The following is a 143,565-nucleotide window of genomic DNA, read 5'->3' on the forward strand; positions in this document are numbered from 1 at the left end:
AAAACTCACCACATTCAGATATCCAGTGTCTGTGCGCTGTGACTGCAGCTTCTGTCCCATGCTGCTTTAGTCTGTATCTGCGGACCTGATAAACGACCGATCCGGGACAAAAACAAAAATAAGAAAAAACACCGCTTTCCTTCGTCCTTACGCGGTGTAAAAGTCTCAATAGTAACGCGCTAAAGTCCAGAGCTACTGTTTAAATCCTCTCCGCCACCACCAGCTGTGATCAAAGCCCCGCGGAGGAGGGAGGGAGGCGCAGCGGAGCCGTGCCAACCCTTTCCGGACCATTACCTCCACAAGAGTCCCGAGGGTCCGTTTACGTGGAGACGGCTTTGAGAGCGCTGAGTTCACGGTGTATTTAAGAGGGCGCATTTCACGTTTTCTCCGCGTAAAGTGAAGTCACGAGGAGCTTTAGGGAGTTTTATTTGACGATACACAGTCTGTGGGCAAAGGCCATAGGCGCACCGACACTGGCGCAGGTGCTGTGCGGGTTACAGTGATCTATGCTCGACAACATGCGCGTGTATTGTCCCTTATAAATGTTATTCAACACAATCTCTCCAAACAATGACCAATACACATTTTTGTCACGTGATAAGCGGGTTTAGAAATCAGTACTCATCTTTGACTTTCTGGGCTCTATTAAATGAACAGGCCTGATACATTCGGCTGTTCTCAAATTCATTTGCGTAAAAACATGTCGTTATGTACAATATCTTAAAACAAGCGCACTAAATCGGACCAAACTATCCACCGGTTGCCTCGTTGTGGCGCAGAAATTAGTGCGTAAAATTCAACGGTTTCCAGATCACTGCGCTTTGGCAGCTTCTGCTGCGTCCGTGCGTAAAACCATTACCGGACACACCATTTAGGCGCGCATGTCCCAGAGCGAAATGAGCCACAAGTGCGGGTTTAAATTACAAAAACATCACAGAAAATGCATTATATTTGCGCAAATAAGGAGATTCCCACGAAGTATTTTTGAGTAAAAGCCGCAAACCGAATCCCAGACGCGTGTGCCAGCTGGGTATTATTCTCCAAAGCAGTTCATTCACGGGGCTAAAGATAACAGATATTGGGAAAGTTCCATCCAACATTGATCCATCTGACTGCGTCACTGAGGCTGCAGCTCAGAATTATAACCTACGAGAATCTCATGGGACCAGGTACAATATTACTTTTCGTTTTTTCTCCTTTTATATTTGACCCATGTGCCCCACAAATGACGTAAACACAAACCACACTAACGTTTATCACGTGTTTCTTTTTTATTTAAATTATTCAGAAATGTTCTTTTGAATAAAAGTACAAAAAGACAAAGACTTTGTCACATTGAGCTCATAAACACATTTGACAAAATGCTGAGCGGGTTTGATAAAGCGAGTAGAAAATTATGGCTCTGATTCATGGAATTAAATTAAATATATTACATTTATAGCGCACATTAAATAGATTATCCGCTGCTTCTTTACAAAAATATGAAAATACTCTCTATAAATATATATATAAATATGTACAACACAGTGGAAATATTACACTGCACACGCGTGCGCGCGGCCAAATGCCACAAATAATCCTGGCTCAGTCCTGGTTCAGGCTCAGTCCTGCCTCAGTCCTTGTTCGGACCCGGTTCACTGGTTCCGTCTGGATTAGACCATGAGGCCCAGGGGCAGCTCGTGCGTCAAGTCTGCGAGCCCTTGGTGCAGTTTGCGCGGGTCTTCGGGGGTCCAGACCTTCGCGGTCCGGATCACGCTTTGATCCCGGAGCTGTTTCTGGTCCGACCAGGATAGAGAGTGTCCCGCGAGAGGCGGCAGCCCGAAGTCCGGGTCACTGGGGGACGGGGACCCTGAGCGGAGAAGAGAGAGAGTGTTATAATGCGGCTGCATTTACACAGATGGAAGTGTCACTTGTGTGATTTGATATTTATTTAAATATGTGGGTAAAAGACTTATACTTACGGGTGCCTCTGTGGCAGATGATGACCTTCTTGGGCTGCGCAGGCGCGTCAGAGCCCTGGTTCCGGAGCGGCACATCAGACTGGACCAGCTCCGCGAGGAAGTTGATGTACCCGATGGCGAGGCGCAGCGTGTCCACTTTGGACAGTCTCTTCTCGTAGGGCAGTGTGGGGATGTGAGAGCGCAGGCCCTCGAACGCGTCATTGATGGACTGCATGCGCCGCCGCTCGCGCACATTTGCGGCCTGACGCAGCTGCTGCAGTTCACGCTCGGATCTGAGGCGTCTCCGCCGCTTTAGGAGCGCGGTGTGGGCCCCCAGAGGAGACAGCTCTGGAGCGGAGTCCGCGCAGAAAGAGAGCGACGAGGAAGACGAGGAGAAGGACAGGTTTCCCAGGTCATATTCCGCGTCGTGCCGCTCTCTGCCGCCCTCTTTGTAAAAGTCTCTGCCGCTCTCTTTGTAATAATCTGTGAAGGTTAGAAAGTCCACGTCTTCGTCCAGAAAATCATCTGGGTCCAGGTCTCGCGAGGACTGGTCCGTGAAAAAATCCTCTTCATCAAAATATGGCGGGGTCAGTCCCGAGAAGGGCTCGAGCTCCATCTCTGCTCTGTGTCCTCGAGGTGCACGGGGCCCTTAAATACTGACAGAGACGCGTGCCGAGTGGCCACAGCGCCAACCAATCACAGCGCATCAATCCCAGCGCACCAATGAGAGCGCGGTCCGACAGACGCTCGAGAGATTAGCGCGAGTCTGCACAGCGAGGCCACGCCCCCGTGTCCTCGCGAGCTGCAGCTTCAGACTGTTCAAACAAATTAACATATAAATAAAGTTATAAACAGGCTCCTTCTTAACGTGTTTATCTGTAAATTAAACAAACACATTTCTCCACTGTCCGCTGCTCAGAGGAGCGGGGCTGCTGGGGCCAGCGGTCACGTGACGCTTGAAGCTTTTCAAGTTGTGTTGACCCGAGTTTGTTCATGTTTGTCTTTGACCTTTTTATACCGTAAATAAAACAGCGTTCCTTTTAACACAGTTAGTAAACAGGATTAGTTTATTAGCCTTTGAAGAACACATTTTTTTAAAATGTTGGCCTGGGGAGGCCTGCGCGCGCACACTTGGTTCGTTCATTTGTTGATTGAATAATTATAAAAATGTTTATTGTCCTGTTTGCGATTGGAGAGTAAATATTGAGTCGCCTAATTTAGTATTCAAGTGCTCTGCGCGTCTTTACGCACGGGCCGGAGTGCCATAATGTGCCAGGTCTTTGTGCGCAGGTCGTTTATTTGTGCGTAATGATGGGTTGTATAGGTGCACCAGCGGAGTGTGCGGTGCGCCACTTGCAGCAGGTCGGTCCATAATGGCGCAGTATGTCCATAATGGCGCAGTGGTGTCCCTCGGAGCGGACCTTTGTGTGCGCTCAAAGGGGGCACTTCTGTGAACAGCGCGCGGCCCCGCGGCGGGAGCGCGCAGAGCTGGTGCGTCGTGGCCGTGGGAAGAACGGCACATGCGTCCTGCCGCAGACTGTGCAACATGTCGCTTTAGAAATGATGATGAGGCCGTGAAAGAAACGCACAAAGCGGGACAACCCGGTACCACCGACCAGGTGCACGAGGGCCAACGCACCACCATTCACGCATTCAGAGAGCGCGAGGGCGTGCGACAGTTGGACTCTCCAGACGCGACCAGAGCGCACAATGACATATGATAACAATAACAAAATTCAGCCTCAGAGTTATCAGAAGGTACGAGACTGTAGGAGAGAGGAGACGTCTGTCACGTGGCCCATACACTTGAGGCACGCGGGCACAGAGTGATGATGGACCACATTCATTTATAACCACATTCATTTCGCTTCAACCATTAAAATATTTCTATATAAACTGTTTGGGTTTTGATAAATTGCTTGGCCAATGGAGCGGCTCCTCGTGCTACACCCGAGTCTGGAGAGGGTGCACGCGCACTTTGCTGAGAGTCAATAAAAGACAATTGTCTTTTCAAACGTGTTGGTTTTGGGGCATTTAAACTACGTGAGCAGGACGCCCCCGTTCATTCATAAACTGATGTCTGTTAATGTCTTTTTAACCTGAATGACAGCATTGTGTGCACGCGGATTGTGCGCGTGCCATTCACTTGTTAGAGCCGCGCGCACCCCCGGCGACTCGCGCTAATTCGAACCGTGCAAGTCGTTAACGTGCCGTGACGCAGCGCATTGATGAACGTGCCGCCTTTCTGAACGACGCAACCTGCGCACAGGAACAAGTGTTCGGGTTCCCAGGCCTGGCCCGGTGCGCGCGCGGGGGAGGGCGTGATGGATGCGCTTGAGATCAGGTACAAACACGTGATTTATGACGAGTCTCAAACAGCCACAATATGTGTCATTTATAAGGCGGACAGAAGGACGGAAGGCCCCGGGACGGTGTCGGGTCCAGGCGCTCAGAAAGGAGCGGGTCACTGGTGCTTTCGTTTAGAGAACAGAGCGGGCACTTGTTTTACAGTGTAAATCTAGAAAAGGAGTTTTGTGTTTGTGTCAGGCCCCATCCTCAGTGTTTTTAAGGCTCCTCATGATTGGTTCGGGACAAAGCACTAACTTAAAGTTACACATGTCTGGATTTGGAGTTAAAATTTATAGATTTTACAGCACTACAGAATCATAACAATTCCAACTAAAAGTAATACAAATAAAAATGTGAAAAATGCATTAGTCAAAAGTCAGACTTTTGATTTTAAACGCTGCTCATCGGTTACATCATGAGGCCATTAAAGTGCGTGAATAGTTTATAGTTCTGCAGTCACAAGTATAAATGTGACGTATTTGATGTGAGAGTCCAGTTGTGCTGTTTGAGTCCTGATAATGACACTGAAGGAGGCTGCTCTCTACACACAGTATTAGTCCGGGCCGTAGGTTAACGTAAGGCGCACTATAGTACCCACAGTCCTCTGCATTTGACCCATCCTTCAACGCCTCTGGGTCATCTCATCTGGAGCAGTGACCGGGGACCCATGTCCAGACGTTGACATGGGTCTTGGTCAGGATTTAACTGGAGGATTTGACCTGTGGCTCATGTTTTGGATCGATTAATCAACTAATCCTAGTCCATTATAAAAAAAAAAAAAAAAAAAAAAAAAGTAGTTGTATTTTAATAATTGTAATATTTCAGTTTACCATATTTGGCTGACAATATATTTAAAAGTTCTCGGTGTACAATAGAAGTAACCGTTTGTCTAGTCGCCGAATCGAAAAGTGACTGTAAATGAATATCTGATTATTAAATGAGTCGTTATCTGCAGCCTTAATATTGACGCAGTGATCGGACATGGGCTGAGCGCGTTGGAGTCTGCGCATTGATCGCTTCTGTTTGGGTCTGAGCTCCGGTGAAGGCGCAGGAAAGTGACCGCATTACCGCTAATCCCGCCGCTGTAATCCGTCTAATCTGCGCTCGCCCGGGGGAACCTCCATCTGGACTCCACTAACTCCGGATTACAAGACTCTGGGCTGATTAAGGCGGGACTTTTCAGGGTTCACTTTCAGATGTTTGGCGCTATACGTGATCAAGCCGCAAAACAGGTGAAGATTACACTGGATTTAAATTGAGGAACTGTTTAAACTGTTTAAAGTGTCAGAAAGTCAATGAGTGCAAAGGATTAGACGTAACGCGGTGATAAACGGGTGGGATTTGGTGAAAACAACGTGAGGAGTAAATGTGGTTTGTTTAAGGGTTAGATCCACCTGTAGCAGAGGCACTCAAGGGTCTGCATCATGAGAGTGTGTAGAGAACAGTAAAAAAAAAAAAGAAAGAAAAATTGTATTTGATCATGTAAAATGTCACTGCAGCCCACAGAAATGAGTCCTGGTTTAGTCCTGGTTCAGTCCTGTTTTAGTCCTGGTTTAGTCCTGGTTCAGTCCTGGTTCAGTCCTGGTTCAGTCCTGGTTTAGTCCTGGTTTATTCCTGGTACAGTCCTGGTTTAGTCCTGGTTCAGTCCTGGTTTAGTCCTGGTTTAGTCCTGCCTAAATCCTGGTTCAGTCCTGGTTTAGTCCTGGTTCAGTCCTGGTTTAGTCCTGGTTCAGTCCCGGTTCAGTCCTGGTTTAGTCCTGGTTTAGTCCTGCCTAAATCCTGGTTCAGTCCTGGTTTAGTCCTGGTTTAGTCCTGGTTCAGTCCTGGTTTAGTCCTGGTTTATTCCTGGTACACTCCTGATTTAGTCCTGCCTAAGTCCTGGTTCAGTCCTGGTTTAGCCTGGTTTAGTCCTGGTTCAGTCCTGGTTTAGTCCTGGTTCAGTCCCGGTTCAGTCCTGGTTTAGTCCTGCCTAAGTCCTGGTTCAGTCCTGGTTTAGTCCTGTTTTAGTCCTGGTTCAGTCCTGGTTTAGTCCTGGTTTATTCCTGGTACAGTCCTGGTTCAGTCCTGGTTCAGTCCTGGTCCAGTCCTGGTTTAGTCTTGATCCAGTCCTGGTTTGAGGGTTTTCTCAGGCTCATAAATGAGGTGAATTTTGCAGAACACAGGACCATTAAGATTTTAGATTTTGATAAAAATTTAGAACAAATAAAATCTATCTGTCCGAAGCAAATGGAGCAGACGGAGAGCGTGAGTGAGGGAGAGAGAAAGAGAGAGGGAGACATAGAGCGGAGGGGGAAAGAGAGAGACGGAAGAGACCGAGAGAGAGAGAGAGAGGGAGGGAGAGTGCAGGAGGAGCTGATATGGGACGTCCTGGGAACTGCCACACATGGACACATTGGTGCACACAGAGGATACACAGAAGGGTGTGTGTATGTGTGTGTGTGTGAGGAAGAGGAGGAGGAAGAGGAGGAGGAGGGGGTGACCTCGGAGCGCAGGCATCAGTCAATACCAACCCCACACACCTGCTCACATGTGCAGTGTCGGGAGTCTCCATTCCAATACAAAAACACAACCGTTTACGTCCTCTTATCCAGTGATCCAAATGTGACACAGTCTGACCCCACAGTGTGACCCCACAGTGTGACCCCACAGTCTGACCCCACAGTGTGACCCCACAGTCTGACCCCACAGTCTGACTCCACAGTGTGACCCCACAGTCTGACTCCACAGTGTGACCCCACACTCTGACCCCACAGTCTGACTCCACAGTGTGACCCCACAGTCTGACCCCACAGTCTGACCCCACAGTCTGACTCCACAGTGTGACCCCACACTCTGACCCCACAGTCTGACTCCACAGTGTGACCCCACACTCTGACCCCACAGTCTGACTCCACAGTGTGACCCCGCAGCCTGACCCCACAGTGTGACCCCACAGTGTGACCCCACAGTCTGACCCCACAGTCTGACTCCACAGTCTGACCCCACAGTCTGACCCCACAGTCTGACTCCACAGTGTGACCCCACACTCTGACCCCACAGTCTGACTCCACAGTGTGACCCCGCAGTCTGACCCCACAGTGTGACCCCACAGTGTGACCCCACAGTGTGACCCCACAGTCTGACTCCACAGTGTGACCCCACAGTGTGACCCCATAGTCTGACCCCACACTCTGACCCCACAGTCTGACCCCACAGTGTGACGCCACAGTGTGACCCCACAGTGTGACCCCACAGTCTGACCCCACAGTGTGACCCCACAGTGTGACCCCACAGTCTGACCCCACAGTCTGACTCCACAGTGTGACCCCACAGTCTGACCCCACAGTCTGACCCCACAGTCTGACTCCACAGTGTGACCCCACACTCTGACCCCACACTCTGACCCCACAGTCTGACCCCACAGTCTGACTCCACAGTGTGACCCCACAGTCTGACCACACAGTGTGACCCCACAGTCTGACCCCACAGTCTGACCCCACACTCTGACCCCACAGTCTGACTCCACAGTGTGACCCCGCAGTCTGACCCCACAGTGTGACCCCACAGTCTGACCCCACAGTCTGACCCCACAGTCTGACTCCAGTGTGACCCCACAGTGTGACCCCATAGTCTGACCCCACACTCTGACCCCACAGTCTGACCCCACACTCTGATTCCACACTCTGACCCCACAGTCTGACTCCACAGTGTGACCCCACAGTCTGACCCCACAGTCTGACCCCACAGTCTGACCCCACACTTTGATTCCACACTCTGACCCCACAGTCTGACTCCACAGTCTGACCCCACAGTCTGACCCCACAGTCTAACCCCACACTCTGATTCCACACTCTGACCCCACACTCTGACTCCACACTCTGACCCCACACTCTGACCCAACACTCTGACCCAACACTCTGACCCCACAGTCTGACCCCACACTCTGACTCCACACTCTGACCCCACACTCTGACCCAACACTCTGACCCCACAGTCTGACTCCACAGTGTGACCCCACAGTCTGACCCCACAGTCTGACTCCACAGTGTGACCCCACAGTCTGACCCCACAGTCTGACCCCACAGTCTGACTCCACAGTGTGACCCCACAGTCTGACCCCACAGTCTGACTCCACAGTGTGACCCCACAGTCTGACCCCACAGTCTGACCCCACACTCTGACCCCACAGTCTGACTCCACAGTCTGACCCCACAGTCTGACCCCACACTTTGATTCCACACTCTGACCCCACAGTCTGACCCCACAGTCTGACTCCACAGTCTGACCCCACACTCTGACCCCACAGTCTAACCCCACACTCTGACTCCACACTCTGACCCCACACTCTGACCCAACACTCTGACCCCACAGTCTGACTCCAGTCTGACCCCACAGTCTGACCCCACAGTCTGACCCCACAGTCTAACCCCACACTCTGACCCAACACTCTGACCCAACACTCTGACCCCACACTCTGAACCCAACACTCTGACCCCACAGTCTGACCCCACACTCTGATTCCACACTCTGACCCCACAGTCTGACCCCACACTCTGACTCCACACTCTGACCCCACACTCTGAACCCAACACTCTGACCCCACAGACTGACCCCACAGTCTGACCCCACACTCTGATTCCACACTCTGACCCCACAGTCTGACCCCACAGTCTGACCCCACACTCTGACCCAACAGGATGGTCAGTACCTGTTGATTAGAAAGACAAAACAAGTTAAAATATGAGCTGGGGAGGCGGTGGCTCAGTTGGTAGAGAATGGACAACCATTGACTCACAGGTTGTTGGTGTGATTCCAGCTTCCACAGATGAACGCTGTTGTTGTGTTCTTGGGCAAGACACTTAACCCCCCTTGCCCCCAGTGTGCGTGTACACTGATGTGTGAATGTGTGAGTGGTTCCTTAATATGAGGTGTTTGACAAAATTCACAATTTGTCCCTCCACCATCTGAACTCTGACCTGTGATTCATAAAGAATACTAACACCAAATATGATCTGAATCATCTTAAAAAATGATCAAAATGAAATGATGGCACAGCCCTAACAGTCACAAATGAATCTATGATGCCGTGGGTCACATGAGGACATGTCTCATCATATAGAGAGAGCTTTGTTGTTTTTTTTATCTTTGTCAACCTTCAGATCTGCCACAGTCAACAGTCACACTCTTCTTTTCACCTCAGTTTGATTCTTCTTTAATGTCAGTGACTTTAATATGTCACTTTATGTGTCAGTGACTTAAAGAACACAAGACGAAATGAGGATCAGCACGAGTTTTGTTTTTTTTTTTCAACATAATTTTAAAAAGCATAAATAATTCCATCCCCTTCTGCATAGTGGGAGGAGAAAAGGTTTTGTATAATGCATTTCCTTTTAGGCACAGAACTGTGAGGATTATTCTGTTCTTATTCTGTGAGAATTAATCAATATTCGTGATGATTCAGGTCACAATATAAATCATAAGAACTCAGACATAATGATCATGACCATTTTAGAAGCAAAAGTCATTTTCACTCAGTTGATTCTCCAAAAAACGTGTTATTTTTATATCTGTTTGTTTTTGACACTTTCCCACATGTTACTGTCCCACACTGTAACATGTGACATAGTTGATTTCAGTGATTTCACTGTCGTCATGGCGACATAATTCTGAAGACTGTTAAATCCTGGTGTTTTTTCGCACTATATTCTTAACTCTAACATTTAATGTCGTGACCTCCCCTCGTCACAAATGATCCAAAACATGTATTTGTTCTATTTGTCATCAATGTGGATTCAAACAAGAGCAGTAATCCCATCAACGTCGACTTAACCTGGGGTCAAAGGTTAAGCCCTCAACCCTGTCTCCACCCTCTCCCCAAAACACAGAAGTCCTGGAGTCCTCCCTAAGTCATAGAAACAGCACAGAGGACAGTCCTGCTCCAGTCCTGGTTCAGATGTGGTCCAGTCCTGGTCCAGTCCTGTTTCAGTCCTGGTTCAGATGTGGTTCAGACCTGGTCCAGTCCTGGTTCAGTCCTGGTCCAGTCCGGGTCCAGTCCAGGTTCAGTGCTGGTTCAGATGTGGTTCAGTCCTGGTCCAGTTCTGGTTCAGTCCTGGTTCAGTCCTGATCCAGTCTCAGTTCAGTCCTGGTCCAGTCCTGTTTCAGTCCTGGTTCAGATGTGGTTCAGTCCTGGTCCAGTCCTGGTTCAGACCTGGTCCAGTCCTGGTCCAGTCCAGGTTCAGTCCTGGTCCAGTCCTGGTCCAGTCCTGTTTCAGTCCTGGTTCAGATGTGGTTCAGACCTGGTCCAGTCTCAGTTCAGTCCTGGTCCAGTCCTGGTCCAGTCCTGGTCCAGTCCTGGTCCAGTCCTGGTCCAGTCCTGGTTCAGATGTAGTTCAGACCTGGTCCAGTCCTGGTTCAGACCTGGTTCAGACCTGGTCCAGCCCTGGTCCAGTCCAGGTTCAGTGCTGGTTCAGATGTGGTTCAGTGCTGACTCAGTCGTGGTTTAGGGGAGGGGGACTTCCATGGCTGCAGAGGGGGTAATTGCTTGGGGCTAATCCAGGGGCGAGGGCTCAGAGCTGGGATGCAGGAGCAGCGCAGTGCCCCAGGCTGTTGTGGTCTGGACCAGGATTAGACCAGGATTAAGCATTTTTATAATCCTAATCTAATAACACAGGACTCTTAAATGGCCTTTTCCAGACACTGAAAGTTCTGAGTCAGTGACTCATCTGAATCAGATCAGATCTACTGTTTATATTCAGTGAGCAGCTCTGGGGCTTTAAAGGAAAGGTCTACAGACGACACACTGCAGACGAGCCTCTGGCAGGAAAATACACAAGATGAAGGACAAACACAATGGAATATTTTTTGTGCTGTCCCTGATTGGAATTTCGTTTTGTTTAAATTCAGGAAATTAATATCAAAAGCCATTTTGAATTGTTTTTTTTTGTTGTTGTTTTTTTGCCTTACTGCCAAGACTTAACATTAAATCTGTGCTGCATTTAAATATATTTTTTTTAATTAAAATTAAATTTATGCAAATATCTGCAACTGTGGTTAGCAATGTCCTCTGCAAACATATACAATATATATAGTTGTTTGCAGAGGACATGTTTGTGTGTATGTATATATATATATAACTGTACTCTACTCTACTATACACACACACACACACACATATATATATATATATATATATATATATATATATATATATATATATATATATATATATATATATATATATATATATATATATATATATATATATATATATATACTGAAATAACGAATACTCTCATAGATCAATCAATAAATAAATAAGCAAACAAACAAACAAATAAATAAATACATTTAAAGTAATTCAATTCAATTCATTTATTTTTGTAACGCCCAAAATCACAACAACAGTTGTCTCGACGGGCGTTCATGTTTTGGTAAGTAATGTAAGGTTTTGCAGGAGAGAGAGAAACAACCATCCCGTGTCTTTCTCCTCTCTTTTGATCATGCTACATGACTGTATCAGTCTGTTGTTTCAGGGCCTGCCGCCCTCTGCCGGACACTCAGGGAAGTGCGAGCACGAGGCCAATGGGAAATAACGTGCGCAATTGCGCCATCGCGTGGACAAAAAGAAAAGGACACTACAAGAGCGTTACACAAAGTAGAACTATTCAAACTAGAGGAGAACGTACATTTAGTCACATTAAACCTACTGCAGAGGTGGATCAAGTACTAGCTTTGTTACAGATACAGAGGCAAAAAGTAGCTCAAGTAAAAGCAAAAGTATCACATGAAAAAAAATTTGTAAAAGTATTTAAGTACCCGTTTAAAAATGTACTTTAAAAGTAAAAAGTATTTCACACAAGTGTCGTTCATTTGTTAAAGTGTAAATGTAGTGATACTGATTAAAATGATACATATTCTGGTCACAGTAACAGTACGAATCAATTTCTTCATTTTTCTTATAAATGTCTGTGTTTATTTTTATTTGCTCAAAGGCAAATCTTGAACTTGAGAACTTCAGTCAGGATGTTTTCGCGAACATGGTAAAACCCCTCAAATCAAATGAAAAGTACTTTTTACTTTCAGTCCAGTTAAAAAATACTCCACTACGGAGTAGAAAGTACAGATACTGCTCTCAAATGTAGTGAAGTAAAAGTAAAAAGTATCCACTGTAAAATGTACTTCAGTAAAGTACAGATACCTCAAAATTGTACTTAAGTGCAGTACTTGTACTCTGTTACCTTCCGCCTGTGAGCTGCTGTTACATGGTCCACGGGGGTCATGCCTGTGAGTCTCTGGATCACAGAAGGATTTTGGAGCATTTTCAAACCCACAGAAGAAAAGTTCCGGGTCCATATTCACACATCCTCCAGTCAGTCCAGGCTTTAACTGTCACTGAATTAAATTCATCTGAAGAAATATGCCATGAGGAGCAGCCTAATCACACAAAAAGACAGATGAGTTTTTCTGTTCTGTGGCCTTTGTCATGAAATATCCAAAAGGTAAATGCTCAAATGTTGAACCTGTTGAACCTCAGCATTAGCCAACTGTTACTCACTCACAAACCTCTAAACAGGACCAGGAAACAGGCTCCTGAAACATTTTCTAGAAACATTAAAACATATTTTTTAGTGTTTGCTTTATGTCACCATGGTAACTGCTGAACATTCCACCATAGACATACATGAAAAACCACCCCCCATGAACCAAAACACACAGAGTTTGGTTTTGGTGAGTTTTTATTATGATCTTCTGCACAGATAAATCTTGTCTTTACAATACGGCACACAGCATCACCGCGACACAACCCCGTCTTTAGAAAATGTAAAAATCAAATCATAAATATTCAGAAGTGCGCATGCAACCAGACTGTACAGGAGGAGGAGGGGCCAACGCTCAACCAAATAAGGAAACAGGAAGCACTTTATATGGACACGCCCTCTCACACGCACGCTTGGTCATCGTATTATTATTTAAATAGAAACCACGAGATCACACACGCACTGAAAAACCCTGATAATAATAAATATTTATAGATTTATAGAAAGTAAAAGGTCTCATCTTGTCTAAAGTCACTGCAGTGCAAACCCACAGTTCAAACAGATGGAACAAGGTTTAGATGAGTCCTGCATGATCGCAGACGCCACGGCCCCTGTTCTGGATTACTATTTTGGTAATGCGTCAGAAATGTGCCCAAATGTGTCTTTAAATTTCACGGTTGAGGTCTGAGTAAATGAAAAGTGCAAATACATCAGTTTCTCCCCGTGTTTGGAAGCTTAAACTGCAGGAGTAAAGTGTCACTATGTAAAGTTTCAGGTGGAGAGTCCGACACCTGCCTCGTCTCCATGGAGATGTTATCGCTTCGCCTGGGATGTTCTACAGTGCGGCATGAAACGTGTCTATTTCCGTGGAGGCAGAAAGCTGAGTTCCAGGTCAGATCTGTGGAGAGGCGACTCCACTGACAGTAAGAACGAATATTTTTCAAGATATTTGTGAGCGATAAAAACATGTAACTGAATGTAAAATAGCTACGTTTAACGCCTCATCATGAAACATTCCAGGGAAAGCATTAACATCTCCGTGGAGACAAGAAGCTGACGCCGCAATGCTGAGTCACAGGTCAGATCTGTGGAGAGGTGACCCCATTTGCACTTTGAAAGCGTGTTTTTCAAGATATTTGTGAGCAATAAAAAATGTGCAAGTTAATAAATGTAAAATAGATATGTTTAATGCCTTATTATGAAATATTCCAGGCAACATAATAGCATCGTCATGGAGACAAGATGGTGATGCCGCAATGCTGAGTTACAGGTCAGCTCTGTGGAGAGGCGACTCCATTTGCAGTAAGAATGTGTGTTTTTCAAGGTGTTTGTGAGCGATAAAAAAGTGTAACTGAATAGATGTAAATTAGATACTTTTAATGTCTTATTGTGAAACACTGAAGGCAAAGGAATAACATCACCATGGAGACAAGAAGGAAGCAGAAACTCCACCCCGAAAGTTACATGTTTTTGAATCAACTTGTAAAATTTGACTCAGTCCTTTAGGTCAGTTCTAGTCCAGTTTTAGACCTGGTTGAGTCCACAGTATTTGCAAAACGATGTGTCTTTATTAAAAAGTTTTAGACCCCAGTTTTTGATTAATAAAATGAAACAGCTGCAAACCTCAAAATTGAAATCTGAATCAGTCCAATGACACGGACTTTAAAAACACAAAGGAGCCATTTCTGCATTACCACTTGATGACATCACAAGGTGGAAGAGAGACATTTTGAGTTGTGGAGAGGGACTAAATAAGCAAGATTACTGGGAAAAAATGTGTGAATGAAACAAACCCAACTCTAGGTCTGTTTTTGAGGAGGACTCTACATTAGAACATGGCCAAAATAAAACAAATTGAATTGAAAATAGGAGCAGATACCGAGTCGTGCCTCCAGAGGGCATCACATCTGACAGAAAACACCATCGCTTCATATTTATACAGTAAAAGTATAGATATGTTAGAGTGATCCTTGTCTGTCTCCTATGGCCCTGCTATGGTCACAACGATATGGCTTGATCTGAATGCGTAGTACAGACACAGAGGTAAGATTCGATTGTACACTCCCCATTTTAAATGCCCCATTTACAAAAGTACAAAATGTTTGGCTGCTCAGAACCCGAGCATTTGACCCGCACAGATGGGCGCAGTGATGGGAGCTCTGCAGGTGCTAAATATGGCAGATCAAAAGGACTAATACAGAGCAGAGAATAACGATAAGGAGGAGAAACTGTGTGTCTCAAGTTGAATCTGATTCATGATTTACAGTTTATGTAACCAGACAAAAAGAAAGTGAAAGAAACACAAACACACAAAGTCTTAGCCGGATCTTAAAAGTGCAAGATGGAACTTTTCTTGTAGAAGGTCTGCCACCAGCTTGTCTCCATGGAGATGTTATAGCCTTGCCTGGAAAGTTCCACAGCATGGCATTAAAGAGGAGTTATAATCTATGGCACTTGTGGATCTTTATGTTATAATTTATACATTTTAAATCACGATATTGATATTTTGAGCAATAAAAGTGAGATAGAGCCACTTAATGTCATACTGTGGAACATTCAAAGCAATAACATCTCCATGGAAACAAGCAGGTAGCGTACCATCCATCACAAAAGTTACATAGTGCACCTTTAACATTTAAAAGTAATTCAAATACAAATTTTTTTCCCCCCCTTTTTTCTGTCAATTTTCATGTTTTTTTGTTCATAATTTGTTCTTAATTAAAGTTTTGTCTGGTGTTTTAAAGGCATTATCTACTGTTCCTTGTTATTTTTTGGCAACTTTAGTTCAAACAAGTTAAATTTGCAGCTTTCTGATAAAAAAAAAAAAAAAAAGCCAAAATTTAAATGTGGCCTCTGTGATTTCAAGTACTACATTGCATCACACATGACTGCTCTGATTACAGCCAGGTGTTTCTGATTACAAACACCTGGCTGGGGTTTGAAGTGTCCTCCTCACTCTCCCCAAGTTTAGCAGCTCTGTTTGAAATGCGGTTGTGGGCGGAGTTTAACAGTTTAGTCCCACTTTAATAATAAAAGAAAGTTATTTTTGGTATAAAATGTTGGAATGTGAGTATTTTCTAACAAGATAAATAGTCAAATATATGTTACTGTGATGTGTTTGAGGAGGGGCTAAAGGTTTGGGAGCGACAAAGTGATTTGAACTGAAACGATGACACTTTTTTGTTGTAGATTTGATTGACATGTGCCTGTTTGTGAAGAGAGTAATTAGGCAAAACTGAAAAAATGACAGACTGAATAAGGCGTGTTCATAAAATATTGATAAAAAACATACAAGAGAAATAAATATAAAACCAAGACAACAGCAGAGGAATCCAACTCACAACCTCGTTACTGAGAGGCGGAGACAGGATAACCACTCTGCCGCAGTTACACAGGCGCGCTCTATTCAGACAGACCAGGAGTCGAACCCACAACCTCCTCACTAAAAGGTGTCCCGACCATTTTTAAACCTAAAATTGCCAATAGGTCACCAACAGTTTATGAACACGCCACATCAGAAAAAAAAATTCAAACTTAGAGGAGAGAATTTCCCAAAACATGATGAGCATAAATACATTTGAAAAACCCATTTGGTCACTGTACATGACTTTTTTGCTTTGATCTTTTCTACGTAAGTCTACATGTTACATATTCTAGTACAAAGTGTGTGTTCACAGTATGATTTAGGAATAATAATTTGAATATTCATATGGCACACTTAGTTTTATACAAATATACCCACAACTGAGCTGGATCCCACATCTGTGTTAAAAATATAGACTTTACATTATATCGTACTACTTTGAATACACCTAGAGTCTAATTGTACAGGGAGGGGAGACATCATACATAAGTATAAGGTTATTTACTGTCTAATAATATGAAGTAATAAGTCCTGCCCTTGATTACATGTATAAAAGTACTCATAAAGTATCTGTCAGCAGGATTTAAAATGGCTTCTTCAACACATTTGGCTGTGAGTTCAATGTAAACAAGAAAACTGTAGAAAAAAGGCCGTGCTGCGTTCAAGTCCGGCTCAAACGTTGGAATTCGGAGCACTGTTTTGAGTTGTTTCAGTTCAAAAGTGTATCCAAAATAACGGTAAATACCTCATTATTAACCAGGGCAGTGCTGTGGTGTACACCGCAAAATGAGACCACGGGAAAACAACTTAAAGCTACAGTTCGGAAGTTTCTGGAGGTCACCTGAGTGATTCCATGGCAACAGAGAAGTTAAATCCATACTTTGGAACATCCTCCATTGAGATAGATACGTTTTATATAGCTGTGCATACGACTGAAAGGTTTTTATTCTGCACTCTTCTTTTTTAATGGTAATTTTATGATGACAAAAGAAACATGGACTGATGGACTTTTATTAGACATAGTAAAGTGACAGGAAAGTATTTGAGAAGTGACAGGAAAGTTTTTTGTAAAGTAATGGGAAAGTTCTTAAACTGAGCAAGACAGTGTTTAAAGAGTGTGAGAGAGAGTTTTTAAAGGGTGCAAACGAGTGGGTGAGAGAGTTGCAGATTGGGTGATTATTTATGTTTGGATTTGTGTGATTTTAATGTCTTTCTTATTCTGTAAAGCACTTTGAATTACCTTGTGTACGAATTGTGCTATACAAATAAACTTGTCTTGCCTTCTATGCCATACCGAGTCGGGTTTACGGAGATGCAAGCCTGCTCACAGTAAGGACGCATATTTTTCAGTGCAATAAAAACAACCAACATTTTTTATTTTGGTAATTTTTTGGCGAAAAAGTTACATACAGAGGCTTTAATTCACTTCCTTACTTGTTTTGAGTTGACGATATATTTACTTTGTTAGAAGGTCTTGATTTTTAAATATTTTTTACGATTATAATGTAACCTTTGACCTCTTGTAGTTTCCTTACTAAATTGACGTAATCATAAAATCGGAAAATATGCGGAATAGTCAAAAAAATTAAACCAAATAACTAATTTTTTTCTCAAAATTATGCTCAAAACTACTTCAAAATGTAGTGACTCATTTTTGCGGTGTACAGTTTATAGAGTAAATGTTTTCAGCTTATTTCAGCGTTAGCCACACTAGCATAACAAACACCATCACATGTATTTTAAACTGCAGAGGCTCCGAGCTAAACTGCATTTGTCCTCTGCTTTTGACCCATCCTTCAGCGTCTCCGGGTTAACCCTGTCCGGAGCCGTGGGACCCGTCTCCAGCTGTGAGATTTGGAGAGGTTTAGTTTTGCAGGAGCACCTAGCTGGAGGATTAGCCAGGCTCAGAATGTACAACTCAGAGCTGACAAGTCTGACTTTGGAGGTGACCTTGAACGCAGCACGAGTATGGTGGGAGTGTTAAAGTAATGCCCTGTTTGACTGTGGTAACCAGACGGAGCAGTCGCTGGCACATGCTCTCTGCAGCTCTGGGAGGAGTTGGTGTAGAGCGAGGGAGAAAAGGCCAGAAAATTCATCCCACTCCTTTTTTCCTCTCTTCTTATGTACATTATTGTGTTGCTGTTTGTTTTTAAGTGTTGCAGCTTAAAAGACCTCATTTCTCCTGGTGGGACTTTGGACTTATATCATGTTTTAGCTGAAAAACGTTTGCGTAAAATGATAAGGTTTTCTGCTGAAACATGTATTTTATAAAAGGTCTGAACCATAGACTGTAAAAAGAAGTGGATTGAGTGAGAGTGACGTTACCCACAACGTTTGGCTTCAGTCAAATAAAGCTCATCGAGGCTAGAGCAGTTATAGGGGTGAATTTGGACTGCGAGTATCATAGCAACCAAAAAGCCAATCTGGAGCGAGGCTGTTGAAGGTAACGCCCCTTTCTAACCGCTCCACTGGTTTGGCAGGGGTTTTAGCAACACTGGCAGCGAAACCTGTTGCTAACACTACCAGGAGCGATCTTGGGAAAGAAAGCAGCTTATTTGTCTGTTATTAATATTCATATCTTGATTTACAGACACAATAGCGAAATAAAAACACCAGGATCATGTAGAGCAGATTAATACGAACAATTTAAGACTAAAATGACGAGTCTAACAGCAGCAGTTACAGAGAGAGGGACCGCAGTTTTTCAATAGAAAGTGACCTGGAGCCAGAGTCAATCACTTCCTATTTGGAACATGGCAGCTAGCAGGTTAGCTATGTCCATTTATGTATACAGTCTATGGTCTAAACCAGTAAAAAAACCTCATAATAAAGGTTCATCTTCCTTTTAAAGTCCATACATAATCTTCTGGTAAAGGCCTGTTAGCCTCTTAACCTCAATTCAGATGTAACTGCTTTGTCTGAAATGTTCCGTAGCATGGCATTACACTCAACTCTCTGCATGAAGACCTGCATTTGGCGTCACTGGGCCAAGTTACAAGTCAGATCTGTGGAGAAGCGACTCCACTCACAACAAAAGTGCACGTAAAATACTTGTAATTGGATAATTACAAGATGCAGAAGTCTAATACCATACTGTGGAACATTCCGGGCACAGCAGTGACATCACCATGGAGACAAAAGGGGTTAACAGACACCCCATTAAAAAGTTGCATGATGTGTCTTTAAAGTAGATCCCATTTACAGTTTGTTTTTGTATCACTGGTAATATTTGCTTTAAAAGTGAGTTAAAGTCACATGTTTATTGCTTCAAATGAGAATATATTTAAATTGTGCTTATTTCACCTGTAGTTTCTGAGTCTGGCCTTTTCTCCCGTTATAAAACACGACGCCCCAGCGCAGAGAGCGCCGTGGAGTGACTGATAGTTACTATGGACGATAAACACATGGAGATTCCTGTGTACTTCCTGGTTCAAAGGTGCAAACAGTGCCCTACTCTAGCTGGACTGTGGCTGTGTATGTTACAGTGTGAGGAGTGTGAGCGCCCCCTACAGTCTGGTCTGCGCCTCGGGGATGTAGATCTCGATGCTGTCCGCGCTCTCAGTGGCGGAGTTCTGTCGGACCGAAGCGGCGCGTTTGGCAGCTAGGAGGCGCTTGCGAGCGTCGTGCCGGGTCTTGTCCGAGCTCTCCAGGGAGCGGTCCCGGGCCAGAGGCGGGTGAGTGGGGCCTTTACCCGGCTTTTTGGGCACGGGAGGGGGGAGGCGTCTCTCCTGGAGGGGGGAGGGAGGGGGAGGGACAGTTAAAGGGACAGAAACCAGCGCCTCTGTGTGTGTGTCCCAAACTCACTCACAAGTAGTTTGATTTTATTAAAGTCAGACCTGAATAAACCGATTAAACTAGAATGACGACTGGAGTTCAAAGGTGGAGTTCTGTTTGGCCTATGATTTCATTTACCTTTTATTTGTTCTTTGTTGTTAAATAAATAAATAAATACATAAATAAATAAATAATGGGCTCACTAATAGATTTCTGTATTTTTGATTGTGTTTTTTTGCTTAAAAAGACCAGTGGTGGAAGAAGTACTCAAAATGCTTACTTGAGTAAAAGTACAGATACTGGAGCAAAAAAATTAAAAAAAAATACAAGTCAAAGTATCACATGAAAAAAATCTACTGAAGTAAAAAGTATTTAAGTACCCATTTAGTAAAACGTTTTTGTGCAGATTTGAGGTCTTATAAGGAGTAGCATTGATGAAGATTTGTGCTGAATTTTGTTCAACGGAAACAATTGAATTAATGTTGTTTTTAGGCCCGAGCCCCTACAGGGCGTAGGGCCTATTGCTTCCGCAACGATGAGTGCGAAGCACTCATCGTTGCAAACTGTCTTCACGAAGTTGCGCGCGAAGCGCGCAACTTCGTGGCAGCACCGCGACCTTGCACAGACTCCTGTGTCCTAGCAACCCATGCCATAGGCATGGGACATGCATATTTGTTCTTGCTAGCATGTCAGCGTCAACATTGAGTCAATGGGCGAAGCCCATTGACTCAATGTTGATGCTGACGCAGCGCGAAGCGCTCATGTCCCCAAACACACTCCTGGCATCGAGCCCTATCCAAGCCCCCATGCCGCAGGCATGGGCCATACTTGTTACTGCTAAAATGAATGGAAGTCAATGGGAGGTCAATGGCGGACCCCGACGCCATGGCGAATGACGAGCGCGTTAGCGCTCGTCATTCGCCATTGACCCCACGGTGACGTGGGGAAAGTTGAGAGCTTTCAAAAAACATATAATATGCCATTGTAATGTTATCGGATATATTGTTTTTGCTAAAAATATTATTATTATTTTTTTTTTTATTCTTCTGCTCTTTGAGCAGTAATTTGACCCCCTGAACATATTCAAAAACTCACCAAATTTTGCCCAAAATTCAGGTCTGCCGAAAAATTTATTTTTTTATATGGTGCATCATTGGGCATAAAAAAATGGCGCGACAGCGCCCCCTGCAAAAGTCAAAATACATTGCGTCAATGGGAGACGTCCCGACGTCAACTTTGGCGTAGAGCCACGAAATTCGGTACACGCATTCTTCAAGTGATGCCAAAAAAAAAAGATTATTATAGCCACGCCCTCGGATGCACCGGAAGTCGGCCATCTTGGATTGAAAATTCCAAAATGCAAAGTCAGCGTTTTCGCTGACGTCACATTTTCGTCAACTCCTCTGAAGGCGCTTCACCTGCAGGGCTGAAAATCACTGTACATCATCTAGACAAGTGGGGCATCAAAAGTTATCCAATTTATGATGATCCCATTTACGGTTTCCGTGCGATGAAGCCGCAAAATTCCATCGGAATTTTTGCAATTTTCAAAAGTCAAAATTTGCTCCCGTTTGCGCATGCAAAGTCCGATTTTGCTCAAATTCGAATCAGTTGTAAAACTTTCCGGCCTAAAGCTACTCATTGTGAGAAAAAATAAATTGGCGCGATAGCGCCCCCTACAGAACATTTAATAAATTTGTATGGAAGGCCAAAAATTTAGTTTTCCCAAATGTTACCAAATTTGACACAAAATTCCATTGGGTCATCCCAATCAATAAAGCCAATCAGACCTATGTCGTCTTTTGCACCGTGTTGCCATGGCGATGCGCCAAACTGCCAATGTTATCCTAATGGGAAACCTCCCAATTTTTCCCATTCATGGGAAAAATATTAGTTTCATGGAATAATGTGAAATTTGGCACCATGACTCTTCATGTCATCCTGATCAAAAAAGTCAATCAGACCCAAGTCATATTTTTCACTGGGTTGCCATGGCGATGCGCGAGAGCGCCCATGTTATTCTAATGGGAAAATTTCCAAATTTTCATACATTTCAAAATCTTATAACGACTTATTACCGTCAACGACGAACATAAAATTTGGCACAGTGATTCTTCAGGTCATCCCCGTCAAAAAAGTCCAAGGGGCCAAGTTTGTATTTTGCACGGTGTTGCCATGGCGATGCCTGGAAAACCCACGTTTTTCCATTTTGTGCATCAGCACTTCCAATGTGTTTTGACTTGTTTGGTGACAAGTGTAGCCCAAAGCCGCAATACAAAAGGGACAAGTGGCGCGTCAGCGCCACCCACAGGGAGTGCGGGGCCGGCCTAGTGCGAAGCACGGCCCGCGAGGGCCGTTCGATGCCGCTTGCGGCTTTAATTTTCTTTGTTTTTCTTTGTATATTTTTGTTTGATCAAACTGTGGACGTGTTAAAACCCTCAGCAGGTCTCAAACTATAATAAAATACTTTTACTTTTCATTGGAGCTCTATGTGTATATGTACATTCATATTTATATGTATGTGTATAAGTACAGATCTTTTTTTTTTTTTTAAGTGATAATTAGAAATGAGAAAAGTGCTGGTTTCATTAAACTCACATTTATAATATTATGTTCTGATCAAAAGTGACTGATTTCCACCACAGAACAGAAGACTTTTGTGGTCCAAAGTGATCCCTCATTTACCTTATGCATTCTGAACATCCTGATCATTCACCACGATGAGTTTATAAGCACTTTCCACAACTCTCAGAGACCAGTGCTGAGTTTTGTCGTCATGGTAATGCATGCTAACATGATTCTCAGACAATAAAATGTTTAAAAATAATTAAATGTAGACAGTACACAGCTGACTTATTTTGACCTCAAGAGCTGCTATACAATATATCTGCACTAGGACAAGACACATTTTACTGACCGGGCCTTTAAAGGTTCTGTAAAAATGTTACAGAACCTGTCATCAAAAACAGACCTGGAGTTGTGTTTTGTTTCATGTTCATGTTGTTTCACACATGTTTGACTAACCCTCTAACACTTTATTATTAGTCTGTCTACATCTCCAAAGCTTTAAATGCTCTGTTCCACCTTGTGATGTCATGAAGTGAAACTTTTCAAGTTAACAGCTCCTTTTACCTTTTGTTCAGTAGAAATTCTAGTGAATGTGTATAATATTTAAAAACACAGTGGAGCACTCCCTGTATCACCACATGACATCACAAGATGGAACAGAGTGTTTTCTGTTTGAGAGAAGAGCTCAGCCTAAATATGCAGAGTTTGTGTGTTAAACATGTGTGAATGAAACAAAACACAACTCCAGGTCTGTGCGATGAGGAAACAACATTAGAACAGAGATGAGAGAATAGTGTGACATGGCCCTTTAACTTCTTTTCATTGCACTGTGACAAAGAGCTGATTTTGAAACCTAATAATCAAAAGATCTTGGAGACAAAAGCGCCACATGATCTGCTTGCTCTCCTCATACAGATACATTTATTCTGATGACGTTTGAATTGACTGTAATCTCTGGTTTGTGTCTATTTCAAACCCGTTTCTGATCGTTCTGCTCATTGTTTCCCAGGGCGACCAATCTGAGCTCTGTTATTCCTGTGGGGACGAGTCAGATCCATGTTGTTTTCTATGGAGATGATCCCACACAGGCTTCAGTTCTGTAAAGACTTAAATTACGATCTCACATTTAAACTTTTGGAGGAGATGCTTGTCTGACTGTTGCTGAGGCATAGTTTGTCAGCCATTTTGAACAAGCTTTTTGCTCCACTCACTTTAACTACACCTACTTCTATTCATTTATTATGACCAAACTTTTTATATGACATTACAATCCTTGTTTTTGAGTCACTTAAGTTGAATCAAACGTTCTAAGGTTCTGATGGTCGACAATAATATAAGAAAAAGACTATTTTTAGAGTAGAGTACAGATATATTATATAAGCAGCTCTTGAGATAAAAAAAATCCCAATTCCGCTGTGTGCTATCTGCATCGAGCTAGAAAACGTTTTACTGTCAACATTAGCATGCTAGTTGTTGTTATTTATTCATTCGTGGAAGGAGCCATATCATCTTAAAGGTTTTTTTTAATATTATAGTATTTATACGTATATTTGTCATATTTACTGCATTACATGAACAGATACGACGGTCTCACGGTTTCAGCTTCGTGTTATAGGCGCCATTTTGAGGACTTTCCACCATTCCGAAGAGGAGATATTTTGTTTTGAATTGTTAATCACTATGGCAACAGTCCTATTTTTCATCCTTCTGAAATCCATGGATATAATAAGTTAGTTAAAATTGTGTTTAAGTTATATTTTAAATCCAGTTCCACCTCTGAATCGTATGTTTAATCAGTTTTGCAGATGATTTTCACTGATCTACGTTTCTTGCTTGAAAAACACACTCTTTAGAAGCACGTTTCCATTGGAGCGGTTTGGCACAGGTTGGATCAGTAAGGCTCAGTTTTCTACCTGTGCCAAAGTGCACCGAACAGAACCAAACCAGACCAAACTGGAACAGACCAGACCATGTCCCTCCATAGAAACGTGTGCGGAGGTTCAAGGACGCACACACAGTAAGCAGCAGCCCGGCAGAGGATGTAGGAGCTAGGAGACAGGAGCTAGGAGACAGGAGAGAGGAGATAGGACACATGAGCATAGGCTGTATATGGTGGACTGAGGGAGTGTGACGTTACCCATAATCGAGCGCTAATCGAGGCTAATCGTTAACCAAAGCCCATATTTGGAAATCCGAATGTGTAACTAAAGAGCCAATCGGGAGCAAGGCTGTTGAAGGTAACGCTCCTTCCTGCCCACATTGCTGGTTTGGCTTAGCAGCGCTGTCAATCAAACGTTTTGCTAACACCAGGATCATGCAGAGCGGGTTAATATGAACATTTTAAGACCAAAATGACGAGACTGACAGCAGCAGTTACAGAGAGAGGGGACACAGTTTTTCAATAGAAAGTGAATTGGAGCCAGATTCGACGGAGGCGTAAGCGCGCCCATGCCCACTCTCTATTTGGAGTGGCTAGCAGGTTAGCTATGTCCGTCTATATATACAGTCTTTGCATAGGACGTAGGAGCTAGGAGAGAGGAGAGGTAGGAGACAGTAGAAGAAAGGAGAGCGCAATAGGAAGTAGGAGCTAGGACACAGGAGGTAGGAGACAGCGCACACAGAGATGCATGGGGAGCCAGAGCAGAGTTGGTGCATGGCGGTGTGGCCTTCACTGTCGACACAAAAAAACAGGAAAAACCATGATCACAATGAGCAGCCGATGGAATGGACCACAGCCACACACAAGTATATATATGAACATGTATATATATATATATATGTATATGTATATGTTAGGAGTACTGCATGAGAGGGCTGAGGGCAGCATCCAAACACATGCATGGCAGACTTTTAAGATCTCATCACTGAAAATACGGGTGAACAGAATATCGGTGTTTCTAATTTTATATATGGAGATTGCATCGCCCAGTGTCATCAGGTGTGTCCTTTTAAACTTCATATGACACTGTATATGAAAGATTTAAATTTTTACACCAAGTTTCAGCAAGATCTAGGGAAGAAGAGAGGAGGACAGAGGAAAGAGAGAAGACTCCTCACACACACAAATTCAGAAGCTTTTTGGAAACATTACATTCACTTCCATCCATTTCCTGAAGACTGGTCCTAATCTTAACCATAGTCACTACTAGCCAAACCTTTCTACTCTCTAAAAACCTTTAAAACTGAACTAGTTCATTTTAAACAGTTTGCAGTGGTCCAAACTTACTCCTCACTTACCTTATGCATTCTGAATATCCTAATTACTCACCACGATGAGTTTGTAAGCACTTTTAACAACTTTACAAAAGACCAAAGCTTTTTTTTTGCCATCACGGTAAAGCTGACAACAGCTAGTATAACAAAGAAACATTTACCAAATATATGGAAAAAATGGGTACATGGGTGCCTTTAATCTAAACCCTAACCTATTTAACTCAGAGCTTAACTTTATATCATGTTGTTGATCTAATAATAAGGGATGCATGTCATGGGGACCTGATTTTTGTCCACACTGTGCAAATATAACTGTTTGAACACACACACACACACACACACACACACACACAGAAGAGGTCCTACAGAGGGACCCCCCACACCAGGAGACAGAGGAGGTCCTGATGCAGAGGGCCCCCCCCCCCACACACACACACACACCAGGAGACAGAGGAGGTCCTGATGCAGAGCCCCCCCCCCACCCCCCACCCCACACCAGGAGACAGAGGAGGTCCTGATGCAGAGGCCCCCCCCCCCCACACACACACCAGGAGACAGAGGAGGTCCTGATGCAGAGGGGCCCCCCACACACCAGGAGACAGGAGCAGAGGAAAGTCACATCATTAACTAAAGGTTGGCATATGCATATGTTTATACAGACTCCTCTGGAAGTCTGCAGAAGAACAGTCCAGTTCATACTCTGCAGTTGATGTCATCAACATTTCCTGGGGGTGTAACTGGACGCACTGCTTTGTCTGACGCTCTGTTACTCAAGTTTGACTTTAATCTGAACTTTGCTGAACTACAAAAACTCTCAAATAACATTAAGGTCACAAGCTAGCTAGCAATAGGCAACAGTTTTCAGTGAGTCACTCTCAACTTTTTGTTGAAAATCAAACTCCTAAACAGGAACATGAACGGATAGATTACAGGCTCCTGAAAATTTGCTGTTTAAATCCATTTTGGATTTTTTCTTGAGTTTTCAGACAATATTTAATATATTATATATTATATATATTATATAATATATAATATAAATATAATATTTAAACATTTTTAGTAGTGATGGCTAATGTGTGCATTGTTACCATGTTACAGCTAAGCATTCTGCTATAGACATACATGCCGAACACTGCAAAGTATCAGTGTTGATTTTCAGACTCTAAAATGTGATGACATCATACTGTAAGATGGAGGAAAGAGACAGATTTTCCGACTGATTACACTGCACTAAAAGATAAAGTCACAAATGCTGAACCTGATCATTTCTATTAATCACTAGACCCAATGACCCAATAACCCAATGACCCAATAACCCAATGATCGTCACCTCTCTGTAAGTCTGTCCCGGAGAAGCTGAGAATAAACAAAGCACTTAATGTTAAAAGCACTACTCAAGATTACTACATTAAAGTCCTGTAAGGTCCACCCGTATTTTTCACTTTTAGGACACAGAGACTTGTCATTTTAAATGTAATAGAAGTTTTATATAAAGATTTTGCTCTAAGATGAACACTGAGCAGCCACATCTGCATATGCACACACAGCAGCAGGCCTCCACAGACAGGGGGCACTGTACCTTCCTGTCGGGAACCTCCAGAGGTCTCCAGTTGTTGGCTCGGAGCTGGTGGAGCTCGTCAAACTTCAGGCTGATGTTCTCGATAGAGAGCTGCAGCATGTCCCAGAACCCGGCCAGGTCTGAGGCCACGGGGCGCGGGTGAACGCTGTGGTTCTGAGACGCAGAGACAAGACAAACTGTTTAGGAAATGCCAAATTCTGTCCTATCATTTTGTTTTCAGTATCAGTACATATTTTTGATTAGTATCTGAATATCAATATTTTTAAATTAATTAAAGCACTTTACAGGCATGTGTCATTGAAGCTAAAAGAAGTGTTTAAAACTCACCAGGTTCTCCTCACAGAGCTCCCTGAACTGTTGGAACTTCTGAGACATGAGGAGCTGAGCACTGCCCACCGCACTGCGCATCTTACCCAGGACTGAAGAGAGGGAGGGAGAGAAAGAAGGGGGAGGAGAGAAGAAGAGAGAAGAGGAGAAAGGGAGGGAGAGGGGGTGGATGAAGGGATGGTTAAGTTAGTTTATTTGTTCTTTGTAGTTAGAAACACGTAGGAAAACATGACTGATAAAGATGGGGGAGTAAATATAATTCATCATAGTTTCAGTGTTATAAACATGACATAGACCTAATGTCCTTGGGTAGGATGTTCTCTGTCAGGTCCTCCTATAGCTCATTATAATTGTAGTGTAATATGAACCCACTGCCTTTGAGTAGGGCGTTCTCTCTCAGGTCCTCCTACAGTTCATTATAATTGTTGTTTTATTAGTATAAATAAGATTAGCCCACTGTCTTCCGGTAGGGCGTTCTCTCTCAGGTCCTCTTATAGTTAATTATTATTATAGAGTTATTAAGTGAAAAAACTCACTGTCTTCAGGTAGGGCATTCTCTCTCTGGTCCTGTTCGATCTGTCTGCACCAGCCCTCCATGCGCTCAGTCTCAGCCTGGAGCAACTTCAGGAACCAACGCCCATCTCTCTGACACACCGACCTCTGCACCGCCTACAGGACAGCACAGGAAATACATAACAACACATTTTATTTCAGGTGCCTCTCAAGATGCTCAAGGTCAAGTAGTCCTGCAGTTAAGGAAGTCCTGGCTAAGACTGGATCTAGATCTGGAGATGGGTCCCTTGCTTCTGGCAGGTTTCCCCATCAACACTGAAGGATGAGTCAAATGCAGAGGACAAATTTCCTTATGTGGAAGATAAATTCTACCTTATGCCTTGCTTGCACTCTTTTGATCCTGGTTTGGCACTGACTTTAGTCCAGTTTAGTCCAGTTTAGTCCTCCTCTCACCTCGAGCAGGGCGGAGCTGCTATAGTCCATGTCCAGCGTATCCTCAGACACACTGTCGATCCAGGGGTCTGGAGGGGGCAGGATGGACGGGTCAAAGCCCACCTCGTCGTACTCGTCGGAGGCACAGGCGTGGTAGTGGTTCCCTGAGCCCTGGATGCTGACGGTGGAGGTGGAGGGAGGAGCGTCTCTGGATTCTCGGGAGAACTGTCTGGAGACCGGACCAGAGGAAAGAACCTCCAGATCTGTGTCTGAGGTCAGGGGAGTGTCCAGGAGGTCTGCTATGTCCAGGTCAGCCTGAAAAACAAGGTCCCGAAGAGAAGCCTGTGAGGAGGAGGCCAACACATATGGTTCTGACATGATTTTGGACATTTAAAATCACATTATTGATTTTGGACATTTAAAATCACATTATTGATTTTGGACATTTAAAATCACATTATTGATCAAACACAATGGAGTCAAAGAAATGGTAGAGTAAACTGGATTATATGCCAATTATTATTTTTGTTTTTCCTCATATTAACCTATGTTCATTTTTATTTTTGTCAGCTCAAACTGATCAGTCAATCTAGATGTCTAGGTGTGCTTCACCTACAGAGAGCTACACCTGTGAAGAGCTACATCTATGGAGAGCTACATCTATGGAGAGCTACACCTATGAAGAGCTACACCTATGAAGAGCTACACCTATGAAGAGCTACATCTATGGAGAGCTACATCTATGGAGAGCTACACCTATGGAGAGCTACACCTATGGAGAGCTACACCTATGGAGAGCTACACCTATGAAGAGCTACATCTATGGAGAGCTACATCTATGGAGAGCTACACCTATGAAGAGCTACACCTATGAAGAGCTACACCTATGAAGAGCTACATCTATGGAGAGCTACATCTATGGAGAGCTACACCTATGGAGAGCTACATCTATGGAGAGCTACACCTATGAAGAGCTACATCTATGGAGAGCTACACCTATGGAGAGCTACGCCTACAGAGAGCTACATCTACGGAGAGCTACACCTATGGAGAGCTACACCTATGGAGAGCTATGCCTACAGAGAGCTACACCTATGGAGAACTACACCTATGGAGAGCTACACCTACGGAGAGCTACACCTACAGAGACCTACATCTATGGAGAGCTACACCTATGGAGAGCTACACCTACAGTGAGCTACATCTACAGAGAGCTACACCTGTGGAGAGCTACATCTACAGAGAGCTACACCTACGGAGAGCAACACCTATGGAGAGCTACACCTACGCAGAGCAACACCTATGGAGAGCTACAGCTACGGAGCACAACACCTATGGAGAGCTACACCTACAGAGAGCCACATCTATGGAGAGCTATAGCTATGGAGAGCTACGCCTATGGAGAGCTACGACTATGAAAAAAGCTACAGTTCACATTTATGTCAAAATGTGTACTTCTAGCAGTACATGTTTACAAAAATAAGTGTTTTTATTTCACAGTATGGTTCTGTGAATGAAAACTCTTGCAATAGAAAGTACTCAAGTAGAGGTATATCAGTAATTACTATGGACACTGTTACCATTTGCTTGATTAAAAGTTGACTGTTCTATATCACAAACTACAAACACAAGACAAGCCCTGCACAGTCTGTACCTGCACTGCTGCGGTCACACTGTTGGAGCGCTGGAACCGGCGGTACCTGACCAGCAGAGGGAGCAATAGGTCAATACAAAACAAGAGCATGGAAACGTAACAGCAAAATGATCCACAGACATTACACCAGAGTTTGAATTGCTCCTGTCTGAACACACTAGCATCATGTGGCATAGATCCACACGCACAAGGATAACATAGATACAAGACAACCGCTGACTACAGGAAGTGCCCCATCCACTCACAGCTCAAGTCACTGTCACTACACAGCACATTATCCACCATAGTCTGTGTGTGAGATGCCCTCCCATCCTCCTATATCCCTGTGTGTCAGATGCCCTCCCATCCTCCTTTATCCCTGTGTGTCAGATGCCCTCCCATCCTGCTATATGTCCCTGTGTGTCAGATGCCCTCCCATCTTCCTATTTATGGGTTTCAGCTTCATGTCAGTCGACATTTAGAGGACTTTTCACCATTCAAAAATGTATTCAAATTTTTTTGCTATGGCAACAGTCCTAGTTTTGAATCATTCTGTGATTTTTGTTCACTGGAAAGGGAAATAAAACAATTGATTCAGATCCTCTTATATACCCCTATGTGTCAGATGCCCTCCCATCCTCCTTTATCCCTGTGTGTCAGATGTCCTTCCATCTTCTAATATCCCTGTGAGTCAGATGCCCTCCCATCCTCTCATACCCATGCAGATGTTATGGTGTGGTTGGAGATAAATATAGTGAGATAATGGACCAAATTCTACAATAAGAACATGCAGAGATAATTATCCACCAGTCTGCTGATTTCATGGCTGTTAAGATTCGTTGTCGTTACACATTTTGTATTAAAGATAGCTGGATGTTCTAAAGACAGAGAGGACAGAGGGAGGGAGAGAGAGGAGAGAGAGGAGAAAAGAGAGAGAGAAGGCGTCCGAGCTCACAGCTGAGTGGGCGGATTGTGACCCATTACTTGGCAACAGGAAGTGAGTCAGAAAGAGCCGTTTCTGTGCATCATCGATGACAAAGAGAAACAAGTCTACACCTCGACCAGCGACCTTCCCCAAGGAGGGCGCCACGTCAACCACTACCCAGTGTCACGGCAACTACAACAGGGCGCCACGACAAGCACAACCCAGTGCCACAGCAACCACAACCCAGCGCCACGGCAAGCACAACAGGGTGCCATGACAAGTATAACCCAGTGGCATGGCAACCACAGTCCAGCGTCACGGTAACCACAGCCCAGCGCCACGGCAACCGCAACGGGCTGCCATGACAAGCACAACCCAGCGCCACAGCAAGCACAACAGGGTGCCACGACAAGTATAACCCAGTGCCACGGCAACCACAACAGAGCATCACAACAAGCACAACCTAGCACCACAACAAGTACAACAGGGCGCCACAACAAGCATAACCCAGCGCCATGGCAACCACGACCCGGCGCCATGGCAACTAGACCCTAGCGCCATGGCAACCACAACCCAGCGCCACGGTAACCACGATCCAGTGCCATGGCAACCATGAGCCAGGAGGAGGGCTCATGGTATCCACGACTTACTGTAGTCTGGGAGTTTGTAAGGCCTAGACCGCACTCCAAGTGTATTTGACCTTATGCACCACTAAATCGCCACATTTTGAATGTGTTTTTTAGGCAGCCCGAAGTGCAACATGGAGCAGCATGCTGAGTTCACAGAAATTTCACGAAATAGTATCCAACCTATTTTTTGATCATTGACGTGAGCGTAGGACGTGTATCCAGTTCATGCATTTGTTGTTGTATTTTTGTGATTCCCACCATCAGCACACATTCCTGGGGCAGTTATGTCGCATCATTTGAAGGAGCTCATGGTCATAAATACAAAGTCAGTTTGTACTTTCAAATGTACTTCAGAAAACCTCACGTTTGCTACAAGAGGCTGTACACTGCGTCCTGTCTGAAGGCTTTCCCAATGACAAACCAGAGCCAGTGCTGCAGACGTCATAGTATTTCACAGTGTTTTAGCCTCACCCTCGGTCGTCCTCCACCTGCACCCCCACAGAGGTGAACTTGGACGGATCGTCTGGGTCCGGGATGTCATCTGGCCCATCCACCTGCAAAACACAACATGTATTCACTGACAAGGCCTAAGAATCTTCAAGTCATTTGAGGTTAACATAGACTTTAATGACTTCTGCATTTGACCCATCCTTTAATGCCACTGGGGTTAAATCTAGATCTGAGCAAGGATCCCACATTAGATGGATTTGGGATTTTGCCTATTGTGCTTGTTTTAGGTAGATGAGGGAAAACCAAGTGACCAAAAGTGCCACGTCTCTCGATTCGGATGACACACTGTAGATAAACAGCTGAGATTTAGCTGACATGTGGGTGGCACAGTGGCTGAGCACACATGCTTCACAGCAAGAAAGTTTATGGTTCCACTCCAGGGCCTTTCTATGTGGAGTTTGCATGTTCTCCTTGTGTCTCGGGGGGTGTTTCCCCCATCACCCCAAAACATCCACAATAGGTCAAATCCTCCAGCTAAGGTAGTTCTGATCAAGACCAGCTCAAAATCTGGGATCTGGCCGCTGTACTAGAGCATTGAATTGGCTGCCCCAGAGGCGTTGAAGGATGGGTCAAATGCAGAGAAATGAAAGATTGATAATGTGTACCTTAACCTGCTTATCACCTTGTCAGAGCATTAATTTTAGCACCAGACCCTGGAGTGACTGGTGTGGCACTTAAATGATCAATGTGGGAGCTGTTCGAGAAGAGGAGGGGCTTTGACAGAATAGTGTCAGCTGATTGGACGAAATATCGCCACATTCACAAGGACCAGAGTTTGTTTTTCACGATCCACAGATCCACACTTGCAGTATCAAAGATCTCAAGAATGTTCAAAACTATGGATATATCATGATACTAAATGTGGTGATATAGTATCTATTTTGGTTTTAGCTAATTATTTTGAGACAACGTTACAATTTTGCTTCATATTCAATTCAATTCAATTCAAGTTTATTTATATAGCACATTTTATTATATTAACTCTGCACAAGTACTGGTTTAATAAATAATGTTCTTAAAATGTATTCCTCGCCCTGTTTGAAATTTACAAACCTGTATGCCAATGGAGAGACACTTCCCCTTCCTCAGAGCATCCTTCCTATAGTCGTCCGGCTCGTCCACCATGGATCCTCTGCTGATGACCGCAGGGCCGTGGGTCTGGAGGCCATGATGAGAGCCGTGAGAGTGAGTCGAGTGGACGGGGCCGTGGGAGAGAGGGGCAGAGCTATGGGAGCCGTGAGAGTGAGGGGCGGAGCTATGTGAGCTGTGAGAGTGGTGTGATTGGCCGGACTGTTGATGGTGGGAGGAGATATGTTGCTGATGGGAGGAGCCGTGTTGTTGATGGGAGGAGCCGTGTTGGTGGTGGACGTGGCCATGAGACAGGTGGGGTCCGAGGGGCGGGTGGGGCTGGTGGGTTGGGTGTATGGGGTGGGACTGGTGGGACTGGAGGGGTTGGTGGGACTGGAGGGGTTGGTGGGATTGGTGGGGTTGGTGGGACTGGAGAGGTTGGTGGGACTGGAGGGGTTGGTGGGATTGGTGGGGTTGGTGGGACTGGAGGGGTTGGTGGGATTGGTGGGGTTGGTGGGATTGGTGAGATTGGTATTGGGGTTGGTGGCCGCTGTGCTGGCTGTGGCTCACCTTCAGAGGGGTGTGGTTGTTGACGTGTTGACTGGCCGGACCATGCACCTGAGGAAAACGCACAGTAAAGTTACATACATGGATTAGGTGTCAGTTGCCCTCTGGTTGTAACAGCTGGTAGTGAAGCATTTGGAAATCACACTTAATCATACACCATTATTCACAGACGATGAAAACAAGGACACAGGACAAGGACAGGACATTATTTAAACCCTGGGTGGAGGTGACACTGACGCTTGTATGATGTTTTATAGGCTTGTCAAACCTCTCAAAACACTACAGTAGTTTATTATTCATTCACTACACACTCGGTGGTGGTAAGATACTATTGTAGCCACAGCTGCCCTGGGGAAGACTGGTAGAAGCGAGGCTGCCAATCTGCACCACCACCCACGCTTACATACACACACACACAGACACACCACTTTCATAACAGGCAGTGTGGGTGAAGTGTGTTGCCTAAGAGGGTCTGTGCTCAGGTCTCTGCACTGGCTCCTGTGGCTCAGAGAATAGACTATAAAGCAGCTCTGCTTGTGAACAGGTCTCTCCATGGACCAGCACCAAAGTACATTTCCCACATGTTAGTGCCATATGAACCATCTACCACCCTGATGCAGTCCTGGTTCAGTTCTGGTTTAGTCCTGGGTTAGTCCCGGTCTCCTGCTGATACCCAGAGTGAAGAATAAACATGGACAATCAGCATTTAAGTTTTATGCAGCTAAAACCTGGAACATTCTTCCTGATGATGTGAGACAGGCCTCTACTTTGACAATGTTTAAATCCAAGCTCCAAATAGTTCTGTTTAGCTGTGCATTTTACTGAAAGGTTTTAAAATCTGCACTTGTCTCTTAATGTCCATGTTTATATTTGTATTTTCATTTTAATGTCTTTCAGTTTCACTTTCAATTACTTTGTGTATCAATTGTTATGCCTAAGACCACAATGACAGAACTTGATATTGGCTGGAATCAATCCATTGACGTTTGCGATGAGCTCTTTAATGCGTTTGCTGATATAGTGATGATCACCCTTCAACACAAAGACCTACAACTAACCTCTGTCTGCACAAACTGTGTGAGTCCCATTGGCCCAGATTCTGCACTGCACATCAGACTGGAGAGGGAGGCGTCCAGCACACAGTCTAGGACCAGTTTAAACAGCGCTCATAAACTACAGTGTCTGTCTCCTCCTGCGTGCCACGTCTGCGGATGTTTACCAACTTTATTACTTTCTCTCTTTTTCTGCGTTCTGACTAAATTGTAAAGTGCATTGGGGCACAAACATTCAAAAATTACTTAACTTTGTATAAAAGTTAGAAATCTGTTCATTCCAATCACGTCAATAATTAAAATGCATGGAATTATGTAAGAGAGGACATGCACACTCCTCTGAAGAGAGTTCAGGAGTCTAACCCACAAGCTCCTGACTGAGAGGACGACACAGGATAACCACTCTGCCACAGTACCTGAGCGTTGGCGGCCTCTATGGCGGCGGTAAGGGCCTTCATGCTGTCAATGCTCTCGGTGGAGTTGGAGAGTCCTGATTGGATGGTCATGTCTCCGCGGGGCCCCTCCTCCTCCATGTACGCGTCCTGTAAACAACATACCATTAGACCATGTTTTTTATTTGAAAGTGCACATGATGCTTTGGCACTGAACAGCTGAAGTAGCTATACCAACCATACTTGTAACAAACCAAACTTTTGAGATCCACATCAAAATTTCTCTTGGAATATAACCTGTATAATAATCAATTGTTCCCATGTATTTGAGCAAAATGTGTCTCGCCTCAGTACACATACATTTTATAAGAAGCTCTTGAGGTCAAAATAAATCCGCTGTGTGCTCTCTGCATCTAATTATAAAGCGTTTTATTGTCTCGGAATCAGGAAGTTCTTAGATTTACTATGACAGCAAAACAGAAGCATAAAACAGAGCAGAGCTGAGCAAAGTCTGACTTCAAATGTAAAATGTCTGACTTTGATGAGTGATTTTAGTTTCTCTTTCTAAAAAAAAAATATCTACATTTAATCTGAGCACTACTTGGTTCTACAGCAACAGAACACATAATAAACCTGTTTAAAACTTGTTTGATAAAAAAGGTGACAAATCTGACACTATTAGAGCCCTGCAAAGAGAGAACGTCAGGTGTGAGGAATCAGAGGTCAAACCCGGGCCCATTCGCTGCTGCTCTGCACCGTGATGGAAATGAAAGGTTTGGAGGTGTAGCTGGTGGAGATTCAGGGCCGGGGCCAAGTGTAAGGGGGGCGAGGTCATGTGTGAGTGAAAGGGGTCAGCTGTGAGGTGTCAGAGGTCATACCTGGGCTGACTCGGTGCTGCTCTGCGCCGTGATGGAGATGAAAGGTTTGGAGGTGGAGCATGTGGAGGTTCGAGGGGGCACAGGGGGCGGAGTCTTCTTGTAGGTAGTGATACAGGATGACACTGCACAGACAGAGAGAGAGAAGGGAGAAATGATTAAGAAAAACAACAACTATGTGACCAAAAAGAGCAATTGGAGGCGTAGTATCATAGCAACCAAAGAGCCAATCTGGAGTGAGACTGTTCAAGGTAAAGTCCCACTCCCACCACTGGTTTAGCAGGGCGTGGGCACTTAGCAACAATGACAATCAAACCTGTTGCTAACTTTAGCGGGAGCTGATTTGTCTGTTATTAATGTTCATATCATATTTACAGATACAATAGCAAAATAAAACCATGAGGATCATGTAGAGCAGATTAATATGACCTTTTTAAGACCAAAATGATGAGTTTTTGGGCCTAGTCACTAATAGAAATGATCAGGTTCAACATTTAGGAAAATCTGGCTCTTGCCTCCATCTGGGAGCATGACATCATCCCATTGTAGACTCTTCAACTCTTACTCTCCCAGCGAAACATTGGCGAACAACAGTGATTCCCAACTGGTGGCTCTGACTCAAAAACAGGAATCTTGTTTACATTTCTCCTTGTATCACATGTGATAAAGTGTCAGCAGAATCGGGTCAGACTCTGCGTTCCCTACACAGTAAATCCCAGTCCCCCCTCTTCACCCCCCGCCCTCACCCCCCCACCTCATCCTCCCGCCCTCACCCCCCCCCCCCATCAGGGTCCTTATTGTTCAGTTCTGTACAGCAGCCTGGACTAGAACAGCTAAATATAGTCCACAAATGACATTTTTCATGCTTGTGCCGATGAATAGCACAGTGCCAGAGGGGGGGTTAGCGCTGTGGCTGCTAACTGCTGCTAGCTACGCTTCAAATATCAATGTGTGCAGCCAAGATCAGAGGAAACACATGGTCACTGATACAGAAAAGACCCTGGAACTACACTATCAGAGAGACACATCAACAGAGAGGAGACAGGGGGCAGTAGAGAGTCAGGGGGGGCTAATATGAAGCCAGGTGGAAGGTCTAGACTCAGGAATGTGAGAGACTCCGGAACTTTATGACTTAAACTGGGGGTATTAGGCAAAATCGTTTGTTATAACCTTCATCAAGAACCTACCTGACGAGGTTTTAGATGTCATCCATACGTGTTTGAGTAATCTAGTGATCTCTCCTGGGTCCTATTCGAACGATCTTTACAGTTTTCTCTAAGATTCTATCCAATTCTTTACACACAAGCTCCCACATGACAATTCTCCATAAACTTGACAAACCTGATGTGATGTGTGGACAAAACTACGCTGATTGTATTGAGATGGCACTCTGAAGGGGAAGTGACAGCGCAGAGAGCAAAGGAAAGGTAGACTCAAAGTGTCAAAGTTTTGAGCGAATAGCATTTTGAGAACAATAAAGGGTAACTTGTGATCTAAATATGTTATGTGTTGGCAGTTAATACCCAATAATAGAAGTAAAATATGACTTTAATTTGGTATTTAACTTTAAGTAAAGATTGATGTTGGAGCTCTAAAGGCACAGCAGAAGATTTGAAGTCTTTTCACAAGGAATATTCAGAATTCCCAAATCCTCAGACGTTCTCCCTGCTCTCAGCCTGTGCCTCGCTGTGGTGGAACTGGACTCACATTTAAGCCACTGTCATTTTATTCATTCTAATGGAGCATGCCCAGATACTTCGGAGCATGCTATGAAGTTGCCATAGTAACCGTACTTAGCACAAATCTCATTGTTGAGATTTGCTTGATCAAACTTACTCTAGGAAGATAAACAGCTTAAGTGATGAATACATCCTTAAAGTTTGTGAAAATCCTGTATTTAAATTGGTAATATTTTGAAAGCAGAGCCGAGCTGAGTGAAGCCTGAACAGAGAACTACCATCAAATACCATAGTTTTTGTCTGTTGTTAATGTTCATGTCTTGAGTTACAGACACAGTAGTGAAATAAAAACACCAGGATCGTGTAGAGCGGGTTAATACGAAAATTTAAGACTAAAATGATGAGTCTGACAGCAGCTGTTACAGAGGCAATGTTTTTTTAATATAAAGTGAACTGGAGCCAGATGTCCATTTATTTATACAGTCTATGGACAGAACACGTAATAAACATGTATAAAAGAATGAACCGAGTTAAATGTCCCAAACCAGGTAATGACACTAAAATGACACTAAATGATACTGGGATGACACTAATAAAAGAATTTGGCCTGTGAACAGTAACACTCCTGTTTAAAGCCAACAGCAGCAGCTCTGTTTGACAGCCAGTCCTCTAAAACATGTCCAAACTCCTCCACTTTGGGCAGTGGAAATTAAGGTTAAAGTTTGCATTTGACCCATCTTCCCGTGCTGCTGTGGTAACCTGTCAGGAGCAGTGAACCCAGGACCATATTCAGATCTGGAGTGTTGGCCAGGATTGTCTGATCTGGAGGATTTTCTCAGCTCTACATCAGATAATAATACACAATTTATCATTTGCAGCTGATGCCATCAACATTCCCTGGGGGTGTGAAGCTAACTGATGGCACTGCTCTGTCTGAAGTTCTGTTAATCAAATTAGAGTATCGTATTTTCCAGAATAAGTTACACTTTTTTTCATAGTTTGTCCGGGGTTGCGACTTAACTCAGATGTGACTTATATGTGAAATTATTAAAATGTACAATTTCACGTCTTCGTTATTGTCACAGTGACACCTATGCGAGGGCGCTCTAGTCTTGTACCAGTATCTATCTACTCCTGTACAATTTAAATTTTTAACTTCATGGTAATTTAAACAACACCTGAGAAAGACTGAACACTGAAGACTGAAATGCCCCCTAAAAGAAAATCATATTCTGCTGAGTATGATGACAGCCACGCGGTTTGTTTTTTATTCTTTATTTATCTGATTAACTGTTAATATCTTACATTAACAAACCAGACACGTGTTCAGTTCTGTCTATGCTTCATGTAGCTGAATAAACATAAATGTGTTACGTTAGTACTGATATTCAACCTGTTGTTCTTATTTTATTATTATTATTATTATTATTATTATTATTATTATTATTATTATTATTATTATTATTATTATTATTATTATTATTATTATTATTATTATTATTATTACTTTCCTTTAAAGATAAAATGTCTGTTCCTACTCTTGGATTTTGTAAAATAAATGTACCCAAAAAATACAACTTATAGTCCAGTGCGATATATGTTACACATGTTTTTTTCTTCATTATTATGCATCTTCTAGTCCGGAGCGATTTGTACTCCGGAAAATACAGTTAATCTGTGGGAGTTAATCTGAGCACAATCTGACCATAAAGAACTGATCTGGATTAGCAACAGGTGAGCTGAGTCCTGCTGTTAAACAAGTCCTTCTCAAATAACATTACAGTCACAAGCTAGCTAGCATTAGCCAACAGTTTTCAGTTAGTCACGCTCACCTTTTTGTTGAAAATCAGACTCTTTAACAAGCCCATGAACGCGTGTTTTCAGTTTTCAGATGATCTTAACACTTTTTTTTTGATAGTTGGCATTGTGTCACCATGGTACCTGCTGAACCTTCCACCATAGACACACATGCAGTACCCCTCAGCGTGATGTCACTGCGATGTATCAATACAGAATGATTTCAAAACATCTTAAGCTTAAAACCTCAGAAAGTACCTTTGAAAGAGCAGCTCCATGGAGCTCTCCTGCCCTGACACAGACAAAAGTGCTCACTCAGACTCTGCTGCTGTTGTTGTTGTTGAGTTTCAGCAGAAAAGTGGATGTGCTGTGGACAGGGTCAACTCAGACATGACCCTCTTTCCCCTCTCTCTTTCTCTCCCTCTTTCTCAACTCCTATCTCTTTCTATTTTACCCCTCCCATCTTTCTCGTCCCCTCTCCCACTCCCTCCCTCTGTCTCTCCTTTCCTTCTCCCTCCACTCCCTCTCCCTCCCTCTCTTTCAACTCCTCTCTCTCGTTGTTTTTACCCCTCCCATCTTTCTCCTTTTCTCTGCCTCACCCCTCTCTCCCTCTCTTTTCCCTTGCCCTGGGTCCCCTCTCCCACACCCTCTCCCTCGTTCTCCTCTTCTCTGTCCATCCCTCTCTCACTCCCTCTCCTTAATTTCTCATCTCCCTCCCTTTCCCTCCCTCTCTCCCTCTCCCCCTTTTACCCTATCTTTTTCCTACCCTCTGTTTCTCCCTCCCCTCTCTCTCTCTCTTTCAACCTCTCCCTCTATTTCCTTTCCCTCCATCCTTCCGTCACTTGCTCCCTCTCACATCACTTTTATTCCACATGCTTCTTTCTTCTTCTTTCTCTGCCTCACACCCTTTTCACTCTCATCATCCTTCTCCCCTCTTTTTTTCTTGCACTTTCCCCCACTCTCTGCCCCCCTCTTCTCCCCCTTCTCTTTCTCTCCCCCTCTCTCTTGCTTTCTCTCCCTCCTTTTCTCCCGCTTTCTATCGCCACCTCCCTTCCTCTCTCTCACTCTCTCCCTTCCTCTCTTTCTCTCGCTCTCTTCCTCCCTCTCTCTCCCTCCCTCACCAACTTTCCCCCTGTCTCTCTCTTTCTTTCGTTCCCTCCTTCAATCCCCCCATCTCTCCCTCCCCCTCTTTTTCTCCTCGGGGGGCAGTTCAGATGTGCATCCTCAGCAGTGTACTCTTCACATGTCTCTTTCTGCTCTCACATGAACAGAGAGAAAGAGAGAGAAAGATGGAGAGAGAGAGAGAGAGAGAGAGAGGGCTTTAAATGTTACATAGGCTCAAACCTCCACATGCTGCATTATTCATGAAACATCTTCTCTGAATGTGAGCCCCGGGTTCTACCGTAACTCCTGCGTCTGCTCTTTACCAAACCACCTCATCTTCACCGTCTAAAAACCTCAAAAACACAACGAGAACATTTTAAACCCATTTGCAGTGGTCCAAAATTATTCGTCCCTTACTTTAGGCAATCAGAACATCCTAGCTATTCACCATGATGATTTTACAAGCAGAAAACTGTCTCGCCATCACAGTAATGCAAAAACAACTAGCATGCTAACAGTGCATCAGTTTTGCTACTTTATAATTACATGCAGACAGTACACAGCGGTCTCATTTTGGCCTTAAGAGCTGCTCATACAATGTAAAAGTAAAAAGTACTTTTCATATGATTTGAGTGGTTATTTTTACTCTGTTCATCGCATTGTTACTAAAATATGTATCATTTTTTATCTATATCACTTAATAAGACTTGTGTGGAATACTTTTACTTTTTACTCTTAAAGTACATTTTTAAACAGGTACTTCAAAACTGTTTTACTTGAGTAACTTTTTAGCTCTGTATCTGTACTTTTACTTAAGTAACAAAACTGAGTACTTGATCCAGCTGCAGTTGAGTTTACAGTAGTATTTTTTGCAGTAGTTCCCTGAGGAGTTCATGTGTCCGTACTGTTAGTCCCACAGAGATTCTCACTCCACTGGGCTCCATCTCTGCTCCACTGGGCTGGAAGTCTGAGCTGTGCACTGTAAAACTCTGCATCTCCATCTCTCGCTCCCTTCTTCCCTCTCTCCCTCCCTTCCTCCCTCTCTCCTCTCTCATCCCTCACAGCTCAGGGACATTGCCTTTGGGTGTATCCAGCACGTGGGAGATGCTCGGTCTCCCTCTGTCCTCTACTCCTTCTCTCCTCTCCCTCTCTCTCTCCTTCTTTCTCCTCTCCCTCTCCTCTTCCTCCCTCTCTCCTCTCTCTTATCTCACCAGTATACAGCACAGTGATACAGGACAGGAAATAAATGAGATGTTGATGTAACCTAAAAATATTATGTCACGTTTTCTCATGTATTTAAACTATTTAGTGCATCTGAAACGTCCCTGTGTGTTGGATGCCCTCCCTGTGTGTCAGATGCCCTCCCCCTGTGTCAGATGCCCTCCCCGTGTCTCCGTGGGATTCCTGTATTACTTTAAAGTTCATATTTCAGTCATAAAAACTCTGTAGCTGATGTTTTACAGTGAGCGTCTCCGGGGAGGGGCCCATGTAGGTCAATTGTGCTTAAACCATTTCAAAATAAACGCTCTGCTAATACCCCCCACGTACTGTACACACCCAAAGGAGAAGAGAGGAGAGAGGGAGGAGGAGAGAAGAGGGGAAGAGAGAGAGGGAGGGGAGAGCGGGAGAGAAGGAGACCAGAATGCCTCTCGGACTGTATACCCCAAGAGGAGCTGTCCCCAGGGTTAATGAAGAGATAGGAGAGAAGAGAGAGGGAGGAAGAGAAGAGGGACAGGAGAGAGGGAGGAGAGAGGAGAGAAGAGAGTGGGAGCAAAAGGAGAGGAAGGGAGGAGAGAGAGGGGAAAGAAGAGAGTGGGAGGGAGAAGACAGAGAAGAGAGTGTGAGGAACAGGAGAGAGGAGAGGAGAGAGGAGAGAGAGAGGGGAGAGAGTGGAGAGAAGAGAGTGGGAGGAAGAGGAGAGGGGGAGGAGAAGGAGAGAGGGTGGGAGGAGAGAGAGGAGAGAAGAGAGTGGGAGGAAGAGGAGAGGGAGAGGAGAGGGAGAGGAGAGAGAGGGAGGAGAGAGAGGAGAGAGAGGGAGGAGAGAGGAGGAGAGAGGGAGGAGAGACAGAGGAGAGAAGAGAGTGGGAGGAAGAGGAGAGCGAGAGTAGAGAGAGGAGAGAAGAGAGTGGGAGGAAGAGGAAAGGGAGAGACGAGAGAGACGAGTAAAGACAGTGGGAGGAAGAGGAGAGGGAGAGGAGGGAGAGAAGGGAGAGGGACATATGTGCACATTAGAGTGAGACAGAAAAACAGAGAGAGAGGTAAGAGGAAGGAAAGAAAGAGGGAGAGGGGTGAGAGGAGAGGGGGAGGGACAAGAGAGAGGAGAGAAGAGAGTGGGAAGAAGAAGAGAGGGAGAGAGGAGTGGAAGTGGAAGTGGAGAGAGGGGGTAGAGTGTGCATATTAGAGCGAGACAGAGAAACAGAGAGCGAGAGAGAGGTAGAGAGGAGGGATACAGATGAGATAGAATGAAGGAGTGACACCCACAGCGTCACATTCACAAAGAAATGATCCGAGCGTTTCCTTCGAGACTTACACCAATTATCAGCCCAGAATAGAACCAAAAATACCCAACATATTTATACAACCACTACAGGAGGAGAGGGCATCTGACTCACAGAGATGCAGGGGGGATTATTACAGTTAGAATAAAACAAATATATTTTCTTGACTTTTGTACCTCCACGGCACTCAGAGGCACTCAAGGAACCACTCATCCATTCACACAGACACATTTATCATCATACACAAGTGTACGCAGACACTGGGGTGAGATTTGAACCACCAAACTTCTGATCAGAGGACGAGCTTTCTACCAACTGTAGTACTTTATTGTATATTACCATGTGGCCTTATACGTGTAATCCATAGACTGTATATATAAATGGACATAGCTAACCTGCTTGCCGCCACATTCCAAATACAATATGACCATGGACATGTTTTCCGCTCCATCAACTCTGGCTCCAATTCACTTTCTATTGAAAAAACGTCTGCCCTCGCTCTGTAACTACCGCTTTTATTTCGCTATTGTGTCCATAAATGAAGATATGAACATTAATAACAGACAAATCATTCACCTTCTTTCCGTGATGTCGCTCCCACTAGCGTTAGCAACAAGTCTGTCCTGTGAAAGTGATTTTTTTAGTATCGATATCTGCTCAAATGAGTTTCAATACTAGTTTTAACATCGATTAGTATCACATTTTTTATTTTTTTCACAAACCTACTTAAAGCAGGACTGGACCAAACTGAACATATGTAGTATGAACTAAAACTGAGCTAAAACTTCAACCCCTTCCCCCTACCGTACCTGTGCTGCTCTGGATGGTCCTCACGGTGGTAGCGGTGGTCCTCGGCGGAGAGGAAGGCAGCAGCAGCAGAGGTCTTCCCCCTTCGCCCTCATGTTCACTGGCACAGCCCTGGTCGATCGCCCTCACGTAACTGGGACTCCTCATCCTGAAGCACCCGGGCATCGGCAGCGTGTCCATGGGCTCCAGGCTGTCCATGCCCCCCCGGTCCATGGCTTGAGACTGGAGCTCGCTGTAGACCTGCTCGCAAACCTGCTCGATCTGCCCGTTCACCTCCACCTCGCTCAGCTATGGTGACACACGGAGCAAGGTTGCGGGAGAAAAGAGGCAGAAATAGACAGAATAAAAGGCTTTCAGAGGAGGCAAAAATGGACAGATGAATATTGCATAGGAGGAGTTTTAGAAGGAGGAGGGTCCATTAGCGAGCAGAGAATAGATCACTCCGAGACAAAAAGGACATGCACAAGTCAACACAAACAAGTGTAGTTTTGGAGGTGCCAAAGGAGAGACTGTGAGGAGAGAGAGGTATGGGATATGTGCTGGGGTGAATCGTCCTTCGCCAAAAGTACTACAACTAATACTTTTACTATACTATTGTACTGCTAGTGCTAATACTACTACTGCTACAGCATGCAGTTTCTATAGGATGTGACAATATGAGCACTATCAGAAAACTCTACAATTTAATGGACAATAATATATATAAAAATGTTGAATTTATAGCTAATAAAAGGCATTGTTTTGTTCTAAGACAATGGCCTTGGGAACTACATAGACCATGATCCTTTGCTCCATTTCAGTGCTGCCAAGTTTAGCTAATATTCACGCGTTTCACAATGATGAGTAATTAGGACTGTTGCTATAGTGATGAACACTTTATTATTATTTGAACAAAATATTCTATCTTTGGAATGGGGTTAAGTCCTCAAAATGTTGCACATAGGAACTTTTCTCATGCCACCTGCTTGTCTCCACGGAGTTACTATTGCTTGCGCAGAATGCTCCACAGTATGGTATTCTTAAATGTATCGATCTACATGGAGAAAGCGGATAATGCCATCATGTCAAGTCACAGGTCAGATCTGTGGAGAGGTGACTCTGTTCACAGTAGGAGTGGATGTTTTTTGAGGTAATTTTGAGCAATAGAAATATCTGTTTAGTTTGAGTTTAATGCCATAGTATGGAACATTGCAGGCTTAGCAATAAAATCTCCATGGAGACAAGCAGGTCCCATCTCCTCCCCACCAGAAAAGCTGCACAGTGCACCTTTAATGACTAAATAATTCAAGAGTGGAATTTTTATAGAATAAGTTTATCTTTTCTTAATACCAGTTTGCCTTCAGTGCAGTGAGATTTGAACACTTGGATATTGTAACATCCTGAAATTGAAACATGCAGTGTTACAGAGGGGTTTAGCTGTGGTTTCATCATGCTAATGCTAATATGCTAACACTAATGCTACCTCGCTAACATGACTTCAGGCCAGAGCTTTACAGAAGAGCCTCCAGAACAGGTCTGATGCCAAAAGCGGTTTGAAGGATCACATTCGGTTTAATGCAAGAGTTGAGCAAAAACAATGAGCAGATGGAAAACTCTGGTTTTACACTTTATTGTCCCTGAAGGGAACTCTGCATTTGAGTCATCCTTCAGTGTCTCTGGGTCAAACCTGCATTTGACTCAACCTTCAGTGTCTCTGGTTTAAGCACAGTCCAATGCCACTCCCACATACAGATAATGACACATACTGTGGAACATGGTGCATGGAGACATTATGGGTCCAGTCTGTCCAGAAGGGGGCAGACCTGAGCAGCTGTTTATGCTTTACTTTAAAAAAATTCACAATATACACATATGAGATGTGCAGTGACGGGAAGGATATTGTGTAGTTACTCTATACTGAATATCTGCTTTAAAATGTATGTGTGTATTTCCCTTACATGGTCCAATCAGAGTACTGCATTCTGAATACTTGCAGAACTTTCAGTTGCATTTACAAGAGGAGTACAAAACATAGACTGTTTAAAGAAGTGGACTAAGTGAGTGTGACGTCACCCATAGCATTCGACTCCAGTGAAGTGAAGCTCATCGAGGCTAGAGCAGTTATAGGGACGAATCTGAAGCTGAGTTCAATATTTGGAATCTGAGCACAAGTATCATAGCAACCAAAGAGCTAATCCAGAGTGAGGCTGTTGAAGGTAATTCCCCTTCCCGCCCGCACTGCTGGTTTAGCAGGGAGCGGGTGCTTAACAATGCTGTCAATCAAACCTGTTGCCAATGCTAGTGGAAGCGACCTCAGGGAAAGAAGAGCCTAATTTGTCTGTTATTAATGTTCATATCTTGAGTTACAGACACAATAGCAAAATGAAAAAGCCCAAGATCATGTAGAGCGGGTTAATACGAACAATTTAAGACCAAAATGATGAGGTTCACTGCAGCAGTTACACAGAGAGGGGCCACAGTTTTTCAATAGAAAGTGAAGTGAGTCGATGGAGCCTGAAGCACACCCATGATCACTTTTCATTTGGAATGCGGTGGCTAGCAGGTTAGCTATGTCTTTTGTATTTACAGTCTATGGGTTAGTGTCACAATGTATTCATTAAATTTTACTTACTGACCCATGTCTTTTTATTTTTGTGTTGTTTTTTTGTTTTACTTTCTGATGGTTAAATGAACTGTTTTGTTAAGTCCTCTGAGGTGACTGTTGTTTGAAGTGCTATAAATTGAACTGAATTAAATAATCAGTTTGAGTTCATGACTGTGGGGACTTCCCGACACTGAGGATGACGGCGTTTGTAGACATGGACAGGCGTCTCTGCTTCACTGGTGTTGATTTATTTTGTTGGCTCTGGCACAGACCTGGCTGATGGTGCTCATGGCCCTCATGTAGCTCTCGTTCCTGGAGCGATACTGGGGGGACGACAGCAGACACTTGGGGTCGAGAAGGGCTTTGGGGTCCAGCGTGTCCAGGCTGCGGTTGATGGACACTTCACTCACCGCGCGGAGGTAACTGTGGCTCCGGATCTGCAGCTTGGGGGAGTGCTCTGTGGAGATCCTGCAGGACAAAACATAACCAATATGAGTAAAAACCAAAAGTAAAATCTGTCACCTGGACAAAAAGTTGTAGGAGTGAAGACATTTCGCTGGTGGACACTGCCTTATATCTATCTGAAGGGAGGAGCTAGCTATACTGAAACTGGAAACAGCTTTTGTTTACAGTTTCTGTATATAGGCTAGGTCTATTAAACTATATTATGTGTGCACTGTGCCTGAGACATACTTACAGACATATCATATTGAGACATTACTTGAGACATAGCATATTCATACAACTCTTAATGGGTTTTTTCACAACTATTAGCATCCTGGCTAGCTCTACTGTTCTCAAAGGGAGATGCACGGTGATCCTGGACTCAGCTGATTATGAGGCTAAGGTGAAAAGCCTTCTCCTCAGTGACAAAGCCACCTGTGAATTACTGAAACAAAACCCTACTAATGGGTACAAGAAGAAAATCATAGACTGCTTACAGAAGCTGGAGACTCTATGCTGGTGACTCTATTCCTTGCATTTACGGCCTCCCAAAAATCCACAAAGAAGGAGTACCCCTCAGACCCATCGTATGTAGCTCACACTCCTTCACATACAATGTGGCCAACCTGTCTCCTCTGGTGGGCAACATGAAGCACCATATTGAGAACACAGCAGAATTTGTGAGTAAAGTCCAGCATCTCCAATTTGATTCAGATGAGGTCATGGTCTCATTTGATGTGACCTCTCTTTTCACTTGTATCCCCACATCAGTAGCGGTGGAGGCAGCAAAGAGGAGGTTACTGCAGGATACTAAGCTAAAAGAGAGAACTAAACTGCCACTGGACCAAATCTGCAAACTGCTGGAAATTTGTTTAAATACCACATATTTCCAGTTTAGAGGAAACTTCTCTAGGCAAATCCATGGCTGTGCCATGGGCTCACCGCTCTCTCCTATTATGGCTAACTTTTATCTGGAATAATTTGAACAGAAGGCACTGGCCTCATTTCCAGGCACTCCACCCACGCATTGGTAACAATACGTGGATGACAACTGGACTAAAATCAAAATATCAATATCTGGAACGCTTTACTAAACATATTGATGCTGTGGATCCAAACATCAAGTTCACATGGGAAGAGGCCAAGGAGAACAAACTGGCCTTCTTAGATTGTGCAGTAACAATAGGAGAGGACTGGCGACTCCAGGTAGAAGTCTTCAGGAAACCCACACTCACTGACCAATACCTGCTGTTTGATTCACACCATCCACTGCAGCACAAACTCGGAATGATCCATACTCTACAACACAGAGCTCAAGTGGTGCCCACAAACGCAGAGGAAGAAGTCAACACCTCTCAGCTTGTGGATATCCAAAATGGGCCTTTAATAGATCTAAGGGAGCGAGGGAATCTGAACCTAGAAGGAAAGGTGTAACTATTCCTTATACAGTGGGTGTGTCTGAAAAGCTTCAGGTTCAGGTAGTTTGAGATTCCGGGTTATTTTAAACCTACAAACACTTTAAGATAGAAACTGGGGACAAAACCCCAAGTCATAAACAAAGTAATGTGGTCTACCCCATTCAGTGTAGTAAAGAGTGCAGTGAGTGTTACACTGGAGAAACTAAATGGCCACTCCATAAGAGAATGTACCAACACTATCGTGAGAGCTCCTCTGGACCCCAGTCTGCTGTGCAGAGGGGAGTTAAAGAAGCTATTTTTGTTTGTTTCCCCCATCTATAACTCCATCCCCCAGACCCAAAGCACACAAATGAAACAAAGAGAACAATAGAGCTTATCAGGATACCAATATGTGTGGGAAAAAAAACATTAACAGTTGTATGAATATGTTAAGTATGTCTCAGGCACAGTGCACACTTAGTATAGCTCAATAGACCTAGCATACATACAGAAACTGTAAACAAAATCTGTTTCCAGCCCCTCCCTTCAGATAGATATAAGGCTGACCAGAACTGAAGAAGCAGCTTGGATGAGCAGCAAAACGTCTTCACTCCTTCAACTTTTTGTCTAGTTGACAGATTTTACTTTTGGTTTTTACTATGAATCAGACCTGGACGACTGAGGGGTTACACAGATGTATATGAGGGTTTTCACTAGTAGACCACTCCCTCTGACGGGCTTGAAAATGGGAGGGAGCTAACAACGGGTCTAAACCAGGTCTAAAATATGACTGTTGCTGCTGTATTTTAAGCATGAAATAACACACAGGAGGACAGCAAAGTGCGTACAACTGAATCTAAATCAAACACTCTATAACACCTGTCACTTTCACAACACCTGTCACTCTATAACACCTGTCACACATGCCATTTTGAAAAATTCATTGTCTGACCGCTCTTCACTGTCACTTTAAATGACTGTACTTAACCTCCCCACTGCCCTTTATTTTAATGTATCCCCTTATTTAATCTGAATATAGTTTATATTATTCATTGTTTTATGTTGCTACTGGCAGAAGCTCATGTACCTCCCACAGTTTGAGAACCACTGCCCTATGCTGATAATCTTCTAGTGGTCCAGTTCTTGAACTAAGACTCCAGTCTAACCCCCTGAGGTCTCTTACTGTAGCGTGGTCATCTCGGTGAGGGAGGGCTGTGTTGCCTTCAGGTAACTGGCTCTTCGCGCCTGGACTTTGGGGGAAGGTTTGGGGCTGCCATCCGAGTCTCCGCTGTCGTCCTCCGCCATGGCTTTAACGTAACTCCCACTGCGCATCCTTCGGCACGGAATATCATCCTCTTTCACCAGCGGACAGAAACCCCCCCAGTCATCCTGAGGCACCTGCCAAGGAAGCATCAGGGCAAAACAACAACATAATAACACTGTGTATGAAACACTTGTCAGGGAAGGACCAGGACAAAACAACAACATAACCACTGTGCAGCCAAAATGAGGCACCAAGAGCAATCTGGCTGCCAACGTCTACCCAGAGGACTCCACCCAGAGGACTCAACCTGCAAACCCGTACCTCAGTATTGACCGGTAAAGATATTACCGTATTTTTTGGGCTATAGGGCACACTTAAAATCCTTTAATTTTCTCAAAAATCAACAGTGCGCTTTATAATCCGGTGTAATTACAGCAACTGTAGTCAAGAGCCTTGTGGAGTAATATGTATGTAACTACACCAAAATCTGTTAAGAGACATGCTTATGAAGCGGATTTCAAACTTAAGGCTATCAGTCACGCACTAGAACGTGGAAATAGAGCAGCTGCAAGTGAATTCAGCATTAATGAATCAATGGTACAGAAGTGGAGGAAGCAAGAAGATGACCTGTGCCAAGTAAAGAAGACCAAAAAGAGTTTCCGAGCGAACAAAGCGAGATGGCAACAGTTAGAGGACAATATTGAACAGTGGGTTATTGAATATAGAACAGCAGATAGAAGAGTCTCTACAGTCTCTATTCGACTCAAGGCAACAGCAGCACGTGACATGAAGATCAACGACTTTTGAGGAGGTCCTTCTTGGTGCTTCCGCTTTATGAAAAGGTGTAATCGCTCCATCTGCATAAGAACTACCATCTTGCAGCAACTGCCAAAGGACTACGAAGAAAAGCTGGCCCCTTTTCCCCCGCCTACTGCAAGAAGAACATCACTGAAAAGGAGATTCAGCCAGAACACATCACCAACATGGACTAAGTCCTCCTCACCTTTGACATCCACGTGAACCGTACTGCCGAAAAACAGGAGGCCGGTATCTATACACACCACAAGGAACGAGAAGTCATCTTTCACTGTAAAAGAGGAAAGAGGAAAACTTTGTTCTGGTCGGTGTCATCATCAAGGCTAACCCAAAGAACTGGATGGACGAGGAGAAGATGAGTGAGTGGCTGAGAGAAGTTTACGTCAAGAGACCAGACGGCTTTTTCCACAAATCTTCGTCCATATGCGTGCCCATTACACCGATACTGTCAAAACCCAAGTGAAGCAAACAAATTCGGATTTTGCCATCATTCTGGGTGGATTAACCAGAGAACTCCAATGGTTAGATATGAGTGTCAACTGGTCATTCACAGTTAAATTGCGAGCTGCGTGGGAGCTTTGGATGACAGAAGGTGAACACACATTCACCAAGACAGGGAGACAACACCGGGCGAGTTACACCACTATCTGGCAGTGGATCGTGGATGCCTGGGCTAAGGTGTCAGGCTCAAATGTCGTCAGAGCTTTTAGGAAGGTCAGAATCATCACTGAACAGCTAAGTAACAGTGACAAGACTGACTTGGATAATGATGAGAGGGATCCAGGCATGTTTGATGCTGTAATCGCCCAACTGTTAAACTCAGACACTGAAGATGAAGAATTTGATGGATTTGAGGACGAGGAATGAACTGAAAAAGTTTTGTATTTTGTATTTTAGAACTGTTACAGCTGTTGAATGTTGAGCGTTATTATAAATTAGTTGAATAGTTGAATAAAGTTTGACTTATCTGACTGTTTTGTTTCGCTTAATGTGTCCATAGACTGTATAAAGAAGTGGACTAAGCGAGTGTGACGTTACTAATAGGGTTCACTGTGCTTTATAATCCGGGGCGCCTCATGTATGAAAATAGATGCATTCCTTGATCTAGCGCCTTGTAATCCAGTGTGCTTTATAGCCCGAAGAATACCGTACACAAAATTGACTCTTGTGAGTGTTAAGTCATGTTAGAACGTTGTTACCGCCTCAAAAACACACCTGGAGTTGTGTTTTGTTTCATTCACACATGTTTAAGTAATCCTTATTATTAGTCTGTTTACATCTCCAAAGCTCAAATGCTCTGTTCCACCTTGTGATGTCATGAAGTGGTAGTTATCAAGATAATAGCTCCTTTTACCTTTTGTTCAATAGAGATTGGAAATTCCAGAGCTGAATCATCCAAATAATTCTAGTGAAGGTGTATAGAGTTTAAAAACGCAGTGGAGCACTTCCTGTATTACTGCATGACATCACAATGTGGAACAGAGTGTTTTCTGTTTGAGAGAAGAACTCTACATTCCTAAATATACAGGGTTTGTGCGTTAAATATGTGTGAATGAAACAAAACACAACTCCATCTCTGTTTGTGATCATGAAACTATATTATAATATAGATCAGAAGATAGTGTAACATGGGCCCTTTAAATGTCTCTTTCTTAAAATTGCTAATTAGCCTAAGCAAGAGAGCAGAGACAACACAAAGGTAGTTAATTCCAAACAAAAAATAAATATATTGATGATTAAATGACGTTTAAAACATTATAAACTAATTAAAAATGGTGAAGGACATGAGAGTGGAGGTGCATCCTGGTAGAGGTCTGCGGGGTAGGGTCCTCTGGGTGGAGGTCAGCAGCCACACTCTCTTGGAGGCACCTGCTAGACCAAAACAAGGGAATACCCAGAGTCCATATGAGATACCTGTGAGGGAAAATTACACATACAGAAACACATACACACACACCCCCACACACCCCCACACACACACACACACACTGGTCACACTCTCTGGTCCTATACTACCTATGATTCTGTTCTTTCAAGTTTACTTTTAAAACTCGGCAAATTAATTCAGCATTCTTGCCTGGTTAGTCCTCTGCTAATAGTTAATGAGTGAAGAGGTTGTTTAAAGGAGACATATTCTGCCAAATCAACTTTTCATTTCTTTTTTTTTATGAAGAATTCCTGTTCTCTGAAACTTTTTCTTAATGGTGACACACATAGGATTCGGCAGTGTGACGTAGCAATTTTGGACAAATGAGAAAAAAATATAAATAAATCCATTGCTCGTTAGAGTGAACTGCAGCTTTTCATGGGCCAGAGTTAAGTGAAGATGGATACATTTTAAAAAGTCAGAGAAGCATCACTTTGTGACATCAGCAGGTGAGCATTTTCAGATCTGTAGCTCAGCAGCTCAGTTGGTAGTGTTTATCCACTGACGTGAAGGTTGGTAGTTCAAATCCCACTCTCAACATAAACATCATTAATTGAGTGGTCCAATCCAGCCCAGTCCAATCTCACAGATGAACGCTGTCGTTGTGTCCTTGGGCAAGACACTTAACACACCTCACCCTCAGTGTCTGTGTACACTGGTGTGTGAAAGTGTGTGTGAATGGGTGAGCAGTTCCTTGATGTAAAGTGTTTTGAGTGCCTTGAAGTTGGAAAAAGACTATATAAAAGTGTGACCATTTACCAAATATTTTTATTACTGAAATATGAAGGAATGGAATAAAACATAAATAGGTTTTAATTAAGAAGTAATCTAAATTCTACTTAATAAAAACTTGAGCCTCAGATCTTTCTATTCACGTCACCAGCTCCAAGTCCAGTCACTCACGAGAAGAAGTAGGAACCAATCGTTTTCCAGTCTCTGTCAAAACTCGTCCTCGGATGGTCCGTTGATTTGGTGATTGTCAATGATGTCGCTCCATGTTCCCGATAACTTAACTCCCGATCCAAATTAGCATAACATAGCCTGATTTGCGTTGCCTGATTTGCGTCGCTCAGCCCTGGTCCATGGGAAATGAACCCCGCTCTCCTTTTCAAAGCGAGTCTACCTCCAACATAACAAGACATCTGCTTCTCCTAATGAGGCCCTGGCTGAATCCTCTGGCACAAAAACTACAGCTGTTTAAATGGAGCAGGTCCATGTTCAATTATGAAGTGTCACTCAAGAATAAGACTATGTAACCAGTGTGGTATAAAGACGTCCAGCAGAATAGCTTTTAATCATGTTATTATGTTGCATTCATGTAGCATCAGAACTTTTTAGAATCTCTAAAGTTCTCAGGGGGAATTTGCTGTGTAACGTCAGATTGCAAATGTGTTTATTTCAAAAACAGTGAATCTCTCATAGGGTTCGAAAGGCTCCGTCCTCCATCTGAACACAACCTATTGATACTTTGAAGTGACATCACGCTGAGGTGTTCTGCATGTATGTCTGTGGAGGAATGATCAGCAGTTACCATGGTGACACAGTGCACACATTAGCAAACATTGCCAAAGTTTTTAGATCGCTCTGAAAACTTAAAAAAAAAAAAAAAAAAAAAAAAAAGTACAGAATTGATTAAACCAACACATTTTCAGGAGACTGTGATCATTATGAGCATTCATGGTCCTGTTTAGTTTGATTTTCAACAAGTGACTATCTGAAAACTGTTGGCTAATGCTAGCTAGCTTGTGGCTGTAATGTTACATGTGAGAATCTTGTTTAACAGCACAAAACTACATGAAACTACAACAGGTGAGCTACTTCAACTCTTTCTGATCAGATTGTGGTAAAATGAAGCTTAGATTAAAGTCTAACACAGCTTCAGACAGATCAGTGCCTATAGTTAGCATCACACCCCCAGGGAATGTGGATGACATCAGCTGCAAAGTATCAATATGCCCCTGCCCTCCATGTGAAATTATGACATCAAAATTCTATGGCGTTGACACGGCCTATTGGTAGTTTTCATATTCTGTAAGATTCCCTATTGATTACGTCGAACTTTGCCAGGAAATATCCAAAAGTTAAATTCACAAATGTTGAACGTAGTCATTTCTATTAGTGACTCAACCCAAGAACTTACTATATTACACGCAGACTGTATAAAGAAGTGGACTAAGTGAGTGTGACGTTACCCACAGCGTTCAGCTCCAGTCAAATGAAGCTCATCGAGGCTAGAGCAGTTATAGCAGCCAATTTGGAGCCAAGTTCCATATTTGGAATTCTGACTGTGAGCATCACAGCAACAAAAGAGCCAATCCGGATCAAGGTTGTAGAAGGTAACACCCCTTCCTGCTCACGCTACTTAGCATGGTCGTGACGGCTTAGCAACACTGTCAATCAAACCCGTTGCTAACGGTAGCGGAAGTGTCCTCGGTGAAAGAAGGCGCCTCATTTGTCTGTTATTAATGTTTATATCTTGATTTACAGACATAATAGCAAAATAAAAACACCAGGATCATGCAGAGCGGGTTAAGACAAACATTTTAAGACCAAAATGATGAGGCTCACAGCAGCCGGTCGGTACAGAGAGAGGGGCGACTGTTTTTCAATGGAAAGTGAATTGGAGCCAGAGTCAAGCGCACCCATGGTCACTTCCTATTTGGAACCTTGAGGCTAGCAGGTTAGCTATGTCCATTTATATATAGACTATTACAACAGAAACCTTCATTTGAAAAGTATTACTTTGACCTGCCCCATCTGTGTTAAATATTATGGGTCTAGACAATGTTATGTCATCTGAAACACAGCAGTAAGCTAGTTTTTGGTCTATACTTCCCATCCAGTTTTTTTTTTGTTTTTTTTGTTTTTTGCTGTTTTGCTGTCTGTGGGCTGGTGTCTTGCTTCTTGTGAGTGAGACTTGTCAGAAACCTCCAGTGACTAATCGTGGTGATCTGTGGACTCTCTCCGCTCTGAGTCTGCGCTGCGTCAAACCGACACAAATGAGCAGTTTTGCTATAAAAAGCCACAGTGGGCTCCAGACCAGCTGTGCGAGCTCCAGCAGAAGCAGCGGAGCACCCACGCACCCCGCGCTTCTTCACCCAGCCCCGAGCCTCCGATCCCGGGCACGTCTGAAGCGGAGGGGGGGCGCTCCGGAGGGTGGGGGATAATGGTGTAATTAACAGGAATAGCTTTGCAGTCGTCATTGGAGCGCTTTTAAGAGTAGATAATGCAGAGAGAGAAAGAGAGAGGGATGGAGAGAGGGAGAGAAAGACGAAGGGTATTTCACATTGAGAACTGGAGGCGGTTGCTGTGGAAACGCAGAGCTGTTTTTTTTTGATTGGTCGAAGAAAAGGAAGTGAGAGGGATAGAGAGATTGAGATAAAGGAGAGGAGAGAAGAAAGAGAAGAGAAAGAGGAGGGAGAGATAAAGGTGTAGAGAGGAGGTGGAAGGATAGAGAGAGAGAAAAAGAGAGAGGGAAAGTCTGAGGAAGATGTGAGAAGGAGGAGGGAGATTTAGCAAGTGAGGGGGAGAAAGTCAGGATGAAAGAAGAGAGGGACAGAGGCAGGAAGAAAGGAGAAAGAGAAGGGTGAAGGGGAGAGAGATTGAGATAACAAAAAGAGGAAAGAAAGAGAGATGAAAGAGACAGAGGGAGAAATAAAGGTATAGAGAGAATATGAGAGCGAGTCTGAGGAAGAGATGAAGGTAGCAAGTGAAGGGGAGAATCAGAGGAGAGGAGGAGAGAATGAAAAAGTCAGGCAGATAGAAAAGAGAAAGCAAAGGATGAAAGAGAGGGGGGAGAGGGAGGGTAAAGAGTGAGAGGAGGAGAGGAAAGAGGAGGTATGAAGAAGAGAGTGGGATAGAGAGAAAACAAAAGCAGAGAGAAACGGTAAGGGATAGAGAGAGGGAGTCTGAGGGAAATATGAGAGGGAGGAGAGAGAGAGAGGAAGTGAAGGGAGAGAGGGAGGGCAGGAAGGAAGGGTGAGATAAAGAGAAGAGAGGGAGAGAGAGAAAGAGAGGTGAGGGAGAAAGAGAGAGAGCATGAGAGAAAGAAAGGTGAGGGAGAGAGAAAAACAGGTGAGGGAGGGAGAAAGAGAGATGAGGGAGAGAGAGAGCATGAGAGCAAAAGAGGTGAGGGAGAGAGAAAGAGAGACTGTGAGAGAGAAAGAGCGAGAAAGACAGCGAGTGAGCAAGAGAAAGAGAGAAGGAGAGAGAGTGAGAGAGCGAAAGAGAGAGTGGGAGAGAGAAAGAGAGTTGAGGGAGGGAGAAAGAGTGAGAGAGAAGGGGGGAGAAAGAGTGAGAGTGTACAGGTGACAGGGAAGCCAGCGCTGCACAAACACAGCGCTCTATTCTCAGAGATATAAATAAAACAGGACATGTTCCAGAGGCTGACATACAGACATGAGGTTTTAAAGGAATCCAAAAGTGAACCGCAAACCCGATACCACCTTTTAAATATTTATATTATCTGTCTGTCTGTACCGCTCTCTTATTTGAACGTCTGAATGATTATTTGAAACCTGAGGAGTGGAGGGACCGAAACATGGTGCCAATAAAAGTCATGAAGAGTGAGACAGCGTCCAGGAGTTTTTTGAAAAGTTTTCAGCTAAGTGTCTCCGCTCCAACTGTCGGAGTCCACCCAAATGAGGCTGACGTGTTCTGTATATTAGAGCTGTGACAGTGTCTCTCCGAAGGTTGGCGGTTCGAATCCGGCTCTCGACGTAAACATCATTGGTGGAGCGGTCCAATCAACAGACCCAGAGGTTGGCAGCACGATTCCAGCTCCCACAAATGAATACTGTCATTGTGTGCTTGGGTGAGACACTTAACCAACCTCGGTGTTCGTACACCGGTGTATGAATGTGTGTGTGTGAATAGGTGAGTGGTTCCTTGATATAAAGCACTTTGAGTGAGACAGAAAAGCATTGACCATCCTCAAAATATGGTAAAAGTAGTTTGTGAGCTCCTTCAGTTAAGCGTTTTCCTCTGCAGTTCAAAACTTACTGTCCTTTTTGGGGTTAGTCTTTGGACTTCTTTGCTTCCTCCGCACCACCATCACCCTGACGCTCCATCATCAAGAAGCAGAACATCGTGCACTACGGCTTCAGTCGACTAAAGAAGCTCTTGTTCCGCCCATCAATTGGTCAACTCAAAAGGGAAAGCAGCAAAAGCTCTCAAAACTTTTGCGTATTTCTATATATCTGACCTAAACTGTGCTCAAAATACTACAGCTAATAACAGTGCTAGGAAAAAGGGTATTTGTGTGTAAAAAGGCAGATTAAACATAGGATTCACATCCAAATCTTCAGCTAATCCACTCCATACCATCTCATTTCTGATGTGGTCCCGTGTAAATCCATATCATCCAAATACAATGATTTGCCAACTACAAATTGTGGTTGACTAAGACTCCAGTCCTATCATGCATTCTGTTGAGAAGATGATCGTCTCTCCAGGACTTGGACATCTCCAGGACTCGAGCCGAGCAGGTCCAAACACAGCTGACCCTTCTCACCCTGGAAAAATATCGAACTGGGATTTTTCTGTCAAGCATTATGATTGGGAATAGATTTGTGATTTATGTTTTATGTCTGGAATATGAAGTGACAAACTAACATGAGAATCACATTTCAGAACATGTTTGTACAGATCTAAACTACAGGGTTAGATGTTTATATGCAGAATAAAGCATAAACTGTGCATATAAATGGACATAGCTAACCTGCTAGCCATCAACTCCATCGACGCTGGCTCCAATTCACTTTACATTAGAAAATTGTGTCCCCTCTCTCTGTAACTGCTGCTGTCAGACTCATCATTTTGGTATTAAAAAGTTCATATTAACCCGCTCTACATGATCCTTGTATTTTTTATTATGCTATTGTGTCCGTAACTCAAGGTAAGAGACAAATCAGGAGCTTTCTTTCTCCAAGGACGTGCATCTCCCTGGCATTACCTTCAATAACCTCGCTCCTGATTGGCTTGTTGGTTGCTATGATACGCTGCCAACCTCGATGAGCTTCATTTGACTGGAGCTCACTCACTTTGTCCACTTCTTTATACAGTCTGTGAGAATAAGACTGGAGATTGTGTTGTTTGTGGAAGGAATTATGGTGCTTCAAAAACTATAGCCTTTGTGATTTGCTAAATTTTGATTTTGATTCAATTGTGATTAATCCTCCAACCTCACTGGACACGGACTATTTGAGTCACTCCCGTCAGGCAGGGGTGCAACAACAAATCCTGGGCCCTGGGTACAAACCATCATGGTGGGCCCACACTGCACGTTGTCTAAGGAAAACCGCTCATTACAGACTTTGTGAGGGGCTCCTCTTTGAAATGGCCCTGGGTAAACAATACCCTTTACCCCTTCAGTCCGTTGCCATTGTTGGCAGGAAGTGACAGTTTGATTTTCTGATTTGATTTGATTTAAATTAACCTCCCCAACCTCTTTAACCAAGACTATCATAGACTACTGCAGATTGCTGATAGCTAATATACTTACCTTGCTTTAAGACTTAGCTTTAAACGTATCTTTGTGTATACACTGACTCATTACAGGCAGCAGATGATAATTAGCATTGTACTAGCATAACGCCAACTGTATCATAATACTCTGCTCACTTCATCCAAACTCACTCATCCATATCACTCAACAGTTTAAATCCAACACAACATTTCATCAGATTCAAGGAAAAACGTGGCAGTTTCACAAAAGTTCCTCAGACCAGTCGAGATGTGATTGGCTAATTTGCAGCTAGCATACTTTAAGCTTCTTTTGGACTGATAAGCTAACATGTTCAGATACTCATAGGACAACTGCAGTTAAGTATATTTGCAAAATTAGTTACTTGTAGGAATGGAAAGTATAGCAGTTAGCTTTACTATATATTTTAAAAAGTACGTAGTATTCTGTTCAAAGTGCACATTGTAAAGAACTCCAGGAGTGTTAACATTTGAGAGCAGAGTGAAAAATGAACTGATTAACTAATACAAGAATCCCATGCATTTCAGAACATGTTTGAAGAGGTCTAAACTACAGGTACAACAAGAATGTTCTATACAAGACTGGTGTGAGGTGCCTTTGTGAATGTGCTCCATAGAAAGTGCAGGAAAAAGAGAGACACCAGGAGAAGTATGGATCCTACAGAGAGTAAGGCTGCTATGGACTACTGCTCTTACTGCTCTACACACAGGAAACCACAGCACGAGAGGCGCCGCCAAAGTAAAACAAGAGCCTTCAAAATAAAGGGGGATCCAGTGCCGTCAAAGTAAAAGAGGGGAGGAAGAGAGGGCCAGCGCCACCAAAGTAATATAACAGGCACCTTCAAAATAAAAGGAGGGGAGGAGGACTAGTGTCACCAAAATAAAAGGAGGGAGGAAGAGAGGGCTAGCGCCACCAAAGTAAAAGAATGTTACTGTCACTTTGTACCGGAAATCAATTTCGCACCTTTGACTAAACTCTGCATGTGTCGATAGAAAGTAAATTATTTTATAAGCATTCATAGGTATTTATGGTAAAGCCTCATTTCCACAGGGCCTTTACCGGACGGTACGGTGAAGCGATTCCAAAGGAGTCTGGAAAATCAAAAATCGTACCTGAATTATACTTTCAAAAGGCTGATCTCAGCCAATCAGAAAAGACAAGACATTTAGTGTTCCAAGTTTGTGAAACGAAGCTAAAGCTAAAGCTAGCATAAACACTAAACTTCTTCCAGTTCATCATCAGTTTTTTTGTCACGCTGTGTCTTGCTAGACCTGTGTCATGTCCAAAAATGGCCTGGGCAGTTTGTAATAGAAACGTTACCCGGCTGGAGGTTCCTCCCCAAACTATTCTGCACCAAGCGAACCATGCCAGTGGAAATGACATTTAAGTTTACAGATGGTACTAATTTACATTGATAATCATCATTACTCTTCACAAAACATAGCAGCTCAGATTTTAAACTGGATTTTTACCTAGCGTCCATGCTAGCGAAATGGTGACAATGTTATATATATCTTTGTACCTTTACCTTAACTTGTCTTATTTAATACAAACTGATCTGTTTTGGGGTTTGTGATGTACATGAAGGAACAAAGGCATCACACACTGAGCGCCTCCTACAGGTTACCTAAGATTTTAGCCATTTCACTAGCATGGACACTAGCTGCCTCTGCTAACTGCTATCTTAAAATGCTGATTAAAAACAGCACACAACGTGTATACACTATACATTCTATTAACGCACGAGCAGTAGACAAAGGAGCAAAATGGGCATCCGGTACAAAAAGGGCAATGACAGGACAGACAAAGAAGACGGGGAGAGAGGATCAGGCGGTTTCAAAATAAAAGAACCAAGGAGTAGGAGTAACAGGGACCAGCCAAAGTAAAAGGACAGGTGTCTTCAAAATAAAATAAGTCAGGAGAAGAACGAGATACCTTCAAAATAAAAGAATAGGGAAAGAGGGGGATAAAATAGCCCTGATCAAAATAAAAAGACTGAAAAGGAACTGATGCCTTCAAAATAAAAGAGGGAAGTAAGAAGGGGGCAGCTCCGCCAAAATAGAATAATAAGGGGATAAGGCGCTGTAAAAATAAAAGAAGTGACGAGAAGGACTGAAGGATGCCTTCAAAATAAAAGGACCAGAGAAGGGGCCAGGCGCTTTCAAAGGTGAAGGAGGTGAGTGAGGGAGAGGGAGCTACTCTAGATCAGTGTTTCTTCTCAAGCTGTGGACACACATATGATATTATATATGTGAAATGATATCACTGGGATCATTGGGTTTGAAATGTAAAGATATTTTTTATTTGAAGAGGGAATTATAGTTACCTAGATAAATACAGAAGTTATTTGAATTTTCCATTGTATTCCCCAATAGTAACTTTCTACATTATACATTCAGACCTGGTTTAGTCCTGGTATAGACCGAGTTTAGTCTTATCTTACCTAGATCCTAGTTCTAGTTCTAGTCCTGGATTAATCCTGGTCTAGTCCTGGATTAGTTTTGCAAGTGTTCTTGGTTCTTGTTCTTGGTTTATACAGAGCCTTGGTTGAGTCTTGCTTCAGTCTTGGTCTAGTCCTGGTTCAGCGCTGCTTTAGTCTTGGCCTAGTCCCAGTCTAGTCTTGGTCTAGTTGTGGTTCAGCCCTACTTTAGTTTAGTTCTCGTGTAGTCCTGGTCTAGTCCTGGTCTAGTCCTGGTCTAGTCCCAGTCTATTGTCGGTCTAGCCCTGGTTCAGCCCTGCTTTAGTCCTGGTCTAGTCCTGGTTCAGCCCTGCTTTAGTCCTGGTCTAGTCCTGGTTCAGCCCTGCTTTAGTCCTGGTCTAGTCCTGGTTCAGCCCTGCTTTAGTCCTGGTCTAGTCCTGGTTCAGCCCTGCTTTAGTGGTCCTTGTCTCCACTCTGCACTCACAGCCTGGAGGAGATTTGGATTGACACAAACTGCAGCTCACACTTAAATCTGTGAAATCTGGAGCTACTACGGCGCAGGACTTGTCACATCTGAAGATTTGTGCTTTTAGAACAAAGAGCACTTCTCTCCCTAAGCAACACACGCTGCTTTTACCCACTGGACTTCCTCTTCATCATCCAGCTCAAAATTATAATGAAAACATGCACTATTTGAATTACCATGTAAACCGTTAGCCTAGCTTTTGTACTAATGTGTCCACGATCTTGAAACCAGTGTTGTCCATTTCAAAACGGCCAAATATGAAAAATGAAAAAAATGAAAATAAACTGTTGCTAGGTAGAATTTTGAACCCTAATGCACAGATTTTACCATTTCCAATCATAACTATTTAAAAGTGCGCTATGCCAATTTTCTGGTGAAGAGTACGCCAGCTTCTCGTCTCCATGGAGATGTTCGCCTGGAGATGTTTGCCTTTAGTGATGATTTACCTTGAATGTTCCATAGTATGATATTAAACTTATGTGTCTCTATGGCGCTTTTTTCCTGTTAGTGAATAAACCTGAGGCAGATACGTTCAATGTCATACTGCTTTGATTGGGTTCTCCACCGCTTTCTTGTCTCCATGAAGATACTACTGCTTAGCCAGGAATGCTCCAAAGTATGGCATTAAACTTATATGTCTTACTTTTATGCTTTTAATGTTGTTGTTTTGTCTTCTCTTTGCCTGTATGGATCTTATTCTGCCTCTTGGCCAGGTTGTCGTTGAAAATGAGAATTGGTTAACTGACCTGAATAAAGGTTAAATAAAAAATAAAATAAATAAATATCAAAATACAGGAGTTTTTATTGCAACAAAAATACCTTAAAAAACATAATTCTTACTGTCTCCACAGATCTGACCTGTAACTTAACCTGGTCTCACCATTTCCTTGTTTCCATGGAGACAGATAAGTTTGGACATTACATTAGACATGTTGCTGCTTCTGACAGGTGTAACCCAGAGAGATTAAAGGATGGGTCAAATGCAGAGATATTTGTTTCCTTATCAAACTGTTCTCTGTACAGGCCCTGCTCTGTTAACGACATTATCACAATGGACACTGAAAAATATAATTATGTCCAGATTTATTTAATTTGAATCAACATTTAAAGTGCCAGAAAACAGGGACACTTCTAACAGCTGTGATGGACACGATGGACGTGACACTGACTGTTTGGAGGAAGAACACTTTTAGAACCAGATCTGTTTTCTTAAAATGATAAATAAAGGGAGAATACCTTTGAAATACTGTACTTAAACATCTCAGTAAAAATGAGTATAGCAGAGGTGGGAAGTGCTACTTGAGTATTATATTGTACAGTGTAACAGTACTCTTACTCGAGTAAAACAATGGTTATTTTTCCCATCAGTCACATCAGATTATTATTAAAGGTTTTGTCTTTCTAATTACATCAAACTTAAAATTGTAAATCAGATGTTATGTCCAAACTTACACATCCTTCTTCCCAAATACTTAATACTCAAATAGGCCTACAAGTGTCACCTCTGAGTACTAGTAGTCACCATAGGAGTAGTATGTAGAACTAATATCTTTTAGTAATAATATGTTCTTAACTATGCATAGTATCAGGAGTAATTAGAAGTACATGCAATTTTATTCTGAATACATATTAATTCAGTCCTCTGCATTTGACCCACTTTTCTCTGTCTTTGGGGTTTAACCAGAAGCAGCAGTGGACTTGGTCAGGAGTACCTCGCTGGAGGATTACCCAACTGTGCATGTTTTAGGCTGACTCAGACAACTGTAAACTCCACATACAAAAGCCTTATAACCATGGACTGTATATATAAATAGACATAGCTAACCTGCTAGCTACCACATTCCAAATAGAAAGTGGTCATGGTTGCGTTTCCGGCTCTATCGACTCTGACTCCAATTCACTTTCTATTAAAAAACTGTGGTCCCTCTCTCTGTAGCTGCTGCTGTCAGACTTGTCATTTTGGTCTTAAACTGTTTGCATTAACCCGCTCTACATGATCCTGTTTTTTTTTTTTTTAATTTCATTGTTGTGCTGTAAATAAAGATATGAACATTAATAACAGATAAATCAGGCATCTTTCCTGAGGTTGCCCCAGCTAGCGGTAGCAACAGGTTTGAATGACAGCTTTGTTAAATGCCCACACCGCTGGTTTTGCAGTGGAAGGGGCGTTACCTTCAACAGCCTTGCTCCGGATTGGCTCTTTGGTTGCTATGATATTCCAAATAAAGAAATCACCTCCAAATTGGCCCCTATAACTGCTCTACCCTCGATGAGCTTCATTTGACTGGAGCCGAACGCTATGGATAACGTCCCACTCAGTACACTTGTTTATACAGTCTATGGTTCTAACCGTGAACCTTATTGGTGTGAGGCGAGGCTAACCACTCTGCCACAGCATCCTCAGACTGTTTCTGGGCTGGATGTGTAGCCTGTCGTCCCTGATCTGCCATAAGCCTGTACACAAACACACATTTAGAGACAGACTCTCCCTGAGCCCAGACAAATGCCACCGGATTTCCTCAAACTCAACAAACAAACGAGAAATTTCACTGGAGCCTTAGGAGCAGAAGGAGGCTCTGGATCTGTCACTGGAACGCTGTAAAAACATCTCACTCAACAGGAGTTTAAATACTTCAGTTCAGGATTGCAGTGTTTAATCAGAATAATCATTAAAGGCGCTGTATCTGATTTGCAGTGTTCCAAAGTTATTCCTCATTTACCTTATACATTTAGAACATCCTAATTATTCACCAGGATGAGTTTATAAGTGCTTTTCACAACTTTCAAAGGCTAGCGTGTAGTTTTGCATCACAGTAAACAACAACTAGCATGCTAAAGCAAACTTGCTGAATATCAGAAAGTTGCTTATATAATATATCTGTACTGGGGCAAGACATTTTGTTCGAATTATGGGAACAATTTAGTACATTTTCAAAAATTTTAATCATATTTTGATAAAGACTATAAAATACATGGCAAAAACCTTTTATACAGTGTATATATATTGTATACGCAGCTCTTGAGGTCAAAATAAGTCCACTGTATACTGTCTGTACCTAATTATAAAGCGCTTTATTGTCTGAGAATCAGGAATTGCATGACAGTTGTTGTTAGCTTTATCGCTCTGGGCTGTAAAAGTTGTGAAAAGCACTTATAAACTCATCACTGTAAATGATTAGGATGCTCATACTGCATCAGAGAAGTGAGGAATAACTCTGGACCACTGCAAACTGTTTAAAATGATTCTATTTTTCATGTTTTTAAGAACAAATCAGGTAGAGCACCTTTAATCATTATAGTTGTTAATCTTCCATAAAATTACTGTACATCCATGTGCCTAATACAGCTCTATATAAAACAGGTGGCTCTACGTTCTGATTGCATTATCTGTCAGGAACACCACATGAAACCCAAAACACACATAATAGTAGTTCAAATCCTCCAGTTAAAGTAGTCCTGACCAAGACTAGCTCAAGATCTGGAGATGGGTCCCACTGATCCTGACAGGTTTAGCCCGGAGACACTGAAGGATGGGTCAAATGCAGAGGACAGTGAGGTGTATCTTAACCATAACTTTAAACCTGAGCTAGTTAAAGTAAAATAATAAATAGTAGTAGCATTAGCAGTGGTTGTACATTTTAAAAACCTCAGTAATTTGCACTACTACTCCTGCTTCTGCTCTTCCACTTGACTAAGAGCAAATCCCATTTAAACAAGTACTTTGATTTCAACAATTCACTGCCATAAAAAGTGTCTATTATCTCCTCTAGTTTTCCACAATATTACAATTTTAAACCAAAATTTTGATGTTAAGGACCAGACTCAATACTTAACCACATTGAAACACGTTTTTAGACAATATACAAATTAGTAGTCGTTTCTTTTGCAGTACCATGTGGCATTTTAATAGTTCTTATATAGATTCAGACTGTTCTAAAATATATATATTGCACTATTTTCTGATCTGTTCTAATGTTGTTTCCTCATCACAAACAGACGTGGAGTTGTGTTTTGTTTCATTCACACATGTTTAACTCACAAACCTGCATGTTTAGGTTCTTCTCTCAAAACGCTCTGTTCCATCTTGTGATGTCATCATGTGGTAATACAGGAAGTGCTGCCCTGTGCTTTTAAACTCCATACACCTTCACTAGAATCATTTGGATAATTTCAGACCTTTCAGAACTGTCAATCTCTACTGAAAAAAGGTATAAGGGAGCTGTTAGCTTGAAAAGTCCCACTTCGTGACATCACAAGGTGGAACAGAGCATTTTGAGCTGAGACTAATGATAAAGTGTAGCTCAAAAATGTGTGAATGGAACAAAACACAACTCCAGGTATGATTTTTATGAGGTAACAAGAGTCCATTTTGTGTAATTTAGGACCTTTAAGGAATAATCCAACTTTTTCTTTTCATTCTGTACCGCTTCTTGTTTAAACGTCTTTTTGAAATGAGTTTTATTATCAGTTAGTATCTATTAGGGCATTGATTTCACTGCCAACCCTATTCTTTCCAAATATGTAAGCAAATCCTAAAAACTGTTTGACAATGGACCCGCACTGGCTTAGAAGAAACACTGGTGTGAGATTGTGAATGGAGGGTGGAGACTACAGTGTGATTGGGTGATTGGGGGAAGGGGGCGGGGTCAGGTGGGACTTTACCTGTAAGAAATGCTGCTGCTGACTGGCCTGAGCTTTCACTAGCGCTCTATCTAGGTTTAGGTTACCGGCTGCTGGGCTCTGGGCTCTCATGTGCTGGTTGGAGAAGACGTCTCTGGCTCTGCTCACCGTTAAACTGGATGACCACGCCCCTTTCTTGTCCCTCCCGTCCGCCAAACTTAACGGCATCAAGACTCCACTGGATCCTCCTCTTTCTCTCTCTCCTCTGTCTCCTCTGTCTCCTCTCTCTCTATCCATCGGCGTCGGCGTGTTATTGCTGCTAGTGCTAATCCCCGGCGCGGGCGAGTACTTGCTGATGACGTCGTTACTCCGCGACACTTTGAGCGGCTGGTGCCCGGGGTGACCGTGGTGATGTCCGTGGTGATGGTGTCCGTGGTGATGCGCGTGCGACGAGGAGTGGTGCCCGTGGTGCGAGTGCGAGTGGGTTAGCGGCGTGTGCTCGTTTAGCGTGTTGTACGGGTCCATCATGCTAAAGTACTGCTGGGACTGTGACGCCGTTAGCGGGGAGTGCGGGTAGCCGGGGTCGGGCGGAGGCGGTTGTCCCGGGTAGCGGCTGATCGTCATGGCGATAGGAGATGGTGAGATGGATGGCGTAGGCGAAGGCGGAGGTTGTTGTTGGTGATGCGGGTGGTACAGGCACAGCTCTCGTTCTAAGTTATCATCCGAGCTCCAATAGCCAGACCCGGGGGCGGAGGCGGACCCGTGTAGCTGGTGATGGTGGTAATGCGCGCGGTGTTTTGGTTCGGCAGATCGACATCGCTCTCTGCTTTTGCTGCGTTTCCGATGGCGACCTCCCGCTCCTCCTCCTCCTCCGCCTGGGTTCGATTCGCCATCCGGACTCGCTCTGGCCCCGCCCCCTCTGTCTCCGCCCACTCTGTCCCCGCCCATGACGCTAACACTACCGTTGCTAGGCCCCTTTACGGACGGCGTGTGGTGCGGGCCTTCTAATGAGTGTGATTTCGTGAAGAGTTTTTGAACAGAATGCACCAGATGTCTTATCCTCCCTGGACTATCGTTATTGTTGTTATTGGGTGGCATCGCTCCGCCGGAATGTGCCACCATGCCTCTTTTGTACTGCAGCGTGTGGTATCCGTCTCTCGAAAACGACGGTTGCCGCTCGAATTCATAGTTAGCCGGGACACGGGTTGGGGTCTTCCCTCCGTAACCGCTGCCCCCCCCTCCTCCTCCTCCTCCCCCTCCTCCGACATAAGGAACCACCGCCATGCTTTCGTCCTTGCTGTCCGCGTGGTGAGATGAGGAGGTAGAGTGGCAGCGGCGTGGAAAAGTGCCGTAGGGGACGATGCTGTTGCTGTCCGAAGGATATCCTGCATGCTGCGGGTTGTAGTAGGACATCTCGGAGGGGTTGGGGATTTGGATGGGCACCGGCATGTCCATTTGGCTGATGAGGAAGGGTTTGCGGTCCATGTGATGCCCCATGTGGTCGTAGGAGGGATCGTAGGAGACCAGCTGGTGATGCGCTCGGCTGCTCAGACCCTTCATGGTGGAGGGGGAGGCGGGGGTCCACGGAGAGGCTGAGGGGAGGAGGGACTATCCCTGAGAGAGGAGCACCGCGGCCTGAAAGAGGAGAGAGAGGAGAGAGGGTTAAATCTGGTTATTTTTTACCGGTCTGGGTTTGCTGGGATCGCTCAGATTGACCACGCCTCCTGTCGGCCACTCCTCAGGAAGTAAGAACAGCTGATGTATGACACGTCACCATGGAGACAGTGCTGGTTCTGAAGGTGACTCGACACAAGCAGCCGAAACATGTCAACAAGCTACTGTATTGTCTTAAAAGATTTATTAATGTTTTTGGATTAGAGGAATTAAAGTTTGGATTAGGGAAGTTCAAATGAAACAGGAAACAGACACCAATATCTTTAGAGAAGTGCAAAAGTGGAGAAGCAACTACAGAAAATGAAAAAAAAAATCATAGTGCACCTAGATGGTCGATGTCCATGAAGGTTTTTTGCTGAAACATAATCTTAAATAAAAACAAAAAATCGTTTTGGACATGGGCCATCTGTATTAGATGTGGTGTCACATTTCACTACAGCACAGCTCACACATAAACATGGCCAAGGGTTTCACCGGCCGTAAACACAGATAAGGTTTGAGAAGAGAAGCTTGTGTCATTTCATAGTTTACATTCCTAACTCAGTGTCTCATTTTGCATGTTCTCCTTGTGTCTGGTTGAAGTTTGCATGTTCTCCCTGTGTCTGGGTGGAGTTTGCATGTTCTCCCTATGTCTGTGTGGAGTTTGAATGTTCTTCCTGTGTGAGTTTCTTCCTGAAGACTATCTCAGGATCTGTAGGTGGGTGGTGCTGTACAGCAGTATCTCACTGCTCCTGACACGTGACTATAATGAACTGGACAACAGACTCAAACATGCAGCATGTGCTGGAAATGTGCTAATTATAAAATCAATGGCATAAGAAAAATGTGATTCTGAGTCTGATATTTTGTTTAAAACTTAATCCAGTTAGAAAGTCCCAAAGGCTCAACAGAAATCATCAGACTTATTCATTCATTTCAAGTCAGTTAGTTGCAGCTGCAGTAAAATGTAGTTAAATACACTATACCTGATTTTACTGTCTATAAATGTCAAAAACAGAACTAGTTTATTTTAAACAGTTTGCAGTGGTGCAGAGTTATTCCTCACTAACCTAATTATTTACCCCAATGAGTTTATAAGCACTTATAAGCACAACTATCAGAGACCAGTCTTGAAAGAGACTTACCACCACGGTAAAGCTAACAACAACTAGCATACTAACATGCACTTCCTAATAAAAGCCTTTAGAATTAGACACAGACAGAACACAGTAGACTTCTTTTCACCTCAAGAGCTGCTTATGTCATACATCTGTACTGGAGCAGGACTCATTCTGCTCAAATACATGGGGAAAAAATCAGGTGGAAGGCCTTTAACTGTTCTGAGCACATTAGAAGAGTGGTGCTTTAGCGTGTTTAAAATAGCCTTACATGTTCCCCTGTCGGTGTTTTTAAAAGGCAGTAATCTGCAGCAGGACACAGAGATGTGGGAGAAATGTCACAGAGACAAACCCTGGCTCCTGTTTAAGACTGAATGACTCATGTTTGTATTATTGGCACAAATGGAACGAGAGGCAGCAGTGGAGCAGAGCGGATCATTCAAACAATATCTTTAATGTTTATTGTTTCACAAATGTGTTCCACCAGATCAGATGTGGATGAGAACGAGAAAGAACAATAACATGATTTTTTTTTTTTTTTATAAAACGTTGGTAACTCTGGATAATTATTTTTTCCCCAGATTAATCAGTCACAATTTTCTATTAATTATTTCATTTATTTATTTATTTCTTGTCATATGAACAGTTAAATAAGTATTTCAATTCAGAGTTGGGAATGTGAATAAGACAAAAACTGTGTCCGAATGTCTCCCCTAGCCCCTGACCCCTCGCTCACTACATAGCCCTGCACTCTTTAGAGGACAGAGAGATTCAGACTAGATTTTTATCATTTTTGTCTGAAATATGGAAATGCTCGCTCTGTTAACAGTTCAAACTAAGGTAAACGGCTAATGCAGCTTAGCAACTAGCAACAGTTTATTTAAAAGATCACAGGTCAACAGTGCCTTGAATCATACACTCGTGTTGTGTCCAGTTTCTGTCCACTGGTGTTTTTTTCACTATTGCAATGCATTGTGGTCTATGTTTTTCTACTTTTCAAAGTGCATTGTGGGGAAATTTTCAGTGCACTACTGGCCGGAGTAAGGTCACTACTTATATCTTACTTATATCGTCTAAATATTGTCATCAGTTGTATTTCAATAGAAGTTTAATGCCATATTGTGGATTAGTCCAGGCAAAAAAACATCTCCACGGAGACAAGGGGGTGGTGGACCATTCACCAGAAAAGATACAGAATGCACCTTTAAATGATGATGATTTTGATTGAGATTTGATGAATTTTCAGCTCTAGAGACAGCGTGAGCGCCACCTGGTCTCCTTAAAGGCTAATTATAAAGCGTTTTATTGTTCGATAATCAGGAAGTGAGCAGTTAGCATACTAGTTTTTGTTACCTTTACCTCGCTCTGATTTGTGAAAGCTGTGAAAAATGGTTAAAAACTCATCACGGTGAATAAGCAGGATGCTCTGAACACATAAGATCAGTGAGAAATAACTTTGGACCACTGCAAACTACTTAAAATGAATTCGTTCTGTTTTTCACGTTTTTTAAGCCGGTACAAATGAGTTAGAGCGCCTTTAACTGTTTGTCTGGACACCTCTCTCTGGAGTTTTGGTGGTGCGTTCACGGTTGATTACCTCTGTGGGACGTTTGAGCGCTGGTGGGAGTTACAGAGTCTCCGGGGGATAATTATAGTCAGAGATCCTGAATTAGCAAAGCATTTAGCACAAGCTGAAGGAAGTGACTCAAAGCATGAATGAGTGTGTTTACAGCCTCAGACCTAAATAACTGCTCTAAAAATACACAGCCCTCTGGTCATAATGGGACACTGGATATTAACAGAAAAAATAAGGAGAAGGGAATTATTATTTAGAATGGTTTAGCTTGTGTCTGCTCTATAGTCATGATCTATGACACTCGTGGATCATTATGTTGTAATTTGGGCATTTTAAATTGCAATATTCATGTAAAACGACTTAATACTTCTGAGTTAGAAAACTGCTGTGCCCAATGGGAACTGCTGGCGCCCCCTATGGATAGCTGCACATCACACTAGAGCAACAGATTTTTTTTTTCATATGTACCAAAATAACTATGCGATGCTAACGAATCCTACAAGTGTCACCGATTAAGAAAATAAAATAGGAGAAGGAAGTGCGTGTTATGGCTCCAGGCTTTAGGTTCTTTCATTTGTTAGTATCTGTCTGTTATGTTTAGTGTGTGACAGAATCTGTCCCTTTCCCTCATAAAATCCTGACTGTGTGAGCCCTCGCTGCTGATTGGAGGACTGTTTTCCCACCTGACCAATCCTGTGCCTCACCTGCAGCTCCTCTCTTATTTAAGGAGGTTCAACCCACCTTTTCAGGACTGCTGGCCTTTTTGGTCAGTTTGCCATTTTGTCTGTGTTTCATTTAGTTGTTAGTCACTCGTTCGTCTGTGTGTAACTTTCTCTTAGTTCTGTTTTTGTGGCTTTTGTTAGTTTTGTTACTCGATTCTATTTGTAGATTTATGTGACTCGTGTTTGTTTTGGGACACTCATGGTTTGTTATTGTGTTATGTGTCCCTTATTCCTTTTTAATAGACATACATGACCTGTTTTTCCAGACCCCAAACTCATTATCCGTTAAACCTGTTATTTTTGTTTTCTTAGTTTAGGTTATTTTGTTTATACATTTGGGCAAATATTTTAGACCACTTTTGTTACTTTACCTTTTACAGTCCTGGTGATCAAACTACTTCTTTATTTTACCATTTTCCATCTGTTTTTCTGTTACCTCCCTGAACCTATCTGAGCTGGGCCGTAACAGTGTGTAAGTCACAGTGACCATAGAATAGACGGCCAAATGGCGTCTTGAAAATAAATGATTAAAGATTAAAGATTACTCTAAATACAATTTTAGAGGGTCAATGAGAAGAAACAACTAGACCATGGTTAACAACTCTGAAAAGTCCAGTTTGCAGAATATGTCTACTTTAAGAACATAGTTATTAATTAGAAATAAATGATATTTTAAAAAAACAAATAAAATGTTTTTTTCCAAAGAGTAATTTGAAACTAAAACTGAGGTTCTTCAAACTGAATTAAACCATTCTGAAAAAAGCCAAAAGCAACTTTAATTCTTGACACTTTTTGGAGGGAACATCATCATCAAAACAGTCCAGCTTCAGTACCATATTTTACTGAACATTTTCAATGTCACAAGCAGAATGAAATGAATAATTCCATCCATCCATTTTCTTCCGCTTATCCGGGGCCGGGTCGCGGGGGGAGCAGTCTAAGCAGGGACTCCCAGACTTCCCTCACCCCGGACACGTCCTCCAGCTCCTCCGGTGCGACCCCAAGGCGTTCCCAGGCCAGAGCAGCAGCTCTACTCTGAGCTCCTCCCGAGTGACCGAGCTCCTCACCCTATCCCTAAGGGTGCGCCCGGCCACTCTGCGGAGGAAACACATTTTAGCCGCTTGTATCTGCGACCTTGTCCTTTCGGTCATTACCCAGAGCTCATGACCATAGGTGAGGGTAGGAACGTAGATTGACCGGTAAATCGAGAGCTTCGCCTTCCGGCTCAGCTCCTTCTTCACCACAACGGACCGATACAGTGACCGCATCACTGCAGACGCTGCACCGATCCGCCTGTCAATCTCACGCTCCATCCTTCCCTCACTCATGAACAAGTCCCTGAGATACTTGAACTCCTCCACTTGAGGCACCCACCCGGAGAGAGAAAACCACCTTTTTCCGGTCGAGAACCATGGCCTCGGATTTGGAGGAGCTGATTCTCATCACAGCCGCTTCACACTCGGCTGCAAACCGCCCCAGTGCCTGCTGCAGGTCCTGGCTGCAGCATCAGGACAACATCATCTGCAAACAGCAGAGATGAAATCCTGTGGTTCCCAAACCAGACCCCCTCCGGCCCCTGGCTTCGCCTAGAAATTCTGTCCATAAATATAATGAACAGAACCGGTGACAAAGGGCAGCCCTGGCGGAGTCCAACATGCACCGGGAACAGGTCTGACTTACTGCCGGCAATGCGAACACAGCTCCTGCTCCGGTCATACAGGGACCGGACAGCCCTTAGCAAAGGGCCCCGGACCCCATACTCCCAGAGCACCCCCCAAAGGACACCACGAGGGACATGGTCGAATGCCTTCTCCAGATCCACAAAACACATGTGGACTGGTTGGGCAAACTCCCATGAACCCTCAAGGACCCGATGGAGGGTATAGAGCTGGTCCAGTGTTCCACGACCAGGACGAAAACCACACTGCTCCTCCTGAATCCAAGGTTCGACTATCGGTCGGATTCTCCTCTCCAGTACCCTGGAATAGACCTTACCGGGAAGGCTGAGGAGTGTGATTCCCCTGTAATTGGAACACACCCTCCGGTCCCCGTTCTTATACAGAGTCTGCCATTCCACAGGTATTGTCCCCGACCACCACGCGATGTTGCAGAGACGTGTCAGCCAAGACATCCAGAGACTTGAGGTACTCGGGATGGATCTCATCCACCCCCGGAGCCTTGCCACCGAGGAGCTTGCCAACCATCTCAATGACTTCAGCCAGGGTGATGGACGAGTCCGCCTCCGGGTCCCCAGTTTCTGCTTCCTCCTCGGAAGACGTGACAGTGGGATTGAGGAGATCCTCAAAGTATTCCTTCCACCGCCCGACAACATCCCCAGTCGAGGTCAGCAGCTCTCCACCCGCACTGTAAACAGTGTTGGTGAAGCACTGCTTCCCCCTCCTGAGGCGTCGGATGGTTTGCCAGAATCTGCCAGGCCGTCCGATAGTCCTCCTCCATGGCCTCCCCGAACTCCTCCCAACCCCGAGTTTTTGCCTCTGTGACTGCCCGAGCCGCAGCACGCTTGGCCCGCCGGTACTCATCGGCTGCCTCAGGAGTCCCACGAGCCAACAAGGCTCGATAGGACTCCTTCTTCAGCTTGACGGCATCCCTTACTTCCGGTGTTCAACAAAGTCGATCATCGACCTCCGACCTAGAGTGTCCTGGTGCCACGTGCACCGATGGACACCCTTGCGCTCGAAAATGGTGTTTGTTATGGACAAACTGTGACTAGCACAGAAGTCCAATAACAAAACACCACTCGGGTTCAGATCGGGGAGGCCGTTCCTCCCAATCACGCCCCTCCAAGTGTCACTGTCATTACCCACATGGGCATTGAAGTCCCCCAGGAGAACAACGGAGTCCCCGGTTGGTGCACTGTCTAGTACCCCTCCCAGGGACTCCAAGAAGGCCGGGTACTCCGCACTGCTGTTTGGCCTGTAGGCCGACACAACAGTGAGAGACCTGTCCCCGACCCGAAGGCGCAGGGACGCGACCCTCTCGTTCACCGGGGTGAACTCCAACACCTGGCGGCTGAGCTGTGGGGCAATGAGCAAGCCCACACCAGCTCGCCGCTGCTCCCCGTGGGCAACGCCAGAGAAATGGAGCCCAAGCTGTGCGTGGAGGTGAGGCCGACTATATCTAGCCGGTAACGCTCAACCTCCCGCACGAGCTCAGGCTCCTTCCCCCCCAGCGAGGTGACATTCCATGTCCCCAGAGCCAGTCTCCATGTCCGGAGATCCGGTCGTCGAGGTCCCCGCCTTTGACTGCCGCCCAGATCTCTCTGCACCCGCCCCAGGCCACCAGGCGCTCGCTGCTGAGCACCCACTCCAGGCCTGGCTCCAGGGTGGGGCCCCGGTAACGCCAGTCCGGGCGACGTAGCTGGCCTTGTTCTTTCTGTCTTCATGATGGGCTTCTGAACCGCTCTTAGTCAGACCCGTCTCCCAGGACCTGTTTGCCATGGGTGACCCTACCAGGGGAATGAAGCCCCCGACAACATAGCTCCCAGGATCATTCGGGTGCTCAAACCCCTCTACCACGTTAAGGTGGCGGTTCGGGGAGGGGATGAATAATTCCCACATTTTTAAGTCATGAATAATTCGTGACTTAAAAATGTGGGAAATAAGGCCAGGGAAAAATGAAATATTGTAAATTTAATCCTGGTCTAGATCTAGTTTAGTCCTGATTTAGTTCTGTCTTAGTTCTCGTTTAGTCCTGGTTTATTCCTGGTTTATTCCTGGTTTAGTTTTGGTTTATTCCTGGTTTCGTCCTGGTTTAGTCCTGGTTTAGTTCTGGCTTATTCCTGGTTTAGTCCTGGTTTAATCCTGGTTTAATCCTGGTTTAGTCCTGGTTTAATCCTGGTTTATTCCTGGTTTAATTTTGGTTTATGTCTGGTTTCGTCCTGGTTTAGTCCTGGTTTAGTCCTTGTTTGGTCCTGGTTTAGTCCTGGTTTATTCCTGGTTTAGTTTTGTTTTATGCCTGGTTTCGTCCTGGTTTAGTCCTGGTTTAGTCCTGGTTTAGTCCTGGTTTAGTCCTGGTTTAGATCTGGCTTATTCCTGGTTTAGTCCTGGTTTAGTCCTGGTTTAGTCCTGGTTTAGTCCTAGTTTGGTCCTGGTTTAGTCCTCATTTAGTCCTGTCTTCGTTCTAGTTTTGTCTGATTTTGACATTGCAATAATAAAAAACATCTTTTTTAGACAAAGTCATTACAAAAAAGTCTAAATGATCGTCTCCATAGCAGCAGCAGTTTTGGCTCGCAGCAGTGACAGTAAACATGACAGTATGTGTCTGATTGGAGCATTAGTGAACAGCAGGAGACCGCAGGGGGCGCTGTTTCACCTGACACACAAGAACAACGGAATTTACCTCCAGCTGATTCTCTATTGTCTCTAAAGGTCAAATTATTCTCGTCTCCAGATAAAGAACTGGATCTAATACTAATACTGTACACTGTATAAAGAGACCAAAGAAACGGAGGTTAGATCTACACCATCACATGTGTGCTGCTGTCATGTCCATTGGCAAGACACATCACTCATGGTGACTGCATGGCGAGCATTCTGCAGGAAGGTTCCAGGCTTTTGTGTATTTATCTCACACACCGTATAAAGAAGTGAGTGTGACGTCACCCACAACGTTTGGCACCAGTCAAATGAAGCTCATTGAGGCTAGAGCAGTTATAGGGGTCAATGTGGAGCCAAGTTCCATATTTGGAATCCCAACTGCGAATCATAGCAACAAAAAAGCCAATCCGGAGCGAGTCTGTTGAAGGTAACACCGCTGGTTTAGCAGGGAGTGAGCACTTAGCAACACTGTCAGTCAAACTTGCTGCTAACGCTAGAGGGAGCGACCTCGGATAAAGAAGGTGCCTGATTTGTCCGTTATTAATAATATTGGTATCTTGATTTATAATAACAAAATACACCAGGATCATGTAGAGCGGGACGAGCCTGACAGCAGCAGTTACAGAGAGAGGGGCCACAGTTTTTCAAAATAAAGTGAACTGGAGCCAGAGTCAATGGAACCAGAAACGCATCCATGATCACTTTCTATTTGGAACGCGGCGGCTAGTACATTAGCTATGCCCATTTATAAATACAGTCTATGATGATGTAACCTGACCAGCCAGTCCTTTCTACATTCTGTTTGCTTAGAATCGGACCACAGAGCCTGACAAACCCAGTCTGTGTCACGTGTCTCTTAAATCCTGAAGCCATCTCCTTTTGAAAATTCTTGTATCATTTAGAACAAAATATATCACTTATTTTACCTGAGATACATTTGAGTTTAGTGCTTCAATTCACTGTTTCTCAGGCCTCTGTGTTTTTGCTCCTTTTTATAGGTAAGTCACCCGCCATTTTGTTTTGACACTTGTGGACTATACGTCTTTCTGATTGGTTATTCCACCAGCCAGGGACACAGGGGAGTTTGCATGTTCTCCCTGTGTCTGTGTGGAGTTTGCATGAAGGATGGGTCAAATGCAGGTTTAACCCAGAGATACTGAGGGATGGGTCAAATACAGAGGATGATTTCTCTAAGGGGATTCATCTTGTCTTATATTGTGACAGTTTTTGGTCAATGGGCGGAGAGGCTGTGGGGCTATCCTTACATACGTAAATAAAGATGCAGAAGGACGAGGGAGTGAATGAATGAAAGGTCCAGTATTCTGCATTTCTGGAGTGATTTTGGTGTGTGGGAGCATTGGAAGTCTCTGGAGATTACTGCTGTGCCTCGTGGTAAAAGCCGTTTACCATAATTACTATATTGACTCTATATTTTGGTCATATTGGTCACAGTTTTTATGTAGCGCTTTATCAATTTCTAATCGCTCAAATCGCTTTACATCAAGGAACCATTCACCCATTCACACACCAATGTACACAGACACTGGGGGCGAGGTGTGTTAAGTGTCTTGCCCAAGCACACGGCTACATTTTTCGTCTGTGGGAGCGGGATTCGCACCGCCAACCTGTGGATTGCTGGATCTGACGGCTCTGCCAATGATGTTTATGTCGAGAGCGGGATTCGAACTGCCTTCAGCTCAAAGGACAAACGCTCTACCAACAGAGCTACTGTCGGCCATTTTGGGGCTCAGTATTTCTCATGTGTAGAGTGGGGAGATTTTTGTTATAATATGAAAAGATTTTAGCAGCAGAGGGTTGAAAAAGTCTTTTATGGCTAATTATTGGTTTATTCGGCTGTGTGTTTGTTGCAGCTCAGGGATTCTCCTGCTTTACTGTTATTGCGTCAGTGGCATAAAGTAGTTTTAATATTATCGTAGTATTTCCCTGCTTTAAAATGTCTTATGGTATTGTTAATGCACTGAGTCTTATGTAAATAAGATGGGACAATGGCAGCACATGCGTGTCCTTATACTGTCTATATCAAACACAGTGACATATGAAGCACACAGCACACGCTAAACATAGAAGCACGTCAAAGCAATGAGCAAACTGAAAGTGCAAACTCCACACTTCTCTGGATTCACTTCAGGGGAGGAGGGAGGTGAAGCTGACTGGAGGCACTGCTCTGTCTGAAGCTCTATTAGACTTTAATCTGACCTTAAACAACTGACTCGATGAGATGATTTTGTACAGTCTCCCAAATAACATTACAGTCACAAGCTAGCTAGCATTAGCCAACAGTTTTTCATTTAGTCGCTCTCACCTTTTAGTTGAAAATCAAACTCCTAAACAGGACCATGAACGCTTGGATTGGTCACAGGCTCCTGAAAATGTGCTGTTTAAATCCACTTTGTATTTTTTCTTGAGTTTTCAGACAGTCTTATCAGGCTGCGTTTGCTAATGTGTGCATTGTGCCACCATGGTAACTGCTGAACATTCCGCCATAGACATACATGCAGAATTCCCCCATCCTGACGTCACTGCAAAGTATCAATATTTATTTTACAACTAAGACTTTGGTTTTAGTTTGGTCAGTGAATTCAACATCCAACAGTCTTTCTCCACAGTCTGGCCTCTCTCCTCTTCCTCTCTCCTTATCATCTCCATCCTTCTCTTTTCTCCCCTACTCCTCCTCCTCTCACTACCCTCCTCCTCTCCCTCTTTTCTTTCTCTCCCTCCCTCTCCCTCTCGCTCAGTGGCTGCAGAGTACATGGCTGCAGTGATGTGGTGTGTGCCTCCTCTTTCTCTCCTTCTCGTCTCTATCCATCCTTCCTTCTCTTCACACGGCGCGTTGCCGTGGCGTTTCTCTCTTCTTTCTTCTCATCTTTCCCTCTCCCTCTTTCTGTCTTTCTGTGCATTGTTGCCGTGGTCTGTGCTTGTCTCTCACCCTCTCTTCTCTTTCTCTCCTCCATCCCTCCATCTCTCTTTCTGTGCAGCATTGCTGTGGCGTGTGCTTGTCTCTCACCCTCTCTTCTCTTTCTCTCCTCCATCCCTCCATCTCTCTTTCTGTGCAGCGTTGCCGTGGCGTGTGCTTGTCTCTCACCCTCTCTCCTCTTTCTCTCCTCCATCCCTCCATCCCTCTCTCTTTCTGTGCAGCGTTGCCGTGGCGTGTGCTTGTCTCTCACCCTCTCTCCTCTTTCTCTCCTCCATCCCTCCATCCCTCTCTCTTTCTGTGCAGCGTTGCTGTGGTGTGTGGGAGGATGAGGACTTGGTTCAGGTTATATTTGGACAAACTGAACAGTAGAACAAAAAGCTTTCGTCAGAGAAAAGCAGACAGGTACCTGGCTTCCCCTCACCACAAATCATCATCATTAAAACAACATGTCCGCCAGCTCACAGGGGGGTTAAAGCTGCACTGTGGAACCTTTCTGCAGGAGGGCATGACAGCTACCTGCCTCCATGGAGATCCATACTATTGGATTGCCTAGAATGTTCCACAGTATGCCATTAAACATATTTATTTTTATTTAGCCTGTATTAAGGTAAGTCCCAAAAAACACCTGTAATTGCCTAGCTATATAGATACATTTAATGCCACACTGAGGAACAGATAAAGCAGTACTATCTTCATGTAAACGAGCAGGTAGCATGACCAAACCTGAAAAGTTACACAGTGCACCTTTAAGATGCATGTATCTGCCACCTGTTTGTCTCCATGGAGATGTTATTGCTGTGCCTAGAATGTTCCACCGTATGGAATTAAATTTTCTTGTATTTTTTATTGTAAGTAAAAACACCTTGGCCTCGTGGTGTCACCTTCTCGTCTCCATGGGACAACCTGCTCCTGACATTTATGTGGTGGTTGTGTCAAATGTGTCTTGCTAATAACCAACTGGCAAAAGCAGCTATTGTTTTTAGCCTTTGTGAATCTGCATTTTCTCTTCAAATCATTTGCTTCAGTCCAGATAGAGACACAGAGAAGCATTCACTTTTCACATCTTATTTTCAGATTTCCAACATGTTCTCACTCTACCCCCTCCCTCTGTCTTTCTCTCCTCCCCTATCTCTCTCTCTCCTCCTCTTTCTCCTCCTCCTCTATCTCTCCCTCTCCTCTCTCTTTCCTCCCTCTCTCCTCCTTCTCTTCTTCCTCCTCTCTTGCTCTCCTCCTCCACCTCCCTCTCACTGTCTCTCTCCTACTCCTCCTCCCTCTCTCCTCTTCCTCTCTCTCTCCTCCTCTCTCTCTCCTCTTCCTCCTGTCTCGCTCTCCTCCTCCACCTCCCTCTCACTGTCTTTCTTTTCCTCCTCCTCCTCCCTCTCTCCTCCTCTCCTCTCTCCCTCTCTCCTCCTCCACCACCTCTCCTCCTCCTCCTCTCTCCTCCGTTCACACTTTCACTCCAGAGACACATGCAGACGCCCATTGACTTTGACAGTGGTATAATTCCACAGTGAGGAGCTGTTTGTGAGTTAAATGCGGCGGTTCTATTCCCGTCTTCTGATATTCTCTCCATCTGCCTCTCCTCCGTTAAGCGCGTCATGCCATTGCGCCCACCCACTTCAGAAATCTCCCAGAGTTCAGTTCTGCAGAGCCGCGTAGGACTGCTGTCTTCAGCCTCTCTCTCTGTCTCTGCTGCTGTGTGTCAGATGCCCTCCCATCCTCCTGTATCCATGTGTGCTGATGTGTGAAGTCGTCTGAGTGGAGTTCTACACATCAGTCTGGGAAGGTGTAACAGTCACAGTATTACAAGTGTATTCATGTTGCAGTACTTCATAGGGCCATATGGTGGCGCCTCTTTATTTCTAATGTTCTGTAAGGTCACAGGTCATGACCTTTTTAAGTGCTGTGTTATGTACACGCTCCTCTAGGCTCTACAGCTCCAGTAATGAGCAGTACAGGCATAAAACGGACTTATCTCTTTTATGCGTGATTCAGACTTATCGCCATGGAAACCTGGCATTGTTTGGTTTCTTGATGTGTAATAAATCAAGTATCAGAGGAAATCTACAAACCTCTCTCTTCTCTCAGTTATCTCAGAGCACAGGCTAATGGTTATAGCTAGCGCTCTCCACCTGAGCACTACCACATGTTAGAATAGAAGAATAGAATAGAATGCATTTATTGTCACTATACACATGTACAACATCATACACATGCACAGCGAGATTAAAAACACCCTCACCACTCACCCTCCAATACAGACATGGGACACTACAACACAATATAACTAAGATAGGTAGTGCCAGACATTAAGACATATTCAATTCAATTCATTTTATTTTTGTAACACCCAAAATCACAACAACAGTTGTCTCAAAGGGCGTTCATGTTTTGGTTGATGGGGGAAACCAGAGTACCCGGAGGAAACCCATCCAGACACGGGGAGAAACATGAAAAACTCCACACAGAAAGGCCTGGGCGACATTAATAAAACATTAAAAACACCCCAGACTACAACTCTCAACAAAATTTACAAGTAAATACTGCAGAGTCACATACTGCACTGAACAAGTACTATATTAGCTATTGCACTGATAAATATTGCACTGTATTAAATATTTCACTCAATCCAACTTATTGCACTCAATAAAAATATTACACTATATTAAATATTGCACAAGTCGGAGGTCAGTGCATACGTGAATTCAACAGGGTTATGGCACTTGGGAAAAAAATTTTTTTGAGTCTGGAAACAAATTGATATTGTAATCGATGTTACAATATCTTTCACTTAAAGCATCGGAACCAATGATCAGGGCGTTCAAACAAATACTTCATGCTGATTGGTTGAAGTCAGAAAATCTAAATTTTGTTTTTAGAAAAGCACAGGCGCACAAAATAGTTTGTATTTGTGCTAAAATAGCCTGAAGTACATCTGCCAGCGTCGCCATGTTGTTTTGGTTTGTTCAGCTCTAGCTTCTGCCCAGACCACAGCGCTGTGCTGTGATTGGTCAGGACCTGTCACATGTTCATGCTGTTCAAGACAGATTCTCACAGATTCTTAAAAGTTTGTAAACTCACAAAAATCGCAAGGACTCATCTTGCTGGTCAGGCCTGTCCACATGAGACAGAAGCTGACACAAAGTTCAACCTTTTCAGTTTAAATAAACAAAAGTCAAATGACTTTTTTACTCAGTCCATCTAAGTACTTTTACCCAAACCCTAACTTTAGACAGAGAAGGAAACAAATGTACCATGGTTAAAATCTGTGAAAAGTCCATTCTGCAGAAGACGTCCGCTTTAATAAAATGCCCAGGGCTTCATGTACTGAATTACTCATTATAGTAACTCTTGTGACAGGTCCAGTCCAAAGTGAATGTGCTGCGATTTCCTACGACAGTGAAGCAGACACAGGAACAGCTCTGAGGTGGGAGGTGCGACGGAGGTGGGGACCGAAAACACCAGACCACAGCGAACGCACCGTGAATCAGAGCACACTTTCATACCGCGAGGGAGGAGCTAAGAATTGACACGAGGAAACGAAGAAATGCAGAGGATGGTTAATTTATGCAGCATGCATTTATAAGTGGTGGGCTATAGGTACTTTGGAGGAGAGACAGAGGGAGAGAGAGGGTGAGGGAAGGGGAGAGAGAGGGAGGGGCGAGAGAGGAGGATGGTTAATTTATGCAGTATAGTGGTGGGTTATAGGTACTTTAGAGAAGAGAGGGAGAGAGAGAGACGGAGAAAGAGAGAGGGAGAGAGAGGAGGGTTTGTGCAGCAGAGTGGAGGCAGAGTGGTGGTACTTTGGAAGAGAGAGAGGGGGGAGAGGTGGGCACATGATCAAGGTCTATAATTATATTGTGAATGTTGTGTGTTGTTTATGATTAAAAAAACATAAATGGGCATATAGTTTTAGAGAGAGAGAAGAGAGAAAAATACACAAATACAACGGGGGGAGAAAGAGAACTGTGATAATGGCCTGAATGAAGGATAGAGCATGTCATACAACACATGGAATTGAGGACCTTGGAGTAGAGCCGCTGCTCCTCCACATCGAGAGGCCCGAGGAAGACCCAGGACACACTGGAAAGACTATGTATCTAGGCTGGCCTGGGAATATCTCCAGAAGTGTCTGAGGAGTAGGAAGTCTGGGCATCCCTGTTCAGACTGCTGTCCCTGTGACCCGGATAAAGAGTACGAAAATGGATGTATATTTACAACTTTAAATACTACTACTACTTGTATACTGCACAAATATGACCAACTAATAGGGTTTGTTCTGTCCTAGTCCTGGTTCACCCTTGGTTTAGTCCTTATTCAGTCCTGGTTCAGTCCTGGTTTAGTCTTGGTTTAGTCCATGTATAGTCCTGGTTTAGTCCTTGTTCAGTCCTGGTTTAGTCCTTATTCAGTCCTGGTTCAGTCCTGGTTTAGTCCTTGTTCAGTCTTGGTTTAGTCCTGGTTTAGTCCTGGTTTAGTCCTGGTTTAGTCCTTGTTCAGTCCTGGTTTAGTCCTGGTTTAGTCCTTGTTCAGTCCTGGTTTAGTCCTGGTTTGGTCCTGGTTTAGTCCTGGATCAGTCCTGGTTTAGTCCTGGTTCAGTCTTGGTTTAGTCCTGGTTTAGTTCTGGTTTAGTTCTGGTTCAGTCCTGGTTTAGTCCTGGTTCAGTCCTGGTTTAGATCTGGTTCAGTCCTGGTTTAGTCCTGGTTCGGTCCTGGTTTAGATCTGGTTCAGTCCTGGTTTAGTCCTGGTTCGGTCCTGGTTTAGATCTGGTTCAGTCCTGGTTTAGTCCTGGTTCGGTCCTGGTTTAGATCTGGTTCAGTCCTGGTTTAGTCCTGGTTCAATCCTGGTTTAGATCTGGTTCAGTCCTGGTTTAGTCCTGGTTCGGTCCTGGTTTAGATCTGGTTCAGTCCTGGTTTAGTCCTGGTTCAGTCCTGGTTTAGTCCTGGTTCGGTCCTGGTTTAGATCTGGTTCAGTCCTGGTTTAGTCCTGGTTCAGTCCTGGTTTAGATCTGGTTCAGTCCTGGTTTAGTCCTGGTTTAGTCCTTCAGAGAAGCAGAGAAGGCGCTGCTTGCTGCAGAGTGACTCATGTGGAGTCAGTGTTACTATGGTAAACCTATGTACGAGCGTCCACCGTCTACACGGCACCTACAAGCAGCTTCCAACTGTCCATCATCACAAAGCCCCAGAGAACAGGGAGGATGTGGGTTTCAGTCTCTATCGTTAACATTGCCGCTGTGTCATTTGGCAAGAACCTGCAGACTCTCTGGGTGAGTAAATAATGCTTGATAAGGGGCTTTATGAACACAGTGTGATATGACAGAACTGAAATGGCAATTTGAATGGGTGCAGTTAGCAATGCTGCAACTGTTTACATAATTTACTTTACAAACAAAGTATCCAGGATTAAAATGTAAACTTTGAACTCAATTTGACATTACTCCAGAACCAGAAAATCTCCTGCCTTATAAAAACTGCAAAACCTGTAGTTTAAATCTTGCAAACATGTTCTGAAATGCAGTGGTGGAATGTAACAAAGTATAAGTGCATAAAGTACTGCACTTGAATATACGTTTTAAGTATCTGTACATTACTTAAGTGCATTTTTAGTGGGCACTTTTTACTTTTACTTCACTACATTTGAGCGCAGGCACCTGTACTTTCTAATCCACTACATTTTTGAACAGGACTCAAAAATAAAAGTACTTTTTTACTATTGTCTGAGACCTGCTGAAAAGGCTGAGGGCTTATTTTTTATCATGTTCATACTTTGAGCAAAACAAAAATATACAAATCAAAACTGCAAGGGAAAAATATTGATTCAATTGTTTCTGGAGAACAAAAATTCAGAACAAATCTTTGATAAAATCACTACATTTGAAGCTGAATAAGACCTCAAAATCTGTGTGAAATACTTAAACTTTTTAGTCTTGAAGTACATGTTTAAACAGGTACTTTACTACTTTTACTTAAGTATATTTTTCATGTGATACTGAATCCTAATATTAAAACATAAATCACAAATATAAGCGCAATGTTTGTCAGAAAAATTGCAAATTAAATCGTTCTGCTTGAGTTTTTGCCCCAGTTTAGTTTCAAGTTAAAACATGAATCTGTAAATGAATGTAAAATAAATGCTGTGGACTGCGATGGAGCTGAGAGGGGATGTGTCCACAGCTCTATTTAACAGTGTCATTTTCAGAAGTGTCAAACTGCAGCAGCGAGTGGGAGCACAGCACAGAGAAAACGGAACCAGCCAATGTCTGGCACTAACATCCAGGATACTACAGCACCAGCACCAGCGCAAGTCCACTTAAACAAGACATAACGTGTTTGAGTCTGCCGTAGTTATAATCTACGACACCTGTGGATCGTTATGTTATAGTTTGGACATTTTAAATCGCAATATTGATCCGAAACGACTTAATAAAACAAACAAGTCCGCTGATTTATGGGTCGGAAAACTGCGGAGCCCAATGAGGAGTTAGGAGCTGATTCCCGCTTGCCTCTTTACGCTACGTCGCTGTAAACGTTGTCACAACAAAACACCGCATTCTGTCAGATAGCAGGGGAATTCTGACCGTATCATAGCAACCAAAGAGCCAATCCAGAGCGAGGCTGTTGAAGGTAACGCCCATTCCTGCCCGTACCACTGGTTTAGCAGGGAGTGGGCACTTAGCAACGCTGTCAATCAAACCTGTTGCTAACGCTAGAGAGAGCGACCTCAGAGAAAAAAAACATCCGATTTGTCTGTTATTAATGTTCATATCTTGAGTTATAGACAACAGCAAAATAAAAATACCAGGATCATGTAGAGCGGGTTAATATGAACATTTTTAGGACCAAAATAACAATAACAGTTACAGAGAGGGGCCACAGTTTTTTTACGCAAAGTGGATTGAAACCAGAGTCGAAGGAGCCATTTTGAACACGGCGACTAGCAGGTTAGATTTGTCCATTTATATATACAGTCTAAAATGTTCAAATGCCACAGAGTGTTCAAAATGAGACTATGATAAATACAGAATTTCATATTAGTTTTATAAATCAATACAGCGGCTAACTACATTTAAGCTGGTTTAAAACAGCGACTCAAACACAGTGGAGAGAGGAGCATCTATATAAGACTCTAAATGAACATGTGAAGTTCAGCGCCCCCACTGAACAACTCCTCCAACCAAAAATGTCTGGGGCCGCCCCTGATGGATAACTGCAAGTCAAACTAGCAAACACCAAAGTGACTACACAACCCTGCAGAATTAAATTTTTAAGAAAATAAAATGGGAGAACAAAGTAAGTACAGAGCAGTGGCCGTGTAGAGCGAAGACGTCTTGAATACAGGAGAGTGAAGATTACGCAAACATGAATCACTCTAAATACAACTTCAGAGGAACAGTGAGAAGGAAACGACAATAACACGGTGAAAAACTCTGAAAAGTCCATTTTGTCTCCATGGAAATATCATTGCTTTGCCTGGAATGTTTCACGTTATGGTACTAACCTCGCAGAGTGCGTTTATTCAATTGCAGGTATTTTTATTGCTCAAAAATATCCCTCAAAATATGCATTCTTTCTGCTCTGCTCCTGTCTGCTCCTCTTCTCTGCTCCTCTGGATCTGCTCCTCTGCCTCTGCTCCTCTGGCTCTGCTCCTCTGGCTCTGCTCCTCTGGCTCTGCTCCTCTTCTCTGCTCCTCTGGCTCTGCTCCTCTGGCTCTGCTCCTCTTCTCTGCTCCTCTGGCTCTGCGCCCCTGGCTCTGCTCCTCTGTTTATGACTTGGAGACCTACTGCTGATAAAGTCACTTTGAAGTCAGTTCCAGAGGAAGGACACAAGAGGAAGGGGAAACAGCCACGATCAGCTCTGGGGAAGACCTGGTTTAGACCTGGTTTAGTCTCGGAGAGACTTGGTTTAGACCTTGATTAGACCTAAAATTTGGTTTAGTCCTGATTTAGTCGTGGTTTAGTCTTGGTTCAGTCTTGGTTTAGTCTTGGTTAAGTCTTGGTTTAGTCCTGATTGAGCCCTGGTTTAATTCTGTTTTAGCCCTAGTTTAGCCCTTATTTAGGCCTGATTTAACCCTGGTTTAGTCTCAGTTTAGTCCTGTTTTAGTCATGGTTTAGTCCTGAGAGAGCCCTGGTTTAGTCCTGAGAGAGCCCTGGTTTACTCTTGGTTTAGTCCTGGTTTAGTCCTGATTTAACCCTGGTTTAGTCCCAGTTTAGTCCTGGTTTAGTACCAGTTTATTCCTGGTTTAGCTCTGGTATTGTCCAAGTTTAGTCCTGGTTTAGGACTGGTTTAGTCCCGGTTTAGTCCTGGTTTAGTCCTGGACTTGTCCTGGTTTGATCTTGGTTCAGGGATGTAATGGCTGCCCTGCTCTTGTCTCATAAACCTTGGTCCAGTCAGACTCTTTTGGCCCAGGGCAAAACTCAAGTCAAACTCTTAGTAAATAAAACAGGAAATGTCTCAGGGTCTTCCTCCTCCACCTGTCACTTGTCTCTCAGACAATCACAGCTTTCCACATTTGTCTCTCAACCTATCATCACGTCTCAGACACTCATTTAAACACCCCATCCAGCGAAACAGCAGAATCACCAGCCTCCTCAGCCTCGTCAACCTCCTCAGCCTCTCCACCTCCTCCCCTTCAACAACAGCAGTGTCTAAGTAAGAGACAGATCTACGCCATTCTGCACTGACCACACATGACACATCCACCTGCCAAGGGTGACTCCTAACCAGGCTCACACTGACATGTGTCACTCTGAGCTCTGCACATGTGTCAGTCTGGAGCGGCTCTCGCTGAAATCGATCAGGAAAATGCAGAACATTATGACGGATATTTGAATCTTATTGTTTGAAGCATCACAACAGCTACATTAGTCTGAAGTAGGTCTGCTGGAGTCACTGTTGTTTTGGTTTCCTTTGTAGTGCTTCACTTTTGGCTTTTGTCTGCTCTGTGATCAGTCTGCCCACTGCTGAGTGAATTTGACCCTTACAGCGGGAGTACCTCAAGATGGATCCTCGTGAGTTTGTGAACTCACAAACACTGTGAGACTCCATCTTGAGGTACAAGAGCAGAGGGACGCTGCACCAGAGGGACTCCAGAGATTAACCAGTTCTATTCAATTAAAGATGCACTATGTCATTTTTCTGGTGGAGCTGCTTGTCTTCATGGAGATTACTTTGCCTGGAATGTCTAACAGTATGGCATTAAACGTATCTATTTACTAAGAGACAAGCATGTGTCACTGTCAGGCCAAGCTACAGGTCAGATCTGTGGAAAGGCGACTCTGCTCACAGTAAGAATGCATGAATTTAACATATTTTAAGCAATAAAAACATCCATGAAGTAAATGCTACATAGCTGCCGTAAGTTGAATGCCGTAATGAGGGACAATACAGACAAAGCAATAACATCTCCATAGAAACCAGTAGGTAGTGGACCCTCCACCAGAAAAGTTACACTGTGCATCTTTGAACCTCTGGTTCATTTAGGTTTTTGTGCAGAGCGTCGTTGGGCTGGAGCTGTGAGGTCATAGCAAAAGACGAAGTTTAAATCTGTCACTGGACAATTCGTTGTCAGTTCTGGTCAGGCCAAAATTGACAGCAAAACGTCTTCACTCACAACGATTTGTCCAGTGACAGATTTAAACTTTGCCTTTTGCTATGGATCAGACCTGGACAACTGAGGGTTTACACAGATGTCATAGGTCATGTGACACAGGTTTATCAGGAGACAAGAGCGATCCCTGACACTCACACGCGCTTCTGACTACACTTTATATATGTCAGCTGAAGTCCTCCTTTCACCTGGTTTAGTTCTGATTTACTGCATGTTCAGCTCTGGTTTAGTCCTGTTGCTTTAGACTTTGCTTAGCCCTGGTTCAGACATGGTTCAGACCTGGTTCAGACCTGGTTCAGACCTGGCTTAGTCCCGGTTTAGTCCTGATTTACTACTGGTTTACACCTCGTTGAGTCCTGATGTAGTCATGGATTAGTCTTAGTTTACTCCTGTGTTGGTCCTGTCTTAATCCTGGTTTGGTCTTGGCTCAGTCCTGATTAAGTACTAGTTTAGACCTGGTTTATAGTCCCCCCGGTTTACTCCTGGTTCTATCCTGGTTTAGTCTTGGTTTGGTTCATCCTGTTACAGACCTGCAGTTCTGGGATGTACAATAATTACTTTTAACTTTTACGCTATTAACTGATGCAAAAGACATATATATGCATCCATTGGTCTGAAAGAAGACAAGTACAGACTCACCAAACTAAAAATAATCCTGAGCACCTCCTGCACACTCTGTAGAACAGCTCCACAGAACAGGCTCCAACAGTCATAAAGACGCCAGGGTTGGGATTACGTTAGTAAAAGTCTATATATAATACAGGGATTATATCAGGACTAAACTTAACCAAACTGGACCAAGTCTAAACCAGGATTTAGCCAGGATTACACAATGCTTTTTAAACCACAGAACATGGTCTAAAGTAGGTCTACAACAGGTCTAAACCAGGAATCAACCAGGTCTAAACCACGACTAAAGCAGAACTAAACTAGGACTAAAGCAGGACTAAAGCAGGACTAAACTAGGAGTAAACCAGGACTAAACCAGGATTAAACTAGGACTAAACCAGGACTAAATCAGGATTAAACTAGGACTAAACCAGGACTAAAGCAGAACTAAACTAGGAGTAAACCAGGACTAAACCAGGATTAAATTAGGACTAAACCAGGACTAAAGCAGGACTAAACCAGGACTAAACCAGGATTAAACTAGGACTAAACCAGGACTAAAGCAGAACTAAACTAGGACTAAACCAGGACTAAACCAGGATTAAACTAGGACTAAACCAGGATTTAACCATGTCTAAATCAGGACTAAACTAGGACTAAATCAGGACTAAAGCAGGACTAAACTAGAACTAAACCAGGTCTAAACCAGGACTAAACCAGGACTACACCAGGTCTAAACCAGGACTAAAGAAGAAATAATCCAGGACTACACCAGGATTAAACCAGGACTAACCCATGACTAAACGAGCACTAAAGAAGAACTAATCGAATACTGACAATAATGGACTAGGTCTAAAACATTTAAATCAACTCTAAACCAGCACTAAACCAGGATTACAACAGGACTACACCAGAACTAAATCAGAACTAAATCAGAACTAAATCAGAACTAAATCAGAACTAAACCAGGACTAAACCAGGACTAAACCAGGAGTAAAACACTGGAGACGCAGCTCTGTGGCGTGGGCATGCTCTCCTTTGAGAAGCTGAATGGATGTCACTGCGCTGCATCGTTCAGATTCTACACCGGCTCCAGAGACGTGTTCCCGGGGTTAAATCTCTGACATTACCGGGGCTAAAGAGTCCCTAAACCGCGCCACTTTACGGCACTTACGGTGGTTGTCATCTCCCATTGATTTACCCATAAGAGACGCGTTATACAAGACCAACGCCACTTCGGAATAAGCGCTAAGAAATGCGTAAGGCGAGTAGGCGACGTAGCATCTTCCCTGCAGGGTTAATCCTAGTCAGTTCTGGTTCAGTCCTGGTTTAGTTGTGGTTTAGACCTGGTTAAATCCTGGTTTAGTCCTGGTTCAGATAGTTTAGCCCCTGGTTCGGTCCTGGTTCAGCCCCTACTTCAGTCCTGGTTGAGTTCTGGTTTAGTCCTGGTTTATTCCCCTGGTTTAGTCAAGACGACACGAAGACAGCGGCATCTCCCCACGCACCGAGCGAGCGCCACCGCAGATAACAAGACGAGCCGAGGATATTATTATAACGCTTATTAAAAAAATGGCGAAGACGAAATCCGCGCATCCGTCTAACCGTCCAAACACGACACGACCCCCCGAACGCATTCCGCCGCACGCACAGCTGTCCTCCCGAACCCCAAACCTCCATCCAAGCCTCACCTGAAGCGCTTACATCCCACACAACACGCAGCGCGCAGCAGCGGTCCGGTTCGAGATCCTTTTTACGCGCCGGTTCCGATCCAAATATGGTCCCCGGTCCTTGGTGCTTGGACCGGTTGCGCTCGGGCTCGGTCCCTGGTGTCGGTCCCTGGTCTCGGTCCGGCTCTTGGACTACGGTGACTGCTGGAATGTGGCTGCAGCTGCTGTGAGGAGATGTGGGGAGACGTCAAGGTAACAGTGGGGGACGCACGCACGGAGGAAGTGGTCAAGACTCGACACAATAATCCAGGAAGTCAATGGAATCAATGCTAATTAGCCTAATTATGCGTTTGAATGATTAACGATGCTAATTATGAGCAGTTTTATGAAGAATCTGTTATTAAATGATACTAGACTAAAGCAACAACGTTTTTATGCTCTTTCATTTTAAGAAGAACTAGAAATACAGGTTTCAAATTTGTCTACGGGAAATTTGTCCTTTGCATTTGACCCATCCTTCAGTGTCTCTTGGTTAAACCTGCATTTGACCCATCCTTCAGTGTCTCTCTATAAAACCTATATTTGTCACATCATTCGGTGTCTCTGGGTTAAACCTGCATTTGACCCATTCTTCGCTGGGTTAAACCTGCATTTGACCCATTCTTCAGTGTTTCTTGGTTAAAACTGCATTTGACCCATCCTTCAGAGTCTCTGGGGTAAAACTGCATTTGACCCATCCTTCAGAGTCTCTGGGGTAAAACTGCATTTGGCCCATCCTTCAGTGTGTCTGGGTTAAAGCTGTTAGGAGCATTGGACCCATCTCCAGACCTTGAGCTGGTCTTGGTCAGGAGTACCTCAGCTGGAGGACAGTAAATACACAGCATTAAAGTGGTAGTTGTAGTCTAATTATATTGTTGTTAATCGCAGGAGTCAGTAGGTACACAGTAAGTAATAAATGCAAACTAAAGAAGTTTAACACTAAACTGTGTTACATTCCAGACAAAGCAGTAACATCTCCATAGAGACAAGGCAGTAGACTTTCCACTATGGTCAAATAAGTTCAAATCATTTACTCAAAAACTATAAGCTACTTTATGTGAGAATACAGTTTAGTGCTGTCATGATACTGAAACTTCAAAGTTGATTTTCGATACCAAGTAATAAAAAACTCAATACCGATTTAGATACCACAATGATAATAAAAAATAGTCTTTATTTAGACAATAGAATCATTGTGCTTTCTTTTTCTTTTATTTCTTTTATAATCATATTCTTGTATTTCTTTTTTTAATATCAATTTTAATATGAAATGAGTATACTAGTTTTAGTATCGATTAGTTTGTAATTTCTGATACTTTTGACAACCCTACTACAATTAATAAGTTGCGACCTTTAACTTTATTTCTCAGTTTTACTTTTCTCTAGCTGCACATGTGTCCACTCGAGGGCAGCAAATCCTCACTGTCCGTTTCCATAGAACCCCCTTGTGTTCACCATGGCAACAGTGAAGACCCGTGTTGGCTTTAGATGTGCAAAATGTGTTCTGGGCTATTGTTAGTTTAACAGTGAAATTAAGGATAAAAGTAAAACTGATTGGTGTAAATCTGCTAACCCTGTAGATTAGACTTCTACAAACATGTTCTGAAGTGTCCCTGTGTGTCAGATGCCCTCCCTGCGTCTCTGTGGGGTCTTATTCTGTGTGAAAACTGCTGACCCTGTAGTTTAGACCTCTACATTCTGAAATGCACAGGATTCTTGGATTAGTCTAAAGTTCATATTTCAGTTTTCTTTCAGATATTAAAGCTGCACTATGTAACTTCTCTGGTGGAGGGATCACTGCCTGGTTGTCTCTATGGAGATGTTATTTCTTTACTTGAAATGTTCCAAAGTATAGGAATGTTCAACAGTCTAGCATTAACCTACCTATTTCTATGGAGCTAAGCCATCAGGTGCTTCCAGGACAAGTTATTACAGGGCAGATCTGTGGAGAGGCGAACCCGCAAAAGTTTTTTGGTTTTTTTTAGACCTATTGTAGATGTAGTTGTAGATCGGTTGAAGACCTATTTTAAACCTAGTTGTAGACCTGTTGAAGACCTAGTTGTAGACCAGTTGTAGACCTACTGTAGACGTAGTTGTAGACCAGTTGTAGACCTATTGTGATCTAGTTGTAGACCTAGTTGTAGATCTAGTTGTAGACCTATTGTAGATCTGGTTGTAGACCTATTGTAGATCTTGTTGTAACCCTATTGTAGACCCATTGGAGACTTAGTTGTTGACCGATTGTAGATCTAGTTGTAGACCTATTTGTAAACCAGTTGTAGACCAGTTGTAGACCAATTGTAGATCTAGTTGTAGACCAGTTGTAGATCTAGTTGTAGACCAGTTGTAGACCAGCTGTAGACCAATTGTAGATCTAGTTGTAGACCAGTTGTAGATCTAGTTGTAGACCAGTTGTAGACCAGCTGTAGACCAATTGTAGATCTAGTTGTAGACCAGTTGTAGATCTAGTTGTAGACCAGTTGTAGACCAGCTGTAGACCAGTTGTAGACCAGTTATAGACCAGTTATAGACCAGTTGTAGACCGATTGTAGACCTAGTTGTAGACCAGTTGTAGACCAGTTGTAGATCTAGTTGTAGACCAGTTGAAGACCAGTTGTAGATCTAGTTGTAGACCAGTTGTAGACCAGTTGTAGAAGAGTTGTAGATCTAGTTGTAGACCAGTTGTAGACCAGCTGTAGACCAGTTGTAGACCAGTTGTAGACCAGCTGTAGACCAGCTGTAGACCAGTTGTAGACCAGTTGTAGACCAGCTGTAGACCAGCTGTAGACCAGTTGTAGACCAGCTGTAGACCAGTTGTAGACCAGCTGTAGACCAGCTGTAGACCAGTTGTAGACCAGTTGTAGACCAGTTGTAGACCAGCTGTAGACCAGCTGTAGACCAGTTGTAGACCAGCTGTAGACCAGTTGTAGACCAGCTGTAGACCAGTTGTAGACCAGCTGTAGACCAGTTGTAGACCAGTTGTAGACCAGTTGTAGACCCGGCCCCTCCTCCAGCCCGGTCCAAGGGCAGGTCCTTATAAGTCCCCTGCAGAGACACACACTGTTGTTTAGTTTTATCACAAACAGCAGAAACATGTCTCACGGCTGGGGCTACGGAGCCGACAACGGTAAGAAACAGATCAGTAATTCTGATTATTTGAATGTTTTCATGTTTTTGAGCTGACTTGAACCCGAGTTATCATTTAAGTCTGGTTTTAGTCTGATTTAGCTCCTTTAAATTCATTCGTGTCAAACATTATCAAATGTAGTTAGACTGTTGGGTACTATTTTAAAATGTTTCAAAGGTCATTCCAAATCTGAATAAAATCAAAAAAGTCCAAAGCTCTACATACTGCCATAGAACACGACCCCACTGTTACTAAAATGAAGTTAATTTTTTTTTACAATACTATTTAACTTTCAGCACAATAAATAATGTAAAGTGAGTAATGTCTTTAATATGATGTGGTCTTATCTAAGAAGATCAAACCGTCCTAAAACTGTTCAGTTTGACATATAAATGATTCTTTGATATATCGATACTTGTGGAAATAAGGATCTAGTTTCAAAGCCTGTTCATTTTTTGACAATCCCAGTTACCATTTTCCCCATTTTGAAGTTATTTTTAGCGATGGATGAAATATTAAATTTTGTTATCACATGAAAAAATCTAGTTAAGTAAAAGTGTTTAAGTACCTGTGTAAAAATGTACTTTAAGAATAGAAAGTAAGTGAAAGAAAGAAAGTGTTGTTCATTTGTTAAAGAGTAAAATGAGACATATTTTGGTCACAGCAACAATATGAATTAATTTCTTCATTTTCTTATGAATTTTGTGTATTTATTTTTGTTTGCTTGAAGCTGAAGCTTGAACTTGAAAACTTTATGTTTCCACGAACATGGTACAAATAACCCCTCAAATCATATGAAAAGTACTTTTTACTTTCAGTCATTTTCAAAAATGTAGCAGAGTAGAAAGTACAGATACTGCTCTCAAATGTAGTGACGTAAAAGTAAAAAGTACACACTGAAAAAAAATGACTTAAGTAAAGTACAGATTCTTAATATTCTACTTAAGTACAGTACTTTACTACTTGTACTTCATTACCTGCCACCTCTGTTTATTTCTTATGTCTTCTTTTATTTCTGTTTTATTAGAGCTGCAGCTAATGATTATTTTAGCAGTGGATGAGTCAAGTGATCATTTTTCTGGTGCATTTACACAATTTGGCCACAGAAAGACTCTAAATAATGTAGAAATATAAAAGATCTGTGTTTTAGAGTCTACAGAGTTCAAATAACAATTACGATTACAATGATCCAAATACAACTATGATTATTCTTCATATTTGACCTGTCACAATTAGTTGATTTTTTTTTTTTTTTATTTACCTATTTTTAATGCATGTCCTTATTTGCAATTCAAGTTTATTTCTATAGCACATAATACAGGAGAAAAGAGGTGGGTCTAGTATTAAATGCCAGGGAGAAGAGGTGGGTTTTCAGTCTGCTCTTAAGACTTGTATCACAGACTACACTTATAGTATTATTATCCTTCGTTTACTTTTGCACCATAACACCAACACAAGCTCCTCGTTCCTCTCATTAACTTCCTCTGTCTCGTGCTCAGGTCCAGACACATGGGAAGAGGGATACCCGATCGCCACCGGACCCCGTCAGAGCCCCATAAACATCGTCCCCAGAGACGCAGTGTATGACCCCGCCCTCAAGCCCCTGAAGCTGACCTACGACCCCAGCGACGCCAAGGGCATCCTCAACAATGGACACTCCTTCCAGGTGGACTTTGTAGACGACACCGACTCCTCAAGTAAGAACCCGCTGTTTTATCAATTGTATCGACCGAATTGGGATGAAGACATTTTTCTTCGACTAAAGATGTGCTGCCGGTCGATTGGTCGATTAAAAAGGGGGCGGGGCAAAAGCTCTCACTACATATCTCTATGTATTTGAAACTAACTGCACTCAGAAGACTACACCTGCACTGAGGTCGTCTTTAATCTGCCTTTTTACTTATAAATACCAAAAAATACAAAAAATTTTGTCACTCTCTAACTGCTCCTTTGTTGTCCCAAAGACATTTCGCCGTTCATCCCAGTGGCGTCGTTGTTTAAAAGTTCACTGCGTAAACCCTCAGTCGTCGAGGTAGAAGCCGCTTGGATGGGCATCATTTTTGAGTTTTAGTGAATTTTATGCAACAAAAGTTACAATTGTCTTGACTTGTTTCACTTACAGAGGTGAACCAGAGCCATAGTGACAAAATCCACCTCTATAAACTAAATCATGATTAAGATTTGACTCAAAATCCCGACTTTTTGAGATGGAAGTTAACGTGACTGTTCGCTCTTCAGGCTTCTGTTATCTCAGCGGCAGGTTGAGCCCCGCCCCTCACAGGCTACAACCGATAACTCTGTTTACTGCAATCAGACACACACACACACGAGTAAACCCGCCTCTATACACACTCATACACACCAGCTGGGTTTCCATGCTTTCAGGGGACATTACATTGACTTCCATTCATTTCCTGGAGACCGATCCTCGCCTTAACCATAGCCACTTGTTACCAAATTGTAATCTAACATATATCTGAAAGCTGCACCAGTACTTTAATGGGGAAGGGTCTGAGAGATTGTTGTCATGGGGATCTGATTTCTGTCCCGAAAAAGCCCATAAGGGAGGCGCTAAGGCATGTCGTCATGATTTAAGAGTGTACAGATATTATTCCCCACAGTGTGATATGTACCCGCCCACACCCCTCCTCTGAACCTCCTCCAGGTCTGAGTCTTATCTCAAGGTCGACGGGACGCATGGCTCTGAGCTGTTTGTTTTGTTTGTTCTGCTCCAAAGTGAGGACACAGGGACTGACACAGGGACATTTTATAAACTTAATGATTTACTGCAAAGGCAACAGCCTGTACATCTTTGTCATCACCAGCTCAATTCTCTAGTCTTAAACAGCACTCTGACAGACAGTCACTTCACAGTGTCAGTCATCATTAATTCACTCTATACTCTGTGGTGGTAAGATACTATTGTAGCAACAGCTGCCCCGGGGTAGACAGACAGAAGTGAGGCTGTCAATATGTGCCGTTGGCCCCCTCTGACCATCACTAACACCCACGCACCACTTTCATACTAGGCAAAGATGGTGAAGTGTCTTGCCCAAGGACACAGCTGGTATTCTCTGTGGTTCCCCCATCCAAATACTAACCAGGCCCAGTCCTGCTTATCTTTTGAAAAGCATCGAGATCAGGCTTTGAGAAGAAAGTACGACCACAAAGTAAGACTGAACTGGAACTAAACCTGAACTAGACCAGGGCTAAACCAGGACCAGAGCAGGAACAATCAAAGTCAGCTTTCAGATTAAGCTGTAGCTCTCTCCTCAGCCCTGACGGGAGGCCCTATCTCTGGGGTGTACAGGCTCAAACAGTTCCACTGTCACTGGGGCAGCAGCGACGACCAGGGCTCTGAGCACACTGTGAATGGCGTCAGGTTCCCCTGTGAGGTACTCTCTCTTTTTCTAACGATTAACCTATCTATCCACCTATCTATCAATCTATACATCCATCTACCAATCTATCCATCCATCTATCCCTTCCTTCTCCCTCCTTCTCCTTCTCTGACTTAGGCCAGATTACAAAATATTGTAAAATAATTGTGAGATTTTTAGAGGCAAAAATACATGTCTTTTTTTAAGTAAGTGAATTCTTCAGAAGCTAAAGTGAAAGTGTCTTATCTGTTTGTGTCACATTAAGATGACTTTCTCACTCTTAAAGTATGATTTGAGAAATGTGCCACACAGAGGGCTGTGATCTATGAGACGCTGAATCAAAGTGAATATATTATTTCACTGTTGTTTGATCATATACTAACGTCCCCCCTGTGCTCCACAGCTCCACCTGGTGCACTGGAACACTAAGTATCCCAGTTTTGGTGATGCAGCCAAAGAGCCTGATGGCCTGGCCGTGGTCGGAGTCTTCCTCAGGGTAAGAAGAGCAATAATGAAATAAGTACGAGTCCACTTCACTGCAATGTCTGAGATAAAACTAGTGTTTAGTTATTATGGAGTTAAATCCATCAAAACAGACACATAGATTGTCCTGACTCTTTATTAATACAGATTACTTTTCATCAGTGCCATGTAACACAATACACAGTCACATGTGTTCCTCCAAATACAAACTCTGCTGCAAACGGCTTTTACACACAGACGATTGTGTGGACCTGTTTAAAAAGACGCACGCTAATTGAAACAACTGGATCTCAATTTGGCTAATGGGCTAATTTGCACAGCCCTAATGTTGGATAAAATATATAGATCAATATTCAAAGCAGCCACACACACTTCTGTGGCCACAGCTGCCCTGGGGCAGACTGGTGGTAGCCTTGCAAATATTATGTGTTCACGATGTTTCTAAGCAACCAGTTGTCACTCATTCACCACATTCAGACAGAGGCAAGGTCAGAGAAGTGTCTTGCCCAATAACAGTATGCACAGGCTGAGACTGAACCTCCAGTGTTCAGATTCATGGGTGGATGCTCTACCCTTGAGCCACTGCCACAAAAATGAGAGGTGGTTAGCCCTCAGCTACATTTACAGTAACTTTTTTTTAAATTGTACTTTTCAGAGTACTTTTCTAGCAGCATACTTTTGCTCCTACTTAATAGTAGTAAGTAATATTTTTATTGCAGTAACAGTAACAGTGCTCTTACTTGAGTAATATACAGTACAGTGTAACAGTACTCTTACTCGAGTAATATATGTACAGTGTAACAGTGCTCTTACTTGAGTAATATACAGTACAGTGTAACAGTACTCTTACTCGAGTAATATATGTACAGTGTAACAGTACTCTTACTTGAATAAAAGCTGTGGTTCTTCTTCATCCATCCATCCATTTTCTTCCGCTTATCCGGGGCCGGGTTGCGGGGGCAGCAGTCTAAGCAGGGACTCCCAGACTTCCCTCACCCCGGACACGTCCTCCAGCTCCTCCGGTGGGACCCCAAGGCGTTCCCAGGCCAGAGAGACATAGTCCCTCCAGCGTGTCCTGGGTCTTCCCCGGGGCCTCCTCCCAGTGTTCTTCTTCATTAACTTCAAATTATAAACCAGACGTTATGTCCCAAAAGTTACTTTTACTTGAGTAGTACTTTTCCCAAATGCTTTTTTTTTTTACTCTTATTTTAATTATTTCTTTGTACTTCTACTTAAGGAATATTATTTTGAGGTAACATTACTCTTAATTGAGTAAAACCTTTGGCTACTCTACCACCTCTGTCAAAAAGTGCTTTGCTTGTTTCAGAATGTGCCTTTAGACCACAGCTTAGTCCATGTGCTACAATATAAATATTATGTCATTAGAATGTGTTTGTTTTTGGTCAGATTGGAGCAGCCAACCCCAGACTGCAGAGAGTCCTGGACAGTTTTGAGTCCATCAAGAACAAGGTACGTTTGACCATATTATCTACCATTATATCTGTTAGAGGCCTGTTCCTCATAGAGTCAAATGTAAAAGCAGAAATTTGTGAAAAAAGTTGAAAAACATATTAACATAGACATGCTGACGCACTTAAAATGCACCAACACTGTAAGAATTCCTCTTCTGTTCAACTGTACACTGGTTTCTAAATATGTTGCATTCAGGGTAAGCAGAGCGGCTTCGGAGATTTTGACACTCGGACCCTGCTGCCCCCCTCCCTCGAGTACTGGACGTACGACGGCTCTCTGACCACGCCCCCTCTGCTGGAGAGTGTCACCTGGATTGTACTGAAGCAGCCAATCAGTGTCAGCCCTGCACAGGTGAGATATGAGTGGAGGAGGGGAGGAGGGAAAGAGAGAGACAGAGGGAGGAGGAGAAGGAGACCTGTACAGGTGAGATATGAGAGCGGGAGGAGGGAAAGAGAGAGAGAGAGACAGGGAGGAGGGAAAGAGAGAGAGAGACAGGGAGGAGAGAAAGAGAGAGAGAGACAGGGGGAGGAGGAAAAAGAGGGGGAGGAGGAGAGAGCTCTGCACAGGTGAGATATGAGAGGAGGGAAAGAGAAAGAGAGAGACAGAGACAGAGGGAGGAGGAGAGAGAGAACCCTCCACAGGTGAGATATGAGAGGAGGAAGAGAGGAGGGAAAGAGAGAGGGAGACAGGGGGAGGATGAGGAGAGAGGTCCCTGCACGGGTGACATATGAGAGGAGGAGGGGAGGAGGGAAAGACACAGAGAGAGAGAGAGAAAGAGAGAGGGGAGAGAGGAGGGTCTCTGTCAGCCATGCACAGGTGAGATATGAGAGAGGGAGGAGGAGGAGAGGAAGTGACAAGGGGATATAGAAGGGCAGCAGGCCATCACTGTTAGCCCTGCACAGGTGAACGAGTGAGAGAGGGGGGAGGAGAGGGAGCCAGCCACCAGTGTCAGCCCGGCACAGGTGAGATATGAGACATGGAGGGGTGGGCGGGTTTTTGGCGACTGCACTTTGTTCTGAAAATTTAAATAATCACTAAAAGAAATGAAAATACTGTTGATAACTATAACTTAACAAACCGTGTGTAGACCTCTCCTTTACAACGACCCGAGCTGATCACTGACCTCTTCTCTCCTCCACTAAGGTCCTCATTTCTGCCTCATTCTCCAAGTGCAGAGTCAGGTCCAGTTCTCATGACATCATCTATCAGTGTGACCTGACAGGGCAAAATGAAGCACTTGTGAAAATATGGAACCAGCTCATTTTCTCATTAGCATCTCTGGGAACCTATAGAGATTAGTCTGTTAGCATTCACATTAGACACTGTTGTAGAATTTATATTTTGGCCATCCATCAGAAATGAACTCAAACATGGTGGTAAATGTCTTAGTTAAGTTATCTAAAATGACCCAACAAATTGCAGAAATATGTTTGTTTTGAAAATTACACTGCAAGCTTCTGTTCTTTTTTTAACATCCACTTTCAGTTCCATTGTTCTGCATTTGAGGCGTGAGAACTCAATAAATGTCCAGAAATGTTCACCTTCCCCCGTATCTATGGCGACTGCTCTCTATTTACTTGCGACTATTCAAAAATACAGACTAAAAATGTCACGTAGCCTTTTTTCAATGATAAAAATCAAAACTCTACTGCTCACTGGTCTGTCATTTCTGCAGCTTTGAACAAGAAGTAATTGGACCAGTTTCTGTTATTAAACCGTTTTAGATCAATGTGGCAAATTATAATGAACAAAGTATAAAAATAGTAGGAGGGGTGGGGTGTGGAGGACTAAAGGGGAGAGTGAGAGGGGAGAAGGGGCGGGGTCTGTATAAATTCCACTCCTGTCTGTATAAGTTCCACTCCTGCAGCCAGGTGTTTGTGATCAGAAACACCTGGCTGTAATCAGGGCTGGCAGTCTGGTGTGATGTTACATAGTACTTGAAATTGCAAAGGCCACTCACTTTTTAACACAAAGCTACAACTTGACCTAGTTTGTACTAAAGCTTCCAAAAAGGATTAGAAACAGTAGACAATACTATGTAAAAAAAAAAAAAAACAAACAAACCCATATACACCGTTTAGTCACAAAAAAGTACATTTAGTGTTTAGTTCCACTTTAAGTCAGGACTTCCCCTGCATATGCGCTGTCGCTCTACCCTCGAGCCCCTTTGTTTACCCGCTGCTCCTGTTTCAGATGGAGATGTTCCGCAGTCTGCAGTTCTGTGCTGAAGGAGAGGGAGTGTGGGACATGGTGGACAACTTCAGACCCCCTCAACCTCTGAAGGGACGTCTGCTCCGCGCCAACTTCAAAATCTAAATAATTTGAATATTTAATGTCAGAATGCTCAGCCAGAATGCAAATAGGAAACATTATGAAACAATAAATTTAGGTAAAAACTACTTTTTTGAAAGTCTAGTTTGTAATCATTATTTACTTATTAGACATATTTTTAGATTTTTTTTCAAAGTATTTAAAGGTGCATAAAGGTGTTACTTTTCTGGTTGTGAAACTGCCACCTGCTCGTTTCCATGGACAGTATGGCATTAGACTTATCCAACTTGCATTTATTCAACTACGGGAGTTTCTATTAGTATGACAGGTCAGATCCTCTCCTCAGATCTGACCTGTCACTTGTCTCCATGGAGATACACATGTTTAAGATAGTGGAACATTCTAAGCAAAGCAAAACAAACAAAATTACATGTTGTTTAGGTTAAAGGGCCAATATTACACTATTTTTTTTATCTGTTCTAATGTTGTTTCCTCATCGCAAATAGACCTGTAGTTGTGTTTTGTTTCATTCACACATGTTTAAAACACAAACCCTGCACATTTAGTCCTTCTCTGAAACTGAAAACACTCTGTTCCACCTTGTGATGTCATGCGGAGATACAGGAAGTGCTCCACTGTGTTTTTCTACTGAACAAAAGATAAAAGGTTGCTGTTAACATGAAAACTACCACTTCATGGCATCATAAGGTGGAACAGAGCATTTTGAGCTTTGTAAATGTAGATGGACTAATAATGCAGAGTTACACAAACATGCGTGAATGAAACAAAACACAACTCCAGGTCTGTTTTTGAGGAGGCAGTAAGTCAGTTTAGTGTAATATAGCACCTTTAAGAAAATATCACTTTAAAGAAAATGTCCCATTAGTCGGCTACATAAATAAATTTGCAGTTTTGCTTGTAGTTTTAAATGCAGGAAATTACTAATTAGTCTATATTTGATTTTGTGAGATTTTTTTCTACTCAACCAAACATAATTAAAATGATTTTGTCTAAGATTGTACTGTAGATTTTTTAGAATTCAAGTCATATTTTTGTCTAAATTTGAATGAGATGTAAAGTTTGATAAGTTTAATCCTGTTTTTGTTTGAGATTGTTGTATTTACAGTGAAAACTCAGACCTCAGCTAGAGACTTCAGCTTGTTTGGACTGGAATAACATGGAAAAAGTGCCTTATTTAAATGCTATCTTGCTAATGCTAATTCCTCAGGAACATAACCTAATCTGTTTGTACAATGAAGCCAAACCAAACACTGGACTTATTTATTCCATTATAATGTGTAGCACAGTTTCATGAGCTTGAGTCAAATATAAAATATTTATATAAGCAAGAATGATTTACTTGAAAAAAGTTTAATAAAATGTGAATTGCCCTGTGTTTCCATGTTTTATTTTCTTTTACCCCAGATATGACTTTATTTTTGTTACTTACTTTTTATTATTATTATTATTATTATTATTATTATTATTATTATTATTATTATTATTATTATTATTATTATTATTATTATTATTATTATTGTTGTTGTTGTTGTTGTTATACCAATAGTGCTGGTGTATTATAATAATACACCAGCACTATTGGTGTTGGTGTATTATTATTGTTGTTATTATTGCATATGGTTTAATCAGACATTATAGATAGCAATATGGACAGGTACAAGAAAAAATTGATATTGGAGTAATATGTAAACTAGTAGTGGTAGTAGTAGTAGCAGTAGTAATAGTAGTAGGCTAGTTTAGGTGGGACAGTTATCATTTGAACACATTTAAGGTGTTTTTTTCTGAACTCTATCAGTACAGACCAGGAGCTGTACAGTCCTCTGATACTGCAGTTGGGTGGACTAAGTATTTGTACACACCCAGCATTTACTTCAAACTATATTTTGTCTCTTCCCTTTCCCTTTGTTCACACAAAAGATAAAAAGTTTATACTAATACATAAAAGTATAATTGCCTGTCAATTATGTTATAAGGGTGTGGAGCTACTTCAGCTGATACTACTATTGCAACTACTACTACTACAACTACTACTACTGCTACTACTGCAACTACTACTGCTATTAATACTACTATTATTATTGATAGACTGTTGCTTTTTTGCCTATCATCTCAGGATATGCCATTTCTTTTATTAAAAAATAAATAAAACAAATAAAAAATCAACCGTGTCTCTAGCCCAGGGGTGGGCAAACTTTTTGACATTTGGGCCAGAATGCGTCCTAAAATTTGACAGAGGTCCATATATATATATAACATTAGAGATTTGGCCTGTAACATGTAGCAAAACATGAATATGCAAGGCTCATTGTACAAATTGTTTTCCAAATGCATTAATTAAATGAATTATTAATTTATTAATTTGATTTCAGTTAAATAAACACAACAGGAAAACTTTGAACAAGGTTTATCCTTACCTATTTTAATATAATTTGGTCAATAATTAATTAATAAGATCAAAGGGCCGTGTGTGGCCCCTGGGCCATAGTTTGCCCATTTCTGTGCTAGCCTGTCCCTCCATTCCCTCCATTCCCTCCATTGAGTGGTGCTGATGTAGTACTGCAAGTGTAGTTCCACGTGTGAGTGGTGCTGGTGTAGGTGTAAATGTAGGTGTAGGTGTACTGTAGTGGTGTACTATAGTAGTGTACTGTAGTGATGTACTGTAGTGATGTACTGTAGTGGTGTACTATGGTAGTTTACTGTAGTGGTGTACTGTAGTGGTGTACTATAGTAGTGTACTGTAGTGGTGTACTGTAGTGGTGTACTATAGTAGTGTACGGTAGTGGTGTACTGTAGTGGTGTACTATAGTAGTGTACTGTAGTGATGTACTGTAGTAGTGAACTATAGTGATGTACTGTAGTGGTGTACTATAGTAGTGTACTGTAGTGGTGTACTGTAGTGGTGTACTATAGTAGTGTACTGTAGTGATGTACTGTAGTGGTGTACTATAGTAGTGTACTGTAGTGGTGTACTGTAGTGGTGTACTATAGTAGTGTACTGTAGTGGTGTACTGTAGTGGTGTACTATAGTAGTGTACGGTAGTGGTGTACTATAGTAGTGTACTGTAGTGATGTACTGTAGTAGTGAACTATAGTGATGTACTGTAGTGGTGCACTGTAGTGATGTACTGTAGTGGTGTACTGTAGTAGTGTACTGTAGTGGTGTACTGTAGTGATGTACTGTAGTGGTGTACTGTAGTAGTGTACTGTAGTGGTGTACTGTAGTGATGTACTGTAGTGGTGTACTATAGTAGTGCACTGTAGTGATGTACTGTAGTAGTGTACTGTAGTGATGTACTGTAGTAGTGTACTGTAGTGATGTACTGTGGTGGTGTACTGTAGTGGTGTACTATAGTAGTGTACTGTAGTGATGTACTGTAGTAGTGTACTGTAGTGATGTACTGTAGTGGTGTACTGTGGTGGTGTACTGTAGTGATGTACTGTAGTGGTGTACTGTAGTGGTGTATTGTGGTGGTGTACTGTGGTGGTGTACTGTAGTGATGTACTGTAGTGATGTACTGTAGTGGTGTACTGTAGTGGTGTACTGTAGTGGTGTACTGTGGTGGTGTACTGTGGTGATGTACTGTGGTGGTGTACTGTGGTGGTGTACTGTAGTGATGTACTGTAGTGATGTACTGTAGTGATGTACTGTAGTGGTGTACTGTAGTGGTGTACTGTAGTGATGCACTGTGGTGGTGTACTGTGGCGGTGTACTGTAGTGATGTACTGTGGTGGTGTACTGTGGTGGTGTACTGTAGTGATGTACTGTAGTGGTGTACTGTAGTGAGGTACTGTAGTGGTGTACTGTAGTGGTGTACTGTGGTGATGCACTGTGGTGGTGTACTGTGGTGGTGTACTGTGGTGGTGTACTGTAATGATGTACTGTAGTGATGTACTGTAGTGGTGTACTGTAGTGGTGTACTGTGGTGGTGTACTGTGGTGGTGTACTGTAGTGGTGTACTGTAGTGGTGTACTGTAGTGATGCACTGTGGTGGTGTACTGTGGTGGTGTACTGTAGTGATGCACTGTGGTGGTGTACTGTAGTGGTGTACTGTAGTGATGCACTGTGGTGGTGTACTTGTGATGCATTGTGGTGGTGTACTGTAGTGATGTACTGTAGTGGTGTACTGTAGTGGTGTACTGTGGTGATGCACTGTGGTGGTGTACTGTGGTGGTGTACTGTGGTGGTGTACTGTAGTGATGTACTGTAGTGGTGTACTGTGGTGGTGTACTGTAGTGGTGTACTGTGGTGGTGTACTGTAGTGATGTACTGTAGTGGTGTACTGTAGTGGTGTACTGTAGTGATGCACTGTGGTGGTGTACTGTAGTGGTGTACTGTAGTGATGCACTGTGGTGGTGTACTGTGGTGGTGTACTATAGTGATGCACTGTGGTGGTGTACTGTAGTGATGCACTGTGGTGGTGTACTGTGGTGGTGTACTATAGTGATGCACTGTGGTGGTGTACTGTGGTGTACTGACTCATGTCGTCCCCGGATCATTCGGTCACTTCCGCCTCCACACCTGAGCTCATTAAACCTACTTAAACTCACGTGTGTGGGCTCTGTGCGCATCACGCTGCTGCTGCTCGTCTGACTGACCTGAAAACACGGTAAACTTTGACATTTTATTTCACCAGGAGCGCGCCATCAGGGAGTTAAGACGTGAACGGACAGAAATAGGCTAATGAGGATGATAAAGTTGGGTTTAGTTTATAAAGCGCTTTGCTAATGGCACTTGAGGTTTGAAAGTCTTGTTAAACGTTTTGGGGTGTTTTTTTTAAAGAAAAAGAACAACAACGGATTGATTGGTTCTGTACATTTTATTGGACTTAACTGGTGATGCTATGATGGTTACTTGATAAAACTGCAGGCACAGGCCATGGATCTATAAGGCTTTTATTTTACTTATTTTATAGATTTTATTATACTTCAACTTAACTTAACTTTAGTTAACTTATATGGTTGTCCATTTATAAAATTGCAGGGAAAAAAATCCGTTTTTATATTTCACATATAGGACCCTTGAACTAGATGGGTTCTTGGTTAGTTACATGATGATAGCGCTGAAGCAATTGTTAGTCTATGTTTTGTCTGGTGTCCAAACCAGGACTGTAGATGATGCTGTGTTTTCAGATGATTGGCTCTAGTTTTATATTGTTAAATATCTCCTCAGCACAGATGACTGTGAGGTCAGGTTATAGGGTTGTTATACCCGCTATAGCAACTACTCACAAAGAGCTGCATAAATTTTGGGGAAAAAAAATCTTGATTATGATTTTTGGACAATGTTTAATTAGATAGACAAAAGTTGGGGGGGCAATCCATGTGTGAAAATTATGTCTCATGCTCCTGAACCAGGGTTTCACAATTTGAGCCAGATGAATCCTGACATTGTCATCTTGGAATATGCCTGTGCCATCAGGGAAGAAAAAAATTCATTGATGGAATCCCCTGGTCATTCAGACTGTTGCTAGACCTGACCAACTGCAGCAACCCCAACATATCTGCTGAGTTAAAGGTGTAGACTTGTTTTTTTTTGTTTTTTTGTTTGGGGGGGCAGTCAGCATATTTGCCTGTATCTTGGAGAAGACGATTGCGCAAGAATCTGAAAAGTAATGCTATATGCCCTTATTTTGTCACTTTTTTGCTCCTGTAGATTGAAGATGTCCACAGCAGCGTCCAGTCGGCCTCATGGAGCAGAGGCAGAGAATCCTCGAGGTCAGAGTGGGGGAATACCTCAGGGTGCCCACGTCCCAGGACAGGACCCGGGATTGGCCCATCCACAGCTCATGTCCCGCCCACTGTTCTACGTCCACGCCCCCCCTCCCCCCTTCATGCACTACCAGTGGCCCATGCCCTTCTACAACCCGTTTAACCCTTTCTCCGGCATGGGTGAGTCCAACAGGCATAGAAAAAAACACTGAGGAAACATGGCACTTGAAGCTTAACTCAAGATTTATCCTGTGTTTATTTTTACTATTGACCAACAACTAGTATTTATTGCTGATTCATTGACTGTTAATATAAAACTCACAATAAAGACTCACTTAGGTTTATTCTTCTGGTCATCACATTGTGTACTTGACCCCTACTGCATTGGATTGAGTAGGTCCAACTGATTGTGATTAACAATGATTAAATTTTTCTTTTTTTCTTTTAAATAGTGGTATTCCCCAAATTTGATAGAGTATATTGGAGTTGGATGTGAATACCAAAATTTTCGATTAGTCCAGGATTTACTTCTACTAGTACTTAAAGGGAAATAATTTTTGATCATGGGCTTGAGGAATGTTCGTGGTATCACAAAGTATAGATGGACAATCTGAAATGATTGGCTTCTTCATTCGACAGCCCTTGAGACAGAGCTGCACAGTTTAATTTTGCAGTTTGAGATGTTTGGTAAAGTTTCCGTCATCGCTCTAGGCCAAGTTTGCTAATTTCATCCTTCTGCTTTGCAGGTTATGGTATGATTATGCCCCCCTTCCCCCCTGCACCCTACATGGACCCTCCCACCTACTTCGTCCCCCACGCTCCAGTGCAGCCCACGGACTACAGGCGCATGGTCCACCCACAGCCCCACCCCAACAGCGCCCCTTACCAAAACCTCAACCCGACAAGGAGACCGCGCCCGCCCCACTCTGGCCCGATCCGCGAAACCGTCAACACCGAAGTCCAGACTGAACCGAGAGGGGGAGAGTTCCACGGAGAGAGCCCGCTTCAAAACTGCTCAGACTCGGGCAGAGAAACCGCATTAAACTCCCCCACCTCCTCCACCTCCAGCCAGAAAAAAACAAATGACGATGCAGAGAATTGTAATGAACCGAATAAATGCTTGCAGCTAAAGATTGCATGCACCAGAGGCAGTATTAAGCCTTGTTTACCGATGCCAAGTCCTGAAGACGGACAGAGCGTACAAAAGAGTAAAGACAACTGTTCAGAGAGTTTACCATCTTTGAAAAATCGAGATGTTAATTTGGTGAGACAAGAAAATATAAAGGCATTGGACTCACCGAGCAAAGACGTGTCTACAAAGGAGAGGAGAATTTCAGTACCAGATATTCTACTGAGTTGGGGAAAAGGAATGCCCCAAGAAGACAAGATGGTGGACGACAACAATGAAAAACTGCCATGTTACGAGGATGAAGTTGAAAATTTCCAGAGTTCAACAGTTGTGAATGAGGATCAACTCGAGCCAGAGACAGTTGACAGCGAGAAGGATGAAAACGACAAGATTGTTGAGTTTAAATCGCTTTATGAACCTTTAGAGCATTCACTAAATATTTCTATTAAATTGTGCAATGCAGGTCATGATACTGTTAATGAACCAACTCTAGAAGAACCGTCGGGAAGCGCACAAACTCCAAAATTTAGGAGGAAACTTGACCAATCAGTTTGGTCGGTAGAATCACTTCCTGTTTATGTACCCTCAAAAGAGTGGTTAGCGCAAAACATAACGGCTGGACCTGAAGTCATTTTGGAGTTACAGGAAGAAGCGGAAAATGATGTCCAAAGTGACAAAGCGGTGAATCAAAAAAGTCGTAACTCTCTAGAGTCTGTACAGTTGTCCGATAGCTTTGATTTCAGCACACCGGCTAGCAAGATGGACGCTAAGCAAGCTAGCATTGTGATGTCCCAGAGTTGTAAAATGCAGAAACGTATGACTCCACTAGACTCTCCTATTAAACTAAAAATGCCAGAAATTTGCACTGAAGAAACTGAGATGGTCGAAGCTGTCGAGTCTGCTCAAAGCCCAAAGCAGCGGTCCTTTACTGTGGGAGAAACACTGGAGAAGAGCAAAGATTCAAATAAAGACAAGACCATAATACTGGAAGCACAAAAAGTGAGTGAAGAGGAATCTTGTCAGAAAAATGTGGAGGTCGGGGTGGAGCAGCTGTTGGTGCCTCCTCTGGCTCACACAGCAAGGGAGCTGTTGCCATCTAAAGTACATCTGGTGGACTGTGGGGTGCAATGTCCAGAGGTGCAGACGACAAACTTAGGATTCGACTGCCAACAGTATCCAAATACTGCAGGTAAATGACCTTTGTTTGTGTGGAGTCCATTTTAGTACATTTTATCGATGGGCGTTTCCAGTTATTTTTGTATATGATGCAATGGAGCTAATTTCCAATGGGGAATTACCAATAAGCCAATGGAGAATTTAAGACGCTGAATACTAAATTTTGCATTCATCAGTTTTCTGACCATAGACACTGCTCACCTGCCAGCTGTCACATTCAAAATAGGAAGTCCTCATGGGCACGCTTCCAGCTCCATCAACTCTGGCTCAAGTTCACTTTGCATTGAGAAACTGTCGCCCCTCTCTAACTGCTGCTGTCAGTCTCGTCGTTTTGGTCTTAAATTGTTTGTATTAACCCGCTCTACATCCTTGTATTATTTAACTATTGTGTCCATAAATGAAGATATGAATATTAATAAGAGACAAATCAGGCGCCTTCTTTAAGGTTCACTCCCACTAGTGTTAGCAACAGGTTTGATTGACAGAGCGTCCACTCCCTGCTAAACTGCAAATGGTGTGCAATTTTTATTTTGACGATTTTTGTGGCTCCAGCCCTTGGAACAACGGATGTAAATTAGCCTTTGGCTATAATCTGGTGTGTTTGAATGTTGAATCACATCTGTTCATTAACATGCATTAGGCCTATCAAATACATTAAATAAACCAAACCAGTGGTGCGGGCAGGAAGAGACATTGCCTTCAACAGTCTTGCTCCAGATTGACTCTTTGGTTGCTATGATACTTGCGGTCGGAATTCCAAATCTGGAACCCTGCTCCAAATTCTCCCCTGTAACAGTTGGCCTCGATGAGCTTCATTTAACTGAAGCTGAACGCTATAGGTGACGTCACACTCACTTTGTCCACTTCTTTATACAATCTGATTCTGACACTGTAGAGTGAGATGCATTTATCAGCAGTGACCTAGTTGATTATTAAGTTGTTCCGCAACAATTTTGTTTACCTTTTTAATGTCCTCTTGTGTTCCTTCCTTCCTGAACTCTAAGCTGTTTTTGTTTTTAATGCATTGGCCTATGCTATGGCTTTTGGACCAGAAACAAATTTCACCATTGTCATAGCAATTAAGAATTCAAAGCAAAAATACTACAAAAACAAATCTCTTTTCGGATGGCGATAAGTCTTCAAATGCTATTGATGACCAACTGAAAAATCCCAAATGGCCTTGGGTGTATTGGAGCTTTTCTAATAGAAATAATCTTCATCCAAAAATCTTCAAAATGATTCCCATTATAACTGTCAATCTAAATGTGTTCCAGATATCCACAACACCAGCTCTCGCTCTGAGGGGGCTGTGATGAACGGAAACTGGCAGAAAAAGAGGCACAACCAGGGCAGGAACAAGGGGCTGTGTAAGTCCTCGGTGCTTTGATTTTATTTCACATGTGTATCAATTTACATGTTTTACAAATGTATTATGAACTTGAAACTTTTGTACTCCTATACAAACTATTTTTTCACCCAACAAAATGCAATACTTTAAAGGTGCACTGTGTAACTTTTCTGGTGGAGGGTCAGGGTACACCACCTGCTCTTACGCACCTTCCATCAGTAGTTGCATAATGCACCTTTTGAATTTATAATTATCTAATCCAAACAGATCGACCCCACGGTCAACACGAAGTTTGCTTTGATTTCTACAGCAAACCTGGAAAACAAAGAGGTGAGGTTTTAGAAATGAAAAGTATTTGATTTCATACTATTGAAATCTAATGATTTGATTTAATGTTTCCTCTTTGCAGGAGGAAAAGGTCGATACTGAGCGAACAAATGTTGTTTTAAAGAATTTAAATATTTAAATTATATTTTTTCAATAAATTGTCCTACTAGTACCCAGAGTGTTTTTTTGTTTTTGTTTTGTTCCTTTTTATCTATTCATGACTTTCATATTGGAAAATTATGACTGCCATAGCTATGAAGTCCTCAATGTTGGAAGCTAGTATTATGAATATAGAACTATTTCATGCGTCTATTAAATGGAAGTGCTGCCAACAGGTGCTGAGGGATATAAAGCCTAAATATAATTTTATTGTATTTAAAGCTATAGCCAAACAAAGGCAAATACAAGATGTTTGTATAGCTAGACAGTTAAAAGTGTACAAAATAAATTCGGATGGGTTTATCTTGTAAAAAAAAATAAAGGTCGTCAAATGTATTCCTTTTCCATGTATTTGACCTGACCAATATGGCGGCGCTGTGTTGACGCCTGCAGCTGCGCGCGCATCTGTGTGATCACGTGTCTGCTCTGATTCAGTTACAGGAAGTAAAAACACTAGTCTGCCGTTTTATATCTGATTTCAATCCACACTCTAAATAATTTGGCCTGGATCATAAAACAATCTTCAGTATGATCCGACGCAATCTTTAGACATGTAAATTAACTGGCCTGCGACTTCAGAGGGTAGGTAAAACTATTTCCGTCTCGTATAATGTATTTCTCTACACTACCTTGCATTTTATGTTGTAATCATGCTTTATTTTTAATGCAATCATTAAATTGTCTGATTCAATACTTGTCCTTTTAAAAAAAAAATACCTATCCCAATATGACTGCCTTTTCTGAGTTGTCAAAGTGTAAACATTAGCTTCGATTGCTAACTGCTAGCTCCTCCTATTTTCCTATTAATCGTTTGTTTTAATGCACGTCTTAAAAACATTTGCATATTTTGCGCTATGCAGACGTTTTTTATAAAGGTTATGCGGATATTTGTCGCAGTATAATCGTGCGTGGGGTTCTTAAAACGCCGGAGGAATGGAGGAGACGAGCCGGGAGGCTGTGGCCACGGCAGTGCAGCGGGTCGCGGGGATGCTGCAGCGCTCGGACCAGCTCGATAAAGTGGATCAGTACCGGAGGAGAGAGGCCCGAAAGAAGGCTTCTGTGGAGGCCAGGCTCAAGGTGACTGGGTGTATAAACTTTTATTGCATTTATACATGTTTAATAAAAAAAAATCAAGTGATAAACCAGAGACAGTGGGCACCTGATGGAAAGATGCTGGAGCAGCTGGGAAACAGGAAGCCTATGCAGGCGGAGGATGCAGAGGATACAAAGGAGAGGGTCAGACAGAGCAGAGGATGCAGAGGAGAGGGTCACCATTTGAGCAACAGTGTCCTGGATTATGTTAAATATCTCGTGTGAATAGACTTTATAATTTTAAATTAATCCATGTAATCTTGAGATCAGCCATTTAAAAATAATTAGAAAATAGTTTGTTTTTTGTGTCAAACTAGTAGATGGTTAAAAATAGTTATTGTTGAGGTAATAAGTAACTAGCCACATAAAAAATGGCCCACCACTGAAATATTAATATATAATTCTACCACATGAACCCATTCTTTTGTCTAATATTTTCAATGGTGATAGGCCTTTAGTCATTTAGCCAGTTACACAAGTTATGTAGGGAGTTGGGTGAAAATTTGGAAATAAAAAATACAGTTTAAGTTTCAGCACTTCTGCATATATAGTTGTTTTTGCATGAACTCCCTGCAGGTGTAGTCTTGTGAGTGCAGTTTGGGTCAGATACGCAGAGATGCCCAATAGTATGTCTTTAGTCCAACAAGAATTTCTTACTACAGCCCAAAATCAGTGCCTTAGCTAAATGGCCACATTCATCTTGGCCCTTCATCTGAAATATTAACAGCAAATTGTTGGACATGACCCTAACCTTTCCCTGTGTCTCCAGGCAGCGATCCAGTCTCAGTTGGATGGCGTTCGCACTGGCCTGACTCAGCTGCACACGGCCCTGGTGGATGTGAAGCAGATTCAAAGCTCTTTGGGCGATGTGAGCAAAGACTGGAGACAGAGCATCAACACCATCGAGAGCCTGAAGGATGTGAAGGACGCAGTGGTGCAGCACAGTCAGCTGGCTTCTGCTGTGGAGAACCTCAAGAACATCTTCTCTGGTAAAAACTTTGCAGATATCTCTACACTGTAATGAGGGCAATGATATGATTTGTTGACATTTTAATTTTGTCATAGGTTTAAAAAATGAACAAAAGAATCAAAATTGTTTGGAAACTTTGGGACTGCTGTCATAGCAATTTGCTAATCAAAACACAATATTCTATCTTTTGAATGGTCCAAAATCCTCAAAATTAAACCTGAATCTCAGACCCATGAATTAAAGCTAAGCCCTCACCCGCTCTGTCCTCTTGTTTTCAGTCCCAGAGATAGTGGCCTCCACTCAGCAGCTGATCGAACAGGCCGACCTTCTGCAGGCGCACAGGAAACTGATGGAGCTGGAGAGCTCCAGAGATGACCTCATGTATGAACAGTTCAGGATGGACAGCAAGAACACCAGCGACATGCACCTCATCTCTATTTACTTTGAGGACGTGAGTACAGAGAACTGATTAACAGTCCTATAACAACTTTAGTCATATAAAGTTGTTATAGGACTGTTTTATCGACCAAGTTCAGTTGGAATTGTCAGAAAATTAAGGAAAAAAATGTAATATATTGGAAGTCACTTTTTTTCAAGCTTGTAAGAATGAGCAATATTGTGATAAAGGTGGTTTTCTCTTGATTGACCACAGACTGTATATATAAATGGACATGGCGAACCTGCTAGTCGCCAAATAAAAAGTGAGCATGGGTGCACTTCCAGCTTCGACTCTGGCTCCAATTCACTTTCTATTGAAAAACCGTGGCCCCTCTTTCTTTAACTGCTACTGTCGGGCTCATCATTTTGGTCTTAAAATGCGTATTAACCTGCTCTACATGATCCCGCGTTTTTTATTTTGCCCGTAAATCAAGATATAATCATTAATAACAGACAAATTAGGCACCTTCTTTCCCCAAGGTCACTCCCAACAGGTTTTATTGACAGCGTTGCTAAGTGCCCACCCTTGGCTAAACCAGCGGTGTTACTTTCAACAGCCTTGCACCAGATTGGCTCTTTGGTTGCTATTATACTCAGATACTTGGAATTCCAGATATGGAACTCGGCTCCAAATTGGCCTCTATAATTGCTACTCCTGATGAGCTTCATTTGACTGGAGCCGGACGCTAGGGGTGACGTCTCTCTCACTTAATCCACTTTTTTATACAGGCTATGTGATTGATATTACATCTTCTGATCTCAGGATAGCCAGACTTCTGCAGTTTATTTCTGCTATATTTTTTGCAGTCCTGGCACAAAGATGTTTCTTTGCCTTGCTGTAATATCCAGGTTTTGGCTGATTTTTTTATTTATTTATTTTTGCTTAAAAAAACAAACACTAGCACTTGACCTTTTTGTCAGAGCTAAATATAGCTAAATATGAATACATGGAAAAAATCTCACATGAGCAGTCTTGCACCATTGCTATTCATGTGTCATAAGCTCTCCCCACTCCCCTCTGGATCTCAGGTCCAGGGCTTGTCAGATGAACTGGCCAAGCAACTGTGGATGGTTCTGCAGAGAGCCATGGTGACGGTGCGCAGAGACCCCACCATGTTAGTGTCCGCCGTGAGGATCATCGAGAGAGAGGAGAAGATCGACCGCAAGATGGTGGACAGGAAGAGGCAAACTGGCTTCATCCCTCCAGGAAGGCCCAAGCGCTGGAAAGACAAAATGTTTCAGGTCAGAGGGATGAGGTGCAGGGGAAAAAACCCGGGACTCCCAAAATAATCTTGCAACAACCCTGGACCCCCAAAGTAAAAACAAACTGACGTCCGTAATAATCTGAAGTTGCTGGTGTTGTAGGCATTTAGTCAATTAATCTGCTGAGAATCTTAGTTGACCAAAATTTGTATTAGTCAACTAAGTGTTTTTGTTTTAGATCATATGGATTTATATGAAACAACAGCAGAAAGGAGGAGGAGTTAGAGAGGGGGCTGGCTGAAGATTTGGTATTATGTAAAAAGGCAGATTAAACTCATTGCTGATTCACAAGTTCTGTCTTTATATAAACACATTGTTTTCTAGTACTTTATTCTGCATAAATACAGTTTTTTGCATGAACTCCCCCTGCAGGTGTAGTCTTGTAAGTGCAGTTTGGGTCAGATAGACAGAGATCCTTAATAGTTTTGAGAGATTTTGTCACGTCCCCTTTTTAGTCGACCAGTTGATTGGCAAGAATTTGTTTAGTCGAATACAGCTCTAGTAGTGGCAAAAATCCGGTTAAATTATTTAGGTTTTATGTTATTAGACCAGATTTCACATTCAAGTTGTCATTTAAAGTTCCCATAATATGCTGTTTTCAGATCTATGTTATGTTAAGTTGTTTCCTCAACACAACCATACATGGAGTTGTGAATTGAAGAGAAGACACTGAGAGAAAACACTCTGTTCCACCTTGTGATGTCATGTGGTAATACAGGAAGTGCTCCACTGCATTTTACAGTACATACACCATCACTAGAATCATCTGGATGATTTCAGCACTGGAATTGCCAATCTCTACTAAATAAAAGGTAAAAGGTCGATGCTAACTTGAAAATTGACACTACTTGACATCACAAGGTTGAACAGAGCATTTTGAGCTTTAGAGATGGATACTAATGGTGAAGGGTTACTCACACATGTGAATGAAACAAAACACAACTCCAGGTATGTTTTTGAGGAGATAACAACATTATAACATGGCTTAAAGCTCACAAGAGTCAATTCTGCATAATATAGGACCTTTAAATATCAAGAATAACCATTATTTATAGGCTTGCTTTTCTAGACATTTGTCATGTGTGTTTTATATTAGAAATGTGCTTTTAAATCTGTTTTCATACCTTACTTAAATCCTTATTGCAGGTTCTGGAGGGTACTGTGAGCACCCGCATCGAGGGCACTCAGGCTGTGACCCGAGAGGCCGACAAAATGTGGCTGGTCAGACTTCTAGAGATCATGAGAAAATACGTGTTAGATGACCTCATCATAGTGCAGAACCTCATGGTGCAATGTTTTCCCCCACACTACAACACGTTCAACAGGTCTGACCCTCTCCTCTGCATCTTCTGCTCCACCTGAACCTCTGCTCCATCTGCTCCTCTGACCCTCTCCTTTGCATCCTCTACTCCTCTGACCCTCTCCTTTGCATCCTCTACTCCTCTGACCCTCTCCTTTGCATCCTCTACTCCTCTGACCCTCTCCTTTGCATCCTCTACTCCTCTGACCCTCTCCTTTGCATCCTCTACTCCTCTGACCCTCTCCTTTGCATCCTCTACTCCTCTGACCCTCTCCTTTGCATCCTCTACTCCTCTGACCCTCTCCTCTGTTCCACCTGCACCTCTGCTTCATCTGACCATCTCCTCTGCATCTGTCTGCTGCTAACCCCGCGTTTTGTTTTTCAGATTTTTTAGCCTGTACCATAATGCTGTTTCCACTCGTGTGACTGAGCTGGCTGCAGAGGACCTGGAGGCCAATGAAATTGTGTCTCTGTTAACCTGGGTCCTAAACACTTACAAGAGGTAGGTTTGCATGTTCTCCCTGTGCTTGGATGGGTTTCCTTTTGGTGCTCCCATCAATGTATTAAACCTGTCCAATACAGATCGAGCCAAATCACCTGCAGCTAGTTAGATTTAATAATGGAAAAACTGTTGCAAAGGAGAGAGTATTTTTTTCTTCTAATTGTAAAAATGTGTGTGTTTAGCTCAGAGATGATGGGTCACCCAGACTTGAGCGCAGAGTGTGACGTGAACTCTCTGGAGCCTCTTCTGCCTCAGGATGTGGTGGATGACCTGCTCAGCAAATACATCCAGACTTTCACAGTGAGTCCAGCAGCATAAACACTTTAAATCGGTGTTTATGAGTAAAGCTAAAATGTCTATATGTTATCTCATATTTATTTGGCATGCTCTATATGTGTGATTATTGTCCTCTTTTAAAGTCACATTTTGTTATAGTATTGACAAAAACTATAGTGAGTTTTTATCTATAATTTTTGGAGTAATTTTTCTTCTCTTGTATTCAAGAGGGGGGGGGGGGGGGGGGGGGGGGGCCTGAACTTGTGCGGGAGGTTGAGCGTTACCGGCTAGATATAGTCGGCCTCACCTCCACGCACAGCTCGGGCTTTGGAACCCAACTTCTTGAGAGGGGTTGGACTCTCCATTTCTCTGGCGTTGCCCGCGGGGAGCGGCGGCGAGCTGGTGTGGGCTTGCTCATTGCCCCACAGCTCAGCCGCTGCGTGTTGGGGTTCACTCCGGTGAACGAGAGGGTCGCGTCCCTGCGCCTTCGGGTCGGGGACAGGTCTCTCACTGTTGTGTCGGCCTACGGGCCAAACAGCAGTGCAGAGTACCCGGCCTTCTTGGAGTACCTGGGAGGGGTACTAGACAGTGCACCAACCGGGGACTCCGTTGTTCTCCTGGGGGACTTCAACGCCCATGTGGGTAACGACAGTGACACTTGGAGGGGCGTGATTGGGAGGAACGGCCTCCCCGATCTGAACCCGAGCGGTGTTTTGTTATTGGACTTCTGTGCTAGTCACAGCTTGTCCATAACAAACACCATGTTCGAGCACAAGGGTGTCCATCGGTGCACGTGGCACCAGGACACTCTAGGTTGGAGGTCGATGATCGAATTTGTTGTCGTGTCATCTGACCTCCGACCGCGTGTCTTGGACACTCGGGTGAAGAGAGGGGCTGAGCTGTCAACTGATCACCACCTGGTGGTGAGTTGGATCCGCTGGCGGAGGAGGAAGCCGGACAGACCTGGCAGGCCCAAGCGCATTGTGAGGGTCTGCTGGGAACGTCTGGCGGAGCCATCTGTCAGGGGGGTCTTCAACTCCCACCTCCGGGAGAGCTTCTCCCTGATCCCGGGGGAGGTTGGAGACATGGACTCCGAGTGGGCCATGTTCTCCACCTCTATTGTCGATGCGGCTGCTCGTAGCTGTGGTCGTAAGGTCTGTGGTGCTTGTCGCGGCGGCAATCCCCGAACCCGGTGGTGGACACCGGAAGTAAGGGATGCCGTCAAGCTGAAGAAGGAGTCCTATCGAGCCTTGTTGGCTCGTGGGACTCCTGAGGCAGATGATGAGTACCGGCGGGCCAAGCGTGCCGCGGCTCGGGCAGTCACAGAGGCAAAAACTCGGGGTTGGGAGGAGTTCGGGGAGGCCATGGAGGAGGACTATCGGACGGCCTCAAAGAGATTCTGGCAAACCGTCCGACGCCTCAGGAGGGGAAAGCAGTGCTTCACCAACACTGTTTACAGTGCGGGTGGAGAGCTGCTGACCTCGACTGGGGATGTTGTCGGGCGGTGGAAGGAATACTTTGAGGATCTCCTCAATCCCACTGTCACGTCTTCCGAGGAGGAAGCAGAAACTGGGGACCCAGAGGCGGACTCGTCCATCACCCTGGCTGAAGTCACTGAGGTGGTTGGCAAGCTCCTCGGTGGCAAGGCTCCGGGGGTGGATGAGATCCGTCCTGAGTATCTCAAGTCTCTGGATGTTGTGGGGCTGTCTTGGCTGACACGTCTCTGCAACATCGCGTGGCGGTCGGGGACAGTGCCTATGGAATGGCAGACCAGGGTGGTGGTCCCTCTGTATAAGAAGGGGGACCGGAGGGTGTGTTCCAATTACAGGGGAATCACACTCCTCAGCCTTCCCGGTAAGGTCTATTCCAGGGTACTGGAGAGGAGAATCCGACCGATAGTCGAACCTCGGATTCAGGAGGAGCAGTGTGGTTTTCGTCCTGGTCGTGGAACACTGGACCAGCTCTATACTCTTCATCGGGTCCTCGAGGGCTCATGGGAGTATGCCCAACCAGTCCACATGTGTTTTGTGGATCTGGAGAAGGCATTCGACCGTGTCCCTCGTGGTGTCCTTTGGGGGGTGCTCTGGGAGTATGGGATCCGGGGCTCTTTGCTAAGGGCTGTCCGGTCCCTGTATGACCGGAGCAGGAGCTGTGTTCGCATTGCCGGCAGTAAGTCAGACCTGTTCCCGGTGCATGTTGGACTCCGCCAGGGATGCCCTTTGTCACCGGTTCTGTTCATTATATTTATGGACAGAATTTCTAGGCGCAGCCAGGGGCCGGAGGGGGCCTGGTTTGGGAACCACAGGATTTAATCTCTGCTGTTTGCAGATGATGTTGTCCTGATGGCTTCTTCGAGCCAGGACCTGCAGCAGGCACTGGGGCGGTTTGCAGCCGAGTGTGAAGCGGCTGGGATGAGAATCAGCTCCTCCAAATCCGAGGCCATGGTTCTCGACCGGAAAAAGGTGGTTTGCTCTCTCCGGGTGGGTGGTGAGTCTCTGCCCCAAGTGGAGGAGTTCAAGTATCTCGGGGTCTTGTTCACGAGTGAGGGAAGGATGGAGCGGGAGATTGACAGGCGGATCGGTGCAGCGTCTGCAGTGATGCGGTCGCTGTATCGGTCCGTTGTGGTAAAGAAGGAGCTGAGCCGGAAGGCGAAGCTCTCGATTTACCGGTCAATCTACGTTCCTACCCTCACCTATGGTCATGAGCTCTGGGTAATGACCGAAAGGACAAGATCGCGGATACAAGCGGCTGAAATGGGCTTCCTCCGCAGAGTGGCCGGGCGCACCCTTAGGGATAGGGTGAGGAGCTCGGTCACACGGGAGGAGCTCGGAGTAGAGCCGCTGCTCCTACACGTTGAGAGGAACCAGCTGAGGTGGCTCGGGCATCTGCTCAGGATGCCTCCTGGACGCCTCCCTAGGGAGGTGTTCTGGGCATGTCCCACCGGGAGGAGGCCCCGGGGAAGACTCAGGACACGCTGGAGGGACTATGTCTCTCGGCTGGCCTGGGAACGCCTTGGGGTCCCACCGGAGGAGCTGGAGGACGTGTCCGGGGTGAGGGAAGTCTGGGAGTCCCTGCTTAGACTGCTGCCCCCGCGACCCGGCCCCGGATAAGCGGAAGAAAATGGATGGATGGATGGATTCAAGATGCCATTGCTCCAAAAATCCCCCATACACACCCACTGCTCTCATGGTTTCTTTGTTGATACATGTAGGCACTGCATTTTTTGATCTAGAAGGCAGAAGTCTCATTTTTTCCCAGCTTTTCTTTAAATTAATGTTGAGATTTAAAATGGGTATATATATAAAATGATGATTCACTGGTGTCATAGATTCTAAGTATATAGCAGACAAATGCACATTATGTCTTCTCTTGTTGTGATATTGTCTCATTGAAAACCTCTGGATGTTTTCAGTCTAATATCACAGGCTGGCTGAGGAAGGCTTTGGAGACAGATAAGAAGGACTGGCAGAAAGACACTGAACCAGAGGCGGACCAGGACGGGTACTACCAGACCACGCTGCCCGCTATAGTCTTCCAGGTTGGGCATTAGACTGGTTTTACTTTTCAGCTAAACAAACCAAAACGATGGCCCATTCTGCTTTCTGATTGGATGACTGTCTTGAGAACCAAAACATAAGTTTGCCATTGTGTGTTTTTGTACAGTGTTTTTGTAGCTAAGAATAAATCAGCATGAGGGCTGCAAGATTATTACGCTACTTTTTCAAACTTGTGTGCTAATTTAATTGTTTTTTTCAGATGTTTGAACAGAATCTGCAGGTGGCCGCTCAGATCGATGGAGACTTCAGAGAACAGGTCCTCAAGCTCTGCCTCAAACAAATGAACACTTTCCTACTAAGGTGAGCCAGATGCCCTGCCATTCTTCTGTATCCCTGTGTGTCAGATGCCCTCCTATCCTTTTGTATCCCTGTGTGTCAGATGCCCTCCCATCCTTTTGTATCCTTGTGTGTCAGATGCCCTCCCATCCTTCTGTATCCCTGTGTGTCAGATGCCCTCCCATCCTTCTGTATCCCTGTGTGTCAGATGCCCTCCCATCCTACTGCTTATCCCTGTGACAGATGTCCTCCTATTCTTTTATATCCTTGTGTGTCAGATGCCCTTCCATCCTCTTATATCCCTGTGTTTCCTCAGGTACCGAGAGGAGGTGGTTTTGTACAAAGAGGACCACCTCAGAGACAGACAGCTGCCTCAGTGCTATGTGCAGTACATGATCGCCATCATCAACAACTGCCAGACATTCAGGTACCTCCCGCTGTTTAGACTCAAGAGAAATACACAGTTCAGCCAAGACTGGTTAGTGTCTTGGCTGAACTGTGTGTCTTGGTCCTCACCCTAATCCTTCCAAGGAGGAAGTTTTGTTATTACAGATATGCAGCCTACCGGTAGAAGATTGGAGATATCAAAAATAAAGTTAAAAACGTTTAAATAAAGTATTAAATATCAGTAAAGAAAATAAGTTAAATAAGTCTTTATCAACTAAACCACCAGTGAAAATAAAATAAACATACATTTTAACATAATTTATATATTTTTTTTAAAGTATAGTACCATCATAGTATATTTACATCTTTATATATAGTTTTACAACAATGAGGTATGAACAGAATTTGACCAGTATCCTCCTGTTCGACACTATAGTCAGAGAGTCCAGCTCCTCCCCCACAACATGGCCTAACTCTCACCTTAGCCTGATTGTTAAATCATATTTTGTCAAAAAATAATTGCTAGCATACCCACCAACGCAAAGTGCAAAGCTATTAAAGTGGCTCTTGAGTGGAATTACTGCATTGGGGAAAGAATTTGTGTAATAAATACTGAACAGAAACTTGTCAAACAAGAAGAATCCAGCTGAATTCAATTCATTTATTTTTGTAATGCCCAAAATCACAACAACAGTTCTCTCGAAGGGCGTTCATGTTTTGGTTGATGGGGGAAACCGGAGTACCCGGAGGAAACCCATCCAGACACGAGGAGAAACATGAAAAACTCCACACAGAAAGGCCTGGCGACCCAGGGATCCAACCAAACCCTCTTGCTGTGAGGCATGAGTGTTGCCACTCAGCCACCGTGCTGCCTACACACAAAAACAAAACAACAGGAAAAATCTGACAAAACAAGAAAAATTGGCCAGGCGAGGAGGAGGAGGAGGAGGAGGAGGAGAGCCGGGCGAGGAGGAGGAGGAGAGCCGGGCGAGGAGGAGGAGGAGAGCCGGGCGAGGAGGAGGAGGAGAGCCGGGCGAGGAGGAGGAGGAGAGCCGGGCGAGGAGGAGGAGGAGAGCCGGGCGAGGAGGAGGAGGAGAGCCGGGCGAGGAGGAGGAGAGGGTCAAGCTGTCATCGGGGCATCTGAAAGAGATACACTCCACAGGGGGAGTGGGACAGGGGACAACATGTGAATAGCATTGCTGATGAGAAAATAGGACAAAGCAGAGGATAGTGCTCAGGTTGCCATACTTCCCCCAGCTAGTTACCTCCTACTGCAGCCTGTCTTATCCCGGGTTTTAATGTCCCTAACTCCCTCACTATGTAACCTGGTCTATACCGAAGAGGAAGGTTTTAAGCCTGGTCTTAAAAACAGAGACTGTGGGGGCCTGTTTAACATCAGCAGGGAGTTGATTCCATAGCACAGGAGCTTGGTAACTGAATGCTCTCCCTCCCACTGTACTTTTGGACACTCTAGGACAGTGTTTTTCAACCACTGTGCCGCGGCACACTAGTGTGCCGTGAGATATTGTCTGGTGTGCCGTAGGAAATTATCCAATTACGCCTAACTGGTCTAAAAAATATTTTTTGAAAACAAATTAATTATTATCCGCAAATAATGTGCCGTTGTCGAATGTCTGCGCTGTCTAGCGATTGGCAGAGTAACCATGTAATACTCTTCCATATCAGTAGGTGGCAGCATGTAGCTAATAAGTAGCTGCTAATTGATTTCAATTTGAGACAAGAGAATTAGTGATACGTGGATGCGTCAGGTGACAGTGGCATTGTGGCTAGCGAGACTATATGGTGTGAGTGATGGAGAGGAAAGATGCTAACTCCGAACCGGACCCTGGGCAAAACTCAGACCCAGATGAAGGCCCAAGTATGAGTGGAGATCAAAAGAAAGCAAAGACGGTTAGCTCAAGCAAAACCTCTGGCGCACGGCAATACAGCGAAAGCTATATTTCATTTGGATTTACTTTTACTGGAAATCCAATGAAACCGACTCCGTTGTGCTTGGTGTGTGGTGAAAAGTTATCCAACAGTGCTATGGTCCCAAGTAAGCTTAAACGGCATCTTCAAACGAAACCCCCTTCACTTCAAAACAAGAATGCGGACTATTTTGTTCGCCTGCGTGAACACACGGAGAAACAGGCAACTATTATGAGAAAAACCACAAAGGTAAACGAGAGAGCCCTTAAAGCTAGCTACCACGTTGCTGAACTTGTAGCTAAGTCAAAAAAGGCGCACACTGTGGCAGAGACACCGTGTGTCTTTCTTCAATTCCTGCCAGGATATCAGCTCTGTGTTCATCCAAACAGGCCCAGGTTTCACACTGAGTGAGTAGAAATATTTTATTTTATTATAAAATGCTTTTTTTTTGTGTTTATTTGATTCCTGTTCAAAATACTTTGATGAGAATTACTTTATATTGTAAATATAGGATGCAGAGTTTCATTTTTTAACATTTTCTGCTGATGGTGTGCCTTGTGATTTTTTCAATAAAAAAAAATGTGCCTTGGCTCAAAAAAGGTTGAAATACACTGCTCTAGGAACCACTAATAGTCCTGCATTCTGAGAGTGGAGTGCTCTGTTTGGCTGGTACGGGACAATAGCATCTTGCAGATAGGATGGGGCCATACCGTTTAGGGTTTTGTATGTCAGTAGGAGGACTTTGAATTTGATTCTAAGCTCGACAGGAAGCCAGTGCAGATATTTTAGTACAGGACTGATGTGGTCTCTTCTTTTAGTTCCTGTTAGGACTCTGGCCGCTGCATTTTGGACCAACTGGAGGCTCCTTATAGTACTTTTGGGGCAGGTGGCAAGCAGAGAATTACAGTAATCAAGTCTGGAAGTAACAAATGCATGGATGAGTTTTTCAGCGTCGTTTTTAGGTAAAATATTTCTAATTTTAGATATATTTCGCAGGTGAAAGTATGCGGTTTTACAAGCTAGGTTTATATGGGCTGTGAATGAGAGATTTTGATCAAATAGGACTCCAAGATTTTTTACAGTAGGCCTAGAAGCTATACTCACATTGTCGAGTGAGATTATCTGGTCCGACAGAGAATCTCTTTGACCTTTGGTACCAACAACAATGACCTCTGTTAGAGACATGAAGAGTCAGTCTCCTCATGTTTATTCACTTAATCTGAAGAATAAAAGTCACTTCACAAACTGGATCACATTTCATTCACTCGTCTCTTGTATGGTCTACTGTTGTGGAAAAATTACAGTTGTAGATGAAAAGTAATCCATTTACAAAGCTTGGTGAGTTTTGCAATACAGGAAAAAAGGTTTATTGTTTGTTGCAGCAGATACAGACAGGACAGGGCCCAGGCCTGCCCTGGCCACAGCCTGGTAGCCTCCCGGCCTCTCCCCAGTTCCCCTCTCCCCTAAGTCCAAGTCTCAACAACCCAACCAACCACCCACCCACCAGCCACCTCCCCGAGCATCTGAGCTCTATTTTATACCAGAATGACAATGCTACATACATTTCAAAGCAGAGTGACTTTGTTTCACACCATATGATAATGAACTTTTACACTTAGACAGGTAGAACAACAGCGAGTTTCTTGTGGGATGGAGACAGAGCTTCACACATGTTAATGTCTCGTCTGGGTCTGGCAGACTGACACAGATTAAATGCTTTTAAAATACACAGCTGGACTTTTCTTAGGACATGAATGTCATTAAACTCACTGCAGTGATGAGGCAAAAAACAAAAAAATACATTTTTCAAAAAGGAAATATAAAGAAACAAAGAAATGTAGAAAATGAGTGGATCAGTTGAAACTGCATCCTGTCATTTTCTTGTTGACACGGTTTACAATGGTTTAGCTGTTACACACATATTTTCTGATGTCACATATTTCACACCACACAGTTTGGTTGATCAGGTCTAAGGACACACAAATGTACAGTTCACTTCTTGTGTCATGCTCTGTACTTAACCATTTTCTTTCTTTTCTTTTTTTTCAGATTTTTTTTTTCAGTTTTTGTTTTGTTTTTCTTTTTCATTTTTTTTCTCTTTTTTTTTACTGTTTTTTTTCTTTTTTTCACACTTAACATTGCGAGTGAATTAGAGCATACTGTTGACATTACGTACATTTACATTTGTCTGCATTTTGCTATCACATAATATCTTCATTCTTCTGAATTTACTCTCCCTCATGAAAAAAGTTAATCTGTCCTTACACTCAACTACACAGGGATTCTCACCCTTTTGCCTTTTACCAGTTAGTAACCCTAGATAGGAGTTTCACCTAGTGACTGTTCGCTAAATAGCAGGGACTTTCACCCGTTTGACTGTTTACTAGCTAGTTACAACTAGAGGGGAATTTCACCCATGACTGTTTGGTAGTAAACTGTAATGACTCCTAAACCTCACTCTGGAGAATAAATTCAAGTATGTCCCAATACTAGATATTATACAAAGCAAAAAGTAGCACAACTAAACCCATGCACCTTTAAAACGCAGAGGGCTTATGGCGTAGAGGGCACTCCCGTCTCCAATGTCCAACTTGACAACAGATGAAACAAGGTTCATTGGAAAATTTTCTCTTGTTCTTTCGATGGGCTCTCCTCCCATATTTGCTCTGCTTATGTGTTGGCTGATGAGTCTGTAGTTGTCTATGTAATTGTGAATTCACTCGGTGATTTTCATGTTGTTGGGTCTTATTGTACATAGTCACTGCTGCCATATGCAGTTGTTTCTGAATTCTTTCTTGCTTCATTATTTTCTTTCTGTTTAGCTGTTCATATGCATGTGTGGCGTGTCTTTTCAGTTCAGTTAGGCGAGCAGCTTTCCAGCCAATGCAGGTTTTCTTCACAGCTGAAGAAACGTCTGTTTTTAGTCCATTAATGAAATAGTTACACAAATATGTTTCCCAAACATCACGAGTCACACCTATGTGATCAGGTCTTGTAAATCCACTGTGGGTGTTATATACTTCTGTTAAACGTGTGAGAAACTCTTCAGGGTCCTCAGTGTCTCTTTGTTTGCAGGATTGGATTTTGTCAGTATCGATAGAGGCAGGAAAGGCTTTTGTGATAGCTGTGCAGATGTTATTCACAGCTTCTCTATACAAAGCATTGGAGTCATGTTTCCAATCAACATGATTGCATCGCAGTTCAGTGTTTTGAAGTTGATCAGCTATTTTGTGCCATTCAGCAGGTTTCATTTTCAGGATCAATACTCTCCTTAGTTCTCTCATAGTAGGTTTGAAATCTTGACAAAAAGTGATAAGTTCTTTAGCAAAATCTGACCTGATGCTGCAGGATTGGGCAGATGTTGGGATGCTGCAGATATTTCAGAAGAAATCCAAGGGCGGAAAACTAATGTTGAACCTTGTGGACCAGAGACTTCAACCATTGGCATAGAGTACATTGTGTCTTCTTCAACACGGCTCACTTTGCTTGTTTCCATCTGTATCTGCACGTGTCCATTACTGTCCTGCGTTGTAGAGTTATTTGGTGAAGGATCAGAGAGACAGGTTGGATGGGGGTTGTTCAGATCTGGGTCAAACTTTAGTACAGTCAACTGTTGAGACAAAGAGTTCTGCGAGTGGAGGAGTTTCAGTTCACACATTTCAGTTGCATCTTCAAAGAGAAGAGGCTTGTGCATAGTTTTTCTGATTTTGACTTCAGCTTCATCTTTCCACATTTTTAAACATTCCTTGTAATTTTCGATGTTTTCTAATTTTTTATCAAAAATGTTATTTTTTTCTCTCATTTCGATTTCAATTTCACATAATTTGTTTTCCAATGCATGAACATTTTTTAAACTGAATGCACCAAATTCTGAAGACTTCTTATCTTCATGTTTTCTTCTAATAAAATCAACGATGGGGCGTCCTGGAGGGGAATACTCCCTTGAAGTTTTGCTCCCCATTTTAGATGTTTTAGCACTCGTAACTTCCAGTAGTCCCAAAAGTGAGGAAATCAGGAGTGGTGGAGAGCCATTGTTGCTTGGATTGTATTAGCAGCACGTTGTTAGGGCAACATGGTGGTACACACATGAGATTTTGGACCCAAAAAGACTGAAAAGTTGTGAGATGAATCAAAAATGGCATAGGATCAGAACTATGCCCGTTGGGTATGTTTAGTTAAGCATTTTGCATTTCCAAAATACATTCTCCTTTGATTTACCAGTCTTTGTAGATGAAGATTTCCTTTTCAAATGGAAAGAAGTCTGTATTGGAAAAGTTCACCAAGTAAACCTTCTTCGAATCCAGCGGTGGTGATCCAGGACAGAAACCAATGTCCATCCATGTTCTTCTTTGAAAGAACTGCATCAGGACAAAAACCAAAAGGAAGACAAAATCCCATCTTCACTGTGTTCTGGACGACCACTCATGGATCCCACTTCTGACACCATTATTGTTGTGGAAAAATTACAGTTGTAGATGAAAAGTAATCCATTTACAAAGCTTGGTGAGTTTTGCAATACAGGAAAAAAGGTTTATTGTTTGTTGCAGCAGATACAGACAGGACAGGGCCCAGGCCTGCCCTGGCCACAGCCTGGTAGCCTCCCGGCCTCTCCCCAGTTCCCCTCTCCCCTAAGTCCAAGTCTCAACAACCCAACCAACCACCCACCCACCAGCCACCTCCCCGAGCATCTGAGCTCTATTTTATACCAGAATGACAATGCTACATACATTTCAAAGCAGAGTGACTTTGTTTCACACCCATATGATAATGAACTTTTACACTTAGACAGGTAGAACAACAGCGAGTTTCTTGTGGGATGGAGACAGAGCTTCACACATGTTAATGTCTCGTCTGGGTCTGGCAGACTGACACAGATTAAATGCTTTTAAAATACACAACATGACTATACTTAAATTTCTATCACACTACCATCACATGGTCAGGGTTAAATTTATGAATGTACCAGCACTTCTATGAACCCCACTGACCACCAGAGGGCGAAGCAGAAAGCACTTAATAATTCACTGCACATGCTATTTTTATTACTTTTTTTTACATTTAAGACCTGTACATTATAATTTGACAGCTGCTTATTTAGGTGTATATATTTTATCCTTTTCCTCAGAGAGTCAATAAACAGCCTGAAGAGGAAGTACTGTGCCCACCCCGAGCACACAGAGAGCGACGCAGCGATCGAGAGGACCCTGAACGAAGTGGCCAAAGAAGGCTGTCAGTATCTGCTGGACGAGGTCTTCCTCGATCTGGAGGTCAGACAACAACAAGAAGATGACTAAATCTACCTTTTATAAAACATGAAATGCCAAAGCAAAAGTACTCAAAAGAAGGTTTAAAAAACGATAACGAAACTGCATGTGTGGAGGAACATCATCAAATATGGTTGTCCTCTACAAAATGCAAGACACTTTGCATGAGATAACACTGTATTTTTATTGCCCGTCCCTGTATAAAGTTTGATCAGATCCCTCATTATGATGTGTTTGTCCCAGAATCACCTGAACGAGCTGTTGACCAGGAAGTGGCTGAGCGGCTCTCATGCTGTAGACACCATCTGTGTGACTGTGGAGGACTATTTCAACGACTTCAACAAAATCAAAAACCCTTTTAACCAGGTCAGAAACACAGGCTGGACAAGGAGCTGCCTTTATTTTTATCTTAGTAGTCTTAATCATTTTGAATTTTATTTATATATATATATATATATATATATATATATATATATATATATATATATATATATATATATATATATATATATATATATATATATTTTTTTTTTTTTATTTTTTTTTTGTTTTGGTTATGCAGCCTTAGTAAGAATAAAATATGCCACCATATATTAATCCTTCAACTAAGTACTAGTAGTTATAGTTGAAACATAAAAAATATGCCTACCTTAACCTTAAAGTGGTTGTACTATGTATTTTCGTGTAATAAAGTTTGAAATTGTCTTGCACCAGTGCAGATAAATTGTATGCTGTTAGCATGCTAGTTCTGTTATCATTCTCTTGATGGCAAGTTGTAAAAAGCGCTTATAAACTCAGCGTGGTGAATAATTAGGATGCTCTGAATGTATAAGATAAGTGAGGAATAACTTTGGACCACTGCAAACTATGTTTTTAAAACAGTAAAATACAGCACCTTTAAATCCCTGCTCTGTGTGTCCTTCAGGAGATGACTGGAGAGGCCCTGCGGCGTGTGGTGGTGGAGTATCTCAAAGCTGTGATGCAGAAACGTGTCACTTTTAAAAATGCCGACGAGCGAAAGGAAGGAGCTGAGCGCATGATCAAGGAGGCCGAGCAGTTCAAGTTCCTCTTTAGGAAATTGGCCGCGGTCAGTCACTCAGAATATAACAAAAACATGAGATCACAATGTAAATGTCTTAGAATATCTTTGACTGTAAAATATAACTGCATTGTTTAGCTTCAGAGAGAACTACATAGACCATGATCCTTTGCTGTCTGTCAGTGCAACCAACATGAAGAATAGACCTTTAGAATATAGGGGTGTCAAAAGTATTGAAAATAAGATGCTACTCGTAATAGATACTTAAACTACTATTAAAACTGCTAATTTGAGCAGGTATCGATACTAAAAATGTCCCATTGACAGGACAGAAATTACCCTTTCCTGAATAAGAATGATCTCGAGCTATATCAAAACAAGTATTAGACACATAGACTAGTGTACACCCATGGACCACTATGAACCTACTGGACACTGAGGGATTACACAGAAATAAGGCCACATGGGAATAGAATTGAAAGTAATATTATTAATGTTGAAAATCTGTTTCTTAGTATTGAAATCACTATTATATGTATATGGCAGTGATAACAGCATTGAGGGTAGAGGAAAGAGTAAAGGAGACCTTTGTGCAAAACTATGAGCCTCCCACATGTCATCAAAAATCTTTAATCTCGCTTATGTGTTTTATTCAGGGAGAAGATACAGACCGTCTGTGTGGAGCCATTGCTGCCATCGCTGAAGTGTTTAAACTCACAGACCCCACTCTGCTCTATCTGGAGGTGTCCACTCTGGTGTCCAAGTATCCAGACATAAGGTACTATGAGGGAGAATATGGAAACCTGTTAGTACTCAGGCTGCAAGAAAAGTAACCAAGAAAGAACCAAGAAAGCAACCAAATACTAATCATACTTGAATCAAATTTGAACTTTGAAGAGTGGCTTTTTTCAAAATTGGGAAACTGTATTTATCTCATCTTTGCATGTTCCCCACAGGGAGGAGCACGTTCAGGCGCTGTTGGCCGTCAGAGGAGATGCCAGCAGAGAAATGCGTCAGATGATCATCGGCACTTTGAGTGAAAACAGAGCGCCCCCTTCTGGTTTCTCTCAGCCCATTTTCAGAGACATCCCTGTCCCCAACATCGCCATGACGACCATGACAACTATGACCTCCATGGCAACCGCTAAGCTGCTCAAATAACCTTTCACTTTTGCACCTTTGAGGAAGAGAAAAAAAGAAAAGACTGATAAATATGAAAATTTGTGATAATAATGATGTAATAATTATGTGTGTTTCACCGAATCAATAAATTTAAGACTGTAAATTAAAATTGTGTAAGAGGGTCTTGGGTTAGACTCCTGATCTGAGTGTGCATGTCGTCCCTGTGTTACTGTAGCAGAGCCGTTATCCCGTCTCCTTCTCTCAGTAAGGAGATTTGATGACTTGAAGACTTGAACATAATCCTGGCTTTGTCCCATATTTGATCTGGTTTAAGCCCGGCTCAGCTCTGTGGAAAGGCATTCTCCCTCACAGTAAGAATAGGATACACAGATAAGTTTTTGGATTAAAAATACCTAAATCTAAAAGGGACAACAGACAACTTTAATGCCATACTGTGCAGCATTTCTATGGAGACAAGCATGTAGCATACCCTCTTCCAGAAAAGTTCCACAGTGCCGCCTTAAATTGTTGGAGTGCAGTGGATGAACCTGCAGATGGCGCTCTCCGGTGCTCCTTCTTGACATCGCCGCTCAGGAGGAAGAGTAGCCGGCCCTCTGCAGCCTCATCACGGCCACGGAGCTCGGAGCAGCGCCGATGGGATGAACGGAGAGATCTGAGCGAAAGTACTGTCCCCCCACGACCCCCAGCGGGACCCCGAGTGTTTGGGCTGCAGCCTGCCCCGAGAGGCCGCCTGAGTCTCGGACAGGAGCAGCGGAAGAACGCGGTGAGCTGCGGAGGTCCTAAGGCTAAAGCTAATGCTAATATTCGGCGTATGATTTGTGCAGACGTACACAAAGGGGTTCCGGAGGATTGCATGAGAAATAAACCTGTGATTTCATGTTGATTTAATGCATTGATTACGGCTTCTATTTGCAGACTTGCCTGAGTATTTCTGTGCGTTATTTCCGCAGTGTTCTTTTGTCTGCATTGATTGTTTTTGTGCTAGCTTAGCCTCACTCAGCTTCACTGCAGAGACAGCTTTAGCATGTTTACATGACCTACTGACATGGCAGTATTTCTTAAACCGTCTGTTAAATTACATTTTTAAGACTTACAACCTCTCACTGCTTGTTTCCATGGATATATTGTTTCTTTGGGCACAATCTTCCACAGTTTAGCAGAGGTTTTAACTTTCTATTTCCATAGAATCATACTGGTGACGTGCCTCCTCCAGAAAATGACATACTGTAACTTTAAATACATCGTTAGACTTGGATTTAATGTTAGTATAGTAAATAAATAAATTATATTAAATAAGATTTCCGATTTCATGCAAGTGATACATTATCTCTTTCTTGTATTACATCATTTGCAGCTGAATTAGTTGCTTTAATGAATATAAATAAAGTAATTTGGTTTTGTAATGCCCAGCCTCACAACACCAACTCTTTACGCCTTGATCCATCCATCCATCCATCCATTTTCTTCCGCTTATCCGGGGCCGGGTCGCGGGGGCAGCAGTCTAAGCAGGGACTCCCAGACTTCCCTCACCCCGGACACGTCCTCCAGCTCCTCCGGTGGGACCCCAAGGCGTTCCCAGGCCAGCCGAGAGACATAGTCCCTCCAGCGTGTCCTGGGTCTTCCCCGGGGCCTCCTCCCGGTGGGACATGCCCAGAACACCTCCCTAGGGAGGCGTCCAGGAGGCATCCTGAGCAGGTGCCCGAGCCACCTCAGCTGGTTCCTCTCAACGTGTAGGAGCAGCGGCTCTACTCCGAGCTCCTCCCGTGTGACCGAGCTCCTCACCCTATCCCTAAGCCCGGCCACTCTGCGGAGGAAGCCCATTTCAGCCGCTTGTATCCGCGATCTTGTCCTTTCGGTCATTACCCAAAGCTCATGACCATAGGTGAGGGTAGGAACGTAGATTGACCGGTAAATCGAGAGCTTCGCCTTCCGGCTCAGCTCCTTCTTTACCACAACGGACCGATACAGCGACCGCATCACTGCAGACGCTGCACCGATCCGCCTGTCAATCTCACGCTCCATCCTTCCCTCACTCGTGAACAAGACCCCGAGATACTTGAACTCCTCCACTTGGGGCAGAGACTCACCACCCACCCGGAGAGAGCAAACCACCTTTTTCCGGTCGAGAACCATGGCCTCGGATTTGGAGGAGCTGATTCTCATCCCAGCCGCTTCACACTCGGCTGCAAACCGCCCCAGTGCCTGCTGCAGGTCCTGGCTCGAAGAAGCCATCAGGACAACATCATCTGCAAACAGCAGAGATGAAATCCTGTGGTTCCCAAACCAGGCCCCCTCCGGCCCCTGACTGCGCCTAGAAATTCTGTCCATAAATATAATGAACAGAACCGGTGACAAAGGGCAGCCCTGGCGGAGTCCAACATGCACTGGGAACAGGTCTGACTTACTGCCGGCAATGCGAACACAGCTCCTGCTCCGGTCATACAGGGACCGGACAGCCCTTAGCAAAGAGCCCCGGACCCCATACTCCCAGAGCACCCCCCAAAGGACACCACGAGGGACACGGTCGAATGCCTTCTCCAGATCCACAAAACACATGTGGACTGGTTGGGCATACTCCCATGAGCCCTCGAGGACCCGATGGAGAGTATAGAGCTGGTCCAGTGTTCCACGACCAGGACGAAAACCACACTGCTCCTCCTGAATCCGAGGTTCGACTATCGGTCGGATTCTCCTCTCCAGCACCCTGGAATAGACCTTACCGGGAAGGCTGAGGAGTGTGATTCCCCTGTAATTGGAACACACCCTCCGGTCCCCCTTTTTATACAGAGGGACCACCACCCCGGTCTGCCATTCCACAGGTACTGTCCCCGACCGCCACGCGATGTTGCAGAGACGTGTCAGCCAAGACAGTCCCACAACATCCAGAGACTTGAGGTACTCAGGACGGATCTCATCCACCCCCGGAGCCTTGCCACCGAGGAGCTTGCCAACCACCTCAGTGACTTCAGCCAGGGTGATGGACGAGTCCGCCTCTGGGTCCCCAGTTTCTGCTTCCTCCTCGGAAGACGTGACAGTGGGATTGAGGAGATCCTCAAAGTATTCCTTCCACCGCCCGACAACATCCCCAGTCGAGGTCAGCAGCCCTCCACCCGCACTGTAAACAGTGTTGGTGAAGCACTGCTTTCCCCTCCTGAGGCGTCGGACGGTTTGCCAGAATCTCTTTGAGGCCGTCCGATAGTCCTCCTCCATGGCCTCCCCGAACTCCTCCCAACCCCGAGTTTTTGCCTCTGCGACTGCCCGAGCCGCGGCACGCTTGGCCTGCCGGTACTCATCAGCTGCCTCAGGAGTCCCACGAGCCAACAAGGCTCGATAGGACTCCTTCTTCAGCTTGACGGCATCCCTTACTTCCGGTGTCCACCACCGGGTTCGGGGATTGCCGCCGCGACAAGCACCACAGACCTTACGACCACAGCTACGAGCAGCCGCATCAACAATAGAGGTGGAGAACATGGCCCACTCGGAGTCCATGTCTCCAACCTCCCCCGGGATCAGGGAGAAGCTCTCCCGGAGGCGGGAGTTGAAGACCCCCCTGACAGAGGGCTCCGCCAGACGTTCCCAGCAGACCCTCACAATACGCTTGGGCCTGCCAGGTCTGTCCGGCTTCCTCCTCCGCCAGCGGATCCAACTCACCACCAGGTGGTGATCAGTTGACAGCTCAGCCCCTCTCTTCACCCGAGTGTCCAAGACACGCGGTCGGAGGTCAGATGACACGACAACAAAGTCGATCATCGACCTCCGACCTAGAGTGTCCTGGTGCCATGTGCACCGATGGACACCCTTGTGCTCGAACATGGTGTTTGTTATGGACAAGCTGTGACTAGCACAGAAGTCCAATAACAAAACACCGCTCGGGTTCAGATCGGGGAGGCCGTTCCTCCCAATCACGCCCCTCCAAGTGTCACTGTCGTTACCCACATGGGCGTTGAAGTCCCCCAGGAGAACAACGGAGTCCCCGGTTGGTGCACTGTCTAGTACCCCTCCCAGGTACTCCAAGAAGGCCGGGTACTCTGCACTGCTGTTTGGCCCGTAGGCCGACACAACAGTGAGAGACCTGTCCCCGACCCGAAGGCGCAGGGACGCGACCCTCTCGTTCACCGGAGTGAACCCCAACACGCAGTGGCTGAGCTGTGGGGCAATGAGCAAGCCCACACCAGCTCGCCGCCGCTCCCCGCGGGCAACGCCAGAGAAATGGAGAGTCCAACCCCTCTCAAGAAGATGGGTTCCAGAGCCCAAGCTGTGCGTGGAGGTGAGGCCGACTATATCTAGCCGGTAACGCTCAACCTCCCGCACAAGCTCAGGCTCCTTCCCCCCCAGCGAGGTGACATTCCATGTCCCCAGAGCTAGTCTCCATGTCCGGAGATCCGGTCGTCGAGGTCCCCGCCTTCGACTGCTACCCGGATCTCTCCGCACCCGCCCCTCATGGCTCCTCCCGCAGGTGGTGGGTCCACGGGAGGACGGCCCCACGTCGTTTCTTCGGGCTGGGCCCGACCGGGCCCCGTGGGGAAAGGCCCGGCCACCAGGCGCTCGCTGCCGAGCACCCACCCCAGGCCTGGCTCCAGGGTGGGGCCCCGGTAACGCCAGTCCGGGCGACGTAAACTGCCTTGTTGTATTTTTCTTCATGAAGGGCCTTGATCCAGTCAGCAATATTTTTAAACGGTCTATAAAATGGATAAAAGACAAACATGGCCATGGTCATTTTTATTTTTTTATTGCAGTACATTTTAGTTTTAACAAATATGTCTTCTTCTTTCTTCAGGTAGCAGTTTGAGAGGTTCCTTGATGCGTAAACATGGTGGACTATTACCAGGTTCTAGGAGTCCAGAGGGAATCTACAGCAGAAGACATCAAGAAAGCGTATGTAACATGGAATTTGTATTTTAATATTTATTCTTATTATAGTATTTAATGTACTATTTATTTTATGTGACTGATGGATCCTAAACCAGATTACTCTATTGTTAACTTTGGGAAGAACATGAGTATTTACAGTGGTCACATAATCTCATAACCACTCTCAATACACTCTCCAAATCTAACAGCTTCTCAATCAACATCAACAACTCAATTGTCCATCCTTCCCCTCAGGTCAAGAGTCTGGGTGTCATCCTCGACAGTACACTTTCCTTTCTCTCACACATCAATAATGTCGCACGGTCTGCATATTTCCACTTACGCAACATCTCTCGACTTGGCCCCTCCCTCACTCCTCACACCACTGCCATTCTAGTCCACAGCCTTGTAACTTCCTGCATTGATTACTGTAACTCTCTTCTCTTTGGTCTCCCCATTAAATCCCTCCAGAAATTGCAGCTCCTTCAGCACTGTACAGCCCGGGTCATAACACGGACCCCCACTGTCCACCACATCACCCCCGTCCTACAACAACTGCACTGGCTCCCCATAAAACAGAGAATTAACTTCAAAATACTAATTACCACCTTCAAAGCAATACACAGCTTAGCCCCTTCATACATATGTGACCTCCTCCACATTGCTGCTCCTGCCCGCACTCTCCGCTCTTCCTCTCTCCAGCTCACTGTACCCTCTGCCCGACTTGTGACCATGGGGAACAGGGCTTTCAGCCGCTCTGCCTCCCAGCTCTGGAACTCTCTCCCTCCCGATCTCCGCAACTTAGACTCTCTTCCACTCTTCAAATCCAGACTCAAAACTCACTGGTTTTGTGAATTTACAAGAGAAATCTGGATTTATAGAACTGTTGTATTTGGAATAAGAATAATAATACATTGGATTTATACAGCGCCTTTCACCCAAAGCACAGAGCATTATTTATTGACTCCGCTCTCTGTGGTGGTAAGCTACTTTTGTAGCCACAGCTGCCCTGAGACTGACTGATGGAAGTGAGGCTGCCAATCTGCACCTTTGGCCCTCCCACCACCACCAACACTCACAGACCACATTCATACTAGGTAATACAGGTGAAATGTCTTGCCTAAGGACACAACGGCACTGGCAGTTCAGTTTGGATTTTCCTTGTTTAGGGCCTGTGTAAACCTGTACAGCTCTGAACACTCAGAGAGAAATCAGATTACTCACATCGGGTGTAGCTGTTCACATGAGATTTTTTGGGTGTGCGTGTAATGAGTATGTGATGATTACGATTTCGTACTTAATGTGACTGGCAGATCCCAAACATGTTTACTCTTTTGTTACTTTTGGGTATTTACAGAGTTAATATGTATAATGTGATGTTTTAGGTACAGAAAGTTGGCACTGAGATGGCACCCTGATAAAAACCCAGACAACAAAATCGAAGCAGAGAAGAAGTTTAAAGAGCTGTCAGAAGCCTACGAGGTGCTGTCCGATGGTCAGTGTTTCATAATGATGATAAAACCATTACAGATGAAGAATATTACATTTAAATATGAAACCTATCTGTAAAATGCCCTTTGTTTTCAGCCAACAAACGCTCCTTATACGACCGCTATGGTAAAGACGGGCTGACGGGCAGCAGAGGAAGAGGTACTGTCCAGCTTTTCAGTATTGTTCTACTTTTATTACATGGTTTATTGCTTCTGGCAATTGCTTTGTGACTCTATTTGATACAGTTTATTGTATTTTATGTTAGGGTTGTAAAAAGTATAAAAAATGTAACGCATACCTTAAGACACATAGACTAGTATACACCCATGGACCACTATGTGACCTACCTGGACGACTGAGCGATTACACAGATATAAGGACACATGGAAATATAAAAGAAAGTACTGCCATTTAACTCTATAGCGTCGAAGGCTATCGTCGGCGATAGATCGCGGTTGTGGACTTTCCAGTAACTCTGCAACCAGTCGTGCTCTCATGTAAATTCAAATGGCGTCTCTAAGCGGAGGCACGGGGCTATGTAAATATTTTACCATCATTACGGTAATCTGCCTCTGTTGTCCCTTGAAGGTAACGAATGAGAGCGCGGGTGCTGCCGGGATTTTCCCAGTCATTTATTCAATGCGTAAAACAAAAAATACAGATGGATGTGTAAAATAGAAGTAGTTGTGTGAAAAAAATGCAGTAAATTCTGACACTTTGTTTAAGATGATTTTTATGGCTAAAAAAAGAATAAAAGTCTAGGTGAGCTATACTAGCCCATAGTGTGCTCAGTCCTTAAAGGGTTAATGTGGAAAATCACATTCTGTGGTATTGGACTCAGTATTGAGTATTGAGTCTGTTCCTTAGTATAGAAATAACATTGCTGGATATTATACTGGATGATGTTGTGGACATATTATGTAAAATAACATTTTTTATTATTTAGTTTGACCATAGATGTATTATTGTGGCTTTCATTCATCTTCCTCAAATTTGTGTTTTTTTCATACACAAATGTTCAAAAATGTTTGATACATATTATCCAAAATACATGTAACTGAACATCTGTTGCTGCCTACACTGAAATTCCAGTATGACACAGTTTTAGCAGCAGAGAATCAGTTGTGCAGTCTTGAACAGGAAGTTATTTTAGCTCAGTTTTGTGGTTTTCAATGAAAGGAATGTGAAACCCTCCTCTTCCTCTCCGTATGTGGCAGTTCATTACTAAATCAATGGTAGAACTGAGTGTGATTACATGTTTGTTTTCCAGGAGAACATTTCCATAACGGAGATCACTTCCACGAGCCGTTCACCTTCAGAAACCCGGAGGACGTGTTCAGGGAATTCTTCGGAGGCGCCGATCCTTTCGCAGACTTCTTTGGTCAGTCCTGCTCCTCTCGGCCAAGGGGGGTCACAATGTGAAACTTTATAGTCACACAAAAAAAAGAGTTAGCAGTTGTTCCACATCGTGTCATGACCATGTTACCATTTTGACCAGATATTTTCACACTGTTAGTTCAGTCAAACCAACCTTTTATTTATTTTTTTTTATATCTAAATATAACTATAATCAAAATAAATAATATAATGAAGTCTGTTTTTCCACTGTCAATTTAGAACATTTACAATAGTATGATTTACTGTTGGATTTTATGTTCTTAGTTCTAATTCTTGTCAAATACACTTGCACACACACCAAATCCATATTTTTGATTTTTGAATTTAAAAAATGTCTACCTTTTGCGTTTATCACCGCTTTGCACTTTTGTCATTTCTTGACCTTGACGTGGCACAGCTGTGAAGTGAAAACCATTTCATTTTTTTATCATGAAGCTCATTGAGAAAAGACAAAGAGTTTGCAGCTCTGTCCAAAGCGAAGGGTGGATACTCTGAGGATTTGAATATAAAATACAAACAAGTATTTATTAGTTAATTTTTAGCTTTGTTTTGCTACGCAATTTCATATATCTTGCACCATATATTTAATGTCTTCTGTTTGTATCTAAAATGGTGCAAGTAGGAAATGTACAGAAAAACACCGAAAAAGAGGGTGGCCAATCCTTTGACTGGTAGTGTACATCAGGAATAAACTCTGCTAAAACCAGGACCAAACCAGTACACGTGTGAATATTCCATGGTATTGGGTCCTGCTTATTGGACTGGCTTCATGGTCATATGACTTCATACCATTTGCAAGAAATCATCTGATTTTATTGATGTATTTAGTTGTTTTTCTTCTCAGGCACAAGCCCTTTTGGGGATGACCTGTTCTTCAGCAGCACTAGGACCCACAGTCGCAGCGGACGCCCCCGAACAGGAGGCTCTTTCTTCGGGGGCTTCGTCGGGTTTCCTCCCTTTGGTGGAGGATTTTCTCCCTTTGACCCAGGTCAGTGCTTCTGTTACTTTTCCCACATCTCTGCATGAAGCTGTGATGTGCAAAAAGAAGGCACTTTTTAGTTAACTAATTTAATGTTTAACAATTTCGTGTTAAACACAAAGTTGTTTAAAGTCATCCTGCTCTAATTATCTGTGTTGTCCCTCAGGTTTCGGTGCATTCGGTTCCATGGGAGCGATGGGACATATTGGGCATATGGGACACCTGCACAGCCTGAACGGCCTGGGTGGCGGGATGGGTGGGGGTATGGGTGGAGGGATGGGTGGGGGTATGGGGGGTATGGGGGGCATGGGGGGCTTCACCTCTTTCTCCTCCACCTCGTTCGGGGGCAGTGGAGCTGGGATGGGAAACTTCCGCTCTGTCTCTACCTCCACCAAGATTGTCAATGGGAGAAAGATCACCACTAAAAGGTGAGACTCATGTACATTTCACTGTCCCTGTAGGCACATTAGTCCTCTGAATTTGACACATCCTTCATTGCTGCTGGGGCAACCTGTCAGGAGCAGTGGGGCCCATCTGCAAATTTTGAGTCAGTCTTTGTCAGGAGTACCTTAGCTGGAGGACTTGACCTATTGTGCATGTTTTGGGTTGATTGGGTGGGTTTCGCTCCCCCGCTTCCCCCATACAAACTCCACACAGAAAGACTGGGGAATAAAACACAGAACCTCCTTACTATGAGGCGAGAACCATGTGGCTTCCCTCATCTTCCTCAAACATGCACAGCCTGGTCCTCCTGACCTGGATCCTTGTTCAGATCTGGAGATGCTGAGGGCAAATGAAAATCTATCTTTATCAAATGTAGCTTTTGTAGATTTGTATCTAAGCTGTATTTTAACAGTCATCCGTTTGTCTCCTCCTCTCTCTCTCTGTCTCTCTTTCTCTTTTCCTCTGTCATCTTTCTTTCTCCAGAATCATAGAGAACGGTCAGGAGCGCGTGGAGGTGGAGGAGGACGGACAGCTTCGATCTTTAACCATCAATGGCCGTGAGCAGCTGCTGAGACTCGAACACAAATAAAAACTCAAAACAAAAAACCCATGTTTAAGAAGCCACTTTACCAGCAGCAGCACAGACCTCAGCCTCCTCAGCCTCTCCAGACCAGTGCTCGCTACAAACTGATTCTCGCATTCCTTTTTTCACTTTGGCATTTTACTTAAAGAACACATATTATGCAAACTTGACTTTTTGACCTTTTTAACCATGTTATACTGTTGTCCCTTGATCAAAAACATCCCTGGAGTTGTAGTGAATGTTTCAGTCATGGTCATCTGGACACAATTTTCCAAATCAAGACATTTCAGCTCCATCCAGAAAGCATTTGGATTTTTTTTCTATACTGTGCTGTACATTTCCCATAAGACTTTTTTTTTTATTGAAAATGGTTTCTTGAATGTCTAGATCACACAAACTGTGTGCAGATTTCTGTGTAACCCCTCAGTCATCCAGGTCTGATCCATGGTAAAAGCCAAAAGTAAAATTTGTCAACTGGACAAAAAGTAGTAGGAGTGAAGAGGTTTGGTTGCTCATCCAAGCCGCTTCTTCAGTTCTGGTCAGATTACTGGTGGACACTGCCTGAATATGCGAAGTATGACTCTGGCACAGTGCACGGTGTAGTGCTCAACAGACCTAGCCAACAAACAGAAACTGTACAGAAACGAACTGCTTTCAGTTTCAGCGTAATTAGCTCCTCTCTTCAGACAGATATAAGGCAGTGTCCACCAGTAATCTGACCAGAACTGAAGAAGTGGCTTAGATAAGCAGAAAAACGTCTTCACTCCTTTTTTCCAGTTGACACTGGTAAAAGCCAAAAGTAAAATCTGTCAAGATGACCACTGTTGAAACCTTTTCCCAACCTCCTCCTGGACAAATGAGGGATTACACAGACTCTGTATGTGGAGTTGAATTTTTGCTCCTTTCACACTTGTTTTATTAATACATTAATCCAAAGTCGTCTTCTCTAAGCTCTCAAAAATGCTCCATTTGCATTTTGCAAGTTTATTTGCTACAGGTAAAACTCCTGATTTCGCCTGCATACTTATTAAGCCCATAAATATCACTGCACTTTCTGGTTGTTCATTTTCGTTGCTGATAGCAGAGGGAGCTCATTGGAAACAGGAAGTTTCTAAAGTATGTGTTCCATATATAGACATTATTTTAAGTTGCCAAATGTGAAATACTGTTCCCAATGTGACCAAAAGCAAATTAAAGCCACTAGTGCATAATATGTGTCCTTTAAAGCCCTATGCATCTTGTTTTGTTCGAGCAGGTTTTTAGTTCAGTTCAGGCCACAATTTTAATTTTATTTTTTGGGACCATTTGTGAGTTGAGCCGTATCTACACTGTGCGCTACATTTCCCATGAGACTGTTTTAATTCAAAGGTCCATATTACGCTATTCCCTGATCTATGTTATAATGTAGTTTCCTCATCACAAACAGACCTGGAGTTGTGTTTTGTTTCATTAACACATGCTTAAGACACAAATCCTGCAGATTTAGGCTCAATTATTTTCTCAAACTATAACTAACACTGTGTTCCACCTCGAGATGTCATGTGGTAATACAGGAAGTGCTCCACTGTGTTTTTAAACTCCATACACTGTCAGTAGAATCATTTGGATAATTTCAGCCCTGGAATTGCCAATCTCTAGTAAACAAAAGGTAAAAGGAGCTGTTAACTTGAAAACTACCACTTCATGACATCACAAGGTGGAACAGCATTTTGAGCTTTGGAGAGTTAGAGAGACTAAAAATAAAAGGTTACTGTTTTGTTTCATTCACACACAACTCCAGGTATGTTTTTGATGAGATAACAGCATTATAACATGGCTTAAAGCTCACAAGAGCCAATTTTATGTAATATAGGACCTTTTAATTTGAATAATACGCTGCCCATGTTTACTGCTCTTCCTATAGTTCATTCTTTTTATTAATGGTATATAAAGTATTGTACAAAGAAGTGATGCAATTTTCTATGTTGCGGCGTCTGTCTGTAATTTAAAAATGCATGTTTTAATGTGGGTAAAGTCTTAATGTTCACGTTTCGTTCTGATGCACAAAACAGAAGTGTATAAAAGATATTATGGATGTAGAAGGAATTTTGTGAAATTGTGGAAAAACATTAAACTGTTTTCCGGATGGTACCAGACATGGTTTATACCGCATTTTTGTCTCTGGGGAGAGTGCTGTTTGTATGTCTATGGAGGAATGTTCAGCAATTACCAAGGAGACCTAATACACAGATTAGCAAATATTTTCTGAAGACTCAAGGAAAATTGCAAAATAGATTTAAAGAACACATTTTCAGCAGCCTGTGATCAGTACGAACCTTCATGGTCCTGTTTAGGTATAGATTTTCAATAAAAAGGTGAGTGACTCATTAAAACTGTTGGCTAATGCTAGCTAGCTTTTTAGTGTAATTTTATGTTACTGACTTGTCTAACAGCACAAATCAGGTCACCTGTTCCACGTAAGTCAACTCTTTCTGGGCAGATTGTTTTAAAAAAAAGATCAGATTAAAGTCTTCCTTGAGTAACAGAGTTTCAAACAGAGCAGTGCCTACAGTTAGCATTATATCCTCGGAGAATGTTGATGACATCACCTGCAAAGTATATATCTTAAGTCTAAAATGTACAGAAATATGAACTGCTTATCTATAATGCAAAAATACTGTGCATTAATAAAATAGCCAAACACTATGTGCAGAGTGCTGCTACTTCAAAATAATATTACTCAAGTAGAAGTACAAAACAGTGATACAAAAGAGTAAAAAAGCATTTCAAGAATCTGCTACTTAAGCAAGTGTAACTGTCAGGACACACAGTCTGATTTTTTTCATTTGAAGGACAAAACATTAAATATCCTTTTAAAAATACCAGACTTTAAGAATTAAACCATAAAAATGAGCCTGATATCTGAAGGAGCAGAAAAAATACAAATGAT

At 43.5% G+C, this 143,565-nt stretch overlaps 6 protein-coding genes across 6 annotated transcripts; 4 read left to right on the plus strand and 2 right to left on the minus strand.

Annotated features, from left to right (window-relative positions):
• Window positions 1–1,301: 1,301 nt before the first annotated feature.
• ptf1a (pancreas associated transcription factor 1a) lies at window positions 1,302–2,556 on the minus strand. Its single transcript, XM_033982812.2, has 2 exons — window positions 1,962–2,556; window positions 1,302–1,849 (listed from the first exon to the last, which is right to left on the minus strand). The coding sequence occupies exons 1-2, from the start codon at window positions 2,554–2,556 to the stop codon at window positions 1,653–1,655; spliced, it is 792 nt and encodes a 263-aa protein (XP_033838703.1). The 3' UTR covers window positions 1,302–1,652.
• A 17,068-nt stretch (window positions 2,557–19,624) lies between these two features.
• Window positions 19,625–68,152, minus strand: LOC117385797 (disks large-associated protein 1). Its single transcript, XM_055228269.1, has 16 exons — window positions 66,942–68,152; window positions 66,635–66,752; window positions 49,720–49,934; window positions 46,968–47,163; window positions 44,114–44,399; window positions 36,230–36,351; window positions 35,376–35,501; window positions 33,911–33,958; window positions 33,326–33,430; window positions 32,234–32,316; window positions 30,230–30,275; window positions 28,629–28,890; window positions 28,167–28,301; window positions 27,631–27,722; window positions 27,304–27,456; window positions 19,625–19,897 (listed from the first exon to the last, which is right to left on the minus strand). The coding sequence occupies exons 1-16, from the start codon at window positions 68,150–68,152 to the stop codon at window positions 19,676–19,678; spliced, it is 3,420 nt and encodes a 1,139-aa protein (XP_055084244.1). The 3' UTR covers window positions 19,625–19,675.
• Window positions 68,153–93,912: 25,760 nt separating this feature from the next.
• cahz (carbonic anhydrase) lies at window positions 93,913–102,981 on the plus strand. Its single transcript, XM_033982192.2, has 7 exons — window positions 93,913–93,978; window positions 95,478–95,675; window positions 97,255–97,373; window positions 97,762–97,854; window positions 99,249–99,311; window positions 99,510–99,665; window positions 101,508–102,981. The coding sequence occupies exons 1-7, from the start codon at window positions 93,945–93,947 to the stop codon at window positions 101,628–101,630; spliced, it is 786 nt and encodes a 261-aa protein (XP_033838083.1). The 5' UTR covers window positions 93,913–93,944; the 3' UTR covers window positions 101,631–102,981.
• A 3,194-nt stretch (window positions 102,982–106,175) lies between these two features.
• LOC129457001 (uncharacterized) lies at window positions 106,176–111,467 on the plus strand. The gene is made up of 6 exons (XM_055228389.1): window positions 106,176–106,213; window positions 107,260–107,495; window positions 108,062–109,633; window positions 110,895–110,987; window positions 111,236–111,298; window positions 111,378–111,467. Exons 2-6 carry the CDS (start codon window positions 107,267–107,269, stop codon window positions 111,395–111,397), a joined length of 1,977 nt encoding a protein of 658 aa, XP_055084364.1. The 5' UTR covers window positions 106,176–106,213; window positions 107,260–107,266; the 3' UTR covers window positions 111,398–111,467.
• A 396-nt stretch (window positions 111,468–111,863) lies between these two features.
• exoc3 (exocyst complex component 3) lies at window positions 111,864–131,038 on the plus strand. Its single transcript, XM_033982189.2, has 16 exons — window positions 111,864–112,036; window positions 112,352–112,531; window positions 113,316–113,535; window positions 113,795–113,967; window positions 114,984–115,196; window positions 116,364–116,542; window positions 116,903–117,019; window positions 117,202–117,319; window positions 120,708–120,833; window positions 121,052–121,152; window positions 121,445–121,555; window positions 128,570–128,711; window positions 128,952–129,074; window positions 129,634–129,795; window positions 130,404–130,525; window positions 130,704–131,038. The coding sequence occupies exons 2-16, from the start codon at window positions 112,388–112,390 to the stop codon at window positions 130,906–130,908; spliced, it is 2,256 nt and encodes a 751-aa protein (XP_033838080.1). The 5' UTR covers window positions 111,864–112,036; window positions 112,352–112,387; the 3' UTR covers window positions 130,909–131,038.
• A 404-nt stretch (window positions 131,039–131,442) lies between these two features.
• Window positions 131,443–142,771, plus strand: dnajb6a (DnaJ heat shock protein family (Hsp40) member B6a). Its single transcript, XM_033982860.2, has 8 exons — window positions 131,443–131,653; window positions 135,668–135,765; window positions 137,127–137,236; window positions 137,329–137,391; window positions 138,503–138,613; window positions 139,475–139,618; window positions 139,776–140,037; window positions 140,537–142,771. The coding sequence occupies exons 2-8, from the start codon at window positions 135,701–135,703 to the stop codon at window positions 140,640–140,642; spliced, it is 861 nt and encodes a 286-aa protein (XP_033838751.1). The 5' UTR covers window positions 131,443–131,653; window positions 135,668–135,700; the 3' UTR covers window positions 140,643–142,771.
• The last annotated feature ends 794 nt before the right edge of the window (window positions 142,772–143,565 follow it).

The sequence above is a fragment of the Periophthalmus magnuspinnatus genome, chromosome 17 (genome assembly GCF_009829125.3).
Source record: "Periophthalmus magnuspinnatus isolate fPerMag1 chromosome 17, fPerMag1.2.pri, whole genome shotgun sequence".
Classification (NCBI taxonomy): Eukaryota; Metazoa; Chordata; class Actinopteri; order Gobiiformes; family Gobiidae; genus Periophthalmus; species Periophthalmus magnuspinnatus.

What these genes read in the sequence shown, in the direction of transcription:
- ptf1a (XM_033982812.2), bottom strand. Translation starts at nt 2,556, where the DNA reads ATGGAGCTCGAGCCCTTCTCGGGACTGACCCCGCCATATTTTGATGAA. An exon ending in CATCTGCCACAGAGGCACCC is followed by an intron (nt 1,850 to 1,961) that starts GTAAGTATAAGT and finishes TTCTCCGCTCAG; the next exon opens with GGTCCCCGTCCCCCAGTGAC.
- LOC117385797 (XM_055228269.1), bottom strand. Translation starts at nt 68,152, where the DNA reads ATGAAGGGTCTGAGCAGCCGAGCGCATCACCAGCTGGTCTCCTACGAT. An exon ending in TGTGTCTGAGGATACGCTGG is followed by an intron (nt 28,302 to 28,628) that starts ACATGGACTATA and finishes GTGCTGTCCTGT; the next exon opens with AGGCGGTGCAGAGGTCGGTG. An exon ending in GAATGCCCTACCTGAAGACA is followed by an intron (nt 27,723 to 28,166) that starts GTGAGTTTTTTC and finishes CCCTCTCTTCAG; the next exon opens with TCCTGGGTAAGATGCGCAGT.
- cahz (XM_033982192.2), top strand. Translation starts at nt 93,945, where the DNA reads ATGTCTCACGGCTGGGGCTACGGAGCCGACAACG. An exon ending in TGGTCGGAGTCTTCCTCAGG is followed by an intron (nt 97,855 to 99,248) that starts GTAAGAAGAGCA and finishes GTTTTTGGTCAG; the next exon opens with ATTGGAGCAGCCAACCCCAG. An exon ending in TTGAGTCCATCAAGAACAAG is followed by an intron (nt 99,312 to 99,509) that starts GTACGTTTGACC and finishes TGTTGCATTCAG; the next exon opens with GGTAAGCAGAGCGGCTTCGG.
- LOC129457001 (XM_055228389.1), top strand. Translation starts at nt 107,267, where the DNA reads ATGTCCACAGCAGCGTCCAGTCGGCCTCATGGAGCAGAGGCAGAGAAT. An exon ending in TAACCCTTTCTCCGGCATGG is followed by an intron (nt 107,496 to 108,061) that starts GTGAGTCCAACA and finishes TCTGCTTTGCAG; the next exon opens with GTTATGGTATGATTATGCCC. An exon ending in CAAACCTGGAAAACAAAGAG is followed by an intron (nt 111,299 to 111,377) that starts GTGAGGTTTTAG and finishes TCCTCTTTGCAG; the next exon opens with GAGGAAAAGGTCGATACTGA.
- exoc3 (XM_033982189.2), top strand. Translation starts at nt 112,388, where the DNA reads ATGGAGGAGACGAGCCGGGAGGCTGTGGCCACGGCAGTGCAGCGGGTC. An exon ending in CTGTGGAGGCCAGGCTCAAG is followed by an intron (nt 112,532 to 113,315) that starts GTGACTGGGTGT and finishes CTGTGTCTCCAG; the next exon opens with GCAGCGATCCAGTCTCAGTT. An exon ending in GTCCTAAACACTTACAAGAG is followed by an intron (nt 117,020 to 117,201) that starts GTAGGTTTGCAT and finishes GTGTGTGTTTAG; the next exon opens with CTCAGAGATGATGGGTCACC.
- dnajb6a (XM_033982860.2), top strand. Translation starts at nt 135,701, where the DNA reads ATGGTGGACTATTACCAGGTTCTAGGAGTCCAGAGGGAATCTACAGCA. An exon ending in CTACGAGGTGCTGTCCGATG is followed by an intron (nt 137,237 to 137,328) that starts GTCAGTGTTTCA and finishes CTTTGTTTTCAG; the next exon opens with CCAACAAACGCTCCTTATAC. An exon ending in AGAAAGATCACCACTAAAAG is followed by an intron (nt 140,038 to 140,536) that starts GTGAGACTCATG and finishes TTCTTTCTCCAG; the next exon opens with AATCATAGAGAACGGTCAGG.